Raw genomic sequence first — 123007 nt, 5'->3', positions numbered from 1 at the left:
TCTGGACTGGGCGTGCTGGCTCATGCCTGTAATCCCAGCACTTTGGGAGGCTGAGGCAGGCAGATCACCTGAGGTCAGGAGTTTGAGACCAGCCTGACCAACATGGAGAAAGCCCGTCTCTACTAAAAATACAAAATTAGCTGGGCGTGGTGGTACATGCCTGTAATCCCAGCTACTCGGGGGCTGAGGCAGGAGACTCTCTTGAACCCGGGAGGGGGAGGTTGCAGTGAGCCAAGATCGCGCCATTGCACTCCAGCCTGGGCAACAAGAGCAAAACTCCATCTCAAAAAAAAAAAAAAAAAAAACAAAACTCTGGTCTCCCATACAGCCAGCTCTGCGTGAATTAAATTCTTTCTCTATTGCAATTCCCTATCTAGATAAATCAGCTCTGTCTGAGCAGCAGGCAAGGAGAACCTGTTGGGCAGTTACGAGTCCAGCTCATAAAAACTAAGGTCTAAAACGAAAGACTGTTCAACTTCACACTGATAATGAACAAGAAAACCTTGTTCACCTCATGCAGATGAGGCCTCCAGGTAGCAGGCTTCAGAGAGAATCAACTGTAAATGCTTCTTACCAGACTTAAAGAAGCCTGTTCCATCCGTGATTCCAAAAGGGAGGAGAGTATCACGAGGCATGTCCATCTCCCTCTTCCCATCATGTCCTGAACTAGTTCTTCAGGTTAAGTTTGGAATGCCCTTGGCCAAGGAGGAGTGGTCCATTCAGATGGTTGGGGGGGGGTCTCACAATTTTATTTTTGGTTTACATCCTCCCCTTGTGGCCAACATTTGTCAGAGGCAACACCAGTGGCCACCAAGCTTTTGTTTTGTTCCATAGCATTGCCAGAGTGACATGGCTGCCTGCCCTGGATCTGTCCTGTCTCTTGGTGGGACACCCTATGGCCAAGAGACTTAGAGTCAAAAGACTTGTAGCCAATTAAAATGTTCTAGGCCAAATGGGAATGGACACAGACAAGCATTCATTAACCCTTAAAAATTTAAGTAAAAAGCCAACAAACAAAAAGCCGAGGGCAAGGTTACAAACCTGAATGAGCTACTGTAATCTTGGTTTTAGTTACAGACTTATAGCAATTAGCTATACAGAACATAAGCATTGTTAAAACCTTTTAAGCTAAGGATTTTTAGAGACTTTTGTTGTGCTGCAGTGCTTTTTATTGTCCTTTAGTAATTTGTCCTAAAATGGCTAATAAAATTTTTTACTTTTATTTTTTTGAGACGAAGTCTCGCTCTTGTCCCCCAGGCTGGAGTGCAATGGCGCGATCTCAGCTCACTGCAACCCCCGCCTCCAGGGTTCAAGCAATTCTCCTGCCTCAGCCTCCCGACTAGCTGGGACTGCAGGCACCTCCCACCATGCCTGGCTAATTTTTGTATTTTTGGTAGACATGGGGTTTCACCATGTTGGCCAGGCTGGTCTCGAACTCCTGACCTTGTGATCCGCCCACCTCGGCCTCCCAAAGTGCTAGGATTACAGGCATGAGCCACCACGCCCAGCCGGTCTGAACTAATTCTCTCCCTCAAAACCAGCCTTACAGGCCGGGCACGGTGGCTCATGCCTGTAATCCCAACACTTTGAGAGGCCGAGGCGGGCGGATCACAGGGTCAGGAATTCAAGACTAGCCTGGTCAACATGGTAAAACCCCGTCTCTACCAAAAATACAAAAATTAGCCAGGCGTGGTGGCAGGCACCTGCAGTCCCAGCTACTCGGGAGGCTGAGGCAGGAGAATCGCTTGAAACCAGGAAGCGGAGGTTGCAGTGAGCCAAAATCACACCACTGCACTCCAGACAACAAGAGCAAAACTCCATCTAAAAAAAAAAAACAAAAAAAAACAGCCCTTACAATCTCAGGCGCCCAGCTATTCTGCTATAGTCCCTGGCCCTAGAGGGAGGGTGCCTATATAGTCTTAGCAGCAGGGCATTGGCTGTGAAAAACAGATCAGGCACAGTGGAATGCCCGAGTGCCAATGCCACATCTCTTTAGAATTCCGTGATTCTGGTTTCCTTGGAAGTAAAACAAGAAGAGATAAATAACATTAATAATTTGATAATCAGAAGAGTATTTGTGTGTCAGAACAGAAGAAAGAACCTATTCTGCTGGGGCACCAACTATGAATATGAATAAAAATTATAGCCTGGTGCTCTTTAGAGGATTCTTGCAGCCCAGAGATGATTCATGATTCAATCTGCACTCAAAAACAGAAGTCAGGACTGTCATCAGTAACAAGTGTTACACTTTTCCTTTGACTCAGTTTCTCTCTAGCCCTCCTTTTCTAATAAAGAGACATTATAATAAGATCAATTTGTGTGGAAAAATACGTTTTAGTCTTATTATAGTTGGCCTGATGATTTGTATAAAGTGCAGCAAGAACCAATTGACTATATACACTCTTTTTAAGTTGGCTTTGCTAGAACTTTACCTAAAAATATGTTATTCTTTTTTTTGAGACAGAGTTTTGCTCTTGTCACCCAGGCTGGAGTACAATGGTGCGATCTCAGCTCACTGCAACCTCCGCCTCCTAGGTTCAAGGAATTCTCCTGCCTCAGCCTCCTGAGTAGCTGGGATTACAGGCACCAGCCACCACCACACCCAGCTAATTTTTGTACTTTTTGTAGAGATGGGGTTTCATCATGTTGCCCAGGCTGGTCTTGAACTCCTGAGCTCAAGCAATTCACCTGCCTGGGCTTCCCAAAGTGCTGGGATTACAGGTGTGAACCACTGCGCCCAGCCAAAAATACGTTATTCTAGTCAAAGCCTTGATAAAATAACCAGTGTCTCCAATTATCCTGTTTCAAAAGAAAAGACTCTTACTAAATGTATGTGAATAACTATATTATCATAAAATCACAAATAATTTGCAAATTTAGTCAAACTCAGAAAGGTAAATTTGCTCACAAAACCCAATTGCTCTAAACTATAAATAACTCAAAAAGAAAAGATTTCCTTGACTCTTCTTTAACTAGAGCAGCAGACTGCCAAACTAGATGTCATTTGTTCCTCTTGAAACTGTCATTCACAACCAAGCAGCTCTTGTTAGATGAGAGCCGTTTATCAGGCTCCGCAGACTCCAGCAGCTCCTCACAGAGTTAAAGTCCTGGGGAAAAAGAGGCTCCCTACTTATAAGCATCTCCTCCTTGTTGCCCCAGGCAACAAGATCCTATGTAAACTATTTTTATTTTATTATGGAACTCTTTTTTTGGCACCATATTCCTATTAGCATAGGGATAGCTTCAGTTAACATTCCATAGCAAGCGGAAATTCTCTGGTCCAAAGTCCAGCAGTCGTCATTGGGAAGTGCCCACAGGTTTCTGCCATAAGCCCCAGTAAATGCTCCACAGAGGGCTATGAAGCGGAGGATTTGTCCCGAGCAACATCCTGGCTTCTACCCTACATTCTGCGGGCTCAGGCAGTCTTACTAGTTCCCATTTAACATGTACAATTCGTAGCACTGGCTAATGCCATCACACCAGCTGCAGCAGGAAGGCCTGGCTGGGGCTGCACACTGCGTGGAGCTGGTTGGAGCCACATCCCTTCTGAGTTGGGACGGGAGCTCCCTGGGTGTTCCCGCAGCCTCCCAAACTGTGGCTGTGGATCTGTGCCTCCCTGTGCTTTTGCCTGGGAGTGGCCGGGAACAGGCAGGATCTGCCCTCCTAGGTGCAGCTGCAGCAGCTGGACCTGCAACCGTAGACCTGGGCCTACCACTTCCTGGAGCAGGCAGGAGCTGAGAACAAGCAAGAGCCCTGGGCCTTTCCGAGTTGGTGGGGCGGGAGCTCCCAGGTGCAGCTGTGGCCACCCTCCCAGGTGCAGGACCCAGGTGTCTCTGTAGCCTGCACCCTCAGGAGCCCCAGAAAGGATCTCCCCTCCCCACTCCCCAGCTCTGCAGGCTCAGGGGTGTCTACTCCCACTGCCTGGCCTGTCTCTGCTCCTAGCGCCTGCTCCAATCTCTGAGCAGGGGTTGGGGCCATGAATGGCAGTGGGAGGCAGATTGATTCCCAGGCAAAAGGGGCCAGGCCCCCAGTAAGGCCCCACCTCTAGGCCAGGAAGGGCCTGAAGGCTGGAGGCCAGGCTGCCAGTCCTACGGACCAGAGTGGGGGCTCATGGTGCCTCTTTGGGGCTGCCCTTGGCCACCCATGGACCAATCAGGATGCACTTCCTCCCCTCTGAGGTCCATAAAAGCCCTGGGCTCAGCCAGAGCAGGGCAGAGGACAGCCAGAGGAGGAAGAGGAGTACCCTCTCTGTTGAAAGCTGCAGAGAGACAAACTGACAGCAGAGAGGAGTCACCGCAGAGAGGAGTCACCCTCTCCAGAGCCTCCTCTCCGCTGAGAGCTGCAGACATCAGGACGACCAACTGCAGAGCAGAGCTGCCTTCTCCAGGGCCTCCTCGCTGTGAGAACTAAAGACTCCACAAATGACCTGCCTACAGAGAGGAGCTATCCACTGTTGGTCTCCTCCAAGCTGTTGTAACACTCAATAAAGCTCATGTTAGTGTTGTTCACCCTTCACTTGTCTGTGTACCTCATTCTTCCCAGATGCAGGAAAAGATCTTGAGCAAAGGCACAGCAACCACAGAGGTTTCCAGCCAGAAAATGAAACCCCCAAAGATCCTGTAACACAATTAACATTTCTCAAAGGGCAGACTGACATGCCTTCAGTTTGATAGTTCTAGATAGGGAAAACATTCCTCAGTCAGATACAATATCCATTTTCATATGACATTTAGGTAAGAGTCATAACTACATTTCATAAAACTTATTTAAACATCTCAAATTTCATAGTCCCATCAATCTGTACATGTTTATGTTCCCATCCCAGGAACTTTTCTTCTCTACCCACAGACCATTTTACCTTTTCTAGTAAAAAGGGATTTGGGTTCCCAACAGGGAGCTGAGCCAAGGGACTCAGGGCTTTTGTCAATCTTTATCTTAACGTGCCTCAATGTAAGCTTTCTCATTTAACCTTTGCCTTTTGATTTCTCATAAAATTTCTCCAATCTGGGGCAAATACAGAAAACTTGTGTGGGCCCCTTTAATGCTGGGGGAAAAACAGGGTTTCCCTTTGGTCCACCCATTTTTTTTTTTTTTTGAGACAGAGCCTCACTCTGTCGCCCAGGCTGGAGTGCAGTGGTGCGATCTCGGCTCACTGCAAGCTCTGCCTCGCGGATTCAAGCCATTCTCCTGCCTCAGCCTCCCAAGTAGCTGGGACTACAGGCGCCTGCCACCATGCCTGGCTAATTTTTTGTATTTTTAGTAGAGATGGGGTTTCACTGTGTTAGCCAGAATGGTCTCGATCTCCTGACCTCGTGATCTGCCTGCCTCAGCCTCCTAAAGTGCTGGGATTACAGGCGTGAGCCACCGCGCCCAGCCTGGTCCACCCAATTTTTGATGGTGTTGTAAAGACCTTTGTTTTAACCCAATCAGTTTTCATTTTATTTATTTCATTTCTTAAAAACCATCTAAAGATTCCCACCACCCTTCTGGGGCGAGTCCTTTAACTCCCTTTTGCCTTTGCCATTTTGTTTTTTGGTAATTGCCCTAATATTTAATTAAGCATCATCAGTAAGACTCATGGGGGACAGAAAATTTGATAAGGCTTCTCAAACAGTAATATCACCCAAGGTGCCCATGTAAAACGGGCCCTTTTACCCTCAATATTTACCATGACCTGGATAATAGACATATTCAGGGGGAGAATATCCCAGTCATCATAAATCCAGTCCCACATGGTTTACATATAAAGCATATCAGCTGCTTCATCTGGGGTGCTCCACTCTGTGTTTTATAGGGAGAGTTGAGCAGTTCCCTTCTCAGGGCAAACAGACCTTATAGTGGCAATTATCCAGTCCACTAGGCTGCTCATTCTCTTGGGAATAACCTCTTGTGCAGTTGGATCACATATATCCCTCAGGGATTGTTTAATAGTGAGCTGTGGGTCCTACCTCAACCCAATCATGCTCTTTCATTCTGTAGCATTTAAAGATACTGTCCATATCTGTCTTTAAAACTAAAGATACTGTCCATTGGATACTGTCCAATAAAGTCGTTTTTTTACAATCTATTACAATAAAGGTTTCTCAAGAAGCTGATGATACCAATCTAAAAATGGAACAATTCCTTTACATCATACCCACCAGTTTTAATAGTTACTTGATTTTGCCCTTCCCCCACACTGACTGTCTTCTTAGTAACCACAGGTCTCAGAAGTCACTTTTGTTGCCTTGGCTTAATTTTTCCTTTTGTGGGTAGCTTTGAGGCTAGTGACTGAGCTGAGACAGATCCACATCAGAGCACGGCCCAGTGTTAAGGCCAAATCCAGCACTCTTTTACTTTCATTTTAGCTATTACACAATAACCAAGGGATGAATATTTTGCTTTTTATTATTTTAAATTTCCCTTATGCATTCAGTGAGCTAACTCCCTGGGAGTATGAGTATGATGTGTCTCTGAATCCCACTGGTAGCTTTTACCTTCAGGAACAGAATGTAGCCCAGCTGCAGCTCCTTAAGAAGGGTGACCACATGGCCACCCAAGAGGCAAAGATTTCTCATTCCATGCCTTTTTTTTCTGTATCCATTTAGTTTCATCTACATAATTTTTTCTTTATTTTAAAGGAAATGCTAAAGAGTTTAAGGTTTAAGAGTCACTATTTAAAGTGACTTAAATAGTCTCTAAACTAGAAAAAAATACATTTTCTTTAGCAAAAACCACATCCTGGTGTTTGTATAAACCACCAGAAACACCATTTACTCTCCTACTTTTTTAATTCTTAGTAACCCAAATTCCCAGTGAAAAAAACTGAGGTTACTTAATTTAACATTACATGACTTTAAGATTTAAGACAGAATTTTGAGATTAAATTTACCAAATTAATCTTACCAAATATTACTAAAGTGATGTGAACCAAAAGGCATCAGAGCTAGCTTTTATGAGTCTGATAAGCACTTACTTTTCTTTAAGTCAATTAATAAGAACTCTTTCACATAGTTTGGTAGTGAACTATGACTTCCACATGACACATAGAAACATACAGATACTACAGACATAAAAAGGAAGATCCAAAAGATCTTTTCATTTTCCTGTTTTCAAATATTCTCTCCTTTACCTTAGATTATTAATTTTAAAAAAGCCAACGAAAGGTAAAGTAGCCAACAAAAGGAGAAGGAGAGAGTTACCATCCCAGGCCTTCTCAAAAGAGCTGAAGCAGCAGGGTGCAGTAGAAGTTGTACTTCTGAGCTATCAATCAGAAGAACATTTCAAAGAGCAACAGATTATAGAATTTAAAAATTAAGGACTTCTTGCATTAAGAGTAATTCAATATTTTCAAAAAATCTTGTTCTAACCAATTCTTTAGTTTTATATTATGTATTTTAATGAGTCCAATTTCTGTAAAGACTATAATTTATTTTTAATTATAGCCAATTTAATTATGTAACTTTAAAAAATTCCTTTTTTTTAGTAACAGTATTACTTACATAGACTATTCCCAACATGCTTGAACTTTATGGTTTGTCTTAAATATCCCTCTTTCTTGAACAACCATTGTATTTTAGGACAAAAATTCACCATATAAGATTCTTTTTCATAAAAAATTTCTTTTATCTTCTTACCAAAAAAAACATCTTTATATCTATAACTTTCTTTATAACTCTCTTATTTCTTGGTTCCTTTTACCTTGTTTTATTTTATTTATTTATTTGTTTTTGAAATGGAGTTTTGCTCTGCTGCCCAGGCTGGAGTGCAGTGGTGCAATCTCAGCTCACTACAACTTCTGCTTCCCAGGTTCAAGCGATTCTCCTGCCTCAGCCTCCCAAGTAGCTGGGACTACAGGTGCGCAACACCATGCCCAGCTAATTTTTGTATTTTTGTACAGATGGGGTTTTACTATGTCGCCCAGGCTAGGCTCGAACTCCTAGTCTCAAGTTAACTGCCTGCCTTGGCCTCCCAGAGTGCTGGAAATACAGGCATAAGCCACCATGCCCAGCCTATGTGGTTTCATATGTAACCTTTAAATAACCTTTGAAGTAGACAAAAAATATTCACCATTTAATAAGAACATATTTTTTAATGTTTTTCTATAATTTTTAAATTGGAAATCCTAGGCATTTAATTAACATGCATTATTTAATATAACCTTAGATTCTAAATTATATGACAAGTTTGTTTACAAGCATTTGTTCCATTACATTTACCTGATTAATTTATTTAATAGTTTATCTAGATTGTTTATGAAAACTGTGACAGTCATCATTTAAAGTTATTTCCCTGTTAACCATCTTTATAGTCTATGAATTGCAGGCATTTACCTAAGTAATAAAGTTAAGGTTAAGTATACGGGCATTTTACCGGTAACTTGAGATTTAGCTGTTTTCATTAAACCAACAATATTAAATGTCTTATTTATCAAAAATTACGCAAGCAACAATTATTCTATTTTAGGCCTGATTTAGAGTTTTATAACCCTTACGGCAAATGTTGACACCTTATAGTATTCTGCAGGGTTAAGTATGAAACCACTTGATCAATAAATGCAAACAAAAATGTTGCCAGTTCCTCCATTTCTAACATTACTTTACCAATAATTTTAAAGCCAACTTATTGATTACAGATTTTACTTAAGTCATGTGAACTTGAGAAACATTTGGGCTTACTATTTAATTTATGAGTACTCTTTACCTTTAAACCAATTTGGTATCTTGTGGCCAAAAATACACAACACACTCACCATACAAGAAAAATCCTATAGCTTTTACTTCAGAACTCTAGCCATGAGATATTAATACAAACTTACTGGTTTGTAAAACAACAACAATAAACCAGTTGGATCCAAACAGTGATTTTTATCTCAGAAGAAAAGTAACAGCAGATTTAAAGCAAGCAGAAAAGAAAATAGAGAAAGAGAATTATTCACGTTAACTTTGGAATGCCCTTGGCCAAGAGGAGAGGTCCATCTAGATGGTTGGGGGGCCTTAGAATTTTATTTTTGGTTTACACAAGCTGATCTTCCCAGGTGCAGAACAAAGATAGAACGAGAGCAATTGGGCTGGGCACAATGGCTCACGCCTGCAATCCCAACACTTTGAGAGATTAAGGCAGGTGGATCACCTGAGGTCGGGAGTTCGAGACCAGCCTGACCAACATGGAGAAACCCCCATCTCTACTAAAAATACAAAATTAGCTGGGTGTAGTGGTGCATGCCTGTAATCCCAGCTACTTGGGAGGCTGAGGCAGGAGAATCATTTGAACCTAGAGGTGGAGGTTGTGGTGAGCCAAGATTACACCACTGCACTCCAGCCTGGGCAACAAAAGCGAAACTCCATCTCAAAAAAAAAGAAAAAAAATGAGAGCAATTGTTCCTCCACCTCCCCAGAGAGGATCACATAATTGATTCTTCCTTTACTGCATTTTTTCTTAAAACTTTCACCTTATCTTGTGTAAAATGTAGATTTACTAGCACTAAATGAAGTCTCACAAGAATGTGACCATTTTCCTTATCACCCACCCACCCCAATTCCCACGTGCTCTCCCCCTTCAAGGAAATGAGTAAACATGAGACCTCCTGAAAACCTCCTCAGGGTCAGTAGCAACATCTGCATCTATGACCCACGTTTTTCCCAAAGGTGCCCTCCAGGTCTGGCTTAGTAAACCAGACTGATTGAGATTCTTGCATTTTGGTTAATGAACACAAGAGAGGAGAGGAAAGAAACATTAAGACAAGTATTCCATATCTCAAATGTATTTCCCTTTGTGAAAGGAAAATCTCAGGACCCCAAACTCACTATGCCAAGGGAAAGTTAAGCTTGGGAACTGAGTCAGGCGAAAACTTCCTGCAAGATGAAAGAAAAACGAGAGAGAAAGAGAGGGGAGAGAGACTGCCTTCCTTTTGTTCCCAAACCGATGGCTGTAATTCACATGCTTACTTTATTTCATGCAAAATATAGATCCATTGAGCTGGAGAAGAATGCATGATTGACTTTCCTGCAATTCCTTTCTTTCCACATGTAAAGTAGATTCACACTGACCAGTGCCTTACAGGAATGTAACCACTGCCTCACTGCCTACCCTCTCTCCTTTTTCTTTCCTTTTTTCTTCCCCTCCTGCTTGCACATTCCCCTTTAAATATTAAAGTTCCCAAAACCCTCTTTGGAAAAAGCACAGGACACAGATCTTACTGTAACTTGTGCCTCTTTTTCCCTGGCTTGTCTTCAACCTCAGCAAAATAAACCCCTAAATCTACTGAGATATGCCTCTGTCACGTTTTAGTTTGTAATTTACAGCTTAAACATAAAAGCCAATCTTGGCCAGGCATGGTGGCTCAGCCTATAATCCCAGTACTTTGGGAGGCCGAGGTGGGCAGATCACTTGAGGTCAGGAATTTGTGACCAGCCTGACCAACATAGCAAAACTTCATCGCTACAAAAAATACAAAAATGAGGCTGGGTGTGGTGGCTCACACCTGTAATCCTAGCACTTTAGGAGGCCGAGGTGGGCAGATCACTTGAGGTCAGGAGTTCGTGACCAGCCTGGCCAACGTGGCAAAACCCTGTCTGTACTAAAAATACAAAAAAAATTAGGCGTGGTGGTGGGTGTCTGTAATCCCTGCTACTCAGGCGGCTGAGGCAGGAGAATTGCTTGAACCTGAGAGGTGGAGGTTGCAGTGAGCTGATATCATGCCACTGAACTCCAACCTGGGCAATAAGAGCAAAACTCCATCTCGAAAAAAAAAAAAAAAAAACTGGCCGGGCATGGTGGTGCACACCTCTAGTCCCAGCTACCCAGGAGTTTGAGGTGGGAGAATCACTTGAACCTGGGAGGTGGACGCTGTAGTGAGCTGAGATCGTGCCGCTGCACTCCAGCCTGGGCAACAGAGCAAGACTCCATCTCAAAAACAAACAAACAAAAAAAGCCAATCTTCAGCAAGGTGGAGCAGAGGTCCTGTTGATACTCAGCTGTTTGTGTAATCTGCATTTGCTGCAGTATGTGGATGTTACTTAGAGAAGATTCCACTTACTGTCCTCACAGAGAGTAGAATCTCAAATCCTGTGTTAAGGAGCATCTGAGTGGACATCTACTAATACTCTCTGCTTTGATTTCATGGTCTTTCTGTAGACAGAAAATACAGATACACAATATGGTGTCTGCTTTGCAGACACTATTTTAACTCACATACTATTATGAATCAGTTTACAGTTTCATATCTTTCTACTTGCTTCAGACACAAAGGCCAATAACTCAGCTCTTTGCCTTACAGAAATTAAGAGCAGAATCAACAAGCCTTTCTCATTTCCTGCACTCTGGTGTCAGACACGTCACTATGACCTTCTTCACTTCCACTCATCAGCACTTGACATGAGCGAAAAGGAAGGTAGGAAAGGTGATGTCTGTGACGGCTATCATTTATTTAGCGACTGCTCCAAGCAAGGCACCAAACTCAGTGCTGGCCATTGGTAATTCACTTAGTTCTCATGCCATAGTGTATGAGGAGACTGCAGGCCAGAAAGCCTAATTAGCTTGCCCAAGGTCACTCAGAGAAGCAGGTGGACGGGCTGATGCTAAAGCCCACCTTCCTAACCAGGAGGTCACACTATGTCAGCTGAGGAAACGGTGACACTAGAAGAGCTGCCTACTCTTTGTTGAATGTCAGGTTGAATGTGAGGAATAAAAGTGCCAGCCCCGGCCGGGTGCGGTGGCTCACGCCTGTAATGCCAGCACTTTGGGAGGCTGAGGCGGATCACAAGGTCAGGAGTTCGAAACCAGCCTGACCAATATGGTGAAACCCCATCTCTACTAAAAATACAAAAATTAGCCAGGCATGGTGGCGGGTGCCTGCAGTCCCAGCTACTCAGGAGGCTGAGGCAGGAGAATCGCTTGAACTCTGGAGGCGGAGCTTGCAGTAAGCTGGGATGGCGCCACTGCACTCCAGCCTGGGCAAGAGAGCAAGACTCCGTCTCAAAACAAACAAACAAACAAAATACCCTGCCAGCCACAGGATCTGGAAATGTCACACACGACATGGATGCCCCAGGCCTAGTTCTTAAGATCTGCTTCCTGAGCTTCCACCAGCAGTCACAAGCTCCCATCAGAGGACTTCTGAATTATACCTTAAATCTGCCCATTCTTCCCCACTCCAGCAGACAGAACCATCTAAAATGTGAACCTCACGTCAACCTCACTTCTATGGCACTCCCTCATTGCTAAATAGAGCAACCTAGAGTTTCCCAAACGCGCCACATCCACAGAGTTTTGTGACGCTGTCTTCTTTTTCACTGTGCTCCACCATATTTGCTGAATAAATGGATTTATGACTAGAAAAGGACCTAAAACAATTATTTTCTGAATAGCTCATTTCCCAATCAGTTACATTCTATCTTATAATATTTCTTCCATCATTTTTATTTATTCACTAGGTGACATACGGAGTTCATTTGATGCCCTAGGAAGTGACAGAATGCTAGAAATAGAAAACTAAATAAAATACTATCTGGGGCCGGGCGTGGTGGCTCACGCCTGTAATCCCAGCACTTTGCAAGGCTGAGGCAGGCGAATCACCTGAGGTCAGGAGTTTGAGACTAGCCTGACCAACACGGTGAAACCTCGTCTCTACCAAAAACACAAGAATTATCTCGGCATGGTAGCACACACCTGTAATCCCAGCTACTCAGGAGGCTGAGTGAGGGGGGCAGAATTGCTTGAACCCGGGAGGTGGAGGTTGTAGTGAGCTGAGATCGCACCACTGCACTCCAGCCTGGGTGACAGTGCAAGACTCTGTCTAAAAAAAAAAAATATATATATATATATATATATATATATTTGCAGACCTACAATCTACGGTACACGGCATGTGTTTTGTGACTGGGAGTTGGGGGACAGTTGGAGATGAGGCTGAAAAGTAGGCATGATCCCATTTGTAAAGGGCCTTGAATGTTGTGATACAAAGATTAAAATTTAAAGTGTAAGTCACTGAAATGGGAAAAGCACGCTGTAATTGCATGTTGCAGGATGGGCTGGTGGAGAGGGAGTGGAACCCAGGGACAGTCAGGAGGCTTGTGGCCTCCGTGGGCATTGCTCTCTGCTCCAGCCTGTGGGCTGGCTGTGGTTCCCGATGAAGCACGGAGCTCTCTCTGGCCACACCGCCCCAGCACAGGCTCTTGTCCTGGAGCAGGGCTTCCCTGCAGTTCACAACAGGCCGAGGCCCACTAGTCTCTGGAGGGTCAGCCCAGCACCACTCCACTGAAAACCTCCCCCACTGGGGCCCATATCTGATTCGTGTGTAAACAGTCTCCCAGATCCTCTTTTGTATAATGTTAAACATTAATTTCCATCTCCCTAACTAGACTATAAACTAGTTTATAATTGCATGATATATAATTTATGATAGAAACAATCAAAACCATTTTTTTTAGATGGAGTCTTGCTCTGTCACCCAGGGTGAAGTGCAGTGGCACGATCTCAGCTCACTGCAACCTCCGCCTCCTGGGTTCAAGCGATTCTCCTGCCTCAGCCTCCCGAGTAGCTGGGATTACAGGTGCCCACCACCACGCCCGGCTAAGTTTTGCATTTTTCCTAGAGACAGGGTTTCTGCCATGTTGGCCAGGCTGGTCTTGAACTCCCGACCTCGAGGGATCCACCTGCCTTGGCCTCCCAAAGTGCTGGGATTATAGGCATGAGCACCAAGCCCGGCCAAAACCATTTTTTCTTAACTTCTAATTTTTTTTATAGACCATGTCTCACTTTATTGCCCGGGCTGGTCTTGATCCTCCCACCTCAGCCTCCCAAAGTGCTGGGACTGCGCCTGGCCAAAAACCATTTTTTCACAATAACAAGCAACTTTGTCACAAAAGTCAACCACCTCTGGGTGAGGTGGCTCACACCTGTAACCCCAGCACTTTAGGAAGCTGAGGCAGGAGGATTGCTTGAGCCCAAGAGTTTGAGACCAGCCTGGGCGACACAGTAAGACCAGTCTCCACTAAAACTTTCTTTTTTTTTTTCAATTAGCCGGGTGTGGTGAGATGTGCCTGTAGTTCAGCTGCTCAGGATCAGACAAGAGGATCAACCCAAGAGGCTGGGGCTGCCGCGAGCCAAGATGGAGGCTGGGGCTGCCTCGAGCCAAGATGGAGGTTGAGGCTGCACTCCAGCCTGGGTGACAGAGCGAGACCTCATCTCTTTTTTTTTTTTTTGAGACAGTCTCGTTCTGTCACCCAGGCTGGAGTGCAGTATCGCTATCTCGGCTCACTGCAAGCTCCACCTTCTGGGTTCATGCCATTCTCCTGCCTCAGCCTCCCAAGTAGCTGGGACTACAGGCGCCCGCCACCACGCCCTGCTAATTTTTTTGTATTTTTAGTAGAGACGGGGTTTCACCGTGTCAGCCAGGATGGTCTCAATCTCCTGACCTCGTGATCCACCCACCTCGGCCTCCCAAAGTGCTGGGATTACAGGCGTGAACCACCGCACCCGGCCAGAGACCCCATCTCTTTAAAAAAAAAAAAAAAAAAAGCAATCACCTTCCTTTCCCATCCTCTTTAGGTTCTGCAGTCAGGTGTTATGGAGTCACATTAGCATCCTCTTTAGGTTTTGCAGTCAGCTGTTATGGAGTCATATTAGCATCCTCTTTAGGTTCTGCAGTCAGGTGTTACGGAGTCATATTAGCATCCTCTTTAGGTTTTGCAGTCAGGTGTTACGGAGTCATATTAGCATCCTCTTTAGGTTTTGCAGTCAGGAGTTACGGAGTCATATTAGCATCCTCTTTAGGTTCTGCAGTCAGGTGTTACGGAGTCATATTAGCATCCTCTTTAGGTTCTGCAGTCAGGTGTTACGGAGTCATATTAGCATCCTCTTTAGGTTTTGCAGTCAGGTGTTACGGAGTCATATTAGCATCCTCTTTAGGTTTTGCAGTCAGGAGTTACGGAGTCATATTAGCATCCTCTTTAGGTTCTGCAGTCAGGTGTTATGGAGTCATATTAGCATCCTCTTTAGGTTTTGCAGTCAGGTGTTACGGAGTCATATTAGCATCCTCTTTAGGTTTTGCAGTCAGGGGTTACGGAGTCATATTAGCATCCTCTTTAGGTTTTGCAGTCAGGTGTTATGGAGTTATATTAGCATAATGTCTGCATGCCCAGTATTACACAAAGCCTACCTACAATGTTAACACAAGCAAGATAATTATACAAAGTGGCAGGATCTCGAATTGGCCTAACAGTGGCAGTGGAGTCCAGTTGCCTGAGTCCATAACCCCAATGGCCTCTCAGTAGCTGTGTGAATTAAGGCAATTTGTTTTACTACATTGTACTCCCATTTCCTCTTCTATAAAAATGGGAGCCACCCTATAGAGCAACTGTGAAGATTAAGTAATTATGTAAGGAATCCAGCATGGTGCCTAGTGCAAACCAAGCACTCAGTAAATGTTACTGACACGGTTGGGATGTGTGTCCCTGCCCAAATTCATGTTGAATTGCAATCCCCAGGGCTGGAGGTGGGGCCTGGTGGGCGGTGACTGGCTCACAGGGCAGTTTCTCCTGAATCATTTAGTACCATTCCCTTGGTACTGTGTCACGATACTGCATTCTCGTGAGACCTGGTTGTTTAAAAGTGTGGGGCTCCTTCCGCCTCTCTCTAGGTCCTGCTCCTCCTGCCAATAAGATGCCTGCTCCCACTCTCCCTTCTGCCATGACTGGAAGCTCCCTGAGGCCTCCCCAGAAGCAGAAGCCACCATGCTTCCTGTACAGCCTGAGGAACTGTGAGCCAATTAAACCTCTTTTCTTCACACATTACCCAATCTCAGGTATTTCTTTATAGCCATGTGAGAATGGACTAATACAGTTATTAATAATGTTATTATTATGGTGATTGTACATTATTACCTGAATTATAAGCATTTAGGAAAGATGAAAATGTATGGAATGATAAAATTATAACCCTGTTTTATAAATTTATAAATTATCCACTATTACAGAAAAACCATAATTGAAGTACTTTTTGGAATTTCAGAGGGCCAGTCAATGCTCCTCTCTTCTCTCTACCAATTACGAGGTTGTGCAGGCAGAAGGCTCCCCTGTGGTCCCTGCTCTTGATAGTCCTCTGTCCTTGAGGGTGGGCAGAACCTGTGAATGTGATGGGCTGTCACTCCTGTGATGAGTCTACTAATCAGTTGGCTTTGAATTAGTCAAAAGGGAGATGATCCTGGAGGGCCTGACCTTAAAAAACCAAAGCCAACATGTCAGAGAGAATACATGGGCTGTCCTGGAAGAAGATGAAGCAAACGCCATGTTGTGAGAGGCCTGTGGAGGGCCCACATGGAAGGCCAAGAGCCAGCATGAAGTGGGACCTCAGTCCTACAGCCCTGTAGGGAACTGAACTCTGCCAATGCACTAAATGAGCTTAGGAGAGGATCCTGAGCTCCACGTGAGAACAAGCTCAGCCAACACCTTGACTTCACCTTAGAAGACCCAAGTGGAGGACCCATGCATTTGGCATTTGCTAAGCCATGCAAAATATCATCTCCATGACTGATAAAAACTAAAGTGGAGCTTGGGACTTGACATATGGCCTTAGTTGGGGACTCTAATATGTACCATGAAATTCAAACTTTCCCCAAGAACACTGGGGATCCCCCTCATATGCACAGGGCAGCCGCTGGGGCTCCTGAGGACCAGCATCTCCAAAAAGAGACAAGCCCAAAGAAGCAGAGCTGTATTCAGTAGAAAAGGTGATCACAGTGATGAGCACAAGGTACAGAGATGACTGCTCAGGGGAAGGAAGACTCCACAAAAGCTGTCCCAGAGGTGGACACACACACATTGGACTTTGAAATGTGAACAGGAGTTCACCAACAGGACTAGAAGAAGAATGGTCCAGGCACAGAGATGGTATGTTAGTTCGTTTTGCGTCACTGTAAAGACATAGCTGAGGCTGGGTAATTTATAAAGAGGTTTAATTGGCTCAGGGTTTTGCAGGCTGTACAAGCATAGTGCCAGCATCTGCTCAGCTTCTGGTGAGACCTCAGGTAGCTTTTACTTATGGCAGAAGGTAGAGTGGGATCAGGCATGTCACATAGTGAGGGAGGGAGCAAAGGAGAGAAGGGAGAGGTCCTAGACTCTTTCAAACAACTTGATTTCAGGTGAATTAACTGAGTGAGAACTCACTCATCACCAAGGGGATGGTGCAAAAGCATTCATGAGGGATCCGCCCCCATGATCCAGTTACCTCCCACCAGACCCCACCTCCAACATTGGGAATCACAGTTCAACATGAGATTTGGACAAACATCCAAACCATATCCCATGATTTGAGAATAACTGGCAGCATGACACCACATAGGAAAGTGGCTGGAATAGCGGCCAGACAAGTCCGGTCGCATTTTGAAAAGCTCTGTCACACTAAGGAGCTTTAACTTCATACCTTCAGAAAAGGAAATATTTTATAACCAGGGAAGAGATTCAATCAAATATGCATTTTTAATTGGCCATTTGATGGAAATATGGGCTTTAAAAATAATTTTTTGAAGTAATTTCAGACTTAGAGAACATATGCAAGTATAAAAAGCTCCCTTGTCTCTGGCCGGGTGTGCTGGGTCACACCTGTAATCCCAGAACTTTGGGAGGCCAAGGTGGGAGGACTGCCTGAACCCAGGAGTACAAGACCAGCCTGGGAAACATAGCAAAACCTCTTTTTTTTTTTTTTTTTTTTTTGAGATGGGGTTTTGCTCTTATTGCCCAGGCTGGAGTGCAATGGCGTGATCTTTGTTCACTGCAACCTCTGCCTCCCTGGTTCAAGTGGTTCTCCTGCCTCAGCCTCCTAAGTAGCTGGGATTACAGGAGCGCACCACCACACCCAGATAATTTTGTATTTTTGGTAGAAATGAGGTTTCAATATGTTGGCCAGGCTGGTCTCGAACTCCTGACCTCAGGTGATCCACCCATCTCGGCCTCACAAAGTGCGGGGATTACAGGCATGAGCCACCATGCCCGGCCGCGAGACCCCATCTCAAAAAAAAAAAAGTAAACAAACAAACAAACAAAAACAAAACTCTCTTATCTCCACCACCCAGATTCCCACTGCTAGCCTCACACATTGCTCCACTTTTCTCTATCATCTGTCTACATACAGACATTCATTATCATTAGTCTTTTTCTGAATCATTTGAGAAAGAGCTTCAAATATGATTATTCATCACTTCCTATCTTAGCCCATTTTGTGCTGCTGTAGGATCCAGCCCTACGGGGCTTAGCGGGTGTTCTCCCCGTGTGCAGAGACAAGAGATTGTAAGAAATAGACATAAGACAAAGAGATAAAGAGAAAACAGCTGGGCCCAGGGGACCACTACCACCAAGACGCGGAGACCGGTAGTGGCCCTGAACGGCCGGACGCGCTGATATTTATTGCATACAAGACAAGCGGGCAGGGTAAGGAGGGTGAGTCGTCCAAGTGATTCACAAGGTCAAGCAAGTCACGTGATCATGGGACAGGGGGCCTTTCCCTTTTAGGTAGCCGAAGTAGAGAGGGAAGGCAGCAAACCGGTAGTGGCCCTGAACGGCCGGACGCGCTGATATTTATTGCATACAAGACAAGCGGGCAGGGTAAGGAGGGTGAGTCGTCCAAGTGATTCACAAGGTCAAGCAAGTCACGTGATCATGGGACAGGGGGCCTTTCCCTTTTAGGTAGCCGAAGTAGAGAGGGAAGGCAGCAAACGTCAGCATTTTCTTCTATGCACTTATAAGAAAGATCAAAGACTTCAAGACTTTCACTATTTCTTTTACCGCTATCTACTACAAACTTCAAAGAGGAACCAGGAGTACGAAAGGAACATGAAAGTGGATGAGGAGTGTGAACATTGAAGTACAGCACCACAGGGAGGGGTTTAGGCCTCTGGATGACTGCGGGCAGGCCTGGATAATATCCAGCCTCTCACAAGAAGCTGGTGGAGCAGAGTGTTCCCTGACTCCTCCAAAGAAAAGGAGACTCCCTTTCACGTTCTGCTAAGTAACGGGTGCCTTCCCAGGCACTGGCGTTGCCACTTGACCAAGGACCCCTCAAGCGGCCCTTAAGCAGGTGTGACAAGAAGGCTCACCTCTTGCCTTCTAGGTCACTTCTCACAATGTCCCTTCAGTACCTGACCCTATACCCGCCAGTTATTCCTTGGTAATATGACTAATACAATAAAGAGTAATAGTAAAAGCTAATGATTAATAATGTTTATACTAATGACTGATAATGCCCATGCTCATCTCTATATCTAATTTGCATTATAACTATTCTTATTCTATTTTCTTTATTATACTGAAACATTTTGTGCCTTCAGTCTCTTGCCTCGGCACCTAGGTAATCCCTCACCCACATGCTGCTATAACAAAGTACCTGAGATAGGGTAATTTATAAAGGACAGAAATTTATTTCTCACAATTCTGGAGGCTGAGAAATCCAACATCAAGATACCAAGAGGTGCCGGGCGCGGTGGCTCACGCCTGTAATCCCAGCACTTTGGGAGGCCGAGGCAGGCAGATCACGAGGTCAGGAGATGGAGACCATCCTGGCTAACACAGTGAAACCCCATCTCTACTGAAAACACAAAAAATTAGCTGGGCATGGTGGTGGGCGCCTGTAGTCCCAGCTACTAGGGAGACTGAGGCAGGAGAATGGTGTGAACCCGGGAGGTGGAGATTGCAGTGAGCTGAGATCGCGCCACTGCACTCCAGCCTGGGCAACAGAGCGAGACTCCGTCTCAAAAAAAAAAAAAAAAAAAAGACACCAAGAGGTTTGATGTCTGGTGAGGGCTCCTCTGCTTCCAAGACAGCACCCTGTTGGTGAGGGGAGGAGTGTCGAGTGCTTACCTGGCCAGAAGCCTCGTCTGCAAGGTCACTACCTCCATCCACAGGGAGGAGCCTCATGGCCTAGTCACCTCATGGTCTCACCTCCTTATACCAGCACATTGACCACTGTTTCTTTTTTTCTTCTGAGATAGGGTCTCGCTCTGTGGCTCAGGCTGGAGTGCAGTGACGTGACCAGAGCTCGCTGTGGCCTTGATCTCCTGGGCTTAAATGATCCTCCCATCTCAGCCTCCTGAATAGCTGGGACTACAGGCACTTGCCACCATGCCAAGATAATTTTTAAATTTTTTGTATAGATGGGGTCCCATTGTTGCCCAGGCTGGTCTTGAATTCCTGGGCTCAAGCGGTCCTCCTGCCTCAGCCTCCCAAAGTGCTGGGATTACCAGAGAGCTACCACACCTGGCCTTGGCCATTCAGTTTCAACATCTGAATTTTGGAAGGGACACATTCAAACCACGGCACCCTCAAATACTCTAAAAACAAGGATCACCTCCACTACACAACCTTCCCAATGGAGAAATCAATATCAATACATTGTCCAATCCATAGACCCCACCCAAGCTTCACCAACTGTGTCCACACTTCTTTTCCCACGTCTGGGACCTCCCAGGAACATGCATTGCATGGAGTTGTTATGTCTCTTCAGTCTCATATGATCTGGAACAACTCTTAGTCTTATCCTGTCTCTTATGACAATTTATTTATTTATTTGAGAAGGGGTTTCCCTCTGTCACTCAGGCTAGAGTGCAGTGGTGCAATCATAGCTCACTGCAGCCTTGAATTCCTGGGCTCAAGCAATACTCTTGCCTCAGCCTCCTTAGTAGCTGGGACTACAGGCTCGTGCCACCATGCCAGGGCAATTTTAAGATTTTTTTTGTAAAGATGGAGTCTTACTTCATTGCCCGGGCTGGTCTCGAACTCCCAGCCTCAAGTGATCCTTTTGCCTCAGCCTCCCAAAGCATGAGCCACCGTTCCTGGCTCATGACAGTAATAAAGAAAACAGAACGGCCTTCCTTCTGGGTCTGATATTCCCTAGACTAGACTGAGGCCGTGGTTTCTGGCAGAAACGTGTCAGGTATGCTGCTGTGCTCTTCTCAGCACACTGCACGGGGACTCAGTTTCAACTTTTCTCCACTGGTGACAGGTGCCTCATTACCTGGCCACACTGGTGTCTGCTGGTGTTTCCCACCAGAAAGTCTCAATTTTCCTCTTTGTAATGGAAAAGTATGCTGAAGAAAGATGTCTATTCTCATTCCTCATCAAATCTCCACCTACCACCCTGAGCCTCCATTGATAGCTCACTCCTGCAACAACCCCACTACAGTGATTGGTAAATGGTTATTTCCATTCTCATAATTCCTTCTCCATTTATGAGTTCACATTCTACTGTAAAGAAGAACCTCCCCTTCTCCACTATTATTTTCCCTGCATTCATCACTGGTTTGTTGATCTACATCAGTGTGGACTCAACTCATGCGTTTCTATTTTGCTCACTCAGTGGTAATCTGCCAATATCATTCTTTGTTTTGTTGCTCAAATTGTCCTAGATTTCGCCAGCAAGAACTCCCTCCAGCTACTTTCCATGTCCTTTGATCTCCTGTCAATCTTTGAGCACTTCTTCACTTCCTTAACAACAAAATTATTCCAGGATCATCTTGTACTTCCACTCCAGCCCTGAAATTAAGCATTTCTCCAAAGAGCCCTGATTCCTTTTGTTGGAAAACCTTATTTAGAAGATAAGATCTGGGGGCTAGCGGTGATCACTAGTACTGGGGTACCATTGCATCTAGATACTCAGCAGACAGAACTAGAAACTATTTCTGTGTTTATATGCACATATACCTACACATGTGTGCACACACATACAGCTATCTTTATATCTATGTGTATATACATATTTTTAAAAAATGAGTTCATACTACCACTTCCAGTTCCAATCCAATCTCTCAGTGTTCTTTTTAGCCTTCCCTCTTCCATGTTTTTACCTTCTCCAACAGCAAGAAACCTGGCTTTCACTGTCCCCAGTATATTTAATTTGCTGGTATAACCTCCAAATGGAAGAGATGCAGAGCACGTGCTCCCACCCTCCATAATGAGACGTATTTAGAGGTGTTGGGGAGGACCCAAAAGCAGGAAGAGTTGAACCTAAGCACAAGATAGCACTTTCCTCTGAAAGCAGGAAGGCTGGAACTTCGCAGCTGTGCACCGGAGCACTCGGAATGACACTCCAGAGAAAGCAGCACTTTTCCTTGTCTACAAGACTTTTTCTTGTCTACAAGAAGGAAAGGATGGAGGGGTCATGAAAGGTCACAGGAGATTGAGGGGTATAATATTAGCAAAAATCTAAGAGCTGAGCTGGACCTGCAGTCAGACCAGACACCTGTAAGACTGAGCTGTGGCAGGGCCTTAGGATCTGCTTTCTGCAGGCAATTAACCACAGGGAGGGGCTGGAAACCCGGGGCTCACACAGAGGTAAGCTGAGGACACTTGGGCTGACTGGTATGCAACATGGGAACTTCTCTTCAATCTAGTTTACATCCTTGGGTCAACCACTGGATGGCACACGGCACAGGAATTTTTTTTTTTTTTTTTTTGAGACGTAGTCTCGCTCTGTCGCCCAGGCTGGAGTGCAGTGGCGCGATCTCGACTCACTGCAACCTCCGACTCCTGGGTTCAAGTAATTCTCCTGCCTCAGCCTCCCGAGTAGCTGGGACTCCAGGTGCACGCCGCCATGCCCGGCTAATTTTTTGTTATTTTTAGTAGAGACGGGGTTTCACCATGTTGGCCAGGATGGTCTTGATCTCCTGACCTCGTGATCTGCCCTCCCCGGCCTCCCAAAGTGCTGGGATTACAGAATTTTTTGCGTGGCTTACGTTTATGCAAGTCTTTGTAGGATGTGATCCTACAATTCTCCAGTAGAGGAAAGCTGCAAAAGAAAGGCTCAGGCTCCTTTCTGTGTCAACAAGTCAATTACTTGCTTTTGTGTTGAGGCTTAGTTTTGAACGAAAGGTGGTGTTAGGAGCATTAACCGGTTGCATATTTACAATCTATATAATTTGTTGCTGCAGCAAACCAGGGACTGTGAAGAGTAAGAAAAGGGAAACCCCTTCCATTCCTTGCTTGGGGTTTACTGCCCTTGCCTGGAGTTGAGCGTTTAGACTCTGCAATGTTTTACCTATGTGATATAATCTCCACATATATATGCACACAAAATTATGCAGACGCAGGAACGAGGGGAGAGAGATTCCTATGTAAAGGTGACCCTGCTTCTTCTGGGCATTTGTTTATTCATTCAGTACCTGCCAGTGCCCTACTCTGTTACAAATTCACTAAAAATTTCCTTGGAATTCACTGAATATGCTCAAAAACAGTCAAGTAGGATGATCTTTGCTGCTGTTTGGCTTGGAGTTTCCTTGAAAGAGACTACAGAACAAATATAATTAACTCGATTGAATTCACTGGAAAATAAAGTGATCAACAGTTGTGTTTTTGAGTTAACTGAAAAGTGACCTCAGGAATCACAGGCAAGGCCCAAAATTAGTCGTTTGAAACAGCTATTAATAGTTGGCCACAATATTAACACCTTCGGCGAAGCTGCGTGGTGCCCGGGGTGGAGTTCCCGAGTGTCAACAGCGTCCCTTGGGCGCTTGCGGTGGTCTTTGCCCGGCACTACCAGACCCCTCAGGGAGGACTTTTGGGATTAAAGGCATCTTAAAAGCCAACTGAACTGTGTGAGAGTTGTCAGGGTCACAACGGAGTCGTTCGTGTTTAAAACCCTGACAAGCAGGGTGGGAAGGGCCCCAGAGGCAGCGTTCTCACGCCGGAATGCCGGATAACAAGACCATCCCAAGAGACTCCGCAAAAGCCACAACCTTGCACACTGGCTAGGCAACCTCACACCGAAAAATACTGGAGGACTCCCGCCAGCGACGTCCGTCCGACCTCCGGCGGGCGGCGCCCTGTCACCCGTCCTCGTGGCCGCGAAATTACCGCAAACAGGGATGCCGCCCTCTCATCCCACCGCCACCACGGCTGCGCTAAGCGGCCGCGCACCCCGACGTTTGCCAGCAGCTCCCAGAGGCGGTCAGCTTTTGGGTTTGACGACGGCAACTTCCCGGGCCTTGGCGAGCGCAGCCACACACCCGGAAGCCGCCTCGGGGCGCGACGCCGAGCCAGAACCGCCCGCGGGCTCCGAGGCCACAGGCGAGTGGGGAGGGTGCCCTGTGGGGCTCGGGAGGACGCCGGCACACCTGGCCCACGCAACGAGCACTCTCCTTTCCGGTCCCCGGCTCCCGCCAGCCGAGACACAACGCTCGCGTGATGACGTCATGCGCCTGCCCCGCCCACTCCAGTACTCGCCGACCCGGCCCACAGCCCGCCCCGCGCGGTGACGTCAGTATCCACCCCGCCCGCTCCCGGTGACGTGCCAGCCCCAGGCCCACGCCGCTCCCGCCCCGCGTGATGACGTCGCCGTCCCGGGCGGAGGCGGGCGTGCGGCGGAGCCGCGTCCCCTCAGAGGGGCGCTGGCGCGGGGCTGAACCGCCCGGGATCAGCGCGAGCACCCAGCCCGCCTCGGCCGGGAGGGCAGCGCGGCACGGCGGGGCGATGAGCGGCGCCCGGGGCGAGGGCCCGGAGGCAGGCGCCGGCGAGGCTGGGGGCCGCGCGGCGCCTGAGAACCCCAGGGGCGTGCTGAGCGTGGAGCTGCCCGGGCTGCTGGCGCAGCTGGCGCGGAGCTTCGCGCTGCTGCTGCCCGTGTATGCGCTGGGCTACCTGGGGCTCAGCTTCAGCTGGGTTCTCCTCGCGCTCGCGCTGCTCGCCTGGTGTCGCCGCAGCCGCGGCCTCAAGGCCCTGCGCCTGTGCCGCGCGTTGGCGCTGCTGGAAGACGAGGAGCGCGCCGTGCGCCTGGGGGTGCGCGCCTGCGACCTGCCCGCCTGGGTGAGTGCAGACCCCTGCCCGTCCCGACCCCTGACCCCCAGTCCCGATCTCCCCTCGTCCAGGCAGGCGCTCCTCTCCCCGCGACCTGCCGTCTGGGTGAGGGCAGACCCCAGCCCTGTCCCGGCTCCCGCCTTCCTAGTCCCCCACCCACCCCGGTCCAGGCAGGCGCTTCTCTCCCGCCTGGGCGAGTGCAGACCCCAGCCCCGGCCCCCGGGCCGGTTCCTACGACCTGCCAGCCTAGGTGAGTGCAGACCCCGCCCCGCCCCCCGGCCCCGACTCCCAGCCTGCTCGCGACCTGCCCGCTAGGGCGAGTGCAGACCCCAGCCCCACCCCGGCCTCCGGCCCAGTCCCTGCGAACCTGTCCGCCTGGGGCCGCCGCCCGCTGCTTGCCGCTCCCGCGCTAGTCCTGAGTGCTCCGTGCCCTCCCGCCGTCCAAGTCGGGCGTTCTCCTCTCCGCTTCCCCGCCCGCCCAGGCTCCGGGTCCGGGGCGCGTCTGCCCTCGCGAAGCCTCCCCTCGCCGTCCCGCGCGGCTTTCCCGGAGACCCCTCTTCAAAAAGCCCGCTTCCCTCCCCCGGCCTGCAGACCCTGAGCGCCAGCGGCAGGTACCGGGCTTGGCGCCCCTTCTTCGGCCGCGGCCCTGCCCGGAGCGCGCGCTTCCTCCTGGTGCCGCCCGCGGGGTCTCCTTAGGGGCCTGAGCGGCCGGTTCGGCTCTCAGAGCGCCCAGCGCGATTCTCGTGCTCATTCCCAACGCCCTGCCGGCCTGGAAATGCTCCGGGTGGCTTCAGCTTTTCCTTCTCTCTGTTTTTAAAAAAACGTAATGAAAATCGGGGGGGGGGAGAAGTTAACTTTTTCTTCCACCGGGAGAAGACGCACTCGTGTCTTGGTTGTTTCTGACGCATTTCAAGGGCGGTGAGTGTCTCTCGAAAGATGTGGAGATATTAGATAATTGAAAGATTGTTTCAGTTTTTTGCAAGTATAATTGGGAGACTGAGCATTTTTATATGGGATCGACCTGAATCCAGTGTGAATATGTGTGTGTGTGTGTGTGTGTGGCAGGAAGTTTTGGAAGAGTTGCAGCAATAGCAAGAGTCATGGTATTATTTTATTTTTAACCGGGCGTTTCTCTACCTCATATATTTATGAACTATAGACACGAAGAGCTAGCTTCAGATCTTTTTCTGGTCATTCCCTAATTCTTTCTTAGCCATGACTTGGCATCACAGTTTCACACTGCAAGAAAGGATTTTAATGATGCTTCCATTAGGCTTAATATAAACTTTGGGGTGAAGGTGACCAGCAGTGGGTTTCGGAAGGGTCATTTTCTCTTAGAGGAGAAAAGGTCCCTGTTTCCAGTCATGAGACACCTGAGAAGTAAGGCATGACACAGATGGCAAACAAGAATTAGAAAGGAGGCGTGCCCAAGACAGGAAGAAGGTAGTAGATGCTACTTTGTGACGACAGATTGCAATTGGAGTAAGAATATAATGTAAGGAGCTTGGGAATGTACAGTTCTGCCGATGCGTGGTGAGCATGAGGGACAGTCATATTTGGAGAACCAAGGTAACTGGCATGGTACAGCTTTTAGCTAGCAGCGGGAAAAACCGAGGAGTGTGTAGAAAAAGGAAGTTAAGAGGAACCGAGGTGGGAAAAACTAAGAACAGAAGAGGTGCACTTTGGAAATGGAAAAGGACTTTAAAGTGACGTTTTGTGTCTATATTACACTAAGATGCATAATACTAAAAAGTAGCTAAAAATAGAGTCCATTAGCATCCATTACCAAAACAGCAACGTAATCAATGCTGAAATTTGCAGGAAGTGATGATGCTGACTTTCATAGATAACTTAGTTATTGGCTAATATCAAATTTGCTTGTTAAAAATCTTTGTGAAACACAGATTTTCTTTTTTTTTTTTTTTTTGAGACAGAGCCTCTCCCTATCGCCCAGGCTGGAGTGCAATGGCGTGATCTCGGCTCACTACAACCTCCGCCTCCAGGGTTCAAACGATTCTCCCGCCTCAGCCTCCCGAGTAGCTGGGATTACAGGCGCGCGCCATCACGCCCAGCTAATTTTTGTATTTTGAGTAGAAACAGGGTTTCACCATGTTGGCCAGGCTGGTGTCAAACTCCTGACCTTGTGTTCCGCCCTCCTTGGCCTCCCAAAGTGCAGGGATTATAGGCGTGAGCCACCGCGCCCGGCCACACAGACTGTACAGATGAAATTGCTGCCCTATTGAAGAACTGAAATTTTTTTTTTTTTCTTTTTTTTTTTTTTTTGAGACGGAATCTCACTCTGTTGCCAGGCTGAAGTGCAGTGGCGCCATCTCAGCTCATTGCAACCTTCGCCTCCCAGGTTCAAGCCATTCTCCTGCCTCAGCCTCCCGAATAGCTGGGACTACATACAGGCGTGCACCACCACACCCAGCTAATTTTGTATTTTTAGTAGAGACTGGGTTTCACCAGGATGGTCTCGATCTCTTGACCTCGTGATCCACCTGCCTCAGCCTCCTAAAGTGCTGGGATTACAGGTGTGAGCCACCTCGCCCAGCCTGAAATTCTTTTTTTTTAAAAAAAATACAAAGGTAATTTAGCCAAAGATTCTTTTCGAGTTTTTAATCTGTGTGACTTAAACTGATGAACCATGGTGTTCACCTCATGAAGAATTTATATTTTCTTCAGAATGTTTTACTTGTGTATTCCAAATTTGTACTTGAGCTCATAATCCCACATGTATAAACTTCAGTGTGCCTAGGTTGCTTAAGACACTTCTTGAAGGATTCACATGAAACTTGACAGTGATTATGTTCACAGTTTTAGAGATTTTAAAACTATCTTTTAAATTATACTTATGTATCGGTTTTGTGATATTTATTAAAAGTATAATATACTTTATTTTCATAATAAAACCAGCAGGTTGCATGGTCTCGAAGTGTGCCTGAAATTCTGCTGTGCGGCAGGGGTGGTGGGGGTGGTCAAAGCACATCAATAATAGAAGAAACTATGAATAAGAAAAGTTAAGATTTCAGTATTACTTGCACTTTGAGTTTGTTTTTGTTTTTATTTTTTCTAGAGATGAGTTCTTACCATGTTGTCCAGGCCGGTCTCAAACTTTTGGCCTCGAGGCATCCTCCCACTTAGACTTCCTAAAGCCTGGGGATTACAGGTGTGAGCCACCATGCCTGGCCAATATTACTAGTACCTTGATTTTTACCATACATACATTGATGCTTGGGGTTTCTGAACTTTGGACTGGTATTTTGCCTTGAACAAGATGTATTTGTACATCCCAAAGACTGTACTTGTTTTCATAGTGTGTCGTTGACGACCGTGAATTCATGGCAGAGTGGAAACATAGGAAAACATGAATTAAGGAGATACTAATTTCCTCACCTCACCTTTGTATATATTCACTGACAGCTTTTCTTCTTCTTACTGAGTAAAAACTGAAGCTGGATATGGAAATGAGATAAGAGTATTAATACTTTGACAAACTATATGTACTCTTCCTGATTGAGGCTATTAGGATGTGACAGATGGCTCTCACTTAACTGTGATAATTCTGTAAGTTTGGTCCTACAGCTTTAATATAAACAGTGTTGTTATTCTTAACTTATTTTCCCGTGAACAGTTATGTTCCAACTGCTTAGGGGAAAGGCCTGGCAGGCTGGATGAATTGAGGACAGGGCTTTTTGTTGTTTAAGTGTCTACCCTGTGTTAATGGGCCCTGGACAATTAGACTACTCTGGGTGCAGAAGAGAAGATTTATTTATTTATTATTTCATTTATTTATTTATTTTTGAGACGGAGTCTCACTCTGTTGCCCAGGATGAAGGGCAGTGGCATGGTCTCGGCTCACCGCAACCTCTGCCTCCCAGGTTCAAGCGACTCTCCTGCCTCAGCCTCCCAAGTAGCTGGGAGTACAGGTGCCCGTCACCACGTCTGGCTAATTTTTGTGTTTTTAGTAGAGACAGGGTTTCACCATGTTGGCCAGGCTAGTCTCAAACTCCTGACCTCAGGTGATCTACCAGCCTCGGCCTCCCAAAGTGCTGGGATTACAGGCATGAACCACTGCGCCCAGCCTTTTTTGTTTTTTAAAGAGAGGAGGTTCTCGCTGTGTTCCCCAGGCTGGTCTTGAACTCTTGGGCTCAAGCGAACCACCTACGTGAGCCTTCCAAGTAGCTGGGATTACAGTTGCATGCCACCATGCTCAGGGCTGTGAAGAAGATTCTTGAAGAGTTTTTATAGAGATGAATACGGGCAATTTTTCATTAATATTTTTATTTATTTGAAAATATTATCTCTTCATAGGATAAAGTCTGACTCTATCCTGCTTTTACTATTGCCAATAAATGCTGATTGTATGGCTGCCATGGATAATACTGTCATGGATAATACTACTTAACTGTTCTGACAGTTGGTCTTTTATTACCCTCATAGTTGGATTATTGAGAATTAAAGCATATTAGCTTTCTTGGTTATGTTGTTCTGTACTTTTGTATACAAACTTTCTCTGGGGAGAGCTTTCTTCCCATTGCCTTTCTGGGAAGTTCAGGAAAATTTAACTCTAGCAAAAATATGGTATGTACAGTCTAAGAACCAATGAACAGAAGAAAATAATGCACTATGGTCTCATGTAAAGAAAGGGCAAATATTTATTTTTTTATTCTCAGTGTTAATCATTGACTTAGTACTTTAATAAAATGTTGTGAAGTCTTGTAACTGAAAATAGTTGGCATAGCTAATTCAGGAGCCAAAATTTAGCTGTTTTAAACAAGTGTTTCTTTAGCACCTGAATCCGAGTGGTCATGTGGTTGAGGAAGTGTTGGAGTCCTTATCGTAGCTGCAGATAGGATGAGGATGCTGCTTGGGTTTCTTGTTCACACCCACACTGCGGGTGCCACACAGTAGGGAAAGGATGTGACCGTTGTTGCTTCAGTTCTGTGGTCTGAGAACCTCCTTCAGTTAGAACATTAATGCCCCAAGATGGCTAAAAATAAAGCAGTAAATATCTGGTTTTTAGTTTAAGCTAAAAAATAGATTTACATTTAGGATATATGCATCCATCAGCCTATATGTTGTGGATTTAGTAAAATTTCTACTTAAGATTAATATTACCATCATTCTACATTTAAGGATGGGAGGATATAGAGCTAGGACTGAAATATAAATAGTTTATATGGATATATACACTTAAAACACAATATATATTTTATAAGTACATATTCATAAATGTAAACTTCCATCCTGTGAAGATCAGTTGTGGAATAGTGTTGTTGTTAGACCTAATGAACCTGTGATCTTTTCTGTAGGCTTTCATGATTTCCACATTGGTCACAGCCTTTAACCTTGAAGTAGACATTGTGAATATACTAAAAACCATCAAATTGTATACTTTAAATGAGTGAATTGACGAGTATGTGAATTATATCTCAATGGCACTGCTGGTTCAAGCAGTTCTCCTGCCTCAGCCTCCCAAGTATCTGGGACTACAGGCACACACCGCCACATCCAGCTAATTTCTTTTGTATTATAGTGAGACAGGGTTTCACCATGTTGCCCAGGCTGGTCTTGAACTCCTGAGCTGAGGCAATCCGCCTGCCTCAGCCTCCCAAAGTGCTAGGATTACAGGTGTGAGCCACCACGCCTGGCCTGGATTTCTTTTAATAATGGATGAAAAGGTGGTCAGTTATGGTGGAAAGTGAGGTACACCTTTGCTTACAGAATTCTAGCTAAAACTGTAAAAGTTTTTAAGGAATGTTGTTCTAACTTAAGTTTGGGGGCATTTACATTTTAAAGGATAGTTAATGAAAGGGTTAGGTATATGAATTTTAAAAACTAGGTAAATATTTTTAACTTAAACCTAACGGTACTTTATTTTTTGAGCTGGAGTCTCACTGTGTTACCCCAGGCTGGCCTCGAACTCTTAGGCTTGAGGGATCCTCCTGCCTCAGCCTCCTGAGTAGCTGGGACTACAGGTGTGAATCATTGTACTCAGCTCTAATATTACTTTATTTTTATTTATTTTTTAATTTTATAAATTTATTTGAACATTTTTTATACTTGTAGTAGAGCCGAGGTCTTGCTATGTTGTTGCCCAGGCTGGTCTCAAACTCCTGGGCTCAAGTGATCCTCCCATCTCAGCACTTCTGAAGTGCTCTGATTACAGGTGTGAGGCACCACATCAGGCCTATAATAGTCCTTTAAACACTGATGCTATACTATATTGGCTTAAACAAATATTAATTTTAATTGCATAACAATAGAAATCATGCTTCAAAAATATAAAAAACCGAAATCTGTTTTTCTGTGAGTTATTCCAAAGTCTTAACTGTGATTCAAGGTATCAGTATATAATCATCACATATGTTTGAGTAGTTTAGCTTATGGATTGGTTTGTTTCATACTGGGTACATTCTATCAGAACATAATTTCATCATGTATTATATAATACATTGTGGTCTTTTGTCATCTCTTGCGTTTTGTTATGGTTTGGCAAGTCATTATCTTTTTTAGTTTTCATGACAGTTCTGTCTCGGAGGAATTTTATTTCTTCATTTAGAGATGTAAGGATCCACTATATGCAGATTATTTGTGCCAACAAAAGTGTAAGAAGTCATCCTGTCTTCATATTTACACTCTTCTCAGAGTAGTTAGAACAAGCACCTGGGAGGCGGGCTGTGGTGATGGCTCCAGTGTCACGGTGGTTCAGAAGAAAGGAGCAGGGAGGGCTTGATGGTAAGTAAGGGGGTGTGTTATAAATTTACGGACATGTTAGGGAAGAGATTCTATTCTTATTGAAGGGCATGGCCTTATGTTCAGTGGCAACAGCGCGAGCAGCCGTGTGGAGAACAGTTGCAAAGGCAGATTTCTGGGCTGTCTCATCTGGAGGGAAATGCACGGAAGTTCTGATAGAGTTGTAACTCCTCCACCTGGTAGAAGGCTGCACTCAGCTTGGGACTTACTCTGGGCCCAGCAGTGAGGAATGGAAGTGGTCCCACTAGACTGCAGCCCAGGTCCCCACGACCTGGGAGGAGTAGAAGTGCTCCTTCTGGATGGCTGGCCCAGGCCCTCAGGGCAGTTCTGATTTGCAGGATGCAGGGACATGGCTGTGATTACTGTCATGCTTTTAAGACAGAGTTTGGACATGATGGGGGTGAAAGTAGTGATGTGTTCAGATCTAAGCTTGTGAAATCAGAAAAGGAAAGCTACTGTGTAATGCAGTATGCTTTTATTCTTGCTGTAGCTACCAGAAAACTTACAGCCAAAATTATTGCTGGATTGTTGGGCCCTGTACTACTGTAATAGCCGGGAGTACCCATCGCACTTTTCTTCAAATAGATGATCTTCTTTTACTCTCAATGATCTTATTGTTCTTTGAACACTGAGTCACCTCCTGTTCTTTTGGAATTGGGTGGGGCATAGTTCTTACACAGATGGTGAATATGTTAGTAGTTGTCTTTTGCATGGGATCATTTTTTCCATAAAGCATGTTTTATTTATGGAGGTTTTTCCAGAGTCTTTCTCCCTGTCACTGATTTTTTTTCTTCATTTATTTTTCTTAACTGTTTTTAAAGTTCTATAATGTTTGTTAAAGCAAACTATTTATTTTTGTGAATTTTTTCCTGGATCACATTTTAAGAAACTAGTCCAATTTCTATGTAAGGATTAAAAATGAGTTTTGATGAATTTATGGACATTTATTAGGCATTTGCTATGTTCTAGGTACTGTGCTAGGTGCTAGTGACACAAAATATGTGTAAGACAAGGCCTTAAACTCAGAAATTTACTAGCCAGCAACAACACAACAAATCTGTTTAATCCTAGCATTAGTCATAGTATGAATTGGTGGGTTTTTTTCAATTATTTTTATTTATTTATTTTTTGACACAAGGTTTTGCTCTGTTGCCCAGACTGGAGTGCAGTGGCACAATCATGGCTCACTGCAGCCTCAAACCTACTGGGCTCAGTCACCGCTCCCCCCTCAGCCTCCCCAGTAGCTTGGGCTACAGGCATGCGCCACCACGTCTCACTAATTTTTAAAATTTTGTGTAGAAGGGAGGTTTCTCCCTGTTACCCAGGCTGGTCTTGAACTCCTGGGCTCAAGCGATCCTCCCGCCTCTACTTCCCAAAGGTCTGGGAGGGAACACAGGCGTGAGCCACTGCACCCTGCACCTGGCTATTGTTATTTTTTTATCTGATAAAAGTATTATTTTTATTGTGTTCAACATGTTTTGAAATATGTATACATTGTAGAATGTGCTAAATCAAGCTAATTAACAAATGCATTGTGTCTCGTGCTTACCATTTTTTGTGGTGGAACACTAGAAAATCTACTCTTAGTGACTTTTTCAAGAATATATTATATTGTTGCTAACTATAGTTACAGTGTTGTACAATAGATCTCTTGAACTTATTCCTTATAATTGAAATGTTTTATCCGTTGGTTAATATCTCTCTAGACTCTCCCCCATTCTTTTAGTAAAAATAATACATGTTCACTTTTTTAAAATCCGAGAAAAAATATATTTAAAGGATCATCCATAATACCAAACCATCCATAATGGTAGTTGGTAGAAAAGTATAAATTGAATGGGGTTTAATGGATTACGGCAGTGTCTAAATGAAAGTATCAGTACAAAGTAAGAAGCACATCCCACGTGCACTTGTGTATCGCAGCAGCAGTGTCCTTTCGGATAACAGCTTCAGTTTTGTGCTTGGTGATTGCGTGCTGGAATTAGTGATAACCACACCAACAGCAGATGTGGAAATACTAATATGATGGTTTTCATTATGCTTTCTTTATTACTTGTAAAATTGTCATTGAAACTGAGTTTCTTTTTTTAATTTGTTCAGTTACACAGTGAAGTCCCCCTTTATCTTTCTATATTTAATGAACATGTAGTTGTATTTTTCTTCATTTCTTATGTTATGGCTAGACAGGTTTCAAAAACATTTTTTCTGATTTAAAGAAGAAAGTATGCTCATTGAAGAATAAGCTTTGGAGAAGAATAAAGAAGAAAAAAGTTACCTGCAATTCTACTAACTAGTGATAACATTACATTGGCAACATTTCGGTGGATTTTGTTAATGTTTTAATGATATGTTTGGATATGTGTGTGTGTGTGTAGTATCCTCCTTTCTTAAATGTTATATTATGGATATTATGTTGTTATTCAGAAATATGACTTTGACTATTGCAATATCATCTGTCTTATGGAACTACCAGACTTTATTTAAGTTATGTCTGATAGACATTTGAAAAACTAGATTGTGAGATGTGATATAATGGGAAGAGTTAAAAATAGAATTTGAGATATTTAATTTCCTGCTCTTTTTAAGTTATGAAAACTTATTTACTTGAGCTATTTATTAGATCTGTGTCTAGGATATATGAATTATTTTTGAACTCATTAGACTGACATGATAATTTTATAAGCAAAAGTCTGGCCATGGAAGGCAGTGTTTGTTTTTGCATGGTATGATGTTAAAAGACAGAAGATTTATCCCTATTTCTTTTTGTCTGAATAACCTTTGGAAGAAAGCATTCCCTCCATAATGAGTCACAACTTCAGATTGCTTTTCTTCCCCTGTGCTGTGTTGGTATATTAAAGTTTGCTAACAGTTACAAGTATTTTTAACTGCAGTGGTTTCGTGTAGCACAATTGAGTGATGGCTACTTTAAGGTTCCCGTGATGATTTGTTGAATTGGTGTGTCCTTGTCTGGACATGACCAGTCATGTGGCCAGTGCCCGTGTGAGTGGGGCTGCCCTTCTGTGGGGTGTGCTGAGGTGTGGCCACCGGCCTCTGGTTAGCTTTGAGGCTCCCACCGTCTCGCAGAGCCCGCAGCTCAGGCTCTGGCTCTGGTGGGTGTGGGTTGCGCCCTGAGACCCACCCCTTCCTAACTCCCTGCCCTTGGGTGAGTCAGGTACAACTCTTAGAACCTTGTTTCCTCTTTGGTTTGAGGGGGGTTGAGCCTGACTCTGTGCTGTGGTTGTGAGGCTGGAATGGGGAGAGGCCAGTGAACACACTGGACATGGGCGGGCAGCGAGGCATGTCCTCAGGTCAGCCGTCTGAGTCACAGGCCCGGAGATGCCCTGCTATGACCAGTGCTCTGCATGCAGGCAAGTCCTGGTGTGGCCTTTGCCACCTCCCTCCCCCACCTCTGCTGAAATGGAACAGATGAGCCCTGGGGTTTTTCTTTGTTTCTGTTCCACTGTGGTTTGTTTACGCTGTTGCTAAGAATTTATCTACCATAATGCTTTGTTATTATTAACACTTGCAAGTATGTATGCCTTAAAATTTCACTTTCTCTCTCTTCCTCTCTGTATATATCTAAAATAATATCCAAGGAGCCTACCGTGTCACTCCTCTTCCTTGCCTTGATTTGCTGTGTATCTTCCTTAAAACAAATATTTTTCCAAGGACATGGCTAATCTTTCTTGACTCCGCTTCCAGGAGTCACCCTGATGCCATAGATAATGATAGTTAATTTTACATTTTGTACATATAACATTTAATTATTCTAATATTCATTAACTTCCTTTTGTGAATAAGTGCTGGTTAGTGACTAAAAATTGGGGATTTGAAAGTGCACATCCTATTTCGGGGTCACTTGTAATAGTTTAATTTTAACGTGTATTATATGTGGAGTTGTTTCCTTCTTTTTATGTCTGAGGGATTAATATGTTTTAAGTTTCCCAGAGGAAGGTAGATCTGTAGAAAATAAATCCAGTGATTTGGGAGAACATTATCTAACTTCATGCCATAAGTATTGTACTGGAGTACCTATTATATGCTAGTTTTTTATTATGCTGCTCATATTTCGAGAACCAGTATCAAATTGCTAAAATTATTAATCTGAATGATACTGTCACCTTCCATTTTCTTATGAAACTTTGTTACATAGTTGTTAAAGCATTTAGTTTAATCTGTAAACCAAAAGTATTTGAGACAAGTCTCAATTTAGTGTTTTATTTTGCCAGGGTTAAAGGATGCTGGTGACATAGTCTCAAGACATGTGCCCAAGGAGGTTGACCTGTAAGTTTTAGGGATACATAAGACATCAATCAATACATGTAAGCTGTACATTGGTTCAGATAGGTGAGACACCTGGAAGTGGGTACATTGGTTCAGAAAGGTGGGACACCTGGAAGCAGGTACATTGGTTCAGAAAGGTGGGACAGCTGGAAGTGGGTACATTCGTTCAGCAAGGTGGGACACCTGGAAGCAGGTTGGTGTGGGGAGTGCTCCAGATCATAGCTGGACTCAAAGATTTTTCTGATTGGCAATTGGTTAAGTTACTGTCTAGAGACCCGGAGTCAATAGAAAGGAATGTCTGGATTACCTTGTGGAGACCAAAGTTTTATTGTACAGATGAAGCCTCCAGGTAGCAGGCTTCAGAGAGAATAGATGGTTAATGTTTCCTGTCAGTCTTAAGGTCTGTGTCATGGTAATGAGGTGTGTCCGTCGCCCCGCCCCCTCATTGTGGCCTGAAGTAGTTTTACAGGTTAACTTTGGAATGCCCCTGGCAGAGAGGAGGAGCCGTTCAGATAGTTAGGAGCTTAGAATTGTATTTTTGGTTTATACTTTGTACCCAATTTGTAAAATGTTATATAAAGCTGGTGTTGATATTCATACACAATTAGAAGTGAATTGCCTACTGAGATCATTGATTTATTTCATTTGTGCTACAAATCTTTAAATGGCTAGTAAGTGCGTACCTAAAATTTGTTAACACCGTCTACCTTAATATCTGAGTGCTAGAATTTTGAAACCAGTACTCCAAATATAATCCAATACAAAGTAACAATACTCTTCCTACTTATTTTTTCGCACATATAAAGATCTTGGAATTTATCCGGTAACTAGTAGAAAGAATTGATTTTACTTAATCACAAATGGTGCTGTGTGTGAAGCAAAGTTTTAAAAGAAATGCTCTGTAGATGTCAATGTCATTACTGGAGCAGGAGGGAAAGGATGACATGGTTGGTGCATTAGGGCGCCTGTGACGAAGTGCCATCAACTTGGTGGCTTCAAACAACACTCTTATCTTTTAAGGGTTCTGGAGGCTAGCAGTTGGAAATCAGTTCCTCTGGGCTAGAACTGAGGGATGGGCAGAGTGTGCACTCTGGAGGCTCCTGGGGAGAAGCTTTTCCTGCTTTTCTTGCTTCTCAGCCACATTCCATGGCTGCAGGCCCTTCTCCCTTCAGAGCTGGCAGCTGCTTTCATCCTCATGGGGCCATTCTGCTTTCTGTTTTGTCAAATCTCTGTTCCTCCCTATTTTCTTTCTTTTCCTTAGACAAGGGTTGAGGCTACAGTGAGCTGTTTGCACCTAGGCTGGAGTGTAGTTGTGTGATCATAGCTTACTGCAGTCTCGACCTCCTGGACTCGAGCAACCCTTCCACTTCAGCCTCTCGAGTATCTGGGACTACAGGCCTGCACCACCACACCTAGCTAATTAGCTAATTTTAAAAATTTTTTGTAGAGATGGAGTCTCACTGTGTTGCCCAGGCTGGACTTCCTCCCTTTTTAAGGATACTGGAGATGGCATTTAGGGCCTCTATGGATAATCCTCCACCACCGAAGATCCTCCATTTTGTCACATCTGCAACGTTCTTTTTGCCATATAAAGCGACACTCACAAATTCCAGAGATTAGGACGTGACCATCTTTTGAGGGCTGTTACTCAGCTTCCCACACTACCCTGTTTCTTGGAGTATTCAGGAGCCAGGAAGGCTTAGTTCCAGCACTTTCCCCGTGCCGTAACATCTCAGAAATCAGATTTATTTTACAGGGGTGTATCATTGTTAATGGACTGTGCTCTTAGTGGCACATAAAGTGATGGTGCAGCTTATAATTGATCACATCTTGGATTCAATACTAAGGTTTTTTTTCCATTTTTGGCTGTAGTCCTGGTGTCTGAGGTTGGATGTGGTCTTTCAGAGATGGGATGAGGAGGAGCTGTGCAGTGGAAAGAAGGGTTAGGAACTGTGGGAACTGAGATGACCACAGGAAGCAGCACCGTCAGTTACACAAGTGGAAGTGTTGGGCTTGATCCCTAGACACAGGGCAGCATCCAGATATCCACTAGAGGGATGTGTCCCAATTTAAAAGGGGGGTTTAGCAAGATACATTTGACAGGGATATCCAGAGGCACTGGGGACACAGATCTAAGCATGAGGGGGAAGGAGTGCCTGAATGTCAGGGGAATAGCTTTGGGGAGGAAGGAAGATATGAGTGAGCCAGGAATGTGAACTACAACCCCAGGGTGTAAAAATGATGCTGGAACAATAGGAGCAGTAGTTTGAGGCTGGGGCTGGGGTGGGAGATTACTTCAGTCTTTAATGTTGGTGTAAGAAACCCAAGGAAGTTCCAAGAGGACTCAGCCCAACAGCAGCCAGCACCTCCCTGGAGAGACAGGAGACAGGCAAGCGAGAGGAGGAAGATTGTGTGGATAGCTTCACAAGGGCTGCCTCTCTACACTCGGAGGAGTGTAACAGAAAACTCGTGAGAAAACAAATGGTGAATGTGCTTAGCACTCATTGCAGGCTCTCTTCTAACTCTTTACATGGAAGTCATTTAAACCTCACAGCTAACCCGCCACCTTTGTTTTACAGGTAAGGAAACAAGCTCTGCTAATGTCAGAGGTGAGCACAGGCAGCCCTTGACCTGTGAGGTCTGTGCATTGCCGTGCATTCTCTGCTCTCTCCTCTCTCGATGGCAGTAGGGGAGGAAATGGGAATTTGGCACTATCTAATCTAGTCATTTTTACAACCCCAAGAGAATTGTTTGTCATTTCCGCTTTTCAGAGGAGGAGCTAAGGTCTGAGAGACTCTGCAGTCACCCCAGTACAAGTCAGGTGTACCCGCCTGGCCATACTCAGTGCCCTGGGAGCTGGGCCCAGCCCATAAAACCTGTGCTTTGCAGAAGGCACCAGAGACACCAGGGTGGTGGCAGGTTACTGTTTCCAGAAGAGCAAAACCAGTGCAAGTGAATGAGCCACCACCTTGTTAGCCAGTGGGAGCTTCTCTGGGCGTTTTAAGTTTATATACTGTTAGCATTCTTAAATACATTAGGAGGTGACAGCCAGACTGTGGTATATTTTTAAATGTTTCACATCTGTGAGAGTAATCGGGACGAGTAACGTATATTTTTAAATGTTTTAGATCTGTGAGGGTAATCGGGACGAGTAATGTATATTTTTAAAACGTTTTTGATCTGTGAGAGTAATCGGGACGAGTAACATTTTTAAAACGTTTTTGATTTATGAGAGTCATCTGGATGAGTAACATATATGTGTGTGTGTGTGTGTATATATATATATATATATATTTTTTTTTTTTTTTTTGAGATGGAATCTCGCTCTGTCCCCCAGGCTGGAGTGCAGTGGCGCGATCTTGGCTCACTGCAAGCTCCGCCTCCTGGGTTCACGCCTTTCTCCTGCCTCAGCCTCCCGAGTAGCTGGGACTAACAGGCGCCCGCCACCACGCCCGGCTAATTTTTTGTATTTTTTAGTAGAGACAGAGTTTCACCATGTTGGCCAGGATGATCTCGATCTCCTGACCTCATGATCCGCCTGCCTCAGCCTCCCAAAGTGCTGGGATTACAGTGTTAGCCACTGCGCCTGGCCTGAGTAACATATATTTTTAAAATGTTTTTGATCTGTGAGAGTCATCGGGATGAGGAACGTATATTTTTAAAATTTTTAAAACGTTTTTGATCTGTGAGAGTCATCGGGACGAGGAACAGAGGTGCTCTCCCTTGGTCTTTGTTTCCTTCTTACTGTTAACACGTTTTGTCTGGGATGATTTTCCTCCTGCCTGAAAAGCTTACTTTAGTATTTCTTTTACTGCAAGTCTACTAGCAATGGATTTTCTCAATTTTTGTCTGGAAAGGTATTTATTTCCGTTTCACTTACTTAAATTAATAGACTTCATTTTTTAGAACAATTCTGGATTTCCAGAAAAATTGAGCAGATAATACAGAGCCCCCACATCCCTTCTTAATACTTCCTTTGCTATGTCTGTCACAACTAATGAGCCCACGTTGATATATTTAATACTAGCCTGAAGCCCACAGTTTACAGTACGGCTCATTCTCAGTGTTGTACATTCCGTGGATCTTGACAAATGGATAATGGCATGTATCAGCTATTACAATGTTATACGAAATAGTTTCGCTGCCCTAAAATCTTCTGTGCTTCAATTCAACTCTTCCTCTCCGTCTGCCTGTGCTTACTGATCTTTTTACACAGTTTTGCCCTTTCTAGAATGTCATATATTGGAATTATAAAGTATTAGCCTTTTCAGATTGGTTTATTTCACCTAGAAATATGCATTTTAGGTTCTTCTGTGTCTTTTCATTGCTTGATAGCTCATTTGTTTCAGTTTTATTGCAATTAATTCATATAACATAAAACCATTTTAAAGGACACAATTCAGTGCCATTTAGTACCTTTACATGTAGTGTAATCATCACCTCTCTCTGGTTCCAAAACATTTTCTCTGCCCCAAAAGGAACCCTGTTTTGTGCCCATTCGTGGTCACACCCTGTTTCCCCTCCCCCAATCCATGGCAACCACATCTGCTTTGTATCTGTGGGTTTACCTGTTCTAGATATTTCCTGTAAACGGAGGCATGTAATATGTGTGTGATCTTTTATGTGTGGCTTCTTTCAGTTAGCTTAGTTTTGAGGTTAATTTGCATTGTAGCGTATACCAGTGTATCATCTCTTTAAGGCTGAATATTCCAGTACCACAGTTTGATTATCCATTCATCCACAGTGGCCATTCGAGTTGTTTCCACCTTTTGGCTGTTGTGAATGGTCCTGGGATGAACATTCATGTACATGTTTTTGTTTGAATATCCATTTTCAATTCTTTTGAGTATATACCTAGGAATAGAATTGTTGGGTCTATGTTTAACATTTTGAGGAATGCCAAACTGTTTTCACAATGTCTGTACCATTTTACATTCTCACCAGCAACATATGAATGTTGAATTCCTCCACATCCTTGCCAACACTTGTGTTTTTCTGTTTTTATTGTTATTGCTGTCCTAGTGGTTGTAAAGTGGGAGTCACTGTGGCTCTGACTTACATCTACCTGATGACTGACTAGTACCACCTTTACATGATTTCGTGCATTTCTTCCACGTCCACATTCAGTTAGGTCGTTCGGTAGCTTGAAATTGGCCATGGTGGGAATATTCACACCTCAGAAGTTAGCAGTCTCAGTGAAGTGGCTGTGAGCAGGAGCCAGCCCAAGCCCATCCCTGCTCTGAAGCGTATACTCCTCCAGAGAGGCTCCCCCATCCTCTGGAAGGCCGAGTGGGCACAGGCTGCCCTCTCCAGGGTGGTTCTGAGCCGGCCTGTGGCTGTGTGGCAGGGGGAAGCTCTGGCTGCCTCTGATACTCTCTGCTGTAAGGCCCAGTCCTCCAGATGTTGTGACTGGGAGTCTGCAGTGTTTCCTAAGTGCCTCCTGGTCAGTCCCAAAGTCCAGTTTGTGCTTTCTCAGTACAACATGTTGCCAAAAGCTCTGTTTTGCTCCTTCAAGGCTAGCTTCTTGCCCTAGGTAGCTTAGGAATTTAGCAAATTCCCCTTGAAAGAGACTGTACCCTTCTTCCCACTTTCCTCTTTCAGGGATCTTGGCCCCTCAGGTTCTGGTTGTTTAGCTGACCCAGACTCCAGTTCTTCTCCTGCGGATCTCCTGAGACGTCCATAAACCCTGTTGGCTTCTTTGAATCTCAGCCACATTTCTCTGAATTTCTCAACCTCTTGTAGCACAACCTTGAAGGAGAACAGCCATAGAAAGTTGACTCACCACACTGTAGTCTCCACCTCCCCTGAATCCTGCAACGTTTCCAGTGTTTCCAGGTGTGTGTGTGAGCTGTGGCGGCCTGTGCACATGTGCGGGAGCTTGTGTTCATGTGCCTGTGTGTTCCTGTGAATGCGCATGGTTCATCTTTATGGTCTCACCAAATATTTCAGTTCTGATGTATTTCTCAGTGATTAACTAGTTTGGCAGATAATTTGGGACCCACAATGGAATGGCTTTGCCCCTCATTTATCACTGAGCTGAGCCATGTGCTCTTTAAGGACCAGATAGCTCACTGGGTACCTTTGTTGGTTGATTAAGCCACGAACAAGGAGCTCTGAATTAGGCTACTGATTTACTTTGGGTCCTCTGGCTCTACTTACTTGGTTCTGTTATGATTTGGCGAAGTATCTGATTAAAATAAATGGGCCATGGTAAAAGCAGTATGTGTTTTATAGATGGAGATATTCATTTCTTTTTTCTTAATTTTAATTTTTTATTTTTTATTTTTTAAGAGACAGTCTCATTCTGTTGCCATGCTGGAGTGCAGTGGTGCAACTGGCTCACCACAGTCTTGACCTCCTGGGCTCAAGTGATCCTCCCACCTTGGCGTCCCAGAGTGCTGGGATTACAGGCTTGAGCTACTGTGCCTTACCCCTTTTGTTTTTTTTAACAGCTGTATTGAGCTATAATTCACATACCATACAATCCAGCCATTTAAACTACACAATTAACTGTTTTTCAGTATATTCTCAGGATTGTGCAACCATCACCAAAATCTCTTAGTAGAACCTTTTATGTATACCCTATCTATACCCATCAGCCCTCAATCCTCAGACCCCTCCACTGCTCTCCCTGTCACACCCACCCTAGCCACCCAGTAATTCGCTTTGTCTCTATAGGAAGACACCTTCTGGACATCCCATGTAAATGAAATATTACAACATGTAGTCTTTGTGATGAGCCTTTTTTTTTCTTTTTTTTTTTTTTTCCAAGACAGGGTCTCACTCTATCACCCAGGCTGGAGTGCAGTGACGCAATCACGGCCCATTGCAGCCTCCACCTCCCAGGCTCAAGTGATCCTCCCATCTCAGCCTCCTGAGCAGCTGGGACCACAGGCATGTGCCACCATGCCCATCTAATTTTCAGATGTTTTGTAGAGATGGGGCTTCACTGTGTTGGGCTGGTCTTGAACTTCTGGACTCAAGTGATTCTCCTGCCTCTTAGCTTTCCTCCACAGTGCTGGGATTACAGATGTGAGACACACCATGCCCGGCCCACTTCTTTCACTTACTAGATAGTGTAACATATATTAGTGTTTCATTTCCTTGTATTGACAAATAATTCTGTTGTATGAAAAGGCTATATTTTGTTTAGCCATTTATCAAGTAATGATCCTTTGAGCTGTTTTGACTTTTAGGCAAATATAAATCATGCTGCTATGAGCATTCATTTACAGGTTTTTGTGTGGATGTGTGTTTTCCTTTCTGTTGCATATATATGTGTGGGTAGAGTGGGTCATATGGTACCTCTATGTTTACATATTTTGAGGATCTGCTAAATTGATTTTCAAAGGGGCTACATCATTTTACATTACCACTGGCAACAAATGAGAGTTCCGATTTCCCTACGTCTTCACCAAAACTTGTTGTTAAAAGGAAAATCTCAGACTTTACATAGTTTAATTGAGGAAAGAATTCTTCACAAATTGGGCAGTCCCTGAACCAGAATAGGTTCAAAGAGGCTCCAGTGCATCCATGTAGTGGAAGAAGATTTATGAGGAGAAAAAAGAAAGTGAGCTACAGAAACAGCCAAGTTATAGTTCTGCATTTGCCTTATTTGGACGTGGTTTGAACAGCTGGCTGCCTGTGATTGGCCAAAACCTGGTGATTGGCCTAAGAGTACGCTACGGTCTCTTCACACATCCAGTTAGGAAACCTTCAGGCTGAAACTTAAAATATGTTAAGGAGACAGCTTTAAGCTAAACTTAACACTGTCTATATTTTAACCATCCTAGAGGGCATGAAGTGATACCTCATTGTGATTTTGATTTGTATTTCTCTAACTCATAATGTTAAGCATCTTTTCATGTGCTTCATGGCCATTTTTATATCTTCTTTGGAGAAGCGTTTATACAAATACTTTTGCCCCCCTCCTCCCCCCTGGTTTTTTGTTTTTGTTTTTGTTTTTGTTTTTGTTTTTTGAGATGGAGTCTCGCTCTGTAGCCAGGCTGGAGTGCAATGGTGCAATCTCGGCTCCCTGCAACCTTCGCCTCCCAGGTTCAAGTGATTCTCCTGCTTCAGCCTCCCGAGTAGCGGGGACTACAGACGCACGCCACTACGCACAGGTACTTTTTGTATTTTTAGTAGAGATGGGGTTTCACCATGTTGGCCAGGATGGTCTTGATCTCTTGACGTCGTGATCCGCCCGCCTTGGCCTCCCAAAGCGCTGAGATTACAGGCGTGAGCCACCACGCGCCACGCCCAGCCACTTTTGCCCATTTTTTAATTGGCTTAATGTGATCCAGAGTTTACTACAGTAGCCCCCCTTATCTGTGGAGGACATTTTCCAAGACCCCCAGTGAAACAGGATAGTTCCAAACCCAGTTGCTGTCAATCAGAACATCTGTTTTGTCTTCTACCCACAAACTTATTTGTTTATTTATTGGTTTTGTTTTGTTTTGTTTTTTCTGAGTTAGAATCTCACTGTCACCCAGGCTGGAGTGTAATGGCGCAGTCTCGGCTCACTGTAACCTCCGCCTCCCGAGTTCAAGCAATTCTCGTGGCTCAGCCCCACCCGAGTAGCTGGGACTACAGGTGCCCACCACCACACCTCGTTAATTTTTTTTTTTTTTAGTAGAGACGGGATTTCGCATGTTGGCCAGCCTGGTCTTGAACTCCTGACCTCAAGTGATCTGCCGGCCTCAGCCTCCCAAAGTGCTGGGGTTACAGGCAAAGTGCTGGGATTACAGATGTGAGCCCCCGTGCCAGGCCCCAGCCACAAATTTAATGCCTTTTCCATCTTAAAGTTTGACATGTGACAGCAAAACTAGCATGAAATTATTTTCGTTCTTCAGTTTCACAGATGGAAGATTTGTTCTTACATCTTAGCAACCTCAGCGTATGATACTTAGTAAGTTGAGAACTTTCACCTTTTCACTTAAAGGAAGCACTTGATGGCTTCTCTTTGGCATATCTGAATGGCCAACATCACTATTGGTGTGTTTTGGGCCATTAAGTAAAATAAAGGTGAGTTGAAATGAGCACGTCGATCCCACGACACTTGAGCTGACGATCAAGACAGCACAGGTGAGTGGGCGGGAGCATGCTCGGCGCGAACGTGCCGGACGGGGCTCGTGTCTCGAGCTGGACAGAGTGAGATTTCATCACCTTACTCAGAAGAGCATGCAGTTTAAAACTGACGAATTGTTTGTTTCTGGAGTTTACATTTAATATTTTCTGACTTTGGTTGACTATGGGTAATTGAAATCACAGACAGTGGAACTGCCGATAAGTAGGGGATTTCTGTAATAGGTAACAAATTGGAGGTCAGTGGGTTCAGTTTTCAAACACTTTAGTTACCCCAATTTTAAGATTTGGGGGGTATTTCTAATAAAAAAAGGAATGTTTGGCAGACATTTTGCTGCGCCTGAGCTGTGGGGCCTGCTCTCTGGAGAGAGAGGCTGGACGGCCCTACCCGTGGCGCCATCCTTTTGCACGTGTGCGCATCCCTCTCAGCGGGCAGCAAGCCTCAGCTCATGGCCTGGCCCCCTGTTTGTTTTTGTGGCCAGTGAACAGCTTTTACATTTTTTAATGGCTGGAAGAAAGTAATTTGTAGGAGGTGAAAATGTTATGAAATTCAAATTTCAGTGACCATATTAAAGTTCTGTTGGAACACAGCTGTGCTCATTAGTTCATACACCAACTGTGGTTGAGTAGTAGTGACAGAGACCTCATGGCCCGTAAGTGCCCCAGATATTTCCTGTCTGACCCTTAATGGGGAATGTGTAACAGCAAACAGCAGTGAGGCACACAGGCTGTAATTGGGAAAGATGTTCTGGAACCTTGGTATCAAACATCCAGTGAAGGTAATGATCATATTCAGGAAAAAAGTACTAGTGTTTTCACATGTCTGATTATTTACTGTTTCTTCATTGTGTGCAAATAAATAATTAAAAAGGAAACAGTAAGTTTTAGGGTGGTAAATTTCCGACCTCCTTCTCATAAATCGCTATAATTTACTATCTGCATGCGAATAAAGTTAAGCTCCTAGGAGATATATAAACTTATTTCTTGAAAATGTAAAATTCACAGATAAATTTTAAATCCGATGTTAATTCTGAATCCATGTAGATAGATTTTTAGTATTCCAGTCACTTCTGTAATTCTTTTTTTTTTTCTTCAGACGGAGTCTTGCTCTGTCGCCCAGGCTGGAGTGCAGTGGTGCGATATCAGCTCACTACAAATCCTGCCTCCCAGGTTCACGCCATTCTCCTGCCTCAGCCTCCCGAGTAGCTGGGACTACAGGCGCCCGCCACCACGCTCGGCTAATTTTTTGTATTTTTAGTAGAGACGGGGTTTCAGATAACCCTGTTTTTACAATCTCATGTAGTTTCTCATATATATATTAGAATAAACTATATATACTATGTATATAGTCACACAAAGCTGGATTCATTTAAATAGTATACAGAATATATGCAGTTAATTCAGTGCTACAATTGCCCATCTTTTAATCCATTCCAGTCAAAACATAAGCGTGTATATTTGAATTAATATTCATTTGAGTTAAATTTAAAATAAAAACAACCGGATTGTCTTAGGTGTTTTAGTGAAGGAGATGAGAAGACAGATTTCCTATTCTTGGACTCATTTTAATTTGTGATATTGATGTAACTCATGCCAGAACTTCAGCTTAAATCACGATTATCAAATAATTCTGTGACTTTTCTTTCTTTTAGCAGAGACAGGAAAATGTCTAAAGGACTTCAGAATTTTGTGAGAATATGCTTCAAATCTTTGAAAAATATTCTTCACGGACATGTGTTTATATGTAAATAAGTCTGTTGACGTTAGTGTTTCCATGAAGGGATACCCTGTTCTCCTGAGTAGAAGCTGTGAGGCATCCCTATTTTGACTCTGCCGTTGAATATTAGTCCTGGTTTAAATTCTCCTAATATTTCACGCATGCACTAAAAGGAGGCTTAACCCCTTTAAAAAATAAATGGATAGAGGAAGAGTATATGTCAGATATAACATGAAATTCAGGGTATGTTCTCTTAGGAATTTAAGACTTGGATTTCAAGTGACTTAGACAGCTTTGTTATGAAAGGTATGCTGGGATGAACCTAGTTTTTAAGTTTTTCTTTTACTCTTGTTTTCTGATCTACCAGAATAGATAATGGTCACTTGTATAATGAAGAAATAGTGATGAAGTGTTGCAAACAGTGAGGAAGCCCTCTCTAGGCCAGTGCCTCCTACGCAGTGTGCATCAGCGCCGGCTCTGCTGCCACTGTCCTCCTTCAGGCCAAAAGAACCCTGTGTCCCTGGGGCCCATGGTGGCCACAGCTGTGACTCAGCCGTCATTCCTTTCGTGGCAAGAGTCTTTATTTTAAACTGTTAAGAGTTTTAGGTGACATAAGAAAGCAACAATTTGCCATAGCTCTGGTAGACAACACCATTTGATTTGTGGTGAGAAAGTCAAGGAGTGACCGTGATCACTACCTGTGGTCTCAGTTAAAAACTTCAGGGATATTAGTGTCTTTTCGGATTTCCTAGTGAAATTTCTCATTAATGTAAAAAGCACCTGGGGAGAATTTTGAAAATGTTTTCTGTTAAGAAATGACCTCAAACAGATGGATTTTAAAGCAGTGTCATTGCACCAAAGCATTGGGGTATCCAGTTACTCTGTTGCAGTAATCAAAGCCCATAAACCACAGAGAAAATTACAAGCTTGTGGATTTTGGAAAAGATCAATTGCTTTATTTACTGTGTGAATTAATTGATGGCCTGCTTTTTATGTAGACTAGAAATAGATAAAAATGGTTATCTTGTGCAATTTCCTTTTACTATTGGAGGTAGTAATTTGACCATATTGTGACAGTTTATTATAGGGTTGACAGATGTTTTTAGATTCCTCTCTACCTTTTTAACCTTGACTACTTTCTTTGTAGAAGCAACTATTTGGATAAAACATCCTAATATCTTTGAAAAAAATACCATTTAATTAAGATTTCTGACCTGCTTTTTCTGTTCCCATGAATACTGACCAAAGTCTCGACGGGCAGATAGGATTTGAGGATCTTGAGGAGGGACAGATAGTTTGGGAGATTAGTAAAGACATTTGATTATACAAAGATCAGAAGGCACAAATTTGTGTTGGTACCAAATTATATTTAAGTCACTCTACTGCTAAGTTCAGCAGCCCAGCTGTGGAGATGAGCAGAGATCCCCACTGATGTGGAGAGCTAACAAGTGCTCCGTCAGATCCTCGTGCCTTACAGTTCTAAACATTTAAGCGCCGTGTGCGTGGAAGTCTCGTCCACTGTCAGGAATACTGTCCCTAATACTTTTTCTCATGATAATCTGATAATATGAAGAGGTGGCTCTGAGTTGCTTTTCCCCAGGCCCCACAGAAGTGCTTCTCTTCCCTCCAGTGCAGGACACCAGCTTTCTTGGAAAGCACTGAATGGGGCCTTGGGTTTTTCACGCACCTCAGCTTTCTCGGCAGCTTGTGTTTTTCACGTATCTCACCTTTCTCAACAGTTTGGGTTTGTCACGCGCCTCAACTTTCTCAACAGTTTGGGTTTGTCACGCGCCTCACCTTTCTCGGCAGTTCGGGTTTGTCACTCGCCTCACCTTTCTCGGCAGTTCGGGTTTGTCACGCGCCTCACCTTTCTCGGCAGTTTGGGTTTGTCACGCGCCTCACCTTTCTCGGCAGTTTGGGTTTGTCACGCGCCTCACCTTTCTCGGCAGTTTGGGTTTGTCACGCGCCTCACGTTTCTCAACAGTTTGGGTTTGTCACGCGCCTCACCTTTCTCGGCAGTTTGGGTTTGTCACGCGCCTCACCTTTCTCGGCAGTTTGGGTTTGTCACGCGCCTCACCTTTCTCGGCAGTTTGGGTTTGTCACGCGCCTCACCTTTCTCCGCAGTTTGGGTTTGTCACGCGCGTCACCTTTCTCGGCAGTTTGGGTTTTTCACGCGCCTCACCTTTCTCAGCAGTCCCCAAGTCCTGGCTGCTCCAAGAAGGTATTCTGTGTGTGTTAGAACCTTGGACTCCCTTTTGTTGTGCTGTGTGTGAACCAAAATTTTCTGGGCAGTTTTAACTTTCTGCAAGTCTTTTTGACCATTTGTGCTGACTTTAATTCATATTCAGAGAGAACAATATAAAACATTTTAAATATTTAACGTTTTTAGTATTTCTCCAGACTGAAGTATTTGAACGCAGGCCACATCTGTTTAAGTAAACCTGTAGTATGCTGAGTGCTTCCAAGTAAAGGTGTATTGCTTGCCTAAAGGCTTATAGAAACCAGAGTTTCCGATTCCTCTTGTGATGTAACTGATAAAGAAGAGGTGTCTCATGTTCTTGTAGAACCTAGGTTCTCTGATCCTTTTTGCCTTACCTGTTCCATTTTTGAGACTGTGTTGATTTTAGACAAGGAAACAAAGCTACCTGCTTAGATGGTGATTATTTTATAGGCTTAACGTAGAACTAGCCATGTGGTGTAGGAAGGTTGGTGTTTTCAGATGGCCAGTGAATGGGTGACCCTCTCACTTAGGTGTGCTCCGGGAACGGCAGGTTGGCCCCCACCTATGCTGGTGGGGCCTGCCCCAGGGCACACTCTCGATTGCTGTGCCAGGGACTCAGATTCCTTCTTCCTTCCCCTTTAGTTGTGGTCTAAGAGAGGGAGAGAATTCTTCCCTGCAACCAGCCATTGCTTCCAGTAAGAATTTTGAGTGTTTTGTTTTTTTCTTTTTAAAATAGTGCCTAAAGGGTTACGCAGCATTGAGCAAAGCTCAAATTCTTCTTGGAATGAGGAAGAATCTTGAATAAATGAACTTGATTGGCAAGTTCATGATTTCATGTTTAGTGGCATTTTGTTTCTAAAAGAATCATTTTATCCATTTATCTTTCAAATTTTATTTAAAGGTATTAAATCAGCAATGCCTCAGGTATAGCATCTTTCTTCATATTTTCTCAGACATTACCTATCTAAACTTATTCTAGGTTTTTAATTTTTAGAAAGGAATGAGTCAGCAGAATTGATACTGCATGTTTCAGTGTTACTAATGTTAATGGAATTTTAAAATAACTCCTCTACATTCCCTGTCAAGTGCCTGCTGTACTTTTTTTTGTAATTAAAAAAGCTTATATCAGCCTGGTGTGGTGGCTCATGCCTGTAATCCCAGCGCTTTTAGAGCCAGAGGCAGACGGATCACTTGAGGCCAGGAGTTTGAGACCAGCGTGGCCAACATGGCAAAACCCCGTCTCTACTAAAACTACAAAAATTAGCCACTTGTGGTGGCGGGCACCTGTAGTCCCAGCTACTCAAGAGGCCTAGGCAGGAGAATTGCTTGAACCTGGGAGGAGGAGGTTGTAGTGAGCTGAGATCGTGCCACTGCAGTCCAGCCTGAGTGACAGAGTTAGACTCCATCTCAAAAAAAAAAAATGCTTATATCGTGCATAGGACATGGAATTTATGAACAGTAAAATCCTATGCAAGTTCTGATTGTTAATACTGGACTTCAGGGGGAATGTTGTTTGAAGAAAGTCATTCCTTTTATTTAATTTTTGTTTTAAATGTTAGCTGTTAATTTTTTTGTGTTTGGATATAGGAAGAATATGATTTAATTGGCAGGAAAATTTTGACCAGTTATGTCAATTCCATCCTGTATACTTCAGCAGGGCATAACAGGAAGGACTCTGGAGTCCTTTGGGTCTGGATCTCTTTATTCTACCTGTTCCCCCGAGGCATTTTGTTATCTGTTAGATGGAGCCACGAATTGTTCAAAGGTTCTGGTGAGGATTAAACAAAATATTGTATGTAGAGTTCCTGGAGCACAGTTAAATGTTCTGTCTTTGTATATTTGGTTTAATTTTTCTAAACAAAACAACTTTGGTAATAGCAGCAGCGTATTAGAATCTAAAATACGCCTTTGTTCTTTTAAAAGATAACATTAAAGAGATTTTTGCGGGTGATGTCAACTCAAATATAATAGAAGCGTGAATAATCGTACAATGATTATTTCTAGTTCATAGAGATAATATAAATATAGAAATTTGTTTTATAATTAGAACTTAAAAGAGATTTGAGTCTTTTTTTTAAGTTGAAAGATAAGATTTAAAACCGAATCTGTGTTCCTGTGTTCCTGTGTGATTGAGGACTGTGTTTTCTGTGATCCCTGTATGTCCCAGTCTTTCTCTGTGATGTTTTTGCTACTTTAGATTCTGTTTTATGCAAAATAAGCAAATGTTTATGAATATGTATTAGTGAGAAGCAGATTTTTGACTTAGTGAACAGAATTTAAAATTTCATAACAGATTTGCTTTGTTCAAATCTGATATATTCTCTTTCTCTTTTTCTTTAGCACGTTGGAATAATCACTCATAGATGAAAAACCTCAGAACTGTTGAATGCCTTGGGATAACACTACTAAGAGACAGCTCGATTTTCAAAGCCACTTTGTGTAAATTCTAATACAAGCCAGTTAACCAGTTAAATTCTAATACAAGCCAGTTCACTTGTATTCAAAGCTTATTTGGGCAGAGGGTTTCTCTATTCATTCCAGAATAGAATGGGGCACTACAGGCAGCTCCTCCCGTGCTCCTGTCCATCAGTGCCTCACTGCAGGCGTGGGTGCCGCCTCCCCCGTGCCCCTGTCCATCACTGCCTCACTGCAGGCGTGGGTGCCGCCTCCTCCCGTGCTCCTGTCCATCACTGCCTCACTGCATGTGCTTTCTGTGCCACTCGGGGGGTGCTGATGTCACCACACAGGCAAGGATCGGCACCCATGCCTACAGTGAGGCAGTGATGGACAACATGGTGAAACCCCATCTCTACTAAAAATACAAAAATTAGCAGGGTGTGGCGGTACCCGCCTGTAATCCCAGCTACTCGGGAGGCTGAGGCAGGAGAATCGCTTGAACCTGGGAGGTGGAGGTTGTGGCAAGTCGAGATCGTGCCTCTGCACTCCAGCCTGGATGGCAGAGGGAGAGTCTGTCTCAAAAAAAAAAAAAAAAAAGAAAAGAAACCTATTAAAAAAAAAAGTGGACTGGGCACAGTGGCTCACACTTGTAATTCCAACACAGGGGGAGGCTGAGGCAGGAGGATTGCTTGAGACCAGATGTTCAAGACAAGCCTAGACAACATAGTGAGATCCTGTCTCTAAAAAATTTTAAAAATTAGCCAGTTGGCACACACCTGTAGTCCCAGTCCCAGCTACTCAGGAAGCTGAGGTGGGAGGATCACTTTAGGAGTTCCAGGCTACAGTGAGCCATGTTTGAACTACTGCTCTCCAGCCTGAGTGACAGAGTGAGACCCTGTCTGTGGATTAAAAAAAAGAGAAAGAAAATATTTTCTCTGCCGTTGGGGCTAAAGTAAAATATCCTTGGCCGTGCTCGGTAGCTCACGCCTGTAATCTCAGCACTTTGGGAGGCAGAGGCAGGTGGATCACGAGGTCAAGAGATCGAGACCATCCTGGCCAACATGGTGAAATCCCGTCTCTACCAAAAATACAAAAATTAGCCGGGCGTGGTGGCAGGCGCCTGCAATCCCAGCTACTCAGGAGGCTGAGGTAGGAGAATCACTTGAACTCGGGAGGCGGAGGTTGCAGTGAGCCGAGATCGCGCCACTGCACTCCAGCCTGGCGACAGAATGAGACTCTGTCTCAAAAAAAAAAAAAATTAAGAGGCCACATAGTCTTAAAAATATCGTACATATATGCAAGTGTGTATAGAAACATGTTCTAATGTAAGTTATACATGCTTATAAATGCATAGAAAAGAGGTTTGCAAGAATATGTTGGCCAGGCTGGTCTTGAACTGCTGGCTTTAAGTAATCCACCCACCTCAGCCTCCCAAAGTGTTGGGGTTACGGGCATGAGCCACCATGCCTGGCCCTAAATAGGTTTCTTTTCTCCTGTACAAACCCTTCTCCAGTATCCAGGCCCTACCTGGAGAATTGTAAGAGGGATCCCCATCTGGGTGAAGGTGGGAGATGATGGTATGGAGAGGAGCCAAGTAAGGAAAAGTGTCTCTTGGCTGGTTTGGGCCAAAAGAGAAAAGCGAAATGGAAGAGTGAATTTTATTTTCGTTTATATTTTGTTACTTTATTTTATGGAGTCTCATTATGTTGTCCAGACTAGGGTGCAGCACTAATCACAAGCATGATTGTAGCACATTGCAGACAAGCTCCTGGGCTCAAGGGATCCTCCCGCCTCAGCCTCCTGAGTACCTGGGACTTGCAGGTTTGGGCCACCACGGCTGGCCTGGGAAGGGTAAGGGCTCTGAGCCTAGATTGCCAGGACATGATGATAATACTACTGACAAATTAGAAACATGTTTTTTTAAAAAGGTAGAGGTCAGTTTTGTATAATTTATGATGTTTCAGATTCCAGTGAATTTCCTCTGGACAGTGGGGTGCAGAGAAGACTCTGATGGCATTTTCCAAACTCAACTTTTCTGCTCGTTGTGTTCTCAGAATGTAAAGAGCTGGGGTGCCATGCATCTCACTTTCCCTCCTTGGAGACCAGTTTCCAAAGCTTTAGAGCAGAGTGTTTTGAAGAAGCATCATGTAAACATAGGACATATGATGAGAATATGAAATTGGACATATGATGAGAATATGAAATTGCCTGCTTGACATTTTATTTACAGTTGTTGGGAGTTAATAAGTCATATGTGTGTATTTTCCTCCTAGGTTCATTTTCCAGACACTGAAAGAGCAGAATGGCTAAATAAGGTAAGATTAGAGTATACCAGCTACCATCTATCAGTGGAATTGGAGGATGAGATACCATCTTTCCATATTTGGGAATTTGCATGTTGGTAACATTTGAGCTCGTTTTGACTTTAGTGGGTTGGCTTCTGGTCCCCAAAGACCTCATGCATTTCTTTCCTTTCCAGAGAATGAGAACTGTCTCTTTGACTTGAGAAAAGTATAGGCATGTGCATATTTGTGTCTCTGGCCATGTGTCGTCTTTTCTGAACAGCCAGGGCTCAAGTCTATTTTATAACAATCATAAGTTTTAAAAAACATGACAAAGAAAGAAATAACTTACAGGAAACTCAATAATCAATAACAATCTTTTTTTTTTTTTTTTTTTTGAGACGGAGCTTTACTCTTGTTGCCCAGGCTGGAGTGCAATGGCATGATCTCAGCTCACCACAACCTCCACCTCCTGGGTTCAAGTGATTCTCCTGCCTCAGCCTCCCGAGTAGCTGGGATTACAGGCACACGCCACCACGCCTGGCTAATTTTGTATTTTTAGTAGAGATGGAATTTCTCCATGTTGGTCAGGCTGATCTCAAACTTCCTACCTCAGATGATCCACCCACCTCAGCCTCCCAAATGCTGGGATTACAGTTGAAGAACTATATAAATATTATTGTTGTTTTCAGCACCAAGTTGAAACCACAGGACTTTTAGAAATCTTTAAATGTGCTGACATACTTAAACAGAGTATTTAACCAGAATAACTAGTTCCTGCAACATATTGGTTAATCAGTAGTTGGTTTTTCTAATAACTTTTTAGAATTTAGATCATGTTGATTTTGCATAACAAGAAGATCCTCCTGCCCTTTATTTTCACAACCAGGTTTGGTCTGTTGTGAGAGTTTCTCATGAGCACTCGTGTGTGTCATGCATTATAGCATTTTGTTTAAACTGAGTTCTTCTTCCTTTCCAGACTGTAAAACACATGTGGCCTTTCATTTGCCAATTTATAGAGAAGTTGTTTCGAGAAACTATAGAACCAGCCGTGCGGGGAGCAAACACCCACCTTAGCACCTTTAGTTTCACAAAGGTCGACGTGGGCCAGCAGGTCAGTGCTCTCTTAAGTATCCTCACATGTGCACACAGTCAGATTGCTGTGAAAACACAAAAAACACATTTTCTTTTTTTTTTTCTTGAGACGGAGTCTCGCTCTGTTGCCCAGGCTGGTGTGCAGTGGCACTATCTTGGCTCACTGCAAACTCTGCCTCCCGGGTTCACGCCATTTTCCTGCCTCAGCCCCCCGAGTAGCTGGGACTACAGGCGTCCTCCACCACGCCCGGCTAATTCTTTGTATTTTTAGTAGAGACGGGGTTTCACCATGTTACCAGAATGGTCTCGATCTCCTGACCTCGTGATCTGCCCGCCTCAGCCTCCCAAAGTGTTGGGACTACAGGTGTGAGCCACCGCGCCGGGCCGAGAAACATATTTTCTTTTAAAATTTTTTTTTTCAGACGGGGCCTTACTATGTTGCCCTCCCTGGCCTCAGACTCTTAGGCTCAAGTGATCTTCCTGCCTCAGCCTCCCAACTAGCTGGGTATATGTTTTTTAAACAACTTCAACTGGGAGCGGTGGCTCATGCTTGTGTTTCCTAGCACTTTGGGAGTCCTGAGCTTAAGAGTTTGAGACCAGCCTGGGCAACAAAGTGGGACTCTGTCTCTACAAAAAAATATAAAAGTTAGCTGGGTGTGGTGGTGCACGTGTATGGTCGGAACTACGTAGAAGGCTGAGGCAGGAGGATCACTTGAGCCTCAGGAGGTCGAGACTGCGGTGAGCCATGATCGCACTACGGCATTCCAGCCTGAGTGACAGAGCGAGACCCTATTTCAAAAAACAGCTTCAAATTATGTTCTGAAGAAAATTGTTCACCAGGGTCTACTGGGTGCCCCTGCATTTCCCACTCAGGCTCTGCCTCCAGCCACGCTGCCTTTTCCCATCTGTCGGGAGGCCTTCCTGCTGCCCTCTCCCCTGCAGTGCCCTTTCCCGTCTGTTGGGAGGCTGTCCTGCTGCCCTCTCGCCCGTGGTGCCCCTTCCTGTCTCTGTCACTCAGGCTCTGCCTCCAGCCATGGTGCCTTTTCCCGTCTCTGTCGGGAGGCCTTCCCGCTGCCTACTCGCCTGCAGTGCCCTTTCCTGTCTGTTGGGAGGCTGTCTTGTTGCCCTCTCGCCTGCAGTGCCCCTTCCCGTCTGTCACTCAGGTTCTGCCGCGGTGCCTTTTTGCCGTCTCTGCCGGGAGACCGTCCTGCTTCCCTCTCACCCGCACTGCCCCTTCCCATCTGCCGGGAGGCCGTCCTGCTGCCTTCTTGTCCGCGGTGCCGTCTTGGCCATGTCAGCCTCCGTCTCATGGCTTCTCTTTAACACTGACTTTTTCTCCACCACGTGTCTTTCTACTCCATGTTCTTCTGTCAGCACGCCCTTTTCGGAAGCACTAGTTTTAAGTAGTCTCCTGTGAGCGAGTTTGATATGTGAATTCATGCTAAATGTGCAGTAATTGACAAGTTTAAGGTGTTTACCCCTCTCGGTATGTTAAAAAACAAAACTACTAATGACTCTAATGCTGGTATGTTAGGTACAACATTCATTATGTAGGTGGAAGGAAAGATGGATTTTGTTAATGGAGTCACATATAAAAAGGAAAGCTGATACTTCCTAATATCACCTTTCGTAAAAGCCTCAAGAGTACACTTAGTTGATCATGGGAAGTTTTTCTTTTTCTATTTTTAAATCAGTGTTTAAATAAGTAGCAACAGTCCAAGGTAACATTGTTTTCTATGCCTAAAGACTCAGAACGTGATAGTTCTTGTAAACACACACACAGTCCGCACACATTGTTGCACGCACAGCAGAGTCAGCACACAGACATCCCCGTACAGTGCGGTTCAGGGTTGTGATAGATGTGGCTGTGGGAGGGTCTGGCATGGCCACTGTGTATTTGCCACCTGTTAGTGGACACCAGTGTACACCCCATGATCTCCAGGCTGCTGGCCACCTTTCTCCATCAGAGCTGACTTTCTGTGTGCAGAGAATGCTCTGTCTCAGAAGCAGTTACTCCAGACCCAGTGCCTCCTGTGCAGCCTTAAGTGTGACACCTGCCTGTATGTGCTGCTGCTTTTCCTGTGACATGCCTGAGGCGTGGCCATCCTGTGCAAGAGTCCATGTCTCTACACAGGACACCTGTAGGACACTTTCAGTGTTGACTTTACCTTCAACACCTAAAATGGTAACCACAGATGGGAAAAAACACCATTACAAGTTAAAGTGCCGTGTGAGTGCAGGTTAAAATCCCAGTGACAAGTTAAATGCTGTAAAGCAGGGGCTGCATGCTCTTTCTGTATGTGGCCAGGTCATACATGTTTTAGCTCTGACTCCACCTTAAGTCTCTGTGGCACATTGTCCTGCTGTCTCTCCCTCCCTTCTTCTACAACCCTTTAGCCAGGTGAAAACCATACTAGCTCCAGGGCTGTAGAGTCAGGCCAAAGGCCACATTTAGCCTGTTATGTCCTAAGTTACAGCATGTTCATGTTTGTGGATATTTAAAATTCCAATCTCAGCTGGGTTTGTTTTAGGAATAATTTAATTATGTTCGAATTCCATCACACACTTTAAGTTTGATACCAGCTGAATAAGATCCTTGGAGAATAGCAAGAGTATTAAGAGGAGTGCTGATTCAATAAAGATAGTGTTGGCATTTTCATCTACTGTACCAATGTCTTACAAGTGGCAAACCCAGGCTTTCTGGTGAAGGGATGGATAGAATGGCATGTGGAGTCCTGTGCAGGGTCCTTGGCCAGACCGTGTGCTGACCAAGACCCCCGGCACCTGGGCAATGTTGCCTTCTGGTGTTTGTCCTTCATTAGGTAGTGCCCAGTCATCTGGAGTGGGATTGGTCCCTTCATCTCCACGTCATTTGGGGAGTGTGTTATCTGATGCACATCATGCCTGCCCCATTTTCACTTATTAGCATAGTGTGTTGATTGTGTTTTTTAGTGCAGTCTGTACATGGCTTAGCTAGTACCATAAAGAAAAAGCCTGGGAACTTGGGAGCATAGGAGGTGGCTAGACTTTCAAGTAAAGGCTTAGAGTTTGATTCGACAGCTCGTCGAGAGGTGTGATTTTAATACACTCATGCTTGTCAAAGTAAGCAGTAGTACTCTAAAGGTAAGGTGCTTCTTTCATTTTTGAGCCAGGGTCTCACTCTGTCACCCAGGCTGGAGTACAATGGCGTGATCACCACTGACTGCAACCTCACCCCGCCGGGCTCAGTGGATTCCCCCTACCACAGCCTCCCGAGTAGCTGGGACTACAGGTGCACGGCACCATGCCTGGGGAGTTTTTGTAGAGATGGGGGTCTCCACTCAGGCTGGTCTCAAACTCTTAGGCTCAAGTGATTCTTCCGCCTCCACCTGCTGAAGTGCGGGGATTACAGCTTTGAGCCATTGTGCCCAGTTTTTTTTTTTTTTAAGAGATGGGGGTTCACTCTGTTGCCTAGTCAGGAGTGCAGTGGCACAATCTTAGCTCACTGCATCCTCAAACTCCTGTGCTCAAGCAACCGCCCCACCTCAGCCTCCTAAGTAGCTAGAACCACAGGCGTGCGCTATCATCTTAGCTAATTTTTTTACTTTTTGTAGAGATAGGGTTTTAACCATGTTGCCCAGGCTGGTTTAAATCTTCTGGCTTCAAGCAGTCCTCTGCCTTGGTATCCCAAACTGTTGGAATTACAGACCTGAGCGGCCACGCCTGGGCTTGAAAGTCCTAAGAAATGAAAAATTATGAGACATAAAGAATAAATGAAGTTATGTTTCAAACATGGTAGTAAGGATGGAGTAGAGGGAAAGGGTCAAGTTAGATGCGAAGAGACGAGAGTAAGAAGCTTGAAAAGAGCACATACGTATTGTTACACGTGCCGACAACAGCAATCATACCCAGTGCTTATTAACTGCTGTGGGCAAGGCATGCACTGCTGTCTTGACATTTATTTTGTCACCTAATTTCACAGTAATCGCATGAAACAGAGGCCATTGTTTTCTGCAGCTCACAGGGGAGGAAGCTGAGGAACAGGTTAAATAGCCAAAAATCAAGCCACACTCTGTTATGAAGGCAGAATTTTAATTCCTGTTGCAGTCTGAAATTTAAAGCTTGTTCTGTTTGTCTCTATGGTATGTTACATGGTTTGATTTTTTTTTTTAACCTCTGTATTTTAAAATAAGCTACTTCTTATTTCAGCCCCTCAGGATCAATGGTGTTAAGGTATACACTGAAAATGTAGACAAAAGGCAAATTATTTTGGACCTTCAGATTAGGTAAGTTTTTATTTGTTAATATTTGTGTCATGGTTAATGGCGTGTAATGTCACTTAGCTGTACCTGTAAGGTGGAGGATACAGTGAGCACATGTCTTACCTGCTGTTGATTGGAATTCGGCTAAATTCTTGTTAGACATCCAAATATTATTTACCTTCTGGGTATCAGTTTCTAACAGCCTTGATAATTGCCATTCATAAAATGTGTTAAATAAGAAGTTAAAGACAATGCAAAGAAAGAAAACTGTGGACCAATATTCTTTATGAACATTGATTTAAAAAAATCCTTAACAAAATACTAGCAAACTGAATTCAGCAGCATATTAAAAAGATTTTACACCATGACCAAGTAGGATTTATTCCCAGAATGCAAAGATGATTCAGCATACAAAAATTTGTCGATGTAATACACCACATTAAAAGGAAGGAAAAAAACAAATCATGTGATTATCTCAGTTGATGGAGAAAAAGCATTTAACAAAATTCAATACCCTTTCATGATAAAAACACTGAATGAACTAGGAATAGAAGGAAACTAACTCAACATAATAAAAACCATATAAGAAAACCCCACAGTTAACATTATACTCAGTGGGCCGGGCGCGGTGGCTCATGCCTGTAATCCCAGCAATTTGGAAGGCCGAGGCGGGTGGATCACGAGGTCAGGAGATCAAGACCATCCTGGCTAACATAGTGAAACCCCATCTCTACTAAAAATACAAAAAATTAGCCAGGCGTGGTGGTGGGTGCCTGTAGTCCCAGCTACTCGGGAGGCTGAGGCAGGAGAGTGGTGTGAACCCGGGAGGTGGAGCTTGCAGTGAGCCGAGATCGTGCCACTGCACTCCAGCCTGGGGGACAGAGTGAGACTCCGTCTCAAAAAAAAAAAAAAAAAAACCCACGTTATACTCAGTGGTAAAAAACTGAAAGCTTTTTCTTCAAAATCAGGAACACTGCAAGAATGCCCTCTTTCACTACTTCTCTTCAACACGTTATTGTGAGTTCTAGTTGGAGCAGTTAGGCAAGAGAAAGAAATAAAGGGTACCCAGGCTGGAAAGGAAGAAAGACATTATATATATATATATATATATTTATATATATGTATGTATGTTTTTGTTTGTTTGGTTTTTTTTGTTTTTGTTTTTGACACAGGGTCTTGCCTTGTCACTCAGGCTGGAGTGCAGTGGCACAGTCTTGGCTCACTGCAGCTTCGACCTCCCAGAATCAAGCGATCCTCCCACCTCAGCCTGTCTGCCGAGTAGCTGAGACTACAGGTGCATGCCACCACATGTGGCTAATTTTTGTATTTTTTTGTAGAGATGAGGTTTCACCATGTTTCCCAGGCTAGTCTTGAACTCCTGGGCTCAAGCGATCCACTCACCTTGGCCTCCCGAAGCTCTGGGATCACAGGCGTGAGCGACTGCACCCAGGGGAAGGAATTAATCTTTCTGTTTACAGTTGAGATGATCTCATATGTAGAAAACCCTAAAGATCCCACCAAAAAAAAAAAAAAAAAAAAGAACTCTTGGAACTAAGAAATAAATTCAGCAAAGTAGCAGGATACAAAGTGAACACACTAAAATCGATTGCATTTTTGTACACTAACAATTAACAATCCCAAAAGAAAATGAAGGAAACAGTTTCATTTGTAATAGAATCAAAAAGAATAAAATACTTAGGAATAAACTAAGGAGGAGAAAGACTTGCACACTGAAAACTAAAATATTGCTGAAAGAAATCGAAGAAGATACAAATAAATAGAAAAACATTCTTTCTTAATGGATTAGAAAACTTAATATTGTTAAGATGTTACTACTACCTAAAGCAATCCCCGGTTTAATGCAGTCCCTGTAATCATGAATCTGATAAGCAGTCATCATCCAGGATATATGGAGAACTCCTGAAATTCAACAACAGAACAACCAAACAGCCCTATTCAAAAATGTGGAAAGAATTTGAATAGACATTTCTCCAGGGAAGATACACAAATGGCCAGTAAGCACATGGAAAGATACTGACCATCACTAACCATTAGGAAAATGCAAATCTAGACCGTAATGAAATACCACCTAACACCTATTAGAAAGGCTACTGTCAAAAGAAACCCAGAAAATAACAGGTGTTGGTGAGATGTGGAGAAATTGGAACCTTTGTGCCCTGTTGGTAGAAATGTGAAATGTTAACAGCTGCTGTGGAAACAGTTCCTCAAAACCTTAAACATAAAATTACCAGGTGATCCAGAAATCCCGCTTCTGCGTGCATACCTGAAAGAACTGAAAGCCGGGACTTGAGCAGATATTTGCACACCCACATTCTTAGCAGCATTTTTTACAATAGCTACAAGGCGGAAGCAGCCCAAGGATGCGTGAGCCGATGAATGGATAAGCAGAATGTGGCCTATACGCCTTAGAAACACGGGACTCCTGCTCCAGGCCGCCACATGCTGGACCTTGAGGACCTTATGCTGAAGGAAACAAGCCAGACACAAAGGGACTGCGTCTGCATAATTGCACTTGTGTGAGGTTCAAACTCATAGACAGAAGCAGAATGGTGGTTGCCAGGGCCTGGGGGCAGAAGGAATGGGGAGTTAGTGTTTAATGGGGGAAGAGTGTTCATTTTCCAAGTTGAAAAATGTTCTGGAGACGGATGGTGATGGTTGCACATTATGGATGTGTTTAGTACCACCGAGTTGTACACTTAAAAATGATTGAGGGGAGATTTTTTGGGGTATTTAATACCACCGAGTTGTACACTTAAAAATGATTGAGGGGAGATTTTTTGGGGTATTTAATACCACTGAGTTGTACACTTAAAAATTGATTATGAGGGGAGATTTTTTGGGTATTAATTAATTCATTTATTTATTTTGAGACGGAGTCTCACTCCGTTGCCCAGGCTGGAGTGCAATGGCACGATCTTGGCTCACTGCAACCTCTGCCTCCTGGATTCAAGCAATTCTCCTGCCTCAGCCTCCTGAGTAGCTGGGATTACAGGCACGTGCCACCACGCCTGACTAATTTTTATATTTTTAGTAGAGACAAGGTTTCCACCTTGTTGGCCAGGCTGGTCTAAAACTCCTGACCTCAAGTGATCCGCCTGCCTCGGCCTCCCAAAGTGCTAGGATTACAGGCGTGAGCCACCATGCCCAGCCAAATTTTTGTGTATTTTAATACAGTGTTTTACATTGGAAAAAAATAGAAATTGAAGATCTGCCAACTACCATGCCTAGCATAATAAAAATGGGCTTCCTTCCCCCCACACCCCTCATAGGGTCTCGCTCTGTCACCCAGGCTGGAGGGCAATGATGCAGCTGTGGCTCAGAAGTGGGCTTCTCTTGTCCTTCATTCTCATTCTTCTTGAGCTTGCTCAGGGCTTCCTGCTCCACGTGGGGCCTCACAACACACTGTGTGTGGTGCCCAGTGAGTACTGTGCACTCAGAACAACCATGTGGTGTCTAGCAGCTCAGAGTTGTGTGCTGTTTTTGATCCTTTACTAAGGATCATTTTATTAAAATGATCATCTTTGAGTTTACAAAGTATTTAAATATAGTGAATGTACAAAGTTGGTACCAAGTTACCTTTATTTCAGAAAGAAGCATAGACTTTCTTTAATATGGAAAAATCTGCCTCTTTAAAATATTTGGTGCTAGGGCAAACACCATTGTCATCAGTGGAATAAAGGAGGAGGCCCACGTATGTCTCAGGTCAGGCTGTGCCCCAGGAGGACGGTCCACTGGGCTGATACCAGGCTTCGTTGAGGGTAGCAGCCTTGTGCTGTTGTCCAGTGTCCCCAGCACCGAGCGAGTTTGAGTTCATCAGTCAGTGGATGCCATTTTGAAGGTGCAGTCTGGCTGCATGGTTAGTTGCCATAACATATGCCAAGTATCCTGCTCAGATTTATGTCTCTGAACAAATATGCATTCTGCTTTGTTGTGAGTTCCAGACAAGCACTTTAACTAAATTGGCAGGCAGTAGAGATGGGGAAGGAGTAATTGAAAAGTATTAGAAAATAAAATGATCAAGGCCAGGTGCGGTGGCTCATGCCTGTTAATTCCAGCGGTTTGAAAGGCCCAGGTGGGTGGATCCCTTGAGGTTAGGATTTCAAGACCAGCCTGGCCAACACGGTGAAACCCTACTAAACTCTACTAAAAATACAAAAATTAGTGCTTGTAGTGGCACACACCTGTAATCCCAGCTACTCGGAAGGCTGAGGCAGGAGAATCACCTGAACCCAGATACCGGCCGTTGCAGTGAGTCATCGTTGCACCACTGTACTCCAGCCTCGGCAACAGAGGGAAACTCCATCTCAAAAAAAAGAAAAGAAAATGGTCAAGTCATAGAATGAAGAAAAGGAAAGTTTTTTTAATAGTTTCGCAAGAGGTTATTGGTGATTTTACCAACTAGGTAGAGAGTAATTCTCAGTGAGAGGAATCTGTAGGTATTGGCTTTAACACCAGGGCAATAAATATTGGAAGAAACTTATCCCAGATTCCTTTTGTTACTATTTTGCTTATCTGCTTAGACATTCACTTTCTAGCATTTATCAAACTTAACAACAAATATTGTCAGGTAGGAGTGTGACATCCTACCTCCAGGAGCCAAGGGTTGGGGTCAGGTCCTACACTAACCCATGGAAAAAGTGTTTGACATTTCATGTTTATATTAAAAACGATGCAAATCTTGCCTTTAGCATTATGTTTGTTTCATATTAATATTTGAAATGACTTAATCATTGAGTAAAATTGAGGCCCCAAACAGATACACTGTTTCTAGTCTTTGATGTTATAGAGGCCTAGGGCACTGTGAGATTTTTCATGATTGGGAAGCAAGGTGTGAAATTTATTTGTGTGAAATAGAATTAAACTTTTTAATGTTTAAACATCAGATTTATAAGGTAAGAAAACTACATTGCATCAAAAGACTGCTTCAGAAGTTGCAGTTTGTTATTTGCATCTTCTTTTGAACATGGACATTTATATTTAGTGAAGTTTTTTATATATAAGACCAACAACAACCACAGCCATTGATTGATTGATTGAGAGTATTCCTCCCAATGTCATAGCAGTGTTGGATCTGATAACAGCCTGCACACCTGGAGCAGTAAAATACTATAATCTGATGGGCCACATTTTAGGGTTTTTACCTACAATCTGATTTGGTTGCTTTACTATCATTTTATTCAGATTATACATCTTGCAGGTCTATAATGATTAAGAGAATGGTTCATTTCACTCACATCATGTAATGCAGAATTTTTTCTTTGTTAGTTTTGTAGGAAATTGTGAGATTGATTTGGAGATCAAACGATATTTTTGTAGAGCTGGTGTGAAAAGTATCCAGGTAAGTTTTTTGTTTTAATTTTACAGTTTTCTAAAGTTCTCTAAGCTGTATTCAGAAATAAAATTAGGAAGTTTTTTTAGCTTGGAATTTTTTTGACGTTCAGTTTTTAGCTGTAGGTCATAGTTGAGATAAATAAGAAGTCACATGCTCAAAAGTTACTAAGATTCGCATGCAAACTCCTTGCGTTAAGCAGCCCTGCAGAATGTTTTCTATTACATATTTTGGTTTCCTCTTTGAGTTTAGATTCATGGCACCATGCGGGTGATCCTGGAACCGTTGATTGGAGATATGCCCTTAGTTGGAGCTTTGTCTATCTTCTTCCTTAGGAAACCAGTAAGTCAATATTTATTTCATTTTTATTTTCCCATTTGGTGACAAAAATACATACCCGTGGAAGAATATATAAAGTGGAGAAACAAAATTTTATCAACTCACTGTTGTCCCTTACTGTTGTGTGAATCCTGTGGGAGTTTTTTGTATTTCTTTGTGCCTTAACTGAGAGCTTATCTCTTGATAAACAGCTCTCTTTCCTGATTATAAAAATGTTACAAAAATTTGGAAACATGGACTTCTTCAGAAGGGTGGGTCTTAGCTCACATTTTATTCACCACCTCACTGAATATGATTTATACATATTTGCTCATTTAATCCTCATGACTCTATAGCTAAATATTAACATTGTTTTCTCTTACTGTTCAGAAACTGAGATTTTGAAAGTCTTGTTTTTCCAAGTCACACAATTAATAAGAGCCTGTATACAGATCCAGTTTAGTCTGATACAGCGCTCATGTTCCTGAACACTTTGTTGAGAAGACTCATCTGTAAACCTCCCTCTTCTCCCCTCCAGAGATAAGGGCTGCTGTCATTAGCATGCATCTCCTTCCTCGTTTGGGGTGTGTTTAAAGAACTGTACCTACAGTTCTATACAGGTTGAATATTATCGGAGATGCTTGGGACCAGATTTGTTTCAGGTTTTATAATATTTGCATTAGACTCCAGTGAGTATTTCCTTTGAGCATGATGCTAGTACTCAAAAAGTTTCTGATATTGAAGCATTTTGGATTTTTAGATTAGGGTTGCTGAACCTATACTGTATTGTTGTTGTTGCTGTTTTAAAGTAGTTAATACTATTTGTTATTTCCCACAAAACCAAGACAACAGAACTGTTACTCCGACCAGACAAACTCCTTCCTCCTTCCCTGGGCTCCTGCAGCCTCTGTCCAGCGTCTCCCTTTGCTGCCCTCCATGTTCATTGTGCTCCTGGTCCGTGCACACTGCCCATATGGTTGTCTGTATCAACCCACACCTCGCTACTACCTCCCTGTGCCTTTTTCTTTGCCGCAGAAAGCTTTCTTTGCCCCTTTTGTTTCACTTTTGTGAAACTTTCTTCGCCCCTTTTGTTTCAGCAATTTCTGCGCAGTTATTGTTAGCTCTTTGAAAGCAAGGATCATAACTGTCTCCTTAGAGTTTGGCAAATGAATCATGCAAGATGTGCCATTGATGAGTCCTTTATGGAAGTACCTTCAACATCATTTGTAATTTAAAGTAGGAATATTAATTCATATAATTTGATTCAAATAACTTATTAAAAATTGTCATTTGGCTGTTAAAATACGGGTTTATCTACACCTGTCATAAACTAAGTTTACTACAGCTTGTACTTTTTCTGTATAAAAACAAAAGAATTAAGTGTCATCACTTTCTGTTATGAATAAAATAATTGTTCTGATTTTATTACTGAAATAATGGGCTTATTTTGAATCGATTTTAAGTACACGAAACATGGGAACATCCAAAAACTCCTAGGTCATCTCTGTCCAATTTTACTGTTAAAATTAAATTTTACTATTCAGGAAGTTAAGAGATTCGTAAGATTTAAAATTAATGTGTTTTTTTCCCATACCAGTCATTAAAAGTCCTGTATGTTTAAGAAACGAACTTCATTAGTGACCAAAAAAACCTCAGTAATCTTAACAAATTGCTAAGTATTTTTAACTTACCCATCTTTAGCCAGGGACATTTTTAACAATTTAGAGAAAGACCTTTTTAAAAAGTTCATTTCAGAATGTAACGAAATCCATATCTTTAAATCTTCTTCAAAATTTAATAGTGCTGTTACTTAGTTTGGATCTTCCATCAATGACTTTACTTTTAAAATAACATATTAACTTCCAAATGAAATTTAGTGCTCAGAAAAGAAGGATGGGGCTGAGAAGTTCAGAGTCACTCATTTCCTTATATGGTGAGTAAAGTCATCAAACATGTACTCCAGTGAAAAGGAAATTTTTCAGTTTCTTTTACTGGAAAATATGAGAACAGAGTTACTGCTGGCTGCCAAGTAATTCCTCGTCATCCTGGTGAAAGATATTTCTAGAAGGGTTTTTATTGTGTGGGTTTTTAAAATTTCTTTTCACTATTTGGATGATTTAGAAACCCATACGAAACCTTTATACGTTTTTCTACTTGTTGGCTTGTTTAGTTTTTATAATGTAGAACTTGTTGAAGGAAAAAAACCCTAAATATTGCTGAATTGATGAAGTTGGAGTGTAGGTGAAGAAGGCAGCACAGTGCCGTGGTTAAGTGACAGACGTGTGTTGGACAGCCTGGTTTTCCACTCCTAGTTCTTTCTCTTACTGTAGCCTTTGAACAACTTACTTCTCTAAGCCTCAGTTTTCCCATCTGTAACATGGGAGGACAGTAATACCTACCTCACACAATTAAATCTGAAAATTAAATGCCAATGAATGTAAACTACTTATTAGTATAATACCTAACAGATAGTAGTCTTCATATTTTAAGAAATTAAATATTTCTCCTACAATGTAGGTTTAGTCCTGACACTGGAGGTGATTATTTATTTATTTATTTATTTTGAGACGGAGTTGCACTCTTGTCACCCAGGCTGGAGTGCAGTGGCGCAATCTCGGCTCACCGCAACCTCCACCTCCCGGGTTCAAGTGATTCTGCTGCCTCAGCCTCCTGAGCAGCTGAGATTACAGGCGCCCACCACCACGCCCGGCTAATTTTTTTCAATTTTTAGTAGAGATGGGGTTTCGCCATGTCGGCCAGGATGGTCTTGAACTCATGACCTCAGGTGATCCACCCACCTTGGCCTCCCAGAGTACTGGGATTACAGGCGTGAGCCACCGCGCCCGGCCACTAGAGGTGAATTATCAGTAAGGAGAAAAGTTTGGATAAATGTTCTGGTAAGAACTCAACCAATTGGTGTTTGCCATTGGCTATGCATAGGGAATCCTTCTCACTTGGTAGTTGTTGGGCAGCATACAGTTTTAGGGTGTTTCAGAGTCCTTAGTCTTGTTGAGATTTATCCCTCGACTAGAGGGGATCCAGGAGGTCTTTCCCAAAACTTCCCTCAGAAATGGTCCTAGGCTTACTCCAAACATGTTCATCCACCAACGTTCGGGGTCTTCCAGCCCAATGCAGAGGTGCTGGCTGCTGGCATCTTTTGAACCGCAGGTTCCATTTCTTCCTCTGTAAAATGGAAACAGTGTCTTCTGTTATGAGAAGAAATTGAATCCTATTAGCCAAGGACTCCGGAAATTGATGTGCTTTAAGCAAATGGGCATAAAAGGGAGAGGAATTTATTTAAAACATAAAAATAGCATATATTGATGTCTCGTGATGTGTACAGGAGACTGCAGTTGAGTCTCAGGAACAGAACGGAACCAGGAATTCGAAAGCCTTCGTGACTGTCTCCACCTCTGCTCGCTCTCCTCTCCCTCTGAGACTAGCTTCATCTGGTTCTGCAGTCCACATGTGGAATAGCATGCCTGCCAGCACGTCAGAGAAAGCCTTGCGTCTTCCTGCATCCTTGGCCTCTCTCTTCGGCCTCCCAGAGTACTGAGATTACAGGCTCGTGAGCCATTCCAGCTGGGTCGGATACGACCCCTGGACCAGCTGGGGGTAGGAGGGTTGCAGTGTTTGAACAGGGCTCCCTGAAGCCCATTCTTACAGCCTAGGTGGATACATCTGTGTCGTTCCAGTTGAAACCTGACATTGTTTTCCGATCTTGGAGTGCCGTACACGTTCTGCTTCTCATAGAAGAGCCACAACAGCTCAGAGGTGACTTCCTGTCCTTTGGAAATGCCTGTGTAACTGGCTTTTCAGTTTCCTGAAATAGCTCAGTCCTCCAGAGGCGAGGCTCCCAGCGTCCTCAGGCACGTGTCCGTGGGGAAGGCGGGGCACGCTAATTTTAGTTGCTTTTCCAAAGGTGCCTTCTAAAGCCAGGCCTTTATCAGGCCCTGCTGGTGGCTTCTCCATGGTGCCCCCGTGTGGACCTCAGACTGGGCTTTGGAGCCTCCTGTCTCACACACCCATTTTGTCCTTCCCACACACTCGTTTTCTCTCACACTTGTTTCACACTTGTCCGCACTCACTCTCACAGACTTGTTCTCACACGGTTTCATTCTCACACATTTGTTCTCATGGACACACGTTTTCACACTTGTTCTCACACATGCTTGAGCTTCCATACTCGTTCTCACACTTGTTCTCTTGCAGACTCGTTTTCACACCCATTCTCACACTTGTTCTCATACTTGTTCTTTCATACGTTTCTTTGTTCTCACATACCCACTTCACATGTTCTCATTTGTCACACACTTGTTCCTTCACACTCATTCTTTGTTCTCACGCTCCCACTTTCACGCGAGTTCTCACACTCATTCTCTCTTCTCACTTGCTGTTCCACTCACACTTGTTCTCACTTGTTCTTTCACACCTCTCACACTTTGTTCTCTCACACTTGTTCACTCACACGTTCTCATTCGTTCTTACACTCACACTTCACACTGTTCTCACACTCGTTCACTCACACTTGTTCTCACTTGTTCTTTCACACTTACACCTCACACTTTTTCACTCACTTGTTCACTCACATTTGTTCTCATCGTTCTTACACTCACACCTCACACTTTGTTCTCAGTCGTTCACTCTCACACTTGTTCTTACACACACCTCACACTTTGTTCACACGTTCACTCACACTTGTTCTCGTTTTTACACTTATACCTCACACTTTGTTCTCACACTCGTTCACTCACACTTGTTCTCGTTCTTACACTCACCTCACACTTTGTTCTCACACTCGTTCACTTGTTCTCGTTCTTACACTCACACCTCTCACACTTTGTTCTCACAGTCGTTCACTCACACTTGTTCTCACTTCTTTCACACACCTTTCTGTTCTCACACTCGTTCACTCACTTGTTCTCGTTCTTACACACCTCACACTTTGTTCTCACACGTTCACTCACTTGTTCTCATTCTTACACTCACACCTCTCACACTTTGTTCTCACAGTCACTCACACTTGTTCTCACTTGTTCTTTCACACACCTCTCACACTTTGTTCTCACACTTGTTCACTCACATTTCTCGTTCTTACACACCTCACACTTTGTTCTCACACTCGTTCACTCACTTGTTCTCGTTCTTACACTCACCTCTCACACTTTGTTCTCACACTCATTCACTCACACTTGTTCTCACTTGTTCTTTCACACACCTCACTTTGTTCTCACACTCGTTCACTCACACTTGTCCTCGTTCTTACACTCAAACCTCTCACACTTTGTTCTCACACTCGTTCACTCTCAAACTTGTTCTCGTTCTTACACACCTCACACTTTGTTCTCACATTCACACGTTCTCGTTCTTACACTCACACCTGTCACACTTTGTTCTGAGACGTTCACTCACACTTGTTCTTTCACACTCACACCTCACACTTCTCACACTCACACTTATTCACGCTCACACTTGTTCTCACTCGTTCTTACACTCACCTCACACTTTGTTCTCAACACTCATTCACTCTCACACTTGTTCTCACTCGTTCTTACACTCACACCTCACACTGTTCTCACACTCACACTTGTTCTCACTTGTTCTTTCACACTCACACCTCACACTTTGTTCTCACACTCACTTGTTCACTCACACTTGTTCTCGTTCTTACACTCACACCTCTCACACTTTGTTCTCACACACACTTGTTCACTCTCACTCTTGTTCTCACTTGTTCTCTCACACTCCTCACACCTCTCACATTTTGTTCTCATTCGTTTCACACTTGTTCTCACTCTTGTTCTCTCGTACTTCTGACATGTACTGTCTCACATTCGTTCTCACACTTGCTCTTATGTTCTCACACACTCCTTCTCACATTGTCACACTTATTTTCTTTCTCATGCTCATTCTCACATTAGTTTTCTGTCCCTCTTTCTCACACAGATTCACACCTAGCCTCTCACACTCTTTTCCTCTCACACATATTCTCACTCATACACACGTGTTTCCTTTCTCTCTTCCCACTTGCTCCCTCCGTCATTGCAGCCTTTGGCTCTTGCTGCTTCACTGTTCCCCGTGCTCAGGGACAGCCCTTTCAGTGCCTTGAACGTAGGGACCCCTTTGTCTGGTGCCTTCTTTCTTGCGTTCAAATCTCTTCCTTTCAAAAGCCAGCTGAGTCCTTTCCTTCCACAATTCCTGCTCCTGCCTCCCTGACGATTAGTTTCTCTGAACTTCAGTAGTACTGAAATGTATCTCAGTCTTTTCAACAAGGCCCACGTGGGCATGCCCTCTGTTGCCGACAAGCTTATACTAAAACTTCCTTGTTTTGTGTTTGTAATACTCCAGCGTTGATAGTTGATATTCTTTTTGAGGTTTTGTTTTAGACAAAGTAATGAAGTTGTTTTTCTGAAATGATTCTAAGACAAGTGGTCAGAAATAGTCTCTGCTTGTTTGGTTTATATTTGGTCAGTTGTGCTTTGATTATAGATGGTTCCTCATCTGAGATTAAAGTGGGACAGAACTTCAAAAGTAAAAGGGTAAATGTTTGCTGTGATGCTTACATGGCACATGTGGTAGTCCTTGATAGTGGTGAGAAAGATCTTAATTGCTCAAAGGGATTTCCAGGGAAGGAAGCCCTCAGGTGATGACTGTGGACGCAGGCAATGGACTTGGAGCCAGGCGCGTGGCTTCTGTGCATTGTATGACTTAGTCCTCACAGGATGGGATTGTTCCCGTGTTACTGGTGAGGAAAATAAAGGCCAGTTTATCATTAAAATGGAAACTTTGGTAGGGTTGCTTCTAGTATTGAAATTTATTGTCTAAAATCTCCCAAATTGTACTTTACAGTTTAGAAACTTTGTTCTTGAATGGTCTCTTTTGTAGGTAGTCATTCTCAGTGACAGATTCGGAAATGGATGTTTAGGATGTTACAATAATGGGGGCTGGGGCCCCTATTGCCCTTAGTGGCAGAAAACAACATGGATGCTGACCAGTTAAATGTCTTGTGCCTGTCAGTGTTGTGTAGCAGAGGACTGCCCCTCCCCACCCCAGGGCCAAGAACCCTCTGTTCATAAGCTCTGCATAGCCTCTGTAAGCAAATACCCGAGTCAAGGTAGCTAGGCTTAGAAGCAAATATGGGCTGGGGCTGTCTGCTGGTCATTCCACGTAGAGAGACTTAGAAGCAAGTGAGAAGTCAGTGAGCAAGATGAGGCATATCAGAGACAGGAGCAGATTGGATGGTTTAGAGCAGAAGGGGCTGCAGCACCGTCTGCACAGCCGTCCTTAAAAATCAGTCGTTTCTTCCCATGTGGGTCCAGTGAAAAGATGAGGATTTCATTCTGTCCTTGGATTATCTAGTAGTGAAAGGCAAAAAGTTACAGATAAGATTACTTCCTCTAGATCTCAGTTTACTTAACTGTGAAACTGAAATAAATGATTTTCTCAGTTCTAGGACTAACTCTGAATTTGAAGATCCACTTTTTAGCCTAGTTTTATATGTAATTTTCAAAATGTATGTCTGTTTGGCTTCTTTTTTTCTTGAGGTGGAGTCTTGCTGTGTTGCCCAGGCTAGAGTGCAGTGACTATTCGCAGAAAGAATCATAGAGTGGAGCACACGACTACAGCCTCACACTCCTGGGCTCAAGCAATCCTTGTGCCACTACACCTGGCTCTCTTGCTTTGTTTTTGAGCTTACTCCAATAACCGTTTATGCTCTTTGCTATAAATAGAAACTTCTTCCTATGTTTGATGCCTTTGATGTTTTATTTTAATAGGCAAGAAGCCATCTTTCAGGTTTCTAGATAGCCTTAAGGAAGTTTTATCTAGACAGTTTGCCTACAAGAGGAGCATTAATACCACCCATTTACGGAGGTTTTACTTGCCAAATTTGGGCAGTTTTTATCATTTAAAGTCTAGCAAAACATTTATGTCAGTACCCTCCCAGGCCTTTAAAGTCTTCATGTAACAGGAGGCTAGCGGTTTTGTCAGCTGTAAAGTTACATCTTCTGTTCCTTCAAACAGAAACATAACTTTTAATCTAAACAAGTAGATACTTTTCTTGGGAGCATGTTAAAAAAAAAAAAGGTGAAGCCAGTCACACGGTGTGATGTCGTTTTTACATAGCACCTTTATACACGACATAAAAAAGTAGGTTTTTTGCATCAACTGCAAACATGTTTTGTACTCTGTGGATCGGAATCTTGGTGAGGAAGAGCATTGCATCCCACAAAAGGCTGATGAGTCAGTTAGCTGGAGAGACAGTGCCATCATTCTGGGTTGCAGTTCTAGTGAAGTAAGTAGGATGTTAACACTGCAGATGGAAATGGTTTTCAGATTGCCACATGGAATAATAGTATAGAACGTGAAATTTCAGGAATAGGAGGAGATTCTTTTATTATTTTCCTCCTTCCACTTTGTACATTTTTTTAATAGCCTGCAACTAGTTACATTTATATTTTTGTTTTTTTACATTTTTATCCATAATACAAGTAACTTGACTAAAGCCAGTGTCTGTTTCATGTAAATATATTAACAGGTCCAAAATCACCAACTAAAATTAGCTTATACTGACTTTTTCTAAAGTCAGTCCCGTGTCTCACCCAAATATTTTAACAAGTCCAAAAATACCACATAGCTACTTGGAACCATATTAAAATCTCATTATAACATAAATTTCAGGTATTCTATGTTGTAGACTTCTCCTTGAAGGATAATGACATTGAAAAATGCTCTTAAAAGAGTTGTTAATTCTGTTTCCCAAAACTTCCTGGATGAAACAATTCTACCTTAATGCTGTTAAGACTATGCTAGGTGGTTTTTTCTTTAAGTAACAAGACTGACGTATAAAATATGAACGCGACATTTAAGATGAAAGTGTTCGTGGGCACACCTCGCTTTATTGTGCTTTGCTTTATTGCACTTCGTAGATACTGTGTTTTCACTAGTTGAAAGTTTATGGCAGCCCTGTGAAAAATTAGCCTGTCCGTGCTGTGAAGCGAACAGCGTGTGCTCACTTCATGGCTCTGTGTCATGTTTCGGCAATTCTCGCAGTATTTCACACTTTTTCATTATTATTATATCTGTGACTGTGATCTGTGGTCAGTGATCTTTGTTGTTTCTAATGTAATTGTTTTGGGGCATTACAAACCATGCCCGTGTAAGATGGCGGAGTAGTCCATTCTCACACCGCTATAAAGATACTACCTGAGACTGGGCATTTTATAAAGAAAGGAGGGTTATAAAGATACTACCTGAGACTGGGCATTTTATAAAGAAAGGAGGGTTGTAAAGATACTACCTGAGACTGGGCATTTTATAAAGAAAGGAGGGTTGTAAAGATACTACCTGAGACTGGGCATTTTATAAAGAAAGGAGGGTTAATTGACTCAAGGTTCTTCATGGCTGGGGAGGCCTCAGGAAACTTGCAGTCATGGCAGAAGGTGAAGGGGAATTGAGGCACGTCTTACATGGTGGCAGGACAAAGAGTGTGCAGGAGAAACAGCCACTTTTAGAACTATCAGAACTCGTGAGAACTCCCTCACTATCATGAGAATAGTATGGGAGAAACTGTGCCCACGCCAATCACCTCCTACCAGGTCCCTCCCTCGACACATGGAGATTACAGTTCGACAAGAGGTTTGGGTAGGGACACAGAGCCAAACCATATCAAATGACCAGGTTAATTGGTAAATGTTGTATCTTCTGACTGCTCCACTGACTGACTGTTCTCCTATCTCTCCCTCTCCTGGATCTCCCTATTCCCTGAGACACAACAATATTGAAATTTTAGGCCAATTCACAACCCTGCAGTGGCCTTTATGTATTCAAGTGAAAGACAGAGTTGCACGCCTCTCACTTTCAGTCAGAAGCTAGGTGGCTCACGCCTGTAATCCCAGCACTTTCGGAGGCCAAGTGGGGCGGATCACTTGAGGTCAGGAGTTCAAGACCAGCCTGGTCAACATAGTGAAAACCCCTCTGTACTTAAAAAAAAAAAAAAAAAAATACAAAAATTAGCTGGGCGTGGTAGTGTGTGCCTGTAGTCCCAGCTACTTGGGAGGCTGAGGCAGGAGAATCACTTGAACCTGGGAGGCGGAGGTTGTAGTGAGCTAAGATGGCGCCATTGCACTCCAGCCTGGGCGACAGAGCAAGACTCTGTCTCAAAAAAAAAAAAAGCGAAGCTAGAAATGATTAAGCTTAGTGAAGAAGCCATGTTGAAAGCCAGCACAGGCTGAAAGCTAAGCCTCTTGTGCCAAATAGCCAAATTGTAAATGCAAAGGAAATGTTCGAAGGAAAATAAAAGTGCTGCTCCAATGAACACACCAATGATATGGAAACAGCCTTCTTGCTTATAGGGAGAAAGTTTTAGTGCCTAGAGAGATGATCAGCCCATACATTATATTTCCTTAAGCCAGAGCCTAATCCACAGCAAAGTCCTAACTATCTTCACTTCTCTGAAGACTGACAGAGGTGAGGAAGTTGCAGAAGAAAAGTTTGAAGAGGTTGGTTTATGAGGTTCATGGAAAGAAACCATCTCCATAATATAAAAGTGCAAGGTAAAATAGCAAGTTATCCAGAAGATCTAGCTAAGATCATTGATAAAGGTGGCTCCACTACACAACAGATTTTCAGTGTATATTAAACATCCTTCTGCTGGAAGAAGATGCCATCTGGAACTTTTCCAGCTAGAGAGGGGAGGTCAGTGCCGGACTTCAAGGCTTCAAAGGACAAGCTAACTGTCTTGTCACAGCTAATGCAGATGGTGACTTTAAGTTGAAGTAAGCACTCATTTCCCATTCTGCAAACCCTTGGGCCCTTAAGAATCATGCTAAATCTATGCTGCCTGTGCTCTATACCTGGAAAAACAAAGCCTGGATGACAGCACACCTTTTTACGCCCTGGTTTACCAAATATTTTAAGCCCACTGTTGAGACCTGCTGCTCAGAAAAAAAAGAGTCCCTCAAAATATAACTGCTCATCAGCAGTGCACCTGGTCACCCAGGAGCTCTGATGCAGATGTACAAGGAGGTGAATGCTGTTTTCTTGCCTGCTGACACCTCATCCATTCTCCAGCCCATGGATCAAGGGGAAATTTCAACTTTCAAGTCTTATTATTTAAGGAATACTTTTTGTAAGACGATAGCTGCCACAGACAGTGATTCCTCTGATGGATCTGGGCAAAGTAAGTTGAAAACCTCCGGAAAGGATTCACCATCCTAGATGCTATTGAAAACACTAGTGATTCATGAGGAGACAAAATATGAATATTAGCAGGAATTTGGAAAAAGTCGATTCCAACTCTCATGGATGACTTTGAGGGGTTGAAGACTTCAGTGGAAGAAGGAAGTGCAGGTGGAAGGGAAATAGTGAGAGAACTGTAGGTAGAAGTGGAGCCTGAAGAGGGGACTAAATTGCTGCAGTCTCAGGATCAAAGTTTAAGGACGAGAAATTGTTTCTTATGATTAACAAAGAAAGTGGTTTCCTGAGATGGAATCTACTCATGGTGAAGATGCTGCAAACATTGTTGAAATGACAATAAGCGATTTAGAATATCACATAAATTTAGTTGATAAAGGAGTAGCAGGGTTTGAGAGGATGACTCCGATTTTGAAAGCTGTTCTGTGGGTAAAATGCTATCAAACAGTATGGCATGCTACAGAGAAATCTTTTTTGAAAGGAAGAGTCAGTCAATGCAGCAAACTTCACTGTTGTCTTATTTTAAGATGTTGTCACAATCACTCTAACCTTCAGCAACCACTACCCCGGTCAGTCAGCAACCATCAGCACTGAGGCAGAACCCTCTACCAGCCAAATTATGACGCGCTGAAGGCTTAGGTGATCGTTAGCATTTTTTAGCAATAAAGTGTTTTAAAATAAAGGTACATACATTTTTTAAAAGATATAATCTATTGCACACTTAATAGACTATAGTTTAAACATAACTTTTGTATGCCTTGGGAAACCAAAAAATGTGTGTGACTCACGTGTTGCAATATTCCCTTTACTGCACTGCTCTAGAACCCAGCCCACAATATCTCTGAGGCATGCCTGTATAGGAAAAATTCTTTATTTCTTTATTAAATAGCATCTTTGAATTATATTCTCTTCACTGTTCTTTTAACTACAATGGCCTCATCTGATTTTATTTAGAAGCTTACCTGCCACTTTCCGTGACACAGCCATCCTTTCCTGAAGTTCATGTGGCTCCTGTGTCATGGCTCTGGATGGAGCAGTCACCATTGGGTGTCCTCTGATGGTGCGCTGTGCGAGGTGCTTGCATTTTAACCTGAGTCAAATGCAAGACTCTGTGCTGTATCTTTGATATGTTATTTCCTGATGTAGATTTGTGATCAGAAGTAACAACCTTCAGAACTAAATGATAGAATCCTGTTGTGATGCCCTTTTAAATCTTAGTTTCCTCATAACAGGTATTTTTGTATGACCAGAATATTTTGTTGTGGCAGGGAGTACCTGTTCCTTTTTAAGTTGTGTAAGAGAAAAGAGAAAGGAAAATGAGCTCTTAAGTCAGTGTTTATAAATATATTCATATGATTTAGAATGTAGAGGTTTAACTAGGTGGTTCAGTGGGTGGACTAGGCAAAAACATTTATTTTAAGGGGGAGGTAAAGCATAGGTTGATACTGATGTTTGCAATCCAGTTTGAAGATTAGTTGCCTATTTTTTCCTTCCTAATATTTTATATTTATATCTCATTTCTGTTACACTGAGAAATCTTAGCCTTTCAGGATCTTAAAAATTGTTTTTTGTTTGTTTGTTTGTTTTTAAGTTTTGTTCTATTTATAAGAATCTTGACTCTTCCACTTTATATTTGCTCGCAACCAAAAAGGGATTGCAACCAAAAAGCAGTTTTGTTACTCAACTATATGGGTGATTGAGATCATGCGATTTTACTTAGAATTTCTTCTACAAATATAGAACACAAATAATTTTATTATGTGCTGTTTTGTTAGGAAAAGCAGTATTTCTAATCAATAGTTTTCACTAACCCACATCTACTTAATGGAATGTTAGCTAACTGTATGGGAATTATTCTAAGATAAACACAGATGTCGAATGAGTGGGTAGAGCATGGTCTGCTAATTGGAAAATACAAAGTAAAACAATGATAAAGGCCATTATTTAACTGCCAGATAGGCTGGGTTTTAGTATTGTTTTTGGTGAGGTATGTGAAAAGGACATTTTCATACACATTGGGTGGGAATGTAAATGGGGTCCAGTATTTTTGGAGGGCAGGTAGGTACCATCTATTGACATTAAAGATGAACATAAGCCTTTGATCCCAAAATCTCACTTTTTGAATGCTAGTCTGCATATGTATACAAGAACATGTATGTAAAAAGACATTCCCTGACTCATTATTTGTAATTACAGTAAAGAGAAATTGTCAAAATTCTAAGTATCCATCCATAGGAGAGTGGGTAAATAAATTATTTTATGATTTTACTAGCGAAAACTGTGACATTATCAAAAAACAAAAAGAGGCAGGTCTCCATGTACCACCAAAGAAAAATGTCCTTGGTATATTACAAAGGATGAAGGGTGTGGGTCTGTGTTGTGTACTAACTCATTTTGTCTATAAAGAAACAAGCCTGTGTGCACCTGATTCAATAATTGGAAATTGTTTGGAACTTAATATTTTGCCCTTGTTTTAAAACAGCTTTTAGAAATTAACTGGACAGGACTGACGAATCTTCTGGATATCCCTGGATTGAAGTAAGTCTCGTGTCTGGTCCCGGAGGCTTAGCGTTCAACGGCGTGTTGTGCATTTTGGATGTCTTGACAATAGTGTGAGAATGGTTAAGACCTGCGTCTGCCAGGTGAATGGGTGCCTTCTCCACAGGCTGTCGTGAGAAACAAGCAGAGGGTACAGGGGCTTTGTTCTGCCCGCCGGGAGCTGCTGGGAGGCGATGGGCCAGGGTGGGAGGGCTCCGGAGTGCCAGCTGAGCACTCGGTCTTCATTTGCGTTTGTTCACCACACGGTATCCTCCTGGCCTTGGCGTGTTGGAAAAGTAGAGGCCTTTTAATATTTTGTAAACCAGTTTGCAAATTTTTTTTTTTAATCTTCTCGGAAACAATAAAGGAAACTTTAAAAGGAAATGCTTTCCAAGGTCTCTCCAGCCTATGGCTACCCCACCCTTTCCGCCTTTTTTTTTTTTTTAACCTTTATTCCATTCCTTTTTGAAATGGGTTGGGGACAGTGTGGACTTCGCCAGGACTCTTGAGTGTGAGAGATGAGGAACTTGAAGTTCCGTATCATTTCACTGGGAGTCCCTTCATTATTCCGTAGCGATCTAGTGTCTAAAACAGGAGAAAAATGTTCCATAACGAGCATCTGAGGCCCTAGAGGGTGCATCCCTGCTCAGAGACAAGGAGTCATTCTAGTTGCCATGGTGCCATTACCTGAAACAGTGCATGGGGCTGTGGGTGGCAGACCTGTTGGTCACCTCCAAATAGGAAGTTTCGAAATTACAGCCTCTAAATGCTTTTGCTGGCTTTACCGTTTTATTTGAAAGTTAAAACATATCACCTGTGGGTTAAAGTTATATGTTTCTAGTGGATATTTTCTAGTGTGATTTGTTTTTCCTAAAATAGTTTAGAAAATTATGAAACTTGGTTTCAGACTATTTTTTTATTCTCATATATTTGTTTATGCCTCTGAAATGGCCTTTCTAAAGAGTTTTGTTTCATTATTAGGGAAAAATTAGGACTTTAATTATCTGAAGCACAGTCATAATAAAAGTCCTTTTTAGGTGCTGTGGTTTACTGGATACAGAAAAATGCTGTGATCTTTAAAAGATCTGCGGAAAGAAAGCACAACTTTAAAAGATTGGTTAAAGAGTTCGTAAGATTCTGGTTGCAAGCAACAAACCTGACTCAAGTGGTCTTAAGTAGGTAAATAAGTAAGTTTCTTTTTTTTTTTTTTTTGAGATGGAATCTCACTCTGTTGCCCAGGCTGGAGTGCAGTGGTGCAATCTCAGCTCACTGCAAGCACCACCTCCCAGGTTCAAGCAATTCTCCCTGCCTCAGCCTCCCAAGTAGCTGGGATTACAGGCGTGCGCTGCCACACCTGGATAATTTTTGTATTTTTTTAATAGAGATGGGGTTTCGCCATGTTGGCCAGGCTGGTCTTGAACTCCTGACCTCAGGTGATCCACCTGCCTTGGCCTCCCAAAGTGCTGGGATTACAGGCATGAGACACTGCATCCGGCCAGTAAATAATATTTTCAAAAAGCAGTTTATTCACTCTTCCAACAATGGGTGCCCACTGCCTGCTCTGAGCTAGCCACAGCCGCTTGTGCATGGGACACAGCTGTGCTTGTTTCCTGCTCAGCAGCTGGAAAGCTGGCGTGTCCTCTGAGGGGTTTCAGATGGAGCTGGTGTTGGGCAACATAAGAGCTCTCTTGCTAGCTCCCCACCCATGCAGGGTGAGCGTGTCCTTCGTGGGCTTGTTTTCAGGCAGGCTCTTGCTGTGCCTGCAGCTACAAGCATTTAGTCTGCGGACTTAGTCGCCTTTCCCGCTAGGTCCCCGCCCGACTTGTGTGTGCAAGGGCCACCCTTGGTCAGATTCCTGCGACTCCGATGATCAGGTTTCAGTCTCACACACACCCCTACAGAAGGCAAAGAAATGGAAATTCCAGTGAATGGGGGCATCCCCCAAAGCAAAAACTTTCTCTAGAAATAGGGGGAGGAGATACTGTTTAGCCAAATGGAACAAACATCCACACACATCAGTGTAGAAAAAAGTATTTGATTTTGCCTCCCTTCAGTATCATAGGAGGACTGAAATAAAACAGCATTATGAGCATCTACTCTGTAAATAACGTTGTATTAATACTGGCCACCTGAAAGGGCAGAGTCAGAGAATGTGTTCTGCCCCGGCAAGCCTACAGTTTGGGGAAGTTGATCCCCTGATTCATTTTATTTAAAAGTCATTCACACATACACGGTAAATACAGAGATAAATATACATGTATAGCTCCATTCTATTTAATAATTTATATGTAGGCTCTTTTTATACAGTAGTCATTTCTAGCTATTTTATTTTTATTTTTCATTTTGTTTTCAGAGATAGATCTCACTATGTTTCTCAGGCTGGTGTCAACCCCCTGGGCTCAAGGGATCTTCCTGCCTCAGCCTCCCAAGTAGCTGAACTATAGACTTGTACCACTGCACCCAGCTTCTCTTGTTTTATATGTAGATTTTATATACGTAATACAAAAATATAATCATAAGGCCAGGCGCAGTGGCTCACACCTGTAATCCCAGCACTTTGGGAGGCCGAGGCAGGTGGATCATGATGTCAGGAGATGGAGACCATCCTGGCTAACACAGTGAAACCCTGTCTCTACTGAAAATACAAAAAAATTAGCCGGGCGTGGTGGCAGGCGCCTGTAGTCCCAGCTACTCGGGAGGCTGAGGCAGGAGAATGGCGTGAACCCAGGAGGCGGAGCTTGCACTGAGCAAAGATCGCGCCCCTGCGCTCCAGCCTGGGCGACAGTGAGACTCCGTCTCAGAAAAAAAAAAAAAAAAAAAAAAAAAAAAATATATATATATATATAATCATATATATATATATATATAATCATATATGTATAATTATGTCATTAAAAATATATACTTATCTAACAGATAAATACACAAACACCATTCAAAAAACAGGCTGTTGTATAAAAGGTAAATGTAAAAATATCTCTTCTAAGTTTATATATATAGGTATATATAATTTATACACAATTATGTAGATTTTATATAATTATGTTTACATAAATGTTATGTACTGAAATTTAATAGATATGTACATAAAATTGGGGCTACTAGTTCTCACTCAGTCTTTCTATCAGATAAATCACAGCTATAGCAACCCTTAGGTTATAGAAGTGAATATTAAATAACTATGAGGCTGAACGCGGTGACTCACACCTGTAATCCCAGCACTTTGGGAGGCTGAGGCGGGTGGATTGCCTGAGGTCGGGAGTTTGAGACCAGCCTAGGCAACATAGTGAAATCCCATTTCTACTAAAAATACAAAAATTAGTTGGGGGTGGGCACACGCCTGTAATCCCAGCTACTTGGGAGGTGGAGGTTGCAATGAGCCAGGATCATGCGATTGCACTCCAGCCTGGGCAACAGAATGAGACTCTGTCTCAAAAAAAATAAATTAATTAAAAAATAATAATAAATAAATAACCATGAACTTAACATAATGAAATCTTGTCCCAAGCTTTATAAAATGAGCATCCACATGCTATATTAATTGATTACAAAAAGAAACCCCAGACATTATAGAGTAAGAATAATGCCTGAATTCCTTCACTACACCATAACTTTGGGCTATCCCTATTAAATATCCATTGTGTTTTGATAAGCGGCTCTAAGCTGAGTGTTGAAGGTGTAAGAAGGGTGAAGATTATGGTGGAAACAAAATACGGGTGATGAGCAGTCGTGGTTCCAAAGGACACACAGGGAAATAGTGACTCCCAAGAAAGTAACCACTTCGAGAGATGCTTCTGTGGAGACCTAGGGGAGCAGCATCCACATCCACAGTTCGGGGACATGCGGGGCATAGTGGGGTGAGGAGGCGCAGCGAGGAGAGCCCCGCCAGGGAGCTCCGTCAGAGCTGCTGTGGCCTCCGAGGCCAGGAGTCTGTGTGTGAGAAAGGTGGGTGGGTCCTGCCTCTGCGTGGTGAACACACAGCCAGTGTCTGCTGGCTGAAGCCCTCCGAATCTCTGTGGAAGTATTAACTGTCTGAATAACTGATCTGTTCATAAGTAGAGTAGTGTTACATATGATTTTTCTTTTGGGGATTTTAAAAAATTTTTTCCCATATTAAACTGAAAAGTCCTTGAGGTGCTGGGTCATCACACGTGGATACTGTCTTGCAGTGGGTGCTTGGACATTATTTGTTGAATGCTGATGATTATCACGGTCTCATTGGATATTTTTGTTTGTAATTATGTATGTTAATAATTTTAGCATCTAAAACATTACTGGTGAGAAGCAAAGTACTTTCGCAACTTCACAGTTCAGGTAAAGGTGTTATATAGCAATGAAACTTAGGTTTATAAATGTGTTTAAAAGTGCTGCCACATACGCATTATTTAATTCTCACGTTTACCCTAAAAAATAGGACATATATATGTTTGTTTGTTTAAATAGAGATGAGGGGTCTCGCTCTATGTTGCCCAGGCTAGTCTCTAGCTCCTGGGCTCAAGCAATCCTCCCACGTTAGCCTCCCCAAAGTATAGGGATTACAGGCGTGAGGCACCATGCCCAGCCAAAAAAGATGTATTAAAAGTACATCTTTGACCAGGCGTGGTGGCTTACGCCTGTAATCCCAGCACTTTCGGAGGCCAAGGTAGGTGGGTTAACTGAGGTCAAGAGTTCGAGACCAGCCTCGCCAACATGGTGAACCCTGTCTCTACTAAAAATACAATATTAGCCAGGCGTGGTGGTGCGTGCCTGTAATCCCAGCTACTTCGGAGGCTGAGGCAGGAGAATTGCTTAAACCCAGGAGTCGGAGGTTGCAGTGAGCTGAGATCATGCTGTTGTACTCCATCCTGGGCAACAAGAGCAAAACTCTGCTTCATTAAAAAATCAAGTATATTTTTTCCTTTAGCCTAAGCAATTTTATTCACTTTACTTAGTTTGCTGTGCAGTGATGTATAGTATTTCAAAAATTATTAATGTGTCCAATACTCAAAGTGTTGGATAATGGATAAGAGAGAACAAAGTAAGTTCTCCTTCAGTGGGGACTGGTGTACAACAACGGAGAAATGGGATGTGTATATAAACATGAATGGGCCAATGAATGTTATTCTCTGTACTTATATGTATGTTTGAAATATTTTATGTTAAAAAAGTCAATGAGGTGTATTTTAGTAAATAAGTATAAAATCTATGATGAAGTAGGAATACATTAAATGTTATTTAGGAAATTATGAAGTGTATTAGGTTGGTGCAAAAGTATTTGCAGTTTTTGCCATTTTAATTGCAAAAACCACATTACTTGTGCAATAACTAGAATTTTTCCTTGTATTCTATAAATAAATTCTGTATCATAGTCACCATAGTGGTATCATAGCTAAAGAATTGAAATGCGGGTTGTAAATATTGCACTGGAGGAATGAGATAACTCCTACTCTGTAAATAAATGGGACATTACATCATATTCGTGATAAGTCTGTTGTCAAAGGTGAGAGAAGCATTCACATGTCTGAGAGTCCATTTCCTCTTTTTGTCTCCCAACTAACAGTGGTTTATCAGATACTATCATTTTGGATATAATATCAAACTATCTGGTGCTTCCCAATCGAATCACCGTTCCACTTGTCAGTGAAGTTCAAATAGCTCAGTTGCGGTTTCCTGTACCAAAGGTAAGCATGTCCCGACATCCATTCACATTTAAAAACAGATCTTGGAGACCTGCCTGCCTGTGGGTGTGGCATTGGGTGCTGTGACTGTTTGTCTCTCCCCAGCAGCCAGCTTGCCACACAGGTCTTGATGCATTGACTATTGGTTGTCCGTCACTTTCCTTAAGAGACTTGACTGATGTGCGCTGACCCTAAAGCTTGTCATGGAGTCAGCAGGATGATTCTCACCCCATAGCTGTGTTCCTCAGAGGGGCCGATAGGGATTTAAATCTGCAGAGGTACGTGGCACAGACATCTTAGTTACCTCAGAAAGCACATACTGCATTTGTTTTTATTAAAATGGACAGCCCTCAGCAACAGGCACCAGTTTTCCTGGCAGTCATGATGAGAGCTTCATGTAATAATTTGTATGTTTTCTCTCAGATGTTAGAATTCCGTTGCCTCTGAAGCCATTTAATGAGTAACCTGGTAGAAGAAGCACTTATACAACAGATGACCTGGATAAAATGGAAAGAACAAAACTAGATTTTCGTCGCAGCTCTTGAGTTTAGCTGTAGCTTTGCTTTTACGGGCATATTATTTGGTGTGGCTGGGCCACAGTTTTGTCATCTGTAAAATGGGACAGTACCCAGCACACAGAGCTGGTTGCAGATACTGATGTCACCTTCATTTGAGCAAACTAAATAAGTAACTGCAAAGTAGTCAAGAACGTGAGAATCCTTCTGCTGACTATGGGAGGGGTGGGTGGAGTGAAGGATCTCTCATGGGCTAAGGAGCTTTTCAGTCACTCAAGTGTTGGATCCCATGTCTGTTTAGTCTGTCTGGACTTTGGACTCCAGAAGCCAGTGAGCGTTACCACCGTGGTGGTGTCTGTAGTAAGCAGTGCACACCACGTTATTTTTACTGAAACAGGGCGTGGTAAGTTGGTCCTGTTTCAGTGGATATATTGTTTTTATTTTTGTTCGCTGAAGTAGAAGTAGATCGCTTTCTCCTGATGCCTTTTTCCTTTTTCTGGTTTAATTAGATCTAAATAATGGTGCACAAATTTAACAGACATGCAGAGGTATCCTTATATTTTTTAAGAGTAACAATATGCCAGTTAATTTGGTGCTCAAATTGGTTATATCGTTGGCATTCAACAGCTTTAATGAGATGCTGTATATTAGAAAAGAATGTCTTTTTTCTTTAACTTCTGACTCTCACCTCTGGAAATGCAGGAATCCCTTTACATGTAGAAATCCTCGTGCTCCTCTGCACCTAAGCCTCTTATGCTCTGCGTACAGGTGAGCACCTGAGCCTGGATCTGGCTGCCCTTAGCTATGGGCTTACCAGCCAGTGCTGTCAATAGATGTGGCCAGATTATCTCAACTTTAGACATGTGAAAATATAAACAAGAGCTGCTTCAAGTTTTCGAAGTGTGTTCTTCTGTTGGGGGACATGCATTCCTGTGCTGATTGAATGAGGAATATCACTCTGTAATTTTTTTTCTTTTTTTTCTTTTTCTTTTTTTTTTTTTTTGAGATGGAGTCTTGCTCTGTCGCCCAGGCTGGAGTGCAGTAGCACAATCTCGGCTCACTGCAAGCTCCGCCTCCCAAATTCACACCATTCTTCCACCTCAGCCACCACCACACCCGGCTAATTTTTGTTTTTTAGTAGAGATGAGGTTTCACTGTGTTAGCCAAGATGGTCTCGATCTCCTGACCTCATGATCCACCCGCCTCGGCCTCCCAAAGTGCTGGTATTACAGGCGTGAGTCACTGCACCTGGCCATCACTCTGTAATTTTAAAAAAGGATGTGTGGGGGCAGAATGCTTCCTACCAAAAGGTGACTTGAGCATCTTTGTTTGCCTTGGAAGAAATAAGAGTGAATTTTTTTTTATTTTATCAATAAAACAATATTTTCGGGAAAGGACTATATTTGGTTTTTTTGTTCGTTTATTTATTTATTTTGAGACAGGGTCTCGCTCTGTCACTCAGGCTGGAGTGCAGTGGCGCCATCTCAGCTCATTACAAGCTCTGCCTCCTGGGTTCAAGTGATTCTCACACCCCAGCCTCCTGAGTAACTGGGACTACAGACATGCGCCACCATGCCTGGCTAAATTTTTTGTAATTTTAGTAGAGATGGGGTTTTGCCATGTTGGCCAGGCTGGTCTTGAACTCCTGGCCTCAAGTGATCTACCCACCTCGGTCTTCCAAAGTGCTGGGATTACAGGCATGAGGCACCACGCCTGGCCAAGACTATGTTTAAAGTCTATGAATAATACATATTTCAAAGTTGCAGTTTTCTCCTCTCTAAAATAAGTTTAATGACAATATTTCATAGAATTATTCTGAAAATGGAACAGCATAGTTACTACATGTCTAATGCTTAATGACAGGTCTCATACAACCTCTCATGTTATTACACACTGTAGCAGCAGGATCTAGTACAGCTTGGTGGCCTGTGTCACCAGCCTCCTTGAGATAAGCATGGTACTGTGCTGGGTCCTCTGCACTCAGCGTCCCTCTGCCAGGAGCGCGCTCTGGGGCTGCGTGGGGCTGTCTGTCCTTGTGTCTCTGTGGAGGGGTTGTCCCTCCAGAAGCCCATCTGTTCTCCTCTGAGCCAGCCTCACCCAGGCACTGCTGCCTTGCCCTGCTCTTGTTTTTCTCAGCACCTGCTTCTCCTGTACACACTTGCATTTCCCCGCTGCTGGGATGTACTGGGCACCAGAAGAGGGTCTTTATTCCCTCAGCACTCCCAATTCTCAAGATGAGGTCAGGCGCGTAGCTATCTTCCATGCTAGTTAAACAAGCCAGCCAAGGGTCTAAACTTCAGTTTGTTCTTCTTTTCAGGGTGTTCTAAGGATACATTTTATTGAAGCTCAGGATCTTCAGGGGAAAGACACTTACCTTAAGGGACTTGTCAAGGGAAAGTCAGACCCCTATGGAATCATTAGAGTTGGCAACCAAATCTTCCAAAGCAGAGTCATCAAGGAGAACCTCAGTCCAAAGTGGAATGAAGTCTATGAGGTGGGGTGTCATGTCTGCTGTGTTGCTGGGGTGGTGGGCTGAGCCCTGAGCGGGATGGCCGAGCTCTCATTCCAGCACAGTCACGTGGGAGTGTGGCTAATTTAGGCCATCATTTAAATGTTCCTTGTTTAATTTCCCATCTTTAAAAAGTGTCGTACCTTCTCTCCTTACTACACAACATTCTTGTCATGCCAACAAGTAATGTTTTAAACCTTAATTACATAATGCTATCATACTAAATGATCAGCAAAATATTTTTCATAATGTGAGTAGCTTGTCTTTCTAAGTATAAAATGTTACGTGTGGTTATTAATGCAGTAAACACAAAAATGAGGTTAGTTATATACCGCCTTGCAAGCTTTTTTTTAAATTAGGACATCTTCACATGTCAATGAATAGAGATCTGCATGATTTTTAATAACCATTCCATCGAATAGACGCCTTCATCTGTTTACCCAGAGAGGCCTAGGCTATTCAGGTCAGCATTACAAACAGTGCTGTACAAGTAGAATGTGAGTGTCTCTTTCTTCACTCAGCCAAGTTTTCCCCAGATAAAGCTCTTTAAAGTGAAATTGCTGGATCAAAAGTTACACATTTTTAAAGGACTGAAATATCTTTGTAGAATTACCCTTCAGGGTAGTCGTGTGATTTATACTCCACCAGTTTTTAAAGGACTGACATATCTGTAGAATTGTCCTTCAGAACAGTCGTACGGTTTATACTCCACCAGTTTGAAAGGACTGACGTATCTGTAGAATTGCCCTTCAGGACAGTCGTATGGTTTATACTCCACCAATCTCCTCTGCCCCACTCCTTTGTCAGTCTGGTCTCTTGCCAGTTTCTTACCCTGAGTGGTGCTAAGCAGATAACTTGTGGTTATTCCAAGATAGCATCTGAGTGGAGCCACTTCAGGACTAGAGGGATGTGTCCTGGATCTTTGGTCTGTCTCATGCCTTGCACCAAGCTTGTGGGTGACGTACCATGACCTTGTTTTGGAGTGATTGAACTTGATCTATTGAGACGCAATCCAGGATCCCTAGAAACAGGCACGGTAGACTGTTACTATGTGGCAGGTGTTTCAGTGACCTCCCGTCATCAAGAGGTGTGTGTGACTTGACAATAAAAAAATAAGTGTTCTGAAAGAATTTACCGGCTGGGTGCGGTGGCTCACACCGGTAATCCCAACGCTTTGGGAGGCCGAGGTGGGTGGATCATTTAAGATCAGGAGTTTGAGACCAGCCTGGCCAACATGGTGAAACCCCATCTCTACTAAAAATACAAAAATTAGCCGGGCGTGGTGGCGCATGCCTGTAATCCCAGCTACTCAGGAGGCTGAGGCAGGAGAATCACTTGAACCCAGGAGGCGGAGGTTGCAGTGAGCCAAGATTGCGCCACTGCACTCCAACCTGGGAGACAGAGCGAGACTCCATCTCCAAAAATAAATAAATAAATAAATAAAAAGGATTTACCACCAGAGAAAAGTACCTGATCTTATTTACTACAATCATCATATCATCATACTCAGTGTATGACTATATTAGTAAAAAAGCACTTAACTACTAATCATTGATGTTTTAGGCTTTAGTGTATGAACATCCTGGACAAGAATTAGAGATTGAGCTCTTCGATGAAGACCCAGACAAGGATGACTTTTTAGGAAGGTAAATAAAACCCTTTGTGGTTATTGGAGGAGGGCATGGGGTCAGTCTTTTTTTTTAATAATCAAAAATATGTTTTAAAATACATTTGTATACTTGCTATATATTTTCATTAAATGGTTCTTAGATATAACAATTGTTTCACCTTGGATTTCTTAAAACATTTTTATTCCTAAAAGTTTCACATTTAAGAGAAGTGAGTCTTCTAGATCTGTGCTGTCTATTACAGCAGCCACTAGCCTTAAGTTAATTAAAGTTAAATAAATTAAAAACTCTATCTGAGTGGCACTCTCTTTGTTTACAAGGCTTAAAGCTACATGCAGAACCTGCCCCCATACTGAGTTCTAGTGGACAGTTCTATTCCAGATGGCAAAAATGGGTTTTTTAAGGTTTTTGAGTTGCTGGGTTAATTTTTGTCAGGATATAGTAATTCACATTGGGAAAATAAATACTGATTTGTTCACTTCAATTGAACAACTAGTATAGCTTTAAAAATAAACTTTTAAAATGGTTATTGTTTGACCATTTGTTAATATCAATTATTTCTAATTAATTTAACCTAATTAAGTTATTTGACTGAATTAATTGTGGTAAAAAAGATGTAGGGATAGAATACGTTGGAGAGGTTCATCTCTCATCAAGAATGGCATGTTGTGGCCTGACTTCAGAGTTCATGAGACTTCCTAGGACTCCTAGGAACAATTGAGAGATTCTAAGCCAGACAGGGATAGATCAGGTGCTCATTCTAGGAAAATCGCTGTGTGGATTGGATTGTTGGTGGCTGAGCTTAGAGACTGGCAGACCAAATAGGAGAGTGTGTCATAGACCAGGACAGAGAGAAGGTGGTGTAGACATAGATTGTAGGGGGCAGAAGAGGCTACAAGAAGAAGTGGGAGTATAATCATCCCATCTAGTTGTATCTGCATCTGGGGGTGGTGCCAATCTTGGAAGTACGGGAGGTTTAGGGGAACTGGAATGGGCCTCCTCTCAGATGCACTGAGTAAGGGCGTCCATCGGGCTGGATGCAGCATGGGTCTGGAGCCTGGGAGCAAGGGTGGGGGAAGGTGAGGTTAGCGTTCACTGTGCGAGTGAGGAATCCACAGCAACGCACAACCCTACTGGAGTTGTGAGTGAACGTATAAAATAAGATGTTCCAAGAGGACGTATAAAATAAGATGGTTCAGATGCTTTTAAACATTCTTTGATGCATATAACATTGTAGGGAAGATGAGTTGTTTTTGTTTTTGTTTTACAGCTCTAACCTCAGCTGGGCCAAACTCAGTATTCTGAGCTCACAGAAACTCCACCTCATTCTTCCTTACTCTCCTGACCCTGGGGATGAGCTGGAGGAAGCTTGTGGAAGAATAGTCTGTTCCTTGATAAATTATTAGCGTTTTGTTGCATTTCTGGAGTGCTTGTTCATAGACAAATGCTTAAGGTTGTTTCAGGAAGAAATGTGTTTTCTATGTTTTAAAGTTGTTTCGGTAAGAAATGTGTTTCTATGTTCTAAAGTTGTCGTATTGTTATTTTTATAGTCTTATGATTGACCTCATTGAAGTTGAAAAGGAGCGCCTTTTAGATGAAGTAAGTTTCCCTGGAGCGTGGGTCTATTTACAGTTGTTGACTGAGTCCCTGCCCTGTGCCGGAGGAGCCACGAACCACCCCTTCACCATCACACAGTGCAGGAATCCTAATTAGTATGGCATGAACAACATTTACTTCACATATACTAAGAATTTAGGCCTTTTAGAAATAGCAAATGAAAAGAAATAAATTTAAGAGTCCATTCAGGTGCGTGTTGAGTCCCTACCATATGCTGGGAATCCTTACGGATATAAAGCATAAACTGACGTCATTGCAGACAAATATGCGATCCCCTGCAAGAGTAAGGACAGGGCTGTGCGAGACACCCCCTAGTGATGGAGATTTTCAGGTGGTTGGAGGGAATGGTGGAGAAGGCACAGTGCGGCCAGTGAGGTGTCTCACGTGAGAGATGCCTGTAGAGACAATGGGAACTCATGGCAAGGAGACTCGACTTCTACCATTTTATTGCTATCAGAATAAAAAGTATCAAAAAGGAAACATTTGTGGTGGCTTCTAAAAGAAGGGTAAGATTTAGATAAATGAAGCAAAATTAAACAAAAGTGTTGAATTCTGCTGCTTTCATAATCACACGTTTCCCTCCCTTGAGTGTTCAGCATTCACTGGCTGGGACATCTCGTTTTCCTGGGTGTGCCAGGCACTGGATGGACAGTCCTGCCCTTGGCTTCTATCATATAGTGTTTGAAGGGCATCTTTGATTAATTATTCTGTGACTTTTAAGCTGATACAACTGTATACTATTTTATTAGTATAGAGTGATGAATTAGAACAAACAGATTAAATCGTTTGATACTGAAATTCAGTATTTGGAATCAATGTTGTATTATCTCTTGTCCTGTACATTCCATTAAAGGCCATTTGGTGGAGCATGCTTGCCTGCGCCTGTGGTCCCAGCTGCTGGGGAGGCTGAGGCAGGAGGATTGCTTGAGCCCAGCCTGGGCAACATAGCAAGACCCCTATCTCAAAAAAAAGAAGTCTATTCATAGAAGACTTTACTGTCTCTAGGTAGTACTAGAAAACATTTGAATTCTTATGTGTAAAGTAGGAATGATACTAGTACTTGCTTAGGGTTTCTGTCGGGGTCACAGGGTTGGTGTGTGTAAAGCACTTAGAATGGTCGCTCACCCCTGTTGCTGCCATCGCCTCCAAACGTGAGGTCACTGGCATCCACAGAGCGTAGGGCTGGATATGGTGAGGCTCAGCCTTCGCGTTACTGAGAACTGTTGATGCCTCGCGGTTAGTGAGCAGCATGGAACATTTGTAGAGACTGGGTTTAATTTGGATTTTTGATTCAGAAGAACTTTTGCTGAACGTAAACATTTTTTCTCTTCAGTGGTTCACTCTGGACGAGGTTCCCAAGGGGAAGCTACACTTGAGACTGGAGTGGCTCACGTTAATGCCAAATGCGTCAAACCTCGATAAGGTGTTGTGAAGCATGTGCTCTTGAAAACTACCTAACCAGCTACTCCTGATAACTGAGATTGGTCTCTCAGTTGTGTTGCTACTTGATTTTTTAACAATTATAGCAGTAATTTTCATTATTGTGTAATAAGTCACTACAGTAGCATCAGGGATAAATTTAAGATAATGGAGTTTTTAAAATGAAATGTATAGGTCCTTCATACCTGTTTTATCAGATCTTCAGTTTTGAGCTTGTTAAAGTGCAGGGATTTGTAGAGCCAGAAATCACCTGAGTGCTTCATTTAATTGACTTATATATGGAATAGTAGTCTTGTTATTTAAAAGGCATTTATTGTTTTAGTTCTGTCTCTATTGCATGGATTGGGTGGTTTCTCACCTTTCTTATTTTTAGTGTAATCAACATGATACAATCAGATAGAAATAGTATCTAATCCTGTGGAAACATGGCTGCTAAGGGCTTTTTCCTTTCCTTTTAGGTGCTAACAGACATCAAAGCTGACAAAGACCAAGCCAACGATGGTCTTTCTTCTGCATTGCTGATCTTGTACTTGGATTCAGCAAGGAACCTTCCGGTAGGTAACACAGTGGTAACACCTGTGGGTGCGTATTTCCTAGCAGCTGCTCTTGCTTGTAACCACTGCTTTGTGCAGCACTCTGCATCACCTGTTCTCTTCTTCTTGTGTGTTCTCCTGTTCTCCTGCACAGAGAGAGTGCAGGAGAGTGGCAGTGGAGAATGTTTGCTCTGGGAGTGCATACATTTCTATTTACACATTTAGCTGGATTTGTGCAGTACATAGGAAAAGAAGATGAATAGTGGTTAGGAGAAGAAGTTAACTCTCTAGAAAATCACTAAGTATTAAAACTTAGTTGTAAGGATGGAAATTGTCTCTATTTGGAATGGGAATAAAATGAAGCAGCTCTGATTACAAAATCCAGATTCATCCTGGCTGTCGCAGGGCCGTGCATGAGCTGCTGGGCCTTGGCGATCCCTCGGGCATCAGATGGCTGAACGGTGCTGCTGCACAAGCGAGCTGGCCTCCAAGTGCCTGGGATGTTTCTCGCAGAACAAAAGGAAGCCATGTCTGGGAATGACGTACTGCCAGATACAAGACGCTCTGTGCCTAGAAGCATATACTTTTGTTTGTATCAGAATTGTTCATTCGTAGAAAAAAAATGTAAGATGTTGTTTTATAGGTAATAACTGTAACCATAGAAAAGGAAGATCTTACTAATTCAGTCTTGTGAGGCATAGTGTGCTCTCCCCTCATCCTACCTTAAACCCTGCTAGTGAGGATAGTGGTGTGGTCCTTAGTCATGTCATCTTGTTTGATGATTTTAGAGTGCTCATACACTTGTTGACTAGGCACTCAGTCTTTATTTCATCGTGTCCACAGCCGCTTTTGTTGGAAGAAAGACTGCTGCCGCCCGTTGCAGAAGTTTCTTTCCTCCCCAAGTTGTTCATTGCATAATTCCTCCTCCACAGTAAATATTCATCCACCCAAGTGCATTTGTACATAAATCGTCTTCCTGTGTCTTTTCTCCCTTTGTCAGTGTTTACCAGGGAGATAGACAAGAAGGCAAAGAAGCGTTTAACTCACTTGTCGACACACATCCTGGACCTCAGTTATCGGCCTCTCAATCCCCTGTAGTCTTGCCTTGCCATGGTCAGACTACGCTTCATAGTACACGAGATGCACACCCTTGGCTTCCTCCAGCACCTTCCACGTTCTGAGAACTGTGCATTTCCTTGAGCTTTGCACAGAAATGAAGTAAATATTTGTGCACCGGTGCATTTTATTTAAAGTTATCTACAATTAAGATATGATTGATCACTTATATTTCATACTGGGAGGATGTGATTGTACTCTTTGTTGTATGTAATTGTATATAATTGCACTGTTTATTTCAATGAAGCTTTCTTGACCGATTTTAACTTCTTGAAAGAATTCTTACATTTCTCTTATTTACCTTAGCCTTTGATCAGTCTTCCAGGCTAAAGTCTGTGACTTTACCCATTACAATTTCAATTTAGAAAGTTATTTCATTAAGTATTTAATCTTTCCACAGAATTTCTATACAGTAGAATTGTTTGCTTTTAGCCATGGTAATGTTTGTTGTAAAGCCTTCCATAATGCCTGATGGAAGTGAATTTGTTTTCTATTTTAGGGTAGAGAGAATAGTATCAGTGAATTGACTACAAAGGATTAGGCCTCTTTAGAACTGTGTGTGTTGTCACATTAAATTGAAATTTGAATAATGTCACATAAAAAAAAAAAACCCAGAGAGAATGTATTGATCTTCTGTTAAAAGGGCACTTTGTACATGGAATGTGCTGTTGCCATCAGAGGCAAAGGATCTTTGCAGAGCCACGGCGTGCCCGACGCGGGATTAAGGGGCGTCCCGCGAGCTCTGGGATCCTTTGGCGCTGGATTAAGGGGCGTCCCGCGAGCTCTGGGATCCTTTGGCTCTGCCTCTCACTGTCTATGGTGCTCCTGGTGCGCTCATTGACCACAATCCACCGTTCTCTGCTTTCTCCCCTGGCTCCACTGCCCTAAGAGCATCTACGAGGGAAACTTTGGGTGTGGCTACTTAAAAGAGAGGCGAGCGTCGGGACTAGTGTTTTGTGAAAATACCGCCTCAGTCTATAGAGCACTATTTGTGAGTCCTCCGGGGTTCTTTCTTCCTTTGTCTGTTTGGAAACTGCCAGAATGTGGACTGGAACTTCTAACGCAGTTGGCTGGAGGTGTACTGATGTTGCATGCTCTTATTTTCTTGCATGATTTTAATTATTGTGTATTTATTTTGTGCTTGTTTTGTGAAATGTAACACTATTGTAACATTGGAGAACATCTTACCATGAGATGAACAACCCTGGTGAGTGGAGAAGTGGCCCTCCATTCCTCAACTGCTACGGGCTCTTTAAAAAAACCTCTCCTGAGGAGAAATAAAGCCGTAATGATTAAAATTCATTTTCTTGTGGTTCATCTCAATGTGAGATGTAAATTTTTTTGTAAACTTTCACAAAACTGTTTTAAAATCTATCCCCCTTTTTTTTTTTTTAATTTGAGATGGAGTTTTGCTCTTCTTGCCCAGGCTGGAGTGCAATGGCGCAATCTCAGTTCATTGCAACATCCACCTCCCATGTTCAAGCCATTCTCCTGCCTCAGCCTCCCGAGTAGCTGGGATTACAGGCACCCACCACCACGCCTGGCTAATTTTTGTATTTTTAGTAGAGACGGGGTTTCACCATGTTGACCAGGCTGATCTCCAACTCCTGACCTCAGGCAATCCACCCACCTCGGCCTCCCAAAGTGCTGGGATTACAGGTGTGAGTCACCATGCGCAGCCTACTGTCCCTTCCTGATCAAACAGGCAAGAGTCAGCACTAGGGCCTTCTTTGAAAACCCTGCTGTGTAATCAACTCTCAGTCACTTGGGGGATGGTCACATGAAGATAGAAATTCACCCATTTTTTAATAAAAATTTGCCTTCACTCACATGATTTACCCAGAGCTCCTAAGGGAGAAGAAAACTATATTAAGTTTGTGATTCACTTTCTTTTAAGACACTTAAAGACCTTCCTGGAGTGGATAATTGAGCATGCCTTTGTTCCCATCTCATCATATGTTGCCCGTGGTCTGTATGTCTGGCACTGGATACCTGTGCTGTTCTCTGTGCTTTCAGTAGAGAGCCGTTTTCACCTGCTTCAGGGCCACAGGGGGCCACAGCGTCTTAGTCATTAGCCTAGAAAGTCAGACTTCATCCAATTGATAGTAGTGAGATTTTTACGGCCCAGTTGTCCCTTAATAGAGTAGTGATAGCGCTTTGCATTTTTGTAGAGTTTTCATTTCTATTTCCAAAGGATTTCCCTATGCATTCTCAGTTTATTCTTATTTTTTTAAATAGGGGGAGGGTAGGGGGCAAAACTTGAAGAGCGGGTATTTTATTTATTTACTTATTTATTTTAAATTATACTTTTAAGTTCTAGGGTACATGTGCACAACGTGCAGGTTTGTTACATAGGTGTGCATGCGCCATGTTGGTTTGCTGCACACACCAACTCGTCATTTACCTTAGGTGTTTCTCCTAATGCTGTCCCTCCCCCCTCCCCCTGAGAGCCCCCAGTGTGTGATGTCCCTGCCCCGTGTCCAAGTGATCCTATTGGAAGAACAGGTATTTTGCCCTATCTTACAGATGAGGAAAATCAAGACCCTGAAGGGTTAGGTGAGCTGTTCAGAGGCATAGCAATAGTAAGTGGTAACCATGGTCTCTCTGGCTGTCTCCTCATATATGTCTAAAGCCTTTTTAAAGTCAAAATGAGGTCAGCAGTACATAATAGCAGCATATTCTGTTACTTTCAAGAAAATAATTTTTTGCTTCTGATGATTGTTAGCAGAAAATTTCATCATAGACTAGTATAAATGTGACTAGATAGCTCCCCTGTGTAAACTGTTAGTTTATCTCCAATAGCTTTTCCAAGTTGCTTTTTCCCATTCTACAACTGCTTCCTTTTGCAGAAAGGAAATATCTCTGACCTCGTATCAGGAGGGTTACCAAAATCAGCATTCCTGCAGCATTATCGAAGTTGCACACTGTACTTCCTTATTAGAACATATGCATCACCTAAGATGTTCTGTAAAACAAATTTGAACTTTTTCCCCACCCATTGGTTTTCAACATGAAGCCAGATCAGTGCTTCCCCAGTTTTCCCCAGAGGGCTGAGACCCTTGCTGTCACTGGTGAAGGCTTTGACGACTGCCAACCCAGTGCTCTCTTACTTTCTACCCACTCAGAAGCACCTTGAATTCCAGTTCCAGGAGTGCATTGCCACCAGCGATCCCCACCTGCAAACTTAGGACAATAGGAATTCTCCTAGGCTGGAAACGACCTCTTCATAATGTGGATTCTTAGAACTTTGCCCTCCTTCTTTTGATGAAATTCTGGGCTTTAATTTCAGGCTGGAACAAGAAGGACTTTCCCTGACTCATGGTGGCCAGCTTTGACATCTTAAGCCTGATATGACAGCATACTTACTGAGCACTTTCCAGGAACCAGGCAGGGGTCTCAGGGTGCTACATGTTTAATGCCCAGACCCTCATTATCACTTTACAGATAAGGAAATTAAGACAACACCAAGAACCCAGATGACGCAGACTAGAGATTCCCAGGCACAGCTTCAGTGCGTGGCAGAGCTGGAATTGGAACTCAGCGTGGGCCCAGAGTCGGGGTGCTTGGTGCCTCCTGTCCACTCGACCCTAGTGCAAAGTGAATTTATTGTCACTTTATTAAGTTTATAGATTCATCAGTCTGTATGTGGAATTCATCTGAGATAAGTGGTATTTGCACTAATGCCTTAAACATAACAGTGCTAGCTGGATAATAGCCACCACTGTGGAGGCCCTTAGGCCTAATGATGCTAGGAGCTTTGTGCAAGTTATTTTGGCTGTCATTTAAAAAAAAAAAAAAAAAAAAAAAGGCCGGGCACGGTGGCTCACGCCTGTAATCCCAGCACTTTGGGAGGCTGAGGTGAGTGGATCACAAGGTCAAGAGATCAAGACCATCCTGGCCAACATGGCGAAACCCCATCTGTACTAAAAAAAATACAAAAAATTAGCCGGGTGTGGTGGCGCATGCCTGTAGTCCCAGCTATTCGGGAGGCTGAGGGAGGAGAATTGCTTGAACCCAGGAGGTGGAGGTTGCAGTGAGCTGAGATGACACCACTGCACTCCAGCCTGGTGACAGAGCAAGACTCCGTCTCAAAAATATAAATAATAAATAAATAAAAAACACAGGTGGCTCCCACTGCCTCCTGACGGTGAGTAGCCCAAGGCTGCAAGATGAGTAACTCCAGAGGCCTCCCGACAGGGGACCTGCCTGAAGCACTTGCATGGTCTAGTCTGTCTCATCCACAGAGCCACACAGCTGTCCACTACCTTACACAGCTTCTCCTGCATCCCCTACTCACACACCACAGCCTCTCTCCTTGTTTTACTTTACTTGATGCATGTTAGAATAATAAGTGTCTTTGGTACAGGCCATATCTATCCAAAAGTGAGCTTCAGGAAGGGTTTGTAGGATATCTGAAGAATGTCAGTCCTTCCGGGCAGCAGAGTTCCCATCCTCATTGTATATGAGCCCCTGGGAAGTGTGTGAAGGATGCCCTTGTCCAGGCTCCACCTAGAGACGGATGCAGTGGATCCAGGGACTTTTGAGAGCTCCACCGGCAGCTTTAGGGACATGTGAATTCCTGCCTGGCCGCATGTTCCATCTTCTCTCCTGGCCCAGCCTGCCAGTCATGGAAGATTGAGAGTCTAGTTATTCATCTTTCTTCATTATAAAATCTTTTGCTTAGAAAAAAAAAAAAAAAATTTTAGTTCAGCTTGTCACAAGTTTGAAGTTAATTACAACTAAAATGATAAATTATTTAATCTTGAATACTAGTCCTAGAAGGAGCTTGCAGAACAACTCAGTCTTGCCTTTTTGAGGGCAAGAAACGAATGAATTGGAAAAAAATCAATAAAAGTAAACATAAAACCCATAATCATAGGACTATATTTAGAGCCCAAGAAGCTTCTGTGGGGATCCAGCCAGCCTGACTCCTACCCCGGAAAAGGATGAGGAGCAGAGAGGAGCAGCTCCTCTGCTGGGTGCTGGGTGGGAAGGTGCATCTCAGCAGCTGTTCCAGGACCTGACCTGGCCTGAGAGGGACTTGGGCGGCTGTGGCCCATTCATTGTGCTTCAAATAAAACCTTTAATTATGATTGGTATTTTAGGGGTTTATTCAGCAGAGAATAGTAAATAGAACCCTTTCCTAAAGTCCCACTCTTGTATTTGTGAAATCACAAAGGATCAAGAGGGTGGAGTAGTAAAAGAATATTAATCATAGGGGATAAGGAGCTGTCTTTTGATATTCATAGATTAAAGGTTCATTCTAAGATGAAGTCTTGGGCATAAAGAATTTTATAGGTGGCATTTTGGTTGTTTGTGTAACTCTGGTGGTTTTGTTTAAAGATTTTTTGTTTATTCCCATAAATTTTCATGTCTTTAACCTTACATAAACTTCATTGCATGTTTTATTAACCCTTGGCATATTCGTTTTCTTCTGACTTGAAAGAGTAACCCATTAGAATTTAACCCCGATGTCTTGAAGAAGACTGCAGTTCAGAGAGCTTTAAAGGTAAACTGTTTTCCCTTCAGGTCACAGAGTTAATGAAAACATATTGAAAGAGATGATACTTTGTCTCATAAGTTTATTGGCAAATTACCTCCCATATTTATATAGTAATTAATTGTCTAGTGGAAGAGACCCTACTTTTGTTATCTAATAATTAGTAGTTAGAACAATTAAAGTCAACTTTGAAGGTAAATTTTATAAAGTACTAGTATGATAAATTAGATTATTTTCCTGCTGGCTTTAGGCAACTCTCTCTAAGGTGATTTAAATATCTTTTTTAATTGGATTTGAATTTGTGAAAATTGTGACATAGAAGTTCTACTTAAAATCTTAACTGATGTTTAAATCATGACTTAAAGGTATGCCTTGTGAACTGTGAATATACATTTAAATATCACCTCTTCCAATATGTTGAGTTAGGGTCATCTCTGAGTCAACAACTTCATGGCTTTTGGTGCTGCTGGGTTTGGGTGATAGATCTTTTGAGAAGCTTTCAATTTCATTAATGAGGTCTATTGAAAACTAAGCTCCACTCCCTAAAATGTGAGATCCACGTGTGTGCTCTGGCAAATTGTTAAAAAGTTTTCTTATGACAATGTTTTATTATTTTTTCTTTAATTTCTTTGAATATTTTAGGCTTAAATTTTAGGGGGAGGTGGGGAATTTTAAATGTAATTATTTAAAGAAAATTCTATCTATCCTAAAGAAAGAGGAACTGTTTTTAACCAGTCTCATCTGGAAAAAATGAGTTAGATTTCAAAAGTGCAGGAGACTGGCAGAGTCTGCTTTGTATTGTGGTGTTTGCGAACCCCCCACTTTGTCCTGCACCAAGGAGATAAGGTATGGGTTACTAGGGGTTCCTCCTGTGGAGTACTAGTTAGCACAGTAGTTGAAATAACTGTGCCCTCCAGAACATTGAAAGGAATTACATCAACACTCTTCTTTGCTACCTGAGAACATAACGTTAAGGCTGAAGGCCCTGAAATCAGACTGTGTTTAAATTGCAACCCAACTACTCAGCAACCAGTGTGACCTCCAGCAAGACACTTCGTCCACTCTGTTGTGTTATTTGTAGAATGGAAGGAGTAGTATCCTCTTCATGAAATTATCGAATACATTAAATAAAATAATACATATGAAAGTGCCCAGTGTAGCTAGGATAATATATATTATAATTGTTATGTTATTAAATTAGCTCATCTAGGTTCCAAAAATGCCCATTTTGTAAGCATGCAAACTGAGGTTCGGATAGATGCAATATTTAGGTCTCAATAATCAAGGGATAAATAGAGCTGAGGTTTAAGTTCGAGACAATCTGACTTACACTTATATTTTTATTATACTTTGTCCCTTTGACTTGTGCTGATGGATTTTGAATATTGCATCATAGTAGAAAACTTAATGATTTAACCTTATTTCATAGGATTGAAAACATCATCCATTTTAAGATACATCATTATTTTATGAACCACTAAGATTTTAAATGCTGCTAAGTCTTGACAGTGTTTATTTTATACTTAGAGAATTTTAGACTTAGGATAAACAGTTTTATCATGTCACTGACAGGTATACCTAAACAGAAAATAGAAGCAAAATAAATTGGTTAGGGCAGTGACAACTCTCACTACTGCCAACCTCCCCCAAAGAGGTATATATTATCGATTTAAGATTCATTCTGTTTTCAGGGATGTTAGAAAATTGGGGAAAAAAAGTATATGTTTTAAAATTGACAAGATGCAGTCAATCTCTAGGAACAGGTGACCACTTTTTCAGAGATGAAATGTTTATATTAGTTAAGGAGCAACCTTGGTTTCTGTATCTAATAATAGAACTGACTTAGAAGTAGCAGTAGTTGATCTCCCTCTAAAGTCCGGGGGTTCTGGCCTGGGGGTCTGCCACGAGCTACCTGTGGCTCCAGCCCGAGCCCGAGGGAACACAGCCTCCTGTGAGGCCAGAACTTAGTTACTGACTGCAAGGGAGGTTTGCCAACAAAATATTTACAGAGGACTTGTGCTCAGTTAAAACTTGGGAGTTCTAATATTAAAGGAAAAAGAAAATTAGGGGGAAAATTAGTATTCTCTGCCACAGTAATCTGTAGCCTTGGAAACTTTTTTTAACAGTACTTATTTCATTTTGCAGAATTTATTCACATCAGAAAGATGAACCAGGAAATAGATTATTGCAGTAGGTTTGAGCTAATAATATTTCTTCCAATAATGATAGGATTTTGACACCTATTTCTGACATTGCTGTATTGTTGAGTCTTGACTCTAAAATTATTTAACTCAAAAACATTTTTGTGACCTTCTAATTAATTTCCACTAACACAGATATTTAACTGCATCTTCTTGTGGGGCTAAGTTATAAATAAACCTCATGTCACACGTATCTGCTGTTTTACTATTTTCTCCTATCAACTATCTGTGCTGATGTATACTTCTTACCGTTTTTCCTAGTCCTGAATTTTTTCTTCATATTTATATCTGCTTAATTTAATATGATTCTAAACTGATGTTTATTCTTCCAGTCAAAATTATTTAGCAGCTGGTAAGCAAGATTTGATATATGAAAGCTTAAAAATGCTCAAACAGAAGACGCTAAGTTGAGAACATAAAACCATATATCTGACACTCTACTATTTTTATTCCCACCAGAGAAATATTCTGAATTTTACGTTCTTTTACATTTGTCTTTTTTCATGGTTTTTGGTTTTCATTAATTGCACTTTATTCATTTTCGTTATCCTTGTAAATAAAAGAACTCTCGAAAACGGTAATTAACATTAAGAATTTTTAGAAGATTCAGTTTTCCAAAGTAGTTGGCTTTAAAAATACCAGACCCTAACCTTTAAAATTTGTGTGCAAATGAAAGTTTTGTAGTTACAGTTTGGGGTGTGTGTAGCATATGTTTTCCCATTAAATTGTTCCCAGATATTCCCTTAAATATCAGAGATAAATAAAAATGATTACTAATATAAGCCAGTAATTTCATTTTTAGTTAAGACCCATTTAAAATGTGTTTGTTTATTTTGTCTGTTTTCTGTTTGTTTTGGGTAGTCAGGGAAGAAAATAAGCAGCAACCCAAATCCTGTTGTCCAGATGTCAGTTGGGCACAAGGCCCAGGAGAGCAAGGTAAGGCGCTGGCCCCGGACTCAGCCTTGGTGCCTGTCGTGCGGGCGCTGTCCGTGTTGCCGTCTCACCTGGGGATGCCGGGTTGCAAATGCATTCAGTTGTGTGATAGCGTGGGCATCGAGACAAGGGCTTTTCAGATCTATTTTTTCTTAAATCAGTCATTTGATATAGATAACCAGCTACTTGAAATAGCAAGAAATATACTGTTCATTTTTAAAAATAACTTCAGTGGCTAGGTGTGGTGGCTCCTACCTGTAATCCCAACAATTTGGGAGGCCGAGGCGGGGAGATCCCTTGAGGTCAGGAGTTCGAGACCAGCCTGGCCAATATGGTGAAACCTTGTCTCTACTAAAAATACAAAACTTAGCCGGGCATGGTGCCGGATGCGGTGCCGGGCGCCTGTAATCCCAGCTACTTGGGTGGCTGAGGCAGGAGAATCACTTGAACCCGGGAGGCAGAGGTTGCAGTGAGCCGAGATTGCACTACTGCACTTCAGCCTGGGCGACAGAGCAAGACTCCGTCTCAAAAAACAAAACAAAAATAACATTAGAAAGTAATAGATGAATATGTTTTTGCTTGATTTTATGAGTAGACACATGGGAACAATTCCTCAGTTTGTCTTGAGCACTCTATAAATATCGTTTAAAAGAAAACCAACAGTGCTTAAAATTCAACCAATACAGTTAGAATTACGACTTGAAAAGAGGGTATTGCTGTTACATATTGCTGTAATGTGTTCTACTTTCCTTACAGGAGAAAAAAAATTAGTTGGGCCTGGTGGCACTTGCCTGTAATCCCAGCTACTTGGGAGGCTGCAGCAGGGGAATTGCTTGAACCCGGGAGGCGGAGGTTGCAGTGAGCTGAGATTGCGCACTGCACTCCAGCCTGGCAACAGAGCAAGACTCCGTCCCCCCTACCAAAAAAAAAAATAAAATAAAATAAAATAAGAAAGAAATTGCCCAAAGTTACAGGCCGTCACTCACTGAATTGTTAACGGTTTAAGAGACGTGCCCAAGTGCACACCCTCCTCAGTTCGGAGGAGTTATTATGTTGGTGCAAAAGTCATTACAGAACCGAGGCCAGGCCAAGCACACGAAGCCTTTATCTGTGGGCGCACAGGTTGGGGCCTCATGACACACTCTAAAGGCTTTAGACCGTGTCGTTATCTTTTCAACACGTCCACAATCGATATATAATAGTGCATACTTGCAAATACATGTCTTGGAATTTAATTAAGGTCAACCTAAGCTTCTGGTTTTTTGTTTTATTTATTTTCTTTTTATTTTTCATTCTAAGCTTCTAAACACGTAAAATGAGTAGCCCTTTTCCACAGAAAATATCAGAGCTAATAATTTGGATATTTCTTCCAGATTCGATACAAAACCAATGAACCTGTGTGGGAGGAAAACTTCACTTTCTTCATTCACAATCCCAAGCGCCAGGACCTTGAAGTTGAGGTATTTTATTTGCATTTTTTAACCAATTTACTGAAACATAATTGACTTTTTAAAGTATACAATTTGCTGAGTTGTGACCCGTGTATACACCTGGGGATCCATCGCCAGAATCAGGACAATTGGTAGATCCGTCCACCAAGCTCCCTTGTTTTCTCTGTAACCCGGACCTCCCCCAGCCCCAGGCAAACACAGACCTGCCTTTGGTCACTATAGATTACTGTTCACATTTTCCAGAATTTTATACAAAGAGAATTATGCGGTATGTACTCTAGTTGTCTGTATTCTCTGGTGATAATTATTCTGAGGTTTACCTGTGTTGTTGCAGATACCCACAGTTTGTCTTTTTTTATTGTTGAGTAGTATTTATGGATATACCACAATTTGCTTATCCATTTACCTGTGAGTAAGACATTGATAAAAGATTGGGTTCTTTCCGGTTTAGACCTATTACATATAAATCTGCTGTGAATATCACATACAAGACTGTGTGTACATATGCCTTCATTCTGTTGGGTAAAATGCCCAGGAGCAGGTTGCCAGTTTCATGTTTAGCTTCTTAATAAACTGCCAAATTGTTTTCCAAAGAGATTGTGCCGTGTCACATTCCCACCGAAGTGCATGTGAGTCGAGCTGGCGCCACATCTCGCCAGTGCTGTGGTGTTAGTGGGTAGATAGGAGTATTTCCGGGAGGTTTCAGTGTCATTACTGATGACGTTGAGCATCTTTTTATGCTTTTTTACAGTCTGTGTATCTTCTGTGGTGAAATGTCTATTCAGTTTTTTTGCCTGTCTTTTTTATTAGGTTATTTGTCTTCTTAATACTGAATTTGTAAGCCGTTCGGGGGGGTTTTCTTTTTTTAATGTTTCATTCTTTTTGAGACGAAGTCTCACTCTGTCACCGAGGCTGGAGTGCAGTGGTGCGATCTCAGTCACTGCAGCCTCCACCTCCCAGGTTCAAGCAATTCCCCTGCCTCAGCCTCCTGAGTACGTGGGATTACAGGCGCACGCCACCACACCCAGCTAATTTTTTTCTATTTTTAGTAGAGTTGGGGTTTCACCATGTTGGCCAGGCTGTCTTGAACTCCTGACCTCAGGTGATCTGCCCACTTTGGCCTCCCAACATGCTGGGATTACAGGCGTGAGCCACCGCACCCTGCCTCTTTGTTTTTGAGAACAGAGTTTCACCCTGTTACCCAGGCTGGAGTACAGTGGCGTAATCACAGATCACTGCAGCCTCCACCTCCTGGGTTCAAGTGATTCCCTTGCCTCAGCCTCCGGAGTAGCTGGGACTACAGGCAGACACCACCATGCCTGGCTAATTTTTTTATTTTTTGTAGAGACGGGATCTCACAGTGTTGCCCAGACTGGTCGCAGACTCCTGGGCTCAAGCAGCAATGTTCCCACTTCTGCTTCCCCAGGTGCTGGGATTACAGTTGTGAGCCACAGTGCCCAGCCTCTTTTTCTTAATATGGCTGTGTAGTTGTTCAGCATTTGTACAGTTGTTTAGTCTTTGTTAAAAAGATTATTATTTGCCCTAATTTATTAGCTTAGCAACTTTCCAGAAATTCAGTTGCCCATGTGTATGGGTCTATTTCTGGAATTCCTTCTGTTCCATTGTTCTATATGTCTGTCTTTATGCCAGTATCACACTGTCTTTATTATTGGTGCTTTATTAATCTTTTTTTTTTTTTTTTTTTTTTTTCTTGAGGCAGGGTCTCACTTTGTCACCCAGGCTGGAGTGCAGTGGTGCAGTCATGGCTCACTGCAGCCTTGACCTCTTAGGCTCAAGCAGTCCTCCCGCCTCAGCCTCCCAAGTGGCTGGGACTACATGTGCATGCCACCATACCCAGCTAATTTTTGTGTTTTGGTTATGTGTGTATGTGTGCCTCGGCCTCCCAAGTGGCTGGGACTACGTGTGCATGCCACCATACCCAGCTAATTTTTGTGTTTTGGAGGGGCGTGTGTGTGTGTGTGTGTGTGTGTGTGTGTGTGTGTGTGTGTGTGTGTATGTATGTATTTATGTATGTAAAGATGCATTTTCACCACATTGCCCAGTCTGGTCTCGAACTCCTGAGCTCAAGCCATCCAACCACCTTGGCCTCCCAAAGTGCTGGGATTACAGACGTGAGCCATCATGCCTGGCCTGTCTTCTCTCTTCTTCTTCCTAATAAGTCTTACAAGGTGTTTATTGATTTTATTTTCTTAAAGAACCAATTTTTTGTTTAATTGTCATTATTGCTTTTCTTTTACTATTTCATTGATTTCTACTATGATCATTATTATTTCAGTCCCACTTACTTTGGGTCTTTCCTTCTCTTTTTCTAGTTTCTTAAAGAAGAAGCTTGAGACATTTCTGTTTTTATAATGTAGGCATTTACTCCAATAAATTTCACTTTAAATTCTGCTGTAGCTACATCTCACAAATTTTGACTTGTGGTTGATGTCTCCTTTTGATGATTATTATTTCTTTAATTTCCCTTTCAGTTTTTTCCTTTGACCCATGTATGGGTTATTTTGGTCTGTTATTTAGTTTCCATATGTTTGGGGATTTTTTTTTTTAATCTTTCTATTATTGATTCCAATTTCATTCTATAGTGGTCAGAGTACATACTTTGTATGACATGAGCCCTTTTATGTTTGAGACCGGCTTTATGGCCCCGAGCACTGCCTGTCCTGGGACACGCTCCACGTGCACCTGTAGGCTGTGTGCCTTCCTGGTGTTGGAGAGTGTCTCATGGATGTCAGTAGGTCAGGGTGGTTGGTAGCATTGCTCAGGCCCTCTGGGGCCTTACTAGTTCTCAGACTACTTCTTATATCAGGTATGAAGAGCATGGTGTTTTTTGTTTTGTTTTGTTTTGTTTTGTATTTTGAGACGGAGTCTCGCTCTGTCACCCAGGCTGGAGTGCAGTGGCGCCATCTCGGCTCACTGCAAGCTCCGCCTCCCGGGTTCAAGCCATTCTCCTGCCTCAGCCTCCCGAGTAGCTGGGACTACAGGTGCCCGCCACCAGCCCAGCTAATTTTTTGTATTTTTAGTAGAAATGGGGTTTTCACCGTGTGAGCCAGGATGGTCTCGATCCTGACCTCGTGATCCGCCCGCCTCGGCCTCCCAAAGTGCTGGGATTACAGGCGTGAGCCACCGCGCCCGGCCGAGCATGGTGTTTAAATCTCTGAATTTATGTTTTTTCCTCAGCCTCTGTTTTTGCTTCTTGTATCTTGAACCTCTTTTGATAGGTGTGTGTGAACAGCCAGGCCTAGGAGACTGGTCATGCCGCTTGCCCAGCCCTGGCTCATTGTTCTGTGTTGGTTGTTTTATAAGGTTGCTGCAAAAGTAATTGGAGTTTTTGCCATTGAAACTGCAATTACTTTTGCCCCAACCTGATACTTTTTTACATTCTGTTTTATACTTCTATATTCTCAAAATAATCTATGCTTACTGGACCTTGGATTTTAAAAATTTTTAAAGTTCCACAAACATTGTCATAGTTATTTCATTTAAAGCTGCTTTTGTGATTATAGTTTAGTTTAAAAAGAAATACACAATCAAGCTTTTAGGTTTTCCTGAGTAGTTATATGTTAATTTCTCTGACCATTTTTGTATAGACTGAGAAACCTTCAGAGTTCTTACTCTATTTGATTAAATTATTTTATATTACAGCCATCTAACAGGAATAATTCCTGTTGCAGAGTTAATGCGGAAGGTTATTATACAGGAAAAACAGGCTGGGCATAGTGGCTCATACCTGTAATCTCAGCACTTTGGGAGGCTGAGATGAGAGGATCACTTGAAGCCAAGAGTTTGAGACCAGCCTGGGCAACATAGTGAGATCCGCCTCTGTTTTTAAATAAATTTTTAAATGCCTTGCTGTAAATTTTCTTTAATGTGGATTTTGAATAGAGAAGGCTTAAAAGGTACTTAGAAATGTATTGTCTCCATAAATGTCATGAGTAGAAACTGTATACATCATTATGAATGTGTATTGCCACCATTTTCCCAGGGGTTAAAAGACAGGTAGACTATTGCCTATTAACCCAGGGTTCTCCCAACCGATTGGTCATTATTGTCGTTACTGCTTTTCTCATTTGTCATTATTACATCATTTCTTTCTGCGTTCTTTGTAATCTATAATGAGGAAATAGCAGATCTTTTGCTTGTTAACAGTGTTTTGTGTCTTTCTTAGGAGATTTCGTACCATGTTAATCATTATGGAAACACTACTTAAGAGAATATGGCGGAAATATGTTTGGGTTTTTAAAAATATCTTTCTTACAGACTAATATTGTCTGTGGACCTTTCTACATTTGTTTGTTTGTTTTTGAAACAGTTTTGTCACCCAGGCTGGAGTGCAGTGGTGCGATATCGGCTCACTGCAGCCTCCTCCTCCCGGGTTCAAGCGATTCTCATGCCTCAGCCTCTTGAGTAGCTGGGACTACAGGTGCGCACCACCATGCCCAACTAATTTTTTGTATTTTTAGTAGAGACGAGGTTTCACCATGTTGGCAAGGCTGGTCTTGAACCCCTGGCCTCAGGTGATCTGAGCCTCCCAAAGTGCTGAAATTACAGGCGTGAGCCACCCCACCTGGCCCCTTTCTACATTTTCTAAGTTCCTATCTCTGAGGACAAAGGGTCAGGAGCTTAGAAAACGTAGAAAGGTTCTGCAGACATGATCCTAGTTATGCCAGTGCTTCCACCCTGTGTTTTGCAGGTCAGAGATGAGCAGCACCAGTGTTCCCTGGGGAACCTGAAGGTCCCCCTCAGCCAGCTGCTCACCAGTGAGGACATGACCGTGAGCCAGCGCTTCCAGCTCAGTAACTCGGGTCCAAACAGCACCATCAAGATGAAGATTGCACTGCGGGTATCGTGTCATCCTGCAGTGAACACCATAGGAGATGGGGAGGCGGGTGCTGGCAGGGGTACTCACGGGCCCCGGGCATGAGGCTGGTGAAGGAAGCTCTGTGTCGGGTGCAGCTCTGGGCCGCAGGAGGGCGCCGGTGCAGGGAGGAGATATTGTTGCTGGGTATCAGAGGGCTCTGGGGAGAAGACAAAGGCTGGGACTCAGCCATAGAACAGGCCACGTTTCCAGGTTGCCTGAGCAGGCCCACAGCTACTCACAGTGCTTTCCTGTGAACCCAGCAACCTTACCGTTATCCTTTGGCCCGGAAAGTGTTACTGTTGGTATCAACAAGGTTTTCTCCTAAGTCTAACTTTTCAAAGGTTGTTCAGAAGAGAGAATTTAATAAAACTCCACGAGACAGTAGAACTTACAGGAAAAAAATATTTTTTGTCTAAAATCACGATTCATTTGTAAATAGCTAAGGAAATATTGAAAGTAAAACTGGCAAACATATGGGGAAACACTAAAACTCATGAATCAAAGAAATGCAAATTAAAATGAAGAGCCAGCTTTTTTAGAAAATTACAAATGTCTTCTATTGAGGGGGCAATGGGAACAGCCTCCTTGCCCCCAGCAGAGACTGGAGGTGTCGCACACCTCTCCAGAGGGAGCTGCGGCAACCCTGAGCCAGTCATCTGAAGGCTCCTTGGCCTTTCTTCTAGAAACCGGACTTCTGTTTGGTGATATAAAGTGTGGGGAGACCAGGAACATAAAGATGTTCACCACAGCGTTATTTCCTAAAACCAGAAAAAAATCTTTAAGCTGTCACGTGAGTGGAGCGATTTACAAGGTGTAGACTCTGCTCAAGCCAGCCCAGGGACCAGCTCGTGTACTCACACAACTGGGAGACCCCAGGCCCTGCGGGAACCCCCTGCTCCTGCACTCATGCCAGGTTGTTGGGGTGATCTTGCTGGATAGCAGGGGTTCTGGACTTTCTTCCTCCCTCTGGGGACGCCAGGTGGAAACCCCCTATGTAGAATACGGCATTTGGTCTTGTGTCGAGGAAACGCGACTCTGGGCTCTTGACGTAAAAACGTTGTCCCACAATTGTGTAGAAGTACGTGCAAACAGAAGAGGCTAGAGGAATACGCAGAAGTGCCATGGGGGGCTCCTTGCCTGAGACGTGGCCTGGGGAGGATGGAGGAGCTTCTGCCCAGGTTGTGTGGCACCAGAGGGTCAGCTTCAGGGGGGTGGCCTGCCCTTCCACACCAGGCGTATCACTGCCACCGCCCTGTTGCTGCCACCAGAGCCTGAAGACGCAGGCATCGGCGATGCCCCAGCTACTTGGCAGGCTGAGGCGGGAGGATCTCTTGAGGCCGGGAGCTTGGGGTGTAGTGTGCAATGGTTACCCCTGTGGAGAGCTACAGCACTCTGGCCTGTGCAGCTTAGCAGGTCCCCATCTCTAGGGGAAAAAGTGGTGTTTGTATCACAGAAGTGATATTTTGGTTACCTAAACTTTCCTTTAAAAAAAAAAAGTTCTGAGCTAAGTTTTAAAGAAATTTTTGCAAGTAAAGATATCCCAGGCTGTTCCAGTATTAGGATGTTACCAGTGTCACCAAGTTTAATTTTTATATTTATGTCCACCTCTAGGTACTCCATCTCGAAAAGCGAGAAAGGCCTCCAGATCACCAACACTCAGCTCAAGTCAAACGTCCCTCTGTGTCCAAAGAGGGGAGGAAAACATCCATCAAATCTCATATGTCTGGGTCTCCAGGCCCTGGCGGCAGCAACACAGCTCCATCCACACCAGTCATTGGGGGCAGTGATAAGGCTGGTATGGAAGAAAAGGCCCAGCCCCCTGAGGCTGGCCCTCAGGGGCTGCACGACCTGGGCAGAAGCTCCTCCAGCCTCCTGGCCTCCCCAGGCCATATCTTGGTCAAGGAGCCCACCCCCAGCATCGCCTCGGACATCTCACTGCCCATTGCCACCCAGGAGCTGCGGCAAAGGCTGAGGCAGCTGGAAAAGTAACTAAGTGCCACCATGTTGTTTCTCACCAGCAGAGCAAGCGCCCCCCACCCCACGGTGGGGGAGAGTCGTTTAAACGCAGCAGAGCATGAGGCCGGCATGCTTTGGGGAGGGAGGCGTAATCTTAGGTTAACTGAAAGCACTTCAGGTTGTGTTGCTGTTTTGCTCACTGCATCTCGGACTTTGGAAATAAAACCTGCCATTTTCTAGGATTTAGTCATTAAAGATTAGAACGTGATGGAGTAATAGGTTTCACAGGAGGAAAGACAGGAGGCAGCGCCGGGATGCTGCTGTGTGCCTGGGCCTCTGCCAGGAAGACAGACTCAGAGCTGGCCCGCGGGCCTCTCTGCGGCCGCCGGAGAAGCCCTAGACTCCCCATTGTGTGAGGACAGACCTGCTCTTTCGCGTAGTCAGATCCCGTCACTGTTGCCCAGTCTCTTTTGTTTGTCTTCGGATGTCTGTGTTGGCTCCTTATTTAAGCCCCATGACTCATAGGTGTGTGTTAAGGGTTTCTTTAGATAAGGAGGAAAAAGTTGTCTGTAGTTATCACAAGCTTCAGATGTTAACCTTTTCCTCTTGGTGGAAGAAACAAAATTGACCTTTGAAATAATTCTTCCTGTGTGGTGTTATGAGAGGTGTGTTGAGTAATAAGAAAATAGTAACAGAAACGGAGGCAAAGGTGCTTCTGAGCCATTAGAAAAAGCACACGCAGACTGTGGAGCTTGCACAGCCGCCCTCCTCTGAGCCACACTCACTTTTTTCTTTCATGCTTTCTCATGTTCACTATTTTGGAAAGAAGAAAACATTCCTTCTCTCTTGCTCCAGAAGGAAATAGAATTTTAAACAAGGAACCGCTATTTCTCAGGAGCTCAATTTGGGAAGTAGAAATGATCTTAGGGGCCACTGAACAAGACCAGTTGTCATTTTGGGGGTCTGTGTTCCATCCTTGAGCAGAGAAATGGAAGGAAGGGTGCTGCAGTCTCATCAGATGGGAGGAGAGCACGTGGCTTGCATGAGGCTTTGAGACGGGACATGCAAATTCGGGTAGGACAGGCTAGAAACTGCTTAACAAGGACCACAGTGCTGATGCTTGTAATAAGGACACTGTGTGGTTTTAACCTCAGGTGCTCAATTGGTGAATCATAAGATCTGCACATTTAGAAAGGAGACTATTCCTTATAGGGTTGCAGCCTGCAGGCCAGCCAGCCTGACAGGCCCAGAAGCACCTCAGAGGAGGAAGGGTAGGGCAGGAGCTTTGTGCGGAGCACGCGTCCTCAGCAGGTTCCAGGAGGAGCTGTGAATGCCGCAGAGTGCCCAGCCTCTCTAGAACAGCCAGCAGCAGTCCGTGGTCAGGGTCTGCTATCAGGAGGAAGTTCTGAAATCAGCCTCTCGTCAGTCAAAGCTGCAGTTAGCGCTGGTGGAGCAGGGGTCAGTGAGTCAGCATCTGGATCAGGACAAGCTGGGATTGCTTTAACACTGCTGCTCTCGAGGCCAGTGCTTATTTAGCTGCTGGAGAAAGAAACACCTGGCGGCCGGTAGAACCCAGTTTATTCTGTTAAGTGTTGGGTATGAGGCTTACCCTTGCCTGGCATGGCCCCAGGTCTTCTTTGTAGCTTGGTATCTTATTGCCACAAGGAATCTGTTCCTTCAGTCTTAGGATCTCTGCTGCAGCATTAATGCCAGTCAGTTGTTGCGTCTGAACTGCAAAGGGAGGGGTATAAATAAACTCCCATCCTGTTGTGGTCAGGACCTCAGTGTTTAAGGTTTCTCTGGGGTTCCCTGGGTCTACTCGTGTGGGAGTGGGATGGGGGCTTAGGATTTTATTTTTAGTTCTCAGGGCCCTAACTAAAAAACTGTCAGTTGGCTGGACGCGATGGCTCACGCCTGTAATCCCAGCACTTTGGGAGGCCGAGGCAGGTGGATCACCTGAGGTCAGGAATTTGAGACCAGCCTGGCCAACATGGTGAAACCCTGTCTCTACTAAAAATACAAAAAATTAGCTGGGCATGGTGGCGGGTACCTGTAATCCCAGCTACTCGGGAGGCTGAGGCAGGAGAATCGCTTGAACTCAGGAGGTGGAGGTTACAGTGAGCCAAGATTGCGCCATTGCACTCCAGCCTAGGCAACAAGAGTGAAACTCCGTCTCAAAAAAAAAAAAAAAAGTCAGTTTTGCATAATTAATTTATATTGAGCCTTCAAGTAAAATATTCATCTGTTTGACTTGTACCCAGAAGTTTCAAATTATGTTTAAGTTCATGGGTAATTTGACTTCTTTTTGTCTAAATGAATGGAAATTATCTTATTGTATACAGTAGACCAATGAATCACAACGTTCTCCAGTCTCAGGCAAGCTGGTGACTTTCTGCTCTTTTCCCACAGCGGGACGACCCTGGGACAGTCTCCACTGGGGCAGATCCAGCTGACCATCCGGCACAGCTCGCAGAGAAACAAGCTTATCGTGGTCGTGCATGCCTGCAGGTGGGGGCCGGGGTCGCCACGCGCCCGCTGCTGTGCTGCTGAGTGTGGATGCTGGATAGGATGATGTAGACACTGCCTTTAGGATTTCCAAACATCCATTTATGTTTCATTTAGAAAGGACAAAGCAATTAAACTTCTAGAGACGGTGCTTGTAAAGGGTGTCACCACTGCGTATGTCACATGACAACGTTTTGGTCACCGAAGTACAACGGTCCCCAAGATCATACTGTATTTTTACTGTACCTTTTATGTGTTTAAATACACAAATATGGCTTGGCGTGGTGGCTCACGCCTGTAATCCCAGCACTTTGGGAGGCTGAGGTGGGCGGATCACCTGAGGTCTGGAGTTCGAGACCAGCCTGACCAAAATGGAGAAACCCTGTCTCTACTAAAAATACAAAATTAGCCAGGTGTGGTGGTGCATGCCTGTAATCCCAGCTACTAGGGAGGCTGATGCAGGAGAATCACTTGAACCCAGGAGGCAGAGGTTGCTGTGAGCCAAGATCATGCCATTGCACTCCAGCCTGGGCAACAAGAGCAAAACTCTGTCTCAAAAAGAAAAAAAAAAAATACACAAATATGTCACAATTGCCTGCAGTATTCGGCACAGTAGCATACTGTACAGTTGTGTAGCCTAGAGCAGGAGGAGTGTGTGTGTGTGTATTTTTTTTTTTTTTTTTTTGGAGATAGAGTTTTACTTTGTCCTCCAGGCTGAAGTGCAGTGGCACAATCTCGTCTTACTGCAACTTCCACTTCCTGGGTTCAAGCAATTCTCCTGCCTCAGCCACCCGAGTAGGTGGGATTACAGGCGTGCACTACCTCGTCCGACTAACTTGTATTTTTAGTAGACACTGGGTTTCACCATGTTGGCCAGGCCTCCTGAGTAGCTGGGACTGTAGGTGGAAGCCACCAGGCTTGGCTAATTTTTAATTTTTTTATGGAGACGCTGGTCTCTAATTCCTAGCCTCCCAAAGCACTGGGATTATAGACATGAGCCACCATGACTGGCCTAATCAGGAAAAATTTATTTTAACTTGTTCGTTATATTAATAAGTATAAAGTCAGGTGACTGTTGCTTTAATTGCATTTGGTTAACAATGATACTGTGGGCTTACGAACTATTTTCCTTTTATGCAATTTTCTCTGTCCTATTAGTGGTTTAAAATATGATATAAAAATTTGGTGCTTATAAGTAGCTGTTGAAAACATAGGAAAATAAAATTAGCACCGTTTGGAAAGATGATAAAACTGTAGAGTTCAATACATCACTCTCGAGAAGTTCATATATTCTTGCCACTAAGGTAATGACCATGGGGGATACTGTTGTAGAGGAGTCTAGCAAAACAGTCCCTCCTAGACTTTGTGGTCAGTCAGCAAGTGAAGAATGTGGGGGCCCGTGCAGCTGGGCACTTGACCGCGTTTGTTGCAAAGGAGCAGCCCCCGTCTGGAGGGGTAGGTACTGTGGGGTGGGGGCCTGGCTTTCTTGGCTGTGAGAGGGAAAATGGCAGAAGCATTATGGAAAGACAACTGTCACTCTGTTACAAGCAGAGACCAAGGACTTAGAACGTCCTCCAAACTCTGGGCTTGAGAAATGAAGGCCAAAGTTGCTGCTGAGAAAGCCACTAAGAAAGGAGTTTGGGAGATGCCACCAGGTAGCCGTCGGGGGAGGCAAAAGCGCCTCACGCATTCTGTTCCTTGTTGCTTCTCGGTTTGTAGATAAACATGAAATCAAAGCTTGTTAAAGCACCTCTGAATGTGCTGCTAATTCTCTTTTTCTTGATCCTAATACCTCGTCTTCTCTGGTTTGTGTTGTAAGAAACCTCATTGCCTTCTCTGAAGACGGCTCTGACCCCTATGTCCGCGTGTATTTATTACCAGACAAGAGGCGATCAGGAAGGAGGAAAACCCACGTGTCAAAGAAAACATTAAATCCAGTGTTTGACCAAAGGTACGGTGTTGTATCCAGCTGAGGATACTGCCTGGTTGAAGTGACGGATTAAGAAGGCCCTAAAGGGTGCCTTTGAATGGCCAAAGCACATAAATCAGCTGTTGAGAAGTTCAGTCAGAAACCAAATGTTAGCAAACATACTTCTCAAAACAAATAAGCATTTTGACCTTCATGTAGCAGCTCTAAATATAGTAAATTCAAGTGACAACCCTGTGGACGTGGAGACTAGTGATTAAATAAAGATCAGGTTGTTGATGGCTCTGAAGAACTCATTTTTCGGGGTTATATCTGTTGACATTTTGGGGGTTATATCTGTTGACACTTAACTATGTTATCAATTAAAACTGAGAATTTAAGGTTACATATATTTTTAATTTTATTTTAAAATAACAGTAAGCCCCAAACATCTTAATGTATGATATATTGGAAAAACAACTGTATTTCCAAAAATAAAAAACATAATAATGAAAAGAATGGTATTATTGTTCTGCATTTTTGCTCATCTCTTTAGTGGTCTGGCTCAAGAGAGGCTGGAGTCTGCTTCTGTGGTCAGGGTGATTTGGTGACCTCCCAGGATGGTCTCAGAGACACCCCCAGGGGTAATTGGCCCCCACTTTTAAAGAGCTGCCAATCTGTACCATTTTGGTATCTTACGTAATTGTCCCCTAGTGCTTCAAAACCCACCTGTGTTTTGGGAAATGATAATAATACAGTTGTATGGTGTCGCTATCTGCTAATTCAGTTTACATTTCATCTTTAAACATCCTCCTCATTCATTGTACTTTCATACAAGTAGCTTTATGTAAAACACACATCAGAAACTGGCAGGCGTGCATCAACCCCTGATGAGGTTGTGCAGAGTGCTCCTACCCATCCGAGGCATTTAAACATCTGGAGACTCCATATGCCTATCTGGGTTTCCAGCTCTGTGGCCTGGGGCAGGCACCCCCCAGCCCCGAGGAGAGACACTCTGCAGGTGCTTTAGTGCAGCCCCCGGCTGAGCATCAGGAGTGCTTTGGAGGCCTTCTCCCTCCTGCGAAGCTGCAAGCACATACTTTTTTTTATTGGAGATAGTGGGAATGGGGCCTGAAGACTAAACAAGACTGAGTGGAAAGCCTGAGTGAGTGGACTGCTCTGGAATTGCTGTTTTGTCAACATTATCCCATATTTTAACCCCCAGGAGGAGTCAGACATGTTCAGAGACGCTCCTCACCCACCCATGAGCGAGCCAGGGACCTTGGGACCCAGACATCTATGGGATGCCAGAGCCTTCTCTTATGTGTGGGAAATGAAAAAAATGCTGGTTTTTGAGTCTTCCTGAAATAGATTAAAACATTAGGTAGAAGAACTCAGTTTTATAATAAAAAACAAACATGACATTTGGAATGATCTCATGAGCAGAAATGCCATTTTTAGTTATAAGAAAATACAGCAGAATGATGGATAAAGTTAAGTAAGGCTCTCGTTTCCTATTTCAGCTTTGATTTCAGTGTTTCGTTACCAGAGGTGCAGAGGAGAACACTCGACATTGCCGTGAAGAACAGCGGCGGCTTCCTGTCCAAAGACAAAGGGCTCCTTGGCAAAGTAAGTGCCAAACGAATCCTCGATCAGTTCCTGCACTTTGTAAAATTGAACATTTACCTGCAGTGCAGTGTTTAGACCATATCTGTGTAAGCGGAAAGGGTGAACTTACGAGGTCGATGCTTGTTTATAAATCATGGGCTGTAAAGATAGTCAATAAAACATCTGTGCTTTCTGAAGATATTTTAAGTTAAGTCTTCAAATTTTTGTTCAAGTATCACATTGAAGGAAAATAATCTCTTACAATTCCATCTCCTCAACTGACGGTTCTGCTCTTTTTCTAAAATTCATTGGCTTTATTTATCTGAATTTCTTCTAGTCTTTGTCCATATTCACATTTCACTTTGGCATGTGGGTGTATGTTATTTAAGAATGAAAGTAGGGTTCAGTTGGGGAGGAGGAGATTTGAGTCACAGGCATCATTTCGTCAGCTGTGCTGCTATGGAGGGCACGTGGGCCAACACTCCTGTGAGTTGTCTCCGCTGATATTCCGTCATAGCTGAATTTTAAGACTGCTGGTTGCATGAAGGATTTCTTAGATGTACTCAGCGATATAGCTTAACAGGTGCTCACAGGGGTAGAAAAGATTGAAAAAATAAGAGCCTTCAAAAAAGGAGAGTACATATTCCTAGATGAAAACAGAAGATTAGAGAGATGAGAAGAAGTGGTAAAAGATCTAAAAGACATTGCCTTAGCCTACTTTATGTATTTGTTTATTTATTTAGAAACAGGGTCTGTAGAAGCACAGGCTGAAGTCCAGTGGCGCGATTGTGGCTCACTGTAGCTTCGAATGCCTGGGCTCCAGCAATTGCTGTCTCAGCCTCCCGAGTTGCTGGGACCAAGGTGCGTGTCAGCACGCCCAGATAAATTTGTTTTATTTTTAGTAGAGACAAGGTTTCACTATCTTGCCCAGGCTGGTCTCAAACTCTTGGGCTTAAGTGATCCTCCCATCTTGGCCTCCCAAAGTGCTGGGATTATAGGCGGGAGTCAGTGCCCCCAGCCCAGCCTACTTTAACTGCTTTTTTAAAAACCCACAGGTGTTGGTTGCTCTGGCATCTGAAGAACTTGCCAAAGGCTGGACCCAGTGGTGAGTGTCCCTGCTGCAGAGAACCCGTGTGTAGCTAAAAACGCTTTCCCCGCCCGGTGGGTAGTGTCCCCCACAGACAGTGGCGGAACCCCTCACGTATCTGATAGGCTTTTCCTACTTGGTCCTGTATCAGTCACCACCTTCCTGTCACTGTCTTTCTCAGGTATGACCTCACGGAAGACGGGACGAGGCCTCAGGCGATGACATAGCCGCACCAGGCAGGAGGGGTGCTCTTCAGCGTAGCTCTCCACCTCTACCCAGAACACACCCTCTCACAGACGTACCAATGTTATTTTTATAATTTCATGGATTTAGTTATACATACCTTAAAAGTTTTATAAAATTGTTGACATTTTAGGCAAATTTGGCCAATATTATCATTAAATTTTCTATGTTGGATTTCCTCTAGGATTTCGCCAGTTCCTACAACGTGCAATAGGGTGGCGGTAGCTCTTGTGTCTGTGGACTCTGCTCAGCTGTGTCCGTAGGAGTCGGATGTGTCTGTGCTTTATTATGGCCTTGTTTATATATCACTGAGGTATACTATGCCATGTAAATAGACTCTATTTTTTATAATCTTTACATGCTGGTTTAAATTCAGAAGGAAATAGATCAAGGAAATATATATATTTTCTTCTAAAACTTATTAAATTCTTGTGACAAATAATCATTTTCATCTTTGCAGCAAAAAGTTCTCAGTGACCTATTTTGTGGTGTTTCTTTTTGAAAAGAAAAGCTGAAAGATTATTAAATGTTAGTATGTTTCTGCCCATTATGAAAGATGAAATAAAGTATTCAAAATATTAACATTTTCATAAATATAAGGATGTATTATTGAGAAGTAAGTTGAAGGGCTTATAAGGAAAAATGTTCTATAACTGAGTAATATAAGATATTAAGAGAATTGTCGTGGTTCATAAATCACATTGTACTAATCTGAAATTTCTTACATAAAAATGAAATGTCTTATGTTCATTTTAATTGCTGTTGTAACTTACTCATGAAACAGTATACAGACACCTTGTACTTTTCCTAAACTGTAAGAACAGACTTTCAATGTTAGCAATTAAGCTGTTGTCAAATAATCAGTCATGAGCTTTGTTAATTTTCAATGTTTTCCCAGCCTATAAAAAAAGGAAGGTACACGTTGTCCTTTTAAAGGTTGTGAGGTAGATTGGGATGAGTAGACAGGATATTGCATTAAAAATTGAAAGCTCGATCTCATTATCATCAGGAACCCCCAGCGTGACCTCACACATAGGATGTGGGACCTTTGAGCCGATGTGCACTGGCCGCCACCAGGGTTGGGGGCACCACAGCTGCGAGCCCGGCCCCTGCTGTTCTCAGCAGCCACTTCCCAGGCTGCCTCACTTTATGCCATGACTAACCTTAATATTGGGATATTGTTATGCAATTTTTATTTTGTTTAGACTATTAAAAGCAGGTTTCTGTACTTAAGAGTCCCCCAGACCTCCTGTGAGGTGAGGCTCTGTTGCAGTGTCATAGGCTGTGTGTGTCTAAAGAAAGAATGCATGTATGTAGACGATTAAGTGTATATTATAAGCTGTATGCTGAAAATGGCTTCCATAGCCATGAGAACATCTTAAAACTATGTATAAATATATTAAGGAAAGTATAGCTTTGTAATTTAAATTGGAGCTCTTAGCTTGTTTCATGGAACTACACAACTTGTGGGTAACTCACGTGACCAAACAAACCAAAGTGCCTGTGACGGGGCGGGTGGCGTCTACCCACCCTCCGTTCTAGCAGATTCTTATTTTGTTTGAATTTATAAACGAGGCTGGTGGCTGTCTACCCACCCTCCCTTCTAGCACATTTTTATTTTGTTTCAATTTACAAAGGAGGCTGGTGCCTGTCTACCCACCCGGCCTTCTAGCAGATTTTGATTTTGTTTAAATTATAAACGAGGCCCGTGGCTGTCTACCTACCCTCCCTTCTAGCAGATTTTGATTTTGTTTCAATTTATAACTTACACTTTGAACCATGGGTTTACTTATAATGGAGTCTGTAGCTTCACAGCGTATTTCATGTAATCATAAAGACCAGTATATTCTCTCCTGCTGAATGACATGTGACTGTAAAGCCTCTTTATAAACCATTTCCAATGGTAGTAATATAGGATTATTTGGGAAGCGTATCAATACCTTTATAGACACATATGAATGTGTATGCACACAAAACATTTAACTATGGTATTTATGGAAGACAGGTAACAACATTAAATCTAGTTGCTTTCCCATAGTATTAGATTTGTTGAGGGTTTTTTAAAAATCAGGTCTGTTGAAAGTCTTCTGTCATTATCTATAAAGCAGCAGCACTCATGGAAATTGTAGCATGCCAGTAATTTTTACCAACATCCCACACCTCTGAGTTCTGCAGTCCAGTGTGTAATCCGCTCCATGTGTATTTTGCTTAATGGAATGCTTTATTTAAGCACTTAGGCAGAGTAGACACAATTAAAGGTACAAAGCCCAGAGGAAGTGGTTGAGCAGCACCGTGCCTGCCCTGAGGCAGTGGAGTCCATAGCGCTGTCTCCAGGGCCTTGAGTGCCTGGAAGTTCTTGGCCTCCAGTAGCCGTCTCCATTCTCTTTTAAAAAAGGTGGTGATTCTGAGGCACTGAAGTACCTCCCAGATGTGGAGAAGTGAAGCCACCATCGAGGCCACACTCAGCACTCCAGGATCCCAGCGATGTCAGACGCTCTTGAGTTCTCAAAATGTTAATTTTCAGTTTTAAATAATCAGTTTATCTAAGAAAAGGGAATTTTAACTTTTCTACCTTGAGCCAAGCCAATGAAGGGAAAATTAATTAACTTAGTAAATTTGAAGTGCAGCTCTGTTAGCTCGTACATGTGGGTTCTTATCCTGATCCTGTGCCTTAAAGTAGGAAGGTGTTACCAAGTTCAGATTAAAATAGAAGCAGCTGGCCGGGTGCGGTGGCTTATGCCTGTAATCCCAGCACTTTGGGAGGCCAAGGCGGGCGGATAACCTGAGGTCAGGAGTTCAAGACCAGTCTGGCCAACGTGGAGAAACCCCGTCTTTACTAAAAATACAAAAATTAGCCGGGCGTGGTGGTGGAGCGCACGCCTGTAGTCCCAGCTACTATTCAGGAGGCTGAGGCAGGAGAATCGCTTGAACCCAGGAGGCGGAGGTTGCAGTGAGCCAAGATCGCACCACTGCACTCCAGCCTGGGCGACAGAGTGAGACTCCGTCTCAAAAAATAAATAAAATAGAAGCAGCCTTGTAACTGTATTTACCATGATAATATATTCTGCACAGTAAGAATTCCTTTTACAGACATTCTTTATCAAGAGGTCGGCTCTTCTTTTTCAGGCACGTAAGCCAAATGCAGGCCTCTGTGTAGCTGTGTGTTTTTTCTGTGGTTGCTGCATTTATTCCACCTCCAGCTGGACCCCCCACTGCAAATAGAGAACGGTGGGGGGTGGGGGTTAAAAAGTAGAGAATGTCCTTTCTGTTCAACTAATTTCACATGACAGTGCATGTATTCAATAAAACTTTTATGTTAGCTCACTCGCGATTTGTTTTATCTCTGTCTTTTGAAGGGAGGTGTTAAGTGTACAGTCAGATAATCTGAAAGGAGACGTCGTGCACTGTTTCATTTGCTGTCTGTACTCGCGTTTTCCCAGCAGCTATGTCAGAGCAGCTGACATCCTTCCTGTTGTTCCCAGCTCAGTTTGACTCTCCTCTGCCCAGCACATTACACTCTGCATGTCGAAAACAGCTCTTCTAAAGGATAATCATGGGTAGAAAAAATAGACTTCAAATGTGTTTTTAACTAGGGCGCTGAGAAGTGCAGCGGGGACTGCCAAGACACCTGAACGCTGGAACACTGAGGGTGATACTGGAATATCCCTTCCTGTTGCGTTCGTTACTGGTGGTCGGGATCGACTTGAGTGGAGCCCTTGCGCTTTTCCTCGTAGCCCCTCGGCATTTCACACCGGGCACTTCCTTTCTCCTTGACTGGGCCATCCTTCTTGGCCTCTGTAGCGCCTTCCTCTGTATTTTCCTTGCACATTATTGGCCATTTCCCAACACTGTCTTCACCTCCAACCAGACTCAATAACTGGCATAACGTGGGTTTTGGTTCTGATCACTTTATTTTTATGTGGTCTTCTTAATACCGTCAGTACCCTGGTTTCCAGATGTCACTGACACAGATGTTCTCTGAGCTCAGGGCCGGTTCATCCCACTGCATCCCCGTCCTCTGTGTCACATGGACACCTCAAGGCACACCCTTTGTCCGTCTGTCTGGCCATCATCTGTCTTGGTGCTGGAGCTGAGATCTGGACAGCACCAGCCACCTCCCACTGCCTCAGCCCATGTGCAGACAACAAGTCCTTGAGCTCTAACTGGAGAATGCATCCACCTCAACTCTGTCCCCTCAGTCCAAGCCACCGTCCCTCTCCATTTCTCAGTCTTTTCTCCCCTGCCTGCCCCATTTTCCATACAACAGTCAGGAGAATCTTTCAGACACAAATCACTCCCACTCAGCTGTGTTCCACTGCTCAAGACCAAGAGCGTTTCCTGGCCTCTACGGCTGAGTGTTTCTTCTTCCGCTGGGACCCTCACCCACCGTACCTCAACCAATGCCTCTCAGTTCCACGGACGGTCCCTACACATTCCCACTCAACACCCCCAGGCATGCTTCTCCCCGCAAGCGCCTCCACACCTGCTCGGAACCCCCCAACACCTCCACACTGCTCCCCCAGCACATCCACACTTGCTCCTCCCCCCAGCACCTCCACACCTGTTCCAGCCCCCACACCTGCTCCAACCCCCCCACCTCCACGCTTGCTTCTCCCCCCGCAACACATCCATATTTGCTCCTCCCCCCAACACCTCCACACTTGCTCCTCCCCCAGCACATCCACACTTGCTCCTCCCCCAGCACATCCACACTTGCTCCTCCCCCAGCACATCCACACTTGCTCCTCCCCCCAGCACCTCCACACCTGCTCCAGCCCCCACACCTCCACGCTTGCTTCTCCCCCCGCAACACATCCATATTTGCTCCTCCCCCCAACACCTCCACGCTTGCTCCTCCCCCAGCACATCCACACTTGCTCCTCCCCCCAGCACCTCCACACCTGCTCCAGCCCCCACACCTCCACGCTTGCTTCTCCCCCCGCAACACATCCATATTTGCTCCTCCCCCCAACACCTCCACGCTTGCTCCTCCCCCAGCACATCCACACTTGCTCCTCCCCCCAGCACCTCCACACCTGCTCCAGCCCCCACACCTGCTCCAACCCCCCCACCTCCACGCTTGCTTCTCCGCCAGCACATCCACACTTGCTCCTCCCCCAGCACATCCACACTTGCTCCTCCCCCAGCACATCCACACTTGCGCCTCCCCCAGCACCTCCACTCTTGCCCCCCCCACCAGCACCTCCACGCGGGCTCTTACCATGACTGGCCCAGCTCACATCCACTCCCCGTCACTTCTCAGTTGAAAGTTGATCTCAGTGTCCTGTGAATTTTCTTAGCGTCACGTGTGTTTTGTTTTGTTTTTTTCTTTTTCTTTTTCTTTTTTTTTTTTTTTTGAGACAGGTTCTTGCTCTGTTGCCCAGGCTGGAGTGCAGTAGGGGATCAAGGGATCCCCTCACCTCAGCCTCCCAAAGTATTGGAATTACAGGCCTATGCCACCATCCCGGCCTGTGTTACTTTGATTCACCAAA

The 123007-nt window shown here is 43.4% G+C and overlaps 1 protein-coding gene across 6 annotated transcripts; it reads left to right on the top strand.

Moving 5' to 3' along the window:
- Positions 1-24305: 24305 nt before the first annotated feature.
- On the top strand, positions 24306-120839 carry ESYT2 (extended synaptotagmin 2). Of its 6 annotated transcripts, none has more exons than XM_009243484.4 (23): positions 24306-24761; positions 53488-53529; positions 54476-54610; positions 58780-58856; positions 64119-64191; positions 64435-64524; positions 78176-78231; positions 83771-83891; positions 86721-86897; positions 88476-88558; positions 90091-90139; positions 91491-91580; positions 92056-92151; positions 98693-98755; positions 101809-101883; positions 103254-103340; positions 108043-108192; positions 109822-110195; positions 112576-112674; positions 114491-114622; positions 116101-116206; positions 117241-117290; positions 117454-120839. In XM_009243484.4, exons 1-23 carry the CDS (start codon positions 24432-24434, stop codon positions 117497-117499), a joined length of 2601 nt encoding a protein of 866 aa, XP_009241759.3. In that variant the 5' UTR covers positions 24306-24431; the 3' UTR covers positions 117500-120839. The 6 variants fall into 6 exon arrangements, with proteins under 6 accessions (XP_009241759.3, XP_002818787.4, XP_063582322.1 ...); XM_063726250.1 differs by lacking the exon at positions 24306-24761 and adding an exon at positions 34544-34879; XM_063726251.1 differs by lacking the exon at positions 24306-24761 and adding an exon at positions 34551-34674.
- Positions 120840-123007: the final 2168 nt, after the last annotated feature.

This window comes from Pongo abelii, chromosome 6 (assembly GCF_028885655.2).
Source record: "Pongo abelii isolate AG06213 chromosome 6, NHGRI_mPonAbe1-v2.0_pri, whole genome shotgun sequence".
Taxonomy (NCBI): domain Eukaryota; kingdom Metazoa; phylum Chordata; class Mammalia; order Primates; family Hominidae; genus Pongo; species Pongo abelii.
This window is presented reverse-complemented; position numbering and strand designations above follow the sequence as displayed.

Coding starts and splice junctions, on each gene's coding strand:
- ESYT2 (XM_009243484.4), top strand. CDS start 24,432: ATGAGCGGCGCCCGGGGCGAGGGCCCGGAGGCAGGCGCCGGCGAGGCT. Junction 53,530..54,475: donor GAGCAGAATGGCTAAATAAG/GTAAGATTAGAG, acceptor CTTCCTTTCCAG/ACTGTAAAACACATGTGGCC. Junction 83,892..86,720: donor TGCGGTTTCCTGTACCAAAG/GTAAGCATGTCC, acceptor TCTTCTTTTCAG/GGTGTTCTAAGGATACATTT.